This window comes from Nelumbo nucifera, chromosome 5 (assembly GCF_055504915.1).
Source record: "Nelumbo nucifera cultivar China Antique chromosome 5, China Antique-T2T, whole genome shotgun sequence".
In the NCBI taxonomy this organism is placed as follows: domain Eukaryota; kingdom Viridiplantae; phylum Streptophyta; class Magnoliopsida; order Proteales; family Nelumbonaceae; genus Nelumbo; species Nelumbo nucifera.
Genome location: NC_142653.1, coordinates 79,987,753 through 80,131,931, shown reverse-complemented (window position 1 = coordinate 80,131,931; position 144,179 = coordinate 79,987,753). Strand labels below are relative to the sequence as shown.

The following is a 144,179-nucleotide window of genomic DNA, read 5'->3' as shown; positions in this document are numbered from 1 at the left end:
TGTATTGGTGTTGAGCTGTCATGCTCCAATGGCCAGTGTACCCACATTCCTATCATTCCAATATTATGGCTTCAACCGAGGACCCTTTCTATGTTAATGCCTCCATTTCAGTGATATTCCTTGACCAACTATTGACATCAACCAATTTTGGATTGTCGTCCCCGCTTTAGTAGTGCCTTTGACAAGTTATGAAACAATGGCTCATCCTTCATGAAACCAAGATGTAGGCGCACCACCCACACTTCACAAAAATGAACAACGACTGATGTCTGTGAGGAAGCATGTCACTCCCCCACTCCAATCACCACAATATGCCTTCCATGGAATGGCCCATGCATCTGCCCCCGCATGAGCACTACTTCAGGGTCATTGGAATGAGAACATGATGAGTGGCCTCTTGCTAGGCCTGATGCTTGATGCTTGGTCAACCTTGTTGAGTAGGTGTGCTGAGGGACCATACCCCATGATGTGTTGCTGCTTATGGGATGACCACTTCAGTCTGTCTGGCTATGTACTCTGATACCAACTATCACAGGGGTATATATATAGTGGAAGAAACCCATACAGCGTCCGGGCCATAGGCAGCTAGGACAAGCCTGATGTGTGCTTTAAGGGCCATGTGTGGCTCTTACCAGTTCATGGGAGGTGTCGCTTATGTGCCAAAGGAGGAACACCATGATGTGAGGCGACTATGGCGTTGATGATGCAAGGCACATGTCATGCCGATGATGTGTAAGGCAACCATTGGGCCTGAGCACACCCATGCATTGTAGGCTATGAGATAGCTCAATTAAGTTAGGCATGAGGCTGGAAAGGTATAGGGACATGCTTGGGCCAAAGCCGCATGGAAAGCCTCCCCTTGATGTGTGTTGCGCAGTGCTGGTCCATGCACTGTCCCCATGAGGAACCCTGGTAGCTAGACCTGTTCATGGGCCGGGTAGCCCGACGGGCCGGCCCAGCCCCCGGACGGGCTTGAGCATGTATTTTAGCCTGCGGGCTTGACCTCGGGCCTAAAAGCCCGAGCCCGACTATTTTACGGGCCTGGCTCAGGATTTGTTAAAAAAGCCCGACCCGAGCCTGGCCCGGCCGGACTTTTGTATAAGTTAAACCCTAACCCTAAATATTAATCCCTCTCTTCTCAACCCCTCTCTTATCACTCATCTCTTTTTCTTGGCCGAACAAACTCCCCTCTCAGTTACAGTCTCACATAGCCAAACATTCTCAGGAAGACAAAACTGGTGCAACCAGTGAACTCCAGCGGTGACTGGTGAGTCCTCTCTCTCTCTCTCTCTCTCTCTCTCTCTCTCTCTCTCACTTCTCCTTCTCTCTTAGAATCGATCTCAACAGCTCATTTATCAGATGCGAGTAACGCAAACTCAGGCACCAGTTGTGAATTCTCTCTCTCTCTCTCTCTCTCATTTCATTGTTCGGTTGTTCCTCTTCTCATTTCTCCTTCTCACTCTCAAAATCTCAGCTTAGTTCATTTATTAGACGTGAACTCAAGCACCGACGAACACAGGCACCGGTAGCGAGTCCTTTCTCTTTGCCCTTTTTTTCTATTCCTCTCTTATTGTTTGGTCGGTGGCGAACACAAACACAAACACAGACACAAGCACCGATCTATCTTTTTGTTAGGTCAAGCTTTGGGCTCGGGCCCAGGCTTTGGGCTTTTTATTAGGGTCGGGCTCGGGCCCAAGTTGTAGGCCTGTTGGTCGGGGCGGGCTCGGGCTTGGGCCTAACAAAATCTTGTTTATGAAGAGTAAAAGCCCGGCCTGAGCCCAGCTCAGCTTGGCCAATGAATAGGTCTACTGATAGCCATGCTAGCCATTAACTAGGGCCGCCCCATAAGGGATGTAGGTCTAGGAGTGCCAAGGTTAGGCACCCAAGGAGGTCGGCTACCCCTCCTCAAAGAGTACGTTAATCTTTTTGTGGTCTACAAATAGGAAACATCATTCTTTTGAAAAATCGTACTAGCATATTTATAGTATTGCCATTCAACATAAGTCTGCGAAGTGTAGGCAAGGCTAAGCATGTGTCAGACCGTGACATTGGGGCTCAAAGAAAGGATGTGATGAATGGGCCAATGACAATCAGAGCATTTGATAAATCTATTTGATCAAATTTGGGAGATATTAATTTGGATGTTTGCTTAGGAAAAAACACTTATCATATCAACTTCCATGTAGTTGACATAAAGGTTTCCTTCACTTTGTTGCTAGGGTGACCATGGTTGCATATGGATGGGGCTGTCCCCTCATCTTTGCACCAAAAATTGAAACTTGTGTATGAAAGTGAGCTAATTACTATCTTAAGGGACAAAAAAATCTCACCAGCAAGGGGATCTTCATTGCAACATATGGAGGAAATTAGTGGGTATTACTCTTACCAATTTGAGGAGGTTAACTCAATTGAGAGGGTGAGAAAAGAACAAGAAGCAAGTAAGGAGTTGGTTCCACATCTGAAGATGATGGCAAAGATTAAGTTTAATCCAACTAAGAGTTCAGGAAAGAAGCAGTAGGGGCAAAGGAGCCCACTCAAAGCCAGGGAGTTGGTATGTAGGTTCGGCCTCGAGTACATGCCTAATGAACATGATTTGTTCGGTAAAAGAAAGAAGAAATCATCATTCTTAAGCACCCAATCCCCAAGTCCCTTTAACCTAGCATGATCCTATTGAAGTTCCATACCTCTCTACCTTGTTTATTGAAGAGGAGGCTAATAATTGTATGGGAAAGAGTCTGGCATCTACCTTAGTTGTTGAAGGCCACAATAGTAGCAATAGCATAAATCAAGGTGTGGTTTTCACGATTGATTGGTCTACTATCAAAATTCTAGAAGCTACCATTGTCAAAGAAGTAGAAGAATCGCACCCCCAACTCATCTATGAGTATTCAGATGGGGGATATTTGTGCAATTGATTGGGATAATCACGTCGACCCAGTATATCTTATCCATCCTTGCCTGGAAGAAGTTGCCAATTGGAGTGTCAATCTCATAGTATTGGGAATTAGCACTGAGTCTGAATCATTCCTTTAGATTTGAATGTTAAGCCGGACTGGGGAATCAATGCTCTCTATCCCACTTTCATACACATTGAGAGTTTTTGATGTCGATGTGAACAATTTAAAATTCGATGGCGTTTCGTGTCATTCAAAGACACTTATGGGACTACGTTGGGCCTGGTCCTTATAAAAAGGGTACACAGTGCAGCCCGTATCACAGGCCCGACCCCTATCAGAAATTAATTCCCCCCCCCCCCCCGCCGAGTACTTACTACTCTACCTATCTTGTTCCTAGGAATCCACTCTTGAGCCTTACGATTTTAGTGTTGAGTTAGATTTTTCTGTCTTGGGCATTTAACAAGAAGATTCTGATGAGGGAATTTCGAAAGAACTCCTTGATCAAGTTGAGAAACTCAAAGAGAATAAGCCAAAGGCCGAATCTAAGACAAAAAATTTGGGTAATGAGGAGGAATCAAAAGAATTATTGATTAGAGAAAATTTACCATATGAGTAGAAAATGAACTTGATAAGGCTATTGCATGAATACAATGACATTTTTTGCTTGGTCTTACAGAGTTATGCCTGGTTTAGATACTAACTTGGTGGTTCACAAGATTCCCACTTATCCCAATGTGAAGTAGGTTAAGCAGAAACTCCGCAAACATAACCCAGAATGATCACTTCAGATCCAAGAAGTAAAGAAGCAGTTTGAGGTTGGGTTCATAGAAGTAGTCACGTACTCGAAATGGCTAGCCAATGTCATTCCAGTACCAAAGAAGAATGGCAAAGTTTGGATGTGTGTTGACTTTTGAGACCTAAATTGAGTTGGTCCGAAGGATGATTTCCCTTTACCGAATATTGATATTCTTGTGGATGACACAACTGGTCATGAAATATTCTCTTTCATTGATGTATTTTTAGGATATAATTAGATAAAATGGATGAAATGGACAAGTAAAAGACTTCTTTCATTACACCTTGGAGAGTATTCTATTACAAGGTAATGCCTTTGGGGTTGAAAAATGTTGGAGTGACTTATTAACGGGCTATGGACACCCTCTTTCATGACATGATCCATAGAGAAATGGAGGTTTATGTGGATGATATGATAGCAAAGTCCAAAAGAGTAGAAGATCATCTACAAGATCTACGTAATTTGTTTGATAGATTCAAAGACTTCAAGCTCTAGCATAACCCTTAGAAGTGTACTTTTAGAACACAGTTAGGCAAGCTGCTCGGGTTTATAGTTAGTAGAAGGGGACTCAAAATAGACCCTACCAAGGTCATTTGCCCCCGCCCAGGACAGAGCGAGAAGTCCAGAGTTTCCTGGAACATTTGTAGTATCTCCATAAATTCATTGCACAATTGACTCCCATTTGCAAACCCATTTTTAATATACTAAAAAAGAACATTCCTGTGGTATGGAATGAAGAGTGTCAAGCTGCATTTGATATAATCAAGGAATATCTAGCTCATCGTCTTGTGTTGGTACCACCAACACTAAGTCGACCTTTCCTTATGTACCTTTCAATCCAAGAGAATTCAATAGGTTGTATATTGGGGTAGCATGATGAGACTGGAAAGAAAGAAAGGGCCATTTACTACTTGAGTCGGAAGTTTAATGGATATGAATATCGTTACATAATGGTAGAGAAGACTTCTCTCGCCCTTACCTGGGCCTATCAGAAGTTGCGACATTATCTATTGTCCTACCTTGTTCTTCTCATATCCTGAATGGACCCTTTGAATTATTTGTTTAAAAGGCTAGCAGTTACTAGTCGGATATCCAGATGGATCATGCTCACATCAGAATTTGACATCTTGTATGTTATCCGGAAAGCAATTAAAAGTCAGGCCATAGTAAATTATTTGGTAGGAAGCCCTTCCACTGATTATGATGCTTTAGTGATAGATTTTCCAAATGAACATATCTTAGAAATTTAGGGCCAAATTGGCGGAAGATGGACTACTTATTTTGATGGATCTTCTAATTTGAATGGTTGGGGTGCAGGTATCATTCTTGTACATCCTGATGGTTTACACTATCCCTTTGTTATTATTCTAGATTTTGCTAATACCAACAACACATGTGAGTAAGAAGCTTAATTGAGGGCCCTCTATATGGAAAAAGATTGGGGTGTTAAAGAGTTCGATGTTTTTAAAGATTCCTTCTTGGTCATCAGCCAAGCCTAAGGTGATTGGGAGGTTCAAGATGATCGATTGGCCCTTTATTATAATTACCTTTAGGAAGTTTTGAAGAGCTTTAGGAGTGTTAGTTTTAATTTTTTGCCTCATTAGGATAATCGTTTTATTGATGTATTAACAACTTTGAGGTCATCTACGAGATTTCTTGAGGAGGATGAGGTTGAACTTATCAAGTTGTATAAGGATGTTGAACCCACACATAGGCATGAAGTAAACACCTTTACAGTAGATGAAGAAGAATTTGATGGAAATCCATGGTTCTATGACATAAAGAACTTTATGGAACACGAAATTTTTCTGGATGGGGTAGGTATCAAGGATTGAAGGGCCCTAGCACGGTTAGCTAGTCAATTTATTTTGTCTCAGGGAATCTTGTAAAAGAAGTTCCCAGGATTACCTTGGTTGGGGTGTCTAGATGAAATGGAAGAACAAAAGAAACTAGAATAAGTGCATGATAGAATTTGTGGACCCCACATGAATGGGCATATGTTGTCTAAGAAACTTCTCTGAATGGGTTTCTTTTGGATGACAATGGATGAAGACTGCTGCAAACATGCTAGAAAGTGTCATGCATGTCAGGTGTTTAGTAACAAGATCAATGCATCATCGTTTGAATTGTATTTTTTTACATCTCCTTGGTATTTCTCTGTTTGGGGCATGGACATGTTAAGACCCCTTCAACCTGCTTCTAACAAGCATAACTTTGTTTTGGTGGCTATTGACTACTTTACAAAGTGGGTAGAAGCAATAACCATCACTTATCCCACGATGAAGAAAATAGTATAGTTCATTCGCAATCATATTATTGCCAAATATAGGGTTCAGCATGAGATAATTTCATATAATGGTAATAATTTTGTTGGCAAAGAAGTTAAGGAGTTATGTGACCAGTTCAGGATCTAGTAGCTTCATTCCTCCTCCTATCATCCTCAGGTCCATGGTGTGGTAGAAGCAATAAACAAGAATATAGAAAAGATTCTAAAAATGTCCCTTATAAGTCTTGGCAGGATATGCTTCCCTTTGCATTACTTGCATACAGAATTTCAATTTGTGCTTCAACTAGGGCGACCCCTTACTCACTAGTATATGGCATGAAAGCAGTGCTCCCTGTAGAAGTTGAGGCACCTTCTTTGAGAATCTTTCTAAAACTAAAATCCCCGAAGCCGAATGGGTAAAGGCATGATATGAGCAGTTAACACTTTTGGATGAAGTTCGATTGACAGCTTTGACACATGTACAAGCCTACTAGAGGCGAATGGCACACACTTTTAACAAAAAGGTTCATTCACATGACATCCAGCCTGGCAATTTGGTCCTTTGTAGAACAATTCCAAATCAATAGGATACTAGTAGCATGCTCGCCCCAACCTACGGATCCATACATTGTCAAAAGACGTTTGTCCGAAGGAGTTCTCATATTAAGCCAGATGGATGATGAAGATCTTTCTGAACTAGTTAACCTTGATCAAATAAGAAAATATTATGCTTGAACATGTGATTCTTATATATATATGCTATATGTTTGTCTTTGAAATGGAAGGATACCTCCTTTCGGCCATTTTCTTTATCCAAAATGAACTGAACACCCACGTTCATACTTTGATTCACTTGTTAGCCCCTTGAGCTTACTTATTAGCTTCCTCCCTTCTCATAAACCCATCTCGATAAGGATCGGCTCTTGCAAAACCCAATCAAAATGATGAAGTAGAGAATTGAGATATCTTCAAAATACCTTTTTCGGGGATTTGCACATAGAAAAATTATGATCAGTTGTCCAAAAAAAGGGAAATTTGGACAACTACAAGAGGTAAAAAAAGAAAGGGAAAAGGAGAGAGAGGTGAAGAGAAAAGAATGCAAATAAAGGAAAAGCAAAATGAAGGAGAGCATGAAAGAAGAAAGGCAAGAGGAAGAATTCAAGTGGGGTTAGGCCAATCAGCCATCCTATCCCTTTCCCTTCTTTCCACAAAGGAAGAATCCACTACCCACACCTTTTCCCAATGTCATCCTCCTTGATCAAAAGGGCATATGGTATATATCTCTAAAGAACGTTGAAAGCATCCCTTACCCTAGGTGATGACGGGATTAAAGAGAGTTAATTGAATTCACAAAATAAAGCATGGTTTGAAAGGGCGGGGTGAAAACCCAAAAGGGCGCCTCGAATAAGAGAATTAGGTCATGGCAAGATCTAATTTCACCAGCTCGGGTGACAACCAGAATTGGATTTGTGGCACAAAATTTAGGTGACACCTAGACCTGGTGAAAACCTCCATGTGAGGTGGCAGGGGCAAAAGAGGGTAAAAAAAGCCATGCATGAAATAGCACCAGGTATAGGCATTTTGAAGGTTAACATGATCAGTGGTTCTAAAGAGTCCTCCATGCTCAAGTTTTAGTCAATAGTGTAGGTTTAAAATGATTTGATTCGATTTGCCTAGCCTAAGGAGCTTACTTGCAGTGTTACCCATTACATTTAATTCATACATTTCTTTCTTTCTTGTTTATACAAACTCTCTCTATTTGTTCCCCCTCACTCTGGCATTACAGAAAAAGCCTACGGAAGAATTAGAATTCCTCCTAAACGCAAGGTTGTTTTTCAAGATGCATCATCTGGATCAATTGCACAAATATACTTTTTGGATTTCAAAAGGCTAGGAACGTCTGAGTGGTGTTCGATAGTTTTAACTAACGATTAAAAAAGGAGAAGAATATAGAACAAAAATGAAAATAATAAAAAATTGGGTAGAAGCCACAGCGATTCTAAACAATGAAAGAGTAAAGAAGGAAGATTTTGTTTTCAATCGGTAGAACAAAGGAAGTTGATGAAAAGGTGTTGAGTCTGATGTGCGTTATAGGATAACGATCTTTTTTTGACTTTGCACTATATTCTTGCATCACGGCTTAACATGCTAAAAATCTTGAATGTTACATAATTGTATATCATGAGTTTTTGTTAATTTCCCGGCTTACAATATCTTGAATATTGCATAGTTGCATATCTTGAGTTTTTGCTAATTTCTCAGATTACAATGGATTTTCTGATTTGCATCATGACTTAATGTGCTAAGAGTCTTGATTGTTGCATAATTGCATATCATAAGTTTTTGTTGATTTCCTAACTTATAGTGGATTTTCTGATTTGCATCACAACTTAACGTGCTAAGAATCTTGAATGTTGCATAATTGCATATCATAAGTTTTTGCTAATTTCTCGGCTTACAATGGATTTTTCGATTTCCATAACGACTTAACGTGCTAAGAATCTTGAATGTTGCATAATTGCATATCATAAGTTTTTGCTAATTTCTCGACTTACAATGGATTTTTCGATTTGCATTACGACTTAACGTGCTAAGAATCTTGAATGTTGTATAATTGCATATCATGAGTTTTTGTTGATTTTCCAGCTTACAATGGATTTTCCGATTTGCATCACGACTTAACGTGCTAAGAATCTTGAATGTTGCATAATTGCATATCATGAGTTTTTGCTGATTTCCCAATTTATAGTAGATTTTCCGATTTGCATCACGGTTAATGTACTAAGAATCTTGAGTGTTGCATAATTGCATATCATGAGTTTTCACTAATTTTCCAACTCACAGTGGATTTTCCGATTTGCATCATGACTTAACGTGCTCAATATCTTGAATGTCGATTTCCTGGCTTAAAGCGGTGTTTCCAGATTATAATGCAGCATATCGCACATATTATTAGTATAAGTACTTGAACTTTGCATTATGCTATAGAATTTTCTTGATTTGTTTTCTAGTAGAAAGTGTATTTCCTTATTGCACCGCGACTTATCGCGCTCTGATGTACTACTTTTTCTTTTGTGTTTGACATGCGCTATGCCCCTCCCCTAAGGATAAACCATCACCCAGTGATTAGGTAGATACCTAATAATAAAACTGGCCTGGTTATGATGAAACAATGCTGCACGGAGTCCTCGTTTCACCTTCACCTCTCTCTTCTTGCCCATCTTCCAAGCCTGCCCTTCGCAAAAATCTCTGTATGCTTCTTTTTGGCCTTTGTTGTTTCGTAGTTTCCTACTTCACTCGATTTTTGCTTGGTCCTCCGTCTAAACCCCTAACTCACCCTCGAACACTGATCAAACTATTATGACCTTGTCAAAACCCAAAGAATCCAAAGAACCCAAGTCTCAACCCCTCAAATCCTCAAAATCTGCTATTGATCTCACTTGATACCAAAATTACCAAAATGCCCCTTCCAAATTACCAAAATACCCTTCTTCCAAATTATTGAAACACTCTTGGACCAAATTTCCAAATACTTCTTTGACCAATTACCAAAATACCCTTTCTTCCAAATTCTTGAAATACCCCTTGACCATATTACCAAAATACCCTTCATTCTCTAAATTACCCAAATACCCTTTTAACCTTCCCATTCAAACCCTAGATTACCCCAATCACCTTTTGGTACCTAATTTACCAAATTGCCCTTTTAATCCCAACTTACCAAAATACCCTTGACCGAATTACCAAGACACTCTTTCCAATTTTCACAATTACCCTTCACACCCAAATTCCCAAAATACCCCATGACCGAATTACTAGAATACCCTCCAGATTGTCTTTTTCTCACAAATCAACAAAATACCCCTTACTTGAACTGATAAACGTCACCACAATACCCTTTTAATACAATTCCTAAAATACCATTCACTTAAATAGAAAAAATGATCCACATTGCCTGTGTCGTTAAAAGCCCGAACCCGAATTTCCCACAGTTCCCCCCTCCCCCCCCATCTTGTGTTACCAAAATTTCCCCTCACACTCTATGAATGCCTAAAAGGCCCCCTAGAAAATTTGATTCTTACAATTGGACCCCCTTCGTAAACCTCCTCAAAACTAATTCGATTTAGACCACTCTTCAACCTCGTCCTTAACCCCCACCCCTCGGATAGGCATCTTGGCAGGTTTTTATGCTCCTCCTCACCATTATAAAGAGAGGGAGCATTGATCCAAAAAAAGAGGAGAACAAGCTAAAAGGAGAGGGGAGATACCAAGAAGAGAAGAAATATATTTTTCAAGAGAGAAAAAATAGAGAGAGGGAGAAGCTCTTCTATGAGAAAAAAATAGAGAGAGGGAGATAGAGGCTTCTTCGAGGAGGAAAAGCGGAAGAAACGAACTGAGGCGGGTTAAAGGAAGAAGAAAACTCCGCTCGGTGCTATCGTTCTCCATTTCCTTGTCAAAAGGTTCCAGAGAAAGGTCCCATTCACTAAAAGGTTTGACAAGGAAAAGAATCCTTTACCTCTTCATTTCTATTCTAAGGTATATATCGCTATCGGGGGTTCTACCATCACTAGTCTCCTATTCGAAGCTAAGTTGAAACCCTCATGTGTCTGCCTGACAGAAAGCATCCAAGAAAATCTAACTCTCTAGTTGCCTTGCATCATTTCTAATCTATCCATTCAAAGGGCACAAGAGGTAAAATTGATTACCTCATATTCCTAAGCTTCTATTCAAACTTGAATCTATGTTTTGGTAGTTCTGGTTTTGTTTGTTCACTCATACGCTTATTTCATTACATTTTGTAGTCTTGTTGGTTTAATCTTGTTTTTCTATCTTGCTTTCAAATTCAAGCCTGTGAATTCTCTAGACTCCGAGAGGTTTGTGCTTCTTCTCTCTTCAGACCATTCAGTTGAGTCCGAAGGTGGGGGTTCTAATAGAAAAGTGGATTGGCCTGCAAGAGGTTTACTCTTTCACCCTTTTGCTCAAACCCCTACGTCCAAATGGGGATTGGTCTAGAAGAGCAGAAGCATAGCATCCTTTTGGGCTATTGGAGGACTTGGGTCTCAAATGTGAATTCAAATTAAAGAGGAAATTTTGGTATTTACACTGACCAGAGAAATGGGTGCCTAATCCCTTCTCTCTTTCTCTCTCAACTTATCTAGACCAGCCCTGTCCAAGGCCGAGGAGTGTGGAGTTACTAGCGATCCATTAATTTTGAAAAATGCAATCCCAAGAGGCCCATCACTCCCAGTTACCTATTCTGATGGGTGGTGACTCCATTTAATCGGCCATGAAGTGAACTGCCAGTAGTTTTTCTACGTTCACAACTGGCATCTCAATTCACCATTGGAATTAGGAGATCTAAAATTTTGATATTTGTTGTTGCCTTTGCCTCGACCCCCACTGCCTCTTCCTCGTCCTCTATAATTATTAGAATAATTAGAATTATTTTGATTCTTAAATTGGGAAAGGTTACCTTGCTGGCCGAAGTTGTTGTTATTGTTGTTGGAGGGACGAGACTGAGAGTTAGCATGATTAGCCGAGGGTTGAGACTAAGAAACAACTGGAAGATGTCTTTGTTGAAGCCAGACCTGATGGTTGGAGAGAAAGCCTTGCAGATGTCCACAGTGAGAGAACTGAAGTTGAGATGAGTTATAAGAGAGGTGATAAATGAATCAAAATCCGCACCTAGTCCACCCAGTATTAATTTATCGAACCTATTCCAAGTCGTCAATTCTGTGTTGATGATAGTCTTGGTTGCGTTGCTTGGATCAGGGATGAATTTTATTGGACAAGGTAGAGATCCCATGATGCCTTCAATTTCATTTAGATTGAATATGGGAAGAAATTTAGCCTTCCATGAGAGATAATTGTCGCTGCTGGTCAGCTTGATTGGAAGAAAGTGAGAGAAGTTCGGCATTGTAATTGAGTTGAGACTTGATGCAGAAGGTGAAGTAGAACCGAGAGAGGGAAGAGTTGAACCAGTGCTGGACGATGAAGCCATTGACTCTGATACCATGAAAGAACGACAATAGTAAAAGTGAAAAGCAAGAATAACAATGAAGAAATAATAGAGAGGAGAGAATAATGAGTTGAAAATTGTGCGATGTTGAGCTTCTCATTAGTGTATGTATTTATAGTACAAGTGTTAGAGTTCTAGTAGGAGAATTATTGCACATTCCTAATAATAAAACAATAATTTCAGATAATACAAATCCTAGAGCCTTCTCTAGATTAATCTCCTACTAGATTGAGTTTATCCTTATCTTTTGGAGTTGGATAAAGATCCAACTCCTTTTCCTTAACAGTGCAAAGCTTGCGTGGCTATCATTACCTTCGGAAAAGACCACGAAGAGGCACGGGCAGAGGAGAAGGGGAAGGCCGTTGTGGTGAAAACTAGGCCTCTATGGCTTAAGATAAAGCCCGAGAAGAGGCCTGTGGATCTGGTTGGGAAGGGGTCAAGAAAGAAGACTGCTAAGACTGCAGATGGTTCTTTGGTGGCGAGTATATTTCTATACTTGTTTTCTCTTATTTTTCTATACTCAAGTGTTTTTGCATTTATGTAACTTTTTTCATGTAGGCTAAGAATTTTAACTTGGAGGAGAGGTCAGTCCTTGAGGGACCATTGTGTTTGTTGACAATTTGTTTGATTTGTTTTCCAAGGTCATCTATAGTGAATGAGTAGTGAGGCCAAATGTTACTATAGAGACGGAAAGGGTCTTGACACCAGCAGTGTCCGTGGCTGGGACCATGGTTAATGTTCAGAATGTTGAAGAAACTGATACGGAGGACACTACTAATGTTGATGAAGACTGAAGAGGATTGGGTCTGCGACTCTGTGGCCGTAGAATAGAGAAAATACTGATGGGCTGGGGTAAAGGTACCCGTATTGTAGAGATGGTAAATATAGAACCTTCGACTGATGTACTGGTAGAGTCTATGGTGTTGTGCTAGTGATGGTGTCCCTGGTGAGGCAGATTATGGTGTTAACTTCAGATCTGAGGGCGATCTATAGGATTCTGGGACTTGTTGCCCATGAGGAGGGCCTTATTAGGCTCTAGATCTAGTGAAGAAGGGGTTAAGTTGAACCCCGTGTTAACTTGTAGCTATTATTGTTGTTAATGTTGCTAATGTTGGCACTGGTGATGTATGTTATTTTGAGAAGTGGCTCTATAGCCACTGAAATATATAGTTGGTTTGCTTCTACACAGCAAATCTAATATTCCTGTTTTGCTTCAACTCCAACTTGTCAAACTGGCCTAGTTATCATTAGGTTTGTCATCATATGTTGATGAGACTTCCATGCCTAGCGTTAGAGTTGGCTGAGTAGTATCCTTTGACATTAGGGTATTCTATGCTTCATCAAGCTTGTAAACCAGAGATTCTTGATGTAAGCCTATATCAAAAAAGGATGGATTGTATGTCTTGATGTTAGGAGATAAGGACGCCAAAGGGTAGAATAAGAGCTTAGGATTAGAAGCCTAGAAAAAGGGTAAGATACAAAGATAATTATGGTAGAAATTGATAAGGGAAAGGATCCGCTCTTTAGGGCCCTGGTTCCCCATTTATAGAATAGAGGAACCAGATTACGTGCATGAGATGTATGTTCCAAAATCTTCTACACTTTAATGAACACACAAGAGACATTTGCTTAAACATGCATGAGTCCCCTATGCACAAATTTGGTGAAATTTATTTGTTATCTTTTTTTTTTTGTGAGGTTTGCTAAAACATCACAAAAAAAGTCCTCTTTTGGTGACATTTACTTAAATGTCATGAATAGTGCAAAAAATTAAATTACATTTTTGTGACGTTTACTAATAAACGTCACCAAAAACCTCTGTAGCTGAAAACACCTCCACGTGTATATTTGTTATGGCCCAATATAGAGATTATATTAACATGTTTTCAAATCTATTATATATATTCATTTTCAACAAAAATCTTATATGCATTCATTAAATCACACGTAACCATTCAAAATAAAAGATAATATCATTAAAGCTAAAATTCAATACTAGATAAAAGGTAATATATATTTACAATTATTCACATTTTAGTTCAAATGAAATTAAAAGATTACAAAAAAAGGAAAATAAATACTCATCAAAAGAGTTCCTTTCCCATTCCCTTTCCCTTGCCCTTGTCCTTGCCCTTCCCTTTCTCCCCACCCCCCCTCTTGTAGGCACTTGAGATGACATTGTTCTAGGATCTTATATCTGTTACAAAACACAAAGAAATACAATATTATTTTCACACTAAAAGATGTGAGTAAATTAAAAATAAATCAAACTTGTGATAGGTTATCGGGTTTGGTGATGGTACTACTGGAGTGGGATGAGAATTATCTCCACTATGAATTGGAGGGGTTTCTGACTCACATCTATGCATATAAAAGACAAAATTATGAAAATGCATTATTATTTTAATGCTAAAAGTGTAAGTAAATGAAAAACAAAACCCAACTTGTAATAACTTACTGGGTTTGGTGGCATTACTTCAGGAATGGGATGGAAATTATTTCCACCCTGAACTGGAATATTTGCAAACCCATGTCTCTACACCTAGAAGCAGTAGAAAAATACGAGTGAAGTATTTTTCATAAACTAAATAAAGAATCTAGGAAACATTTAAATCTTGCATGAATCAGATGATGTTTTGTGGTTATTGGATTAAGATTAATTTTGTTTTTTTTTTGCCACATTGTTTCAAGTGTTGGTTTCTAATTGATATATACTCTAATTGTATTGAAGGGATTGTTTGTGGGTTTGCATTGCCAAGTAGATCCGGTTCTCTTCAACAAAGAAAAAAAGGTTTCAAACTTCCTGCCACTTGTGAGATGGAAGAAGGGATTGAATAGGTAAGGTGCTTGCAAACAGATTGAGGCAGGTTCTTGGCAGTATCATTTCTCCATCTCAAGGGGCATTTGTAGATGGCAAGCAAATATTGGATGGTTATTTGAAAGTGGATGAATGCATTGACTCAAGACTGAGGGCAGGGTAACAAGGTGTAATGATCATGTAGATATGGGGAAACTTTATGACCATGTCCAATGGGAATTTGTGGATTACATGCTTCATTAAATGGCATTTGGAATCAAGTGGAGGAGGTGGACTCAATCCTGTTTTCTCAACAGCTTTGTTTTCCATTATGGTGAATGGGGGTTCCCAAAGGCTACTTTGTAAGGAGGAAAGGGTATCCAGCAGAGAGATCCCTTATGGGGATGAAAATCAAAGCCGGTCCACAGGTGAGGTTCATGCTTCCTATGAGGTTAGCATTCGGAAGGCCATAACTAAACTCAACCAATCTCGGAGAAACATCTTGTTTAAGCTAAGAAATGGAGAGCAAACTAATTTATGGAAAATCCCATTTTCTGTGGACTCAACCCCTCAATGAACTCTTCCCTTCTCTATTCCTACTGGTTAGAACAAGGAAGTATCAATTAGAGGTTATGATTATTAGGAGATCTTGGGAAATCAGGTGTCATGGACCAATAGGTCAAAGGTGTATTCTAGAAGAAGAAGGAATCCATGTCAGCTCCCAAGGATAGCTAATCAAGAATCAATTAAATGTAACAAATCAAGTAGCCAAGTTGGTTGGTAAGTGGTTGGGAGCAAGTTGATGATCGTTTGGAATGGAATGGAGATACAGTTGCACGAGGTCACCAGAGACTTGCAAGAGATTAGGCATGTTGTAGCAGTCCCAAATTGACCCCTCCAAGGCAAGATAGCATGTGGTGGACCTTGGAGACTTGGAGCAGATTTTCAGTTCAATCATTTTTCAAATCTTCAGCTCTTAGCTCAATTATCCCTACCCTTTGGTCATGAATATGGAAAACTAAATGGACATTGAAGGTAGTATTTTTCCTGTGGTCTGAAATCCTTAGTAGAATCCCAACAACTGTTCATCTTATATAAAAGGGGTTGGCTTTTGATAATCAGTGTTCCTTATGCCAATCAGAAATTGATGTATTGTGTTGCCCAGTCTCTGACTGTATTTGGTGCCATTTCATACAACTTTTCAAGGTATCATGGTCATGCCAACTAGCCTGTCTTCTCTGATTACATCCCAAGCATCTAAGGTATTTAGTAGCAGGGAAGAAATTACGGTAGCTAATTCCTGGGGCCTTGTATCAGGCTATATGGCTAAGGTATAATAGCAAAGTATTTAATCAAATTGGGACAGATCCAAAGCGGTTGATTGGGAAGATTAAGAGGTGCTTGGTTGAATGGGAAAATGTTCAAAAGGAGTTCGATGGCATGAAAATAGTGCAGTTCTTGAAAGGTGTAAATAGTGAATAATACAATACACAATCTTTCAAAAACAAAAAATGCATAGAAGAATATATGGTGTCCTAGAAGGAATTCGAAGGGCTAATTAATGAGCTAAACATCACTAAGTTGGTTATAGAGGGGGATTCCAAATTGGTGGTGGGTTGGCCAAAAGATGAAAATGCTAGTTTTTGGACTTATCATATCATATACGTTTTTCTACTTGTAAGGTTCCAAAAGTAAGATTTTTATTTTGCACTAAAGAAAATTCAGATACAATGAGGAGAGTTTAATTAATATGTTCAATAAAACTCGACCCACAAACACATCAAGTTCATTATTAATTTGTTACTTGAACTGAATGTGAAGGGGGGGATCGAAATAGGGACTCCGAGAGCATTGTTGCAGTTAAGGCATGCATCTGTGACATCTTGGCATCCATGTTGGCCCGCATGACACTCACATCTGACTCGACTCTTAGATCGACTTGTTGTTTGGATGTAGTTGTGGAGGCAACGAACACATTGAACCCAAGGATTCCAAAAGCACGCTTAGGATTTACCCCGAATCAAAGCAACGAACTCGTGATGGATGCTTCCTTACCCAAGACCTCGCTTACTGCATAATGAGCACCTACTTTGTCACAAAGTTCTCCTTGCCTACAATAGTTTTAAAGAATATATTAAATGATCCAACATAAAACCACATTGAAATTATCAAATGAATAAACAAACTTCTAAAAAGTAATTACAGCTAATTCTTTGGCCCAAGGATGAAAAAACTGCCCTTGGGAATTTGAATGAGCCCTCTTAAAAAGTGCCTCTCGCCTTGAGGAGGAACTATAGTCTCGTCTTCCTTCTTCTGCCTACAAAAAAAAAAGAAAATTGACAAGAGTCAATATATATATATATATATATATATATTAATGAAGGAACAAAAAAAAACATGAAATGTGTTAGTAACCTCACCATTTGATGGAGGTGTGTTGCATTTGATTTCCGGCCCCAATCATGGACTTAGTCTGCAACAATAACGATATAGATTAGTTTAAAAATAAATTTATCTGAACCCTAAGTGCCTAAGATGAGTTTCCCATCAAATTTATCCCATCCTTGTCTTATAACAATTAAAACATTCCATGACGTTTCCTTGTTAGACTCAAACTCTAACAAGTTCATTAGGGACACACACACACACAATAATAGATCATCCCTCCTTCAAAATTATTTTCCATCATTCCATCTAGTAGCATCCACTAAACTGTAATCAACAATATTTATGAACTAATCTATGGTCCTTTCTTTTTGTTTGCGGATGTGTTTGTCTGGGGTAACCTTCAAAGCTTATGAAGATTTGATGTGGTTATGAAAGCAAGGTCTTAGTAAGTTTTGGTTGCAGAAATGGTAGGATGTGCTTAGAGTAAGTGCATATGCAATTGCCTGTATTAGAAGACAAAATGATAAAATCATGTTGAAAGCTCAACATTGCATGGACAAAATGATAAGAGTAAGTGCATATATATATATATATATATCAGCCAAAATAAACAATAATGAAATTCAAGACTTTTGCAATTCAACACAAAAGCTACAATACAATTTGGGACTTTTGCAGGCTACAAATATAGAACGCCCATTTGTCCAAACATTACGCAGATAGATGTAAAACAAAACAATAACAGACCAAAGATTACAACTGATGTTTATGGACAATTATTTTTCCATCTTGAAGTGATAAACTTTTTGAATGGTACCAGCTATCTGGGGTATTGGGAAGGTGCACTGGATAAGGACCTAACATTTGGCATGAGTGTTGGACTTTGCCATTTGCCCTCAAGAATCCATTTGAGTGTCCAACATGGACACACCATGCATTTAAAAGAGTCGGTGCAAAAGCGGTTCTCATGCATGTTAGGCTTAAGATTTTACTTTAATAACTACAGAAATAACCTAATCATGTGCTTGGTCATTTACTTGGGACTTTAGTCTTTGGTGCTAACATTGTTATAATTGTATGATTGCATGATCAGATCAAAAAGGCCAAACTCAAAATCAGAAAAATAAGTATGGATGTCTAGGGCAAGAAGTGTGAACTAGGATTCCATCCTGAACCTAGAAAAGTGAGCATTGGACAAAGCCCTCTGTAGTTGCCCATATAGTAAGACACAAGATTAACAAGTGCTTATGCATTGTAGGGTCAAATTTTGCTTCATGAAGAATCTGGCTAGACAAACATCTGCCCCCCCCCCCAACTAGATTGCTTTCCACTAGATTCTTGGATTGTTCAAGGAAGGTCAGTAAACAACCCTACTAGTAAACCTGAACCTAAAACATCTGAGTACATTTAGTTACTTTGATTTTATTTTATGAATTTTAGTTTGCACTACAGCCTTGAGATCATTCTCCCTTGGTTGCAAATGAGCCAAAAGTACAAATTTTGTGTAAGGCTAGAATGCATATCATAATCAGAAAACAGAACCAGGTCCAGAATTAATGTCTAGGTCAGATTTGCATTGCAGCCTTGAGATATTCCTCCCTTGGTTGTGGTGAAATTTTATTTGCACTAGTATATAACTACAAATGCATGGGAGTGCAAATGAAAAGAATGCAAATTCTGGTTTAATTATGGTTTACTTGTTACTTTATTCTGCTTTTGGTCTTATTTTACTTCATTTGTACTTCAATCAAACAAAATAAGGTAAAATTTGAATTAAAAAATAATTCAGAATTTGCACCCAAATCATTTGCACTACCATAGTTTTACAAAGCAATATATTTTGTAGTTGTTGTTGCAGATATCAAAGGAGAATCATATGTAGTAGGATATATCATATGTAAATACAACAAGGTTCAGGCCATGCTATTAAGCAAAATGCTAGATTTCAGGTTTGAAAAATTTTACTCATATTAACAAATTCATGGTGGGACCACATGAAAATTTTCAGATTTGAATGCTCAATTAAACCGTAGAATATATCATATGCAAAGAAGCAAGATTCAGGCCATTCTATAGAGATTTTTTTTTGATAGTCACCCTACAGAGCAAAATGGCAGATTTCAAGCTTGAAAATGTTAAATCGGTTGCAATGGAATCACATGAAAAATTTCAGATTTGAAAGGTAATGAACAGTAGTACTTTTTAAATGCAAACAAAGCAAGATTCATACCATACCACAGGGAAAAATGGGAGATTTCAGGTCTGAAAGTAACTCATAGTAGAAAATTCATGAGGAAATCACATGATAGTTTTTCAAAGCTTGATTGAACATAAAAATAAGGCTCTATAAAAGCAATGGAAGTGGGTTGAATAAACTTAGATGGGTATGAAGGAAAAGTCTAATGTGTACATCAAAAACAACCCTGAAGATTTGTACATTTAGGAGAGCCCATGTAACATTTCTCTCTTAGTGGTCTGAATAACCCAACCAATTAATGAAGATCCATTGGAGTAGATGAAAGCTACCAGAACTAATCGGATGCATCAACATGATTTTTCCCCCACTTTCAAAGAAATGAGACAAAATGGTTTCTCAAATTGTTTGAAGTGTAGTCCTATTATCTAACTACTCTTTAATCTAAATTATGAATGCAATAGTTAGCCTTTTCTTGCCAAGTGAAAAACAACCCAAAAATCTTCTATAAGCAGCAACATTTCTCCCTTAACCAAACGTCTTTCGAAAACCAATCCACATTGATATAAGATTTTCCACCCAAAGGAAGTACCATATAGTTCATAGGCCAGGAAAAACAAAAAATCCTAGATTACCAGCATATATCCCTACCACCCTATCTTCTAGAATCAAAGCTTTCAAACATCTTTTCTGAATATTGAATTTCAAGTTGGAAGTTCTTTCAAAGTAACATACAAGATTCAACAAATTGTAGATGAGAGATAGGTGCCCTCTAGGAGCCTACTCCAAAGCCCTTGACTAGATTTAGTAAAATTTATTCATGGCACATTCAACTAACTTTTAAGGTTATAAGGCAGTGTGCACTTACATTTCACAAGAAAAAATTAATACATAATATTTGTTAATACTTCATATCATCATCAGTTTCTGTCATTCTAAGATTGCAAAATTTGATAAACTTGAAGAAATTTTGACCAAAACCCTATTCTATATGGAAATTCCAATATTTTTTATAGATAAATATTTGTTCTATTGGGGAAATTACAATAATGTTCATGAAAAGGAGGCCATTTTGAATAACCAATTCAATGTTACCAGATTAGTAGATGATTTTCTTTTTTCTTTTTTAATAATATTCAGGAAACAAGGACTAAGAGATTAAACAACATGCTTCATTTAGTAAACAAAGTTTCTCATTCCTTCAAAACAAACACAAGAAAACAAAATTGGACTGATTTGGGTCCAATTCAGATTATTAGGGCCTGAATTCTTTCAATCTTCTTCCAGACTTAAAAGGGGAAGGCTCCCAAGGAGTGGTTATTAGAGGAGGACGGGGAGAGGGTGAAGGGGCCTAACACCAGTTCTCATCTTTTTAGTGCTGGATGATGCATGATAGAAAGAAACTAACTTTCAAAGTTGCAGGTGATTTATTTGAGCTTCAAGCAAAAACTAAATAGGAAAACAAAAAGGAAACTCAAATTCATCATTCTACCTATGATCTAAAACTGAAATATTAGAACTTGTCCATTCAGCTAGATTATAGAGCTATTAGAGAAAGCTTACTTAGTTCCCATTTGAAATGCCTAAGATGACATTCTTTATACAGGAACTGAATAAACGAAAACTAATTTAAACTGATGAATGTGTGATAGATCATAGAATTTCCCCTTTTAGAATTAAGCCCTGTGAAGTTATTGAAAAGGCAAAGTACCTAACAAGCTGATAACCAGTCAATCAGTGTTTTCATTCAAAATTCATATTAGTGATTTAAAAGGAACACCTAAGTGCATGCTTTGTGCGCCTTGCACTTCAGAGTTTAGCCCGGGCACATGCCTTTTAAAAATTTGTGCATTTTCCTTTTTTTTTTTTTTTTTTTTTTGTGCATAGCAGCTGGGTCATGGGCTCCACCTCCGGACCCCAACCAAGCACTCAAGGCAAGCCCATCCAAGTTTGGCTCAAGCTCATTTTAGCTAAATGAGCTGAAGTTTACTCTTGTGTTGGACTTATTTATAGTCCTATTAAAAACTATTAAAGAAGGGAAATCACTTCATGACCTATATTTTTTATATTTACCACTTCAAGAAATCATTTCACTAAATAATTTTCAAATTATACCTTACTTTCACGCTTCCCCCAATGGGCAAATAGGCGGAGGAGATCATCACGATCCACATTTTTCTCATGTTTCAGCACCTCCTCCAATGCCCACTCTTGGTTTGGCACATATTTGTCTTAACATTCCTTCTTGATATGGCTACGGAAGCAATGATGGAGCCTCCCAGCCTCATCAATTATACTTGTATCTGACCACTTGGCAATGAGTTTGAACTTTTCCTACAAGAAGATAGGACAAGAAAATGTTAGGAATGAGTATTTGACAAAAAAAAATTATGTTGCACTTACCCTCACGACATCATATAACCTATTTTTTATTTCAAGAGTAATGTTCTTCCAATTAGTAATGTAGATTGGGACCTTAGAACAGTCCCTTCTTCTTTGTTGTACATGTGGCAACACAGTACAGCCACGCTTCCTAGGCCCCTTCCGTTATCAAGAGGGTCTAGGGACTTCAGAGGATGAATCTCCAATATCATCCCCGGATGACTCATGGTTGAGTATATCATCTCTATGTACCTCTTTACTAGCCATCTGTAATCACAACAAAACAAAGATTAAATGTCATGTTGACTTGTAGTTTTATTAAAGGTGAATATTGATAAAGATCAAATGTCAAACCATTTGTTCTCAAGTTGCTCATAACTTCTCACAAGATATATTTATGGTAAATTTGCATGTTAGTGGGTTTCTAAGGGATACTTATTCATTAAATACTTTAACAGCTAGTTTTTTTTATTTGATTTCATGTATTTAGGCTCCAATTGAGAGTATATAGCATCATTACCATCATCAAAACCATTTTTTGGGTAGAAATCTCTCTCTCTCTCTCTCAGACTTGTTTCTTTGTTTTCTAGCTGTTAAAATAATTAAATAATAACGTTTTCAAAGGTATAGTAAAGTGAAAGTACCCGTTTCATCAGCCAGTAAGGAGCTCACAGCCTCCTTAAGATTTTCAGTTCAGCCTCTTCAGCTGTTATCAAAGGGCACCTTAGACAAAGTGACTTAAGAATCATGTTTTCATGTTCCTTTAAACCCATCTTAGGATTGTGGTGCCCTTTGAAAAGTGCATGAAAACTTAATCAGAACTTTCAAGTAGCAATCCCATGGCTGCTTGTCCATTTCTGCTTGGATAAATTATACAACAATAGTCTTTAAGGTAAAATCTATAATGGATGTTGTACCATAAAATAGAAAACAAAAACATGAACCAGTGATAAAATGATGTCATGGCCGATATCTTTAACATTGCTAGTCTTGATGGTAAATATATTTGTGAAACGTGAAAGTAAATTTTGATAAAACGTGAAGGAATGAAAAGTAAAAGATCATGTTATTTATCTATATTTATACTATCTATAAAAGTGTGAATAGGTGTCCCTAGCTTTTGGAATTTTTATTGGACAGCAAATGCCCCCTCTCTAAAGTTTGAATTGGAAAACAAGTAAAGGCAAAGTGATTATTTTACATCTTCATGTAGTGCTTATTTGATAAAAAGACACAAAAGTACTTCTGTTCAATAATTGGAAAATGAGCTATATATAACAAAAATGTTTTTTTTTTACATTTTCATTTAATGGTTATCTTATCTATACTATTAATAAAATTGTGAATAATGGTGTGGAACTTTTGTTATTTAACTAAATTACCTAAATTTTTGAATTTAGTCCTTGTCTAATTTTAAGGGAGAAAATGTAATTTGAATAACCCACTTTTCTCCCCATTCAATTTCCTCTCATTAAGTCCTATATTTCAAGTATAAACTCCATTAACATTCATTGAATCCTATTCTTGATTAGAATACTCCCTATTTTTGAATTTGGTCCCTCTCTAATTGTGAGGGAACAAAATATAATTTGAACTACTACATTTCTCCTCATTCAATTTCCTTTCATTAAGTCTTATCTTAGGGTGTTAACTTTCATTCTTTTATTGAATCCTAGATTTAAGATATTATTTTCACAAAATAAAAACAAATAAATTCTATCAATTGGATCTACATCCAATGCTTTTAACATATAAAATGCATATTTCTTTTTTTAAATTTACCTAAAAATGGAATTGTTTTTCAATCATGGTGATGATTAAGTAATTCAACCATCTAGGTCAAGTGGGATAGTCCATGATGTCATTATTAAATAAAAAATTAAAATATAAACAAATAAGAAATATAAAAAATTGGGTACATCTCTAATGTTTTTGTATTAATCATATTAAAAATTAAACACAATAAATAAGAATTGTTTTTAACTTTTTATTGATAATATAAATAAAAAATAAAATTAAAAGTTAATCCAAAAGTGAAATCTTTTTCCTATTTGGTGGTAGATCAATTCAACATTTCAGGTCAAATGTGTCAACTTGTGAAGTTATAATTAAATAATAAAATTTTAAATAAAATGTACAAAAAATATATAAATTATGTAGAAGACATTTGGACATATCTCTATGTTAATGAACCATAATAAGTGTGACAAATAAGAATAATTTTTATGGACGGAGAAATATAAAAAGAAATTGTAGAAAATTTTGAAAACATATTATATACTATCATCATCATCACAAAATTTACCATGTGCAAAACACATACACATATATTAGTATCTTTAATGTATAATATATATATAAAGCAAGGTGTTCCAAGTCAAAGGGCCTCTCCTTGCTCCAAACCCCCATATGCTCTCTCCTGGACTCTCTCTCCATTCCCCATCCCACCACTCTCATTATACCAAGTCAACAAGCTCTCTCTATTTATTCCAACCCAATTACCTAAGTATATGTTTGTCATCGATGTGTGGCTTGGAGCATCGTTTTCTCAGAAAACAGTGCCTTTTATTTTTGTTTGGAATTGTTGCTGCTAGGTAGGACATTTCCTAGAGCAACAACTTTTTCTGTTTGGTACCAATGCTCCGAGAGATGTTTTTTGCACTTCTACCCATTATCCATTGCCACATCACTATCCTGTTGGCAACAATGAGCTACAGCTTCAAGAAATGCCAAATTTGGCGTTGCTCCAAGCCATGCCTTCCTGATTTCCAAGGCGTGGCTTGGAGCACCGTTTTTTATGGAAAAACAGTTCCAAACAGATGGTTGTTTTCTGCAGCACCATTTTTTCCTACATGGCGCTGATGTGGCGTCGTCTTCTGGAGCAACAACAATGGTTCCAAACAGACGCTAAAAATACTCCTAGAATTCCTCTCCTAAAATATCTCCTCTTAAATCTCTGCCCCCAGTACGATCACCACCACGATTATAAGTAGGCCCACCATTGCCACTTCGGCCATACACCGGTACACTACTACCACCACGGCTAGGCTGAGCTCCCCGAGCTCCACCTCTAGCACCACGGCCTCTCGACACAACAAAGGTAGATCTATCTGAGATATTAGAGTTCTCAGTAGATCTGATAGAAGTCCTTCGGAGTCAAGCAAGTACCTCTTCTAAAGAGGGGAGAGCTGATCCTCCTAGTATCTGAGCCCATACTGGTTCATATTCAGATTTCAGTCCCACCAAAAATCTAGTCACATCAAGTTGTTCTCTTTGTTGTTGCTGAATCTTGACATTAGAAGTGAGAGGGTGATAGACATTCAACTCATTACGTATGTTTCTCATACTGGCATAGTACTCCTCAAGACTCAGATTGGCCTGTTGTAGATTAAAGTACTCCTGATACAGATGATATACTCTGGTTGTATTGTCCTAACCCGAATACAATTTCTTCGCATGGTCCCACACATCCTTGGCAGTGTCAAGAAACATGAAGTTTACATTAATCCTGGGTTCCATACTATTCCCTAACCATGTGATGATCTGAGCATCCTCTTGCTCCCAATCTTCATACTCGTGAGAGTTAGTGGAGGGTTTCTCCTCTCTTATATGTTTTACCTTCTTCTTTGCCTTCAGAAAGACTTCGACGGATTTATCCCAAGGCACATAATTCTCTCCATTTAGTTTAATGGAGGTCATTTGAACATTCAGGTAGTCTGTAGGCACCATCACATTAGGTTTACAATCACTGTTATCTCCCATTCTGTTATCACTGATTCTACACACTTGTTGAATTCTATTACCACTGAATTCTGCACACTACACACAATTAGATCACACTCATCACACTGATTTCAGCACTTGTTGTTGCTGAAAAGTGTACTCTTTACACCACAAACCCTACTCCTACAGCTACCTGAAATCTCGCCACTATATGATCACAACTCTTCCTTTGAAATACACAAACACACTACTGTCTGAAACCCCAGCATATGATCTGAAACATACTTCCTATTTGATCCACAACAAAAATCATGCACAGAAATCTCTTACCTTATCATTGAAGGAACAACCACACAAGTAGAAAATCAGTCCACACAAGACAACCACTACACCACACAGATCGGCCCTCTTCTCTTCATCGATTAGGGGAGGGCGATCTTAGAAACCACAGCAACCGACCACAAAAGACACGACTGGAGGCATAAAAACCTCCAAGGGGAGAGGGCGATCACTCCTTTTTAGCCCTTTCCCTTATCTCCAGTTGGATGCAGGAAAATCAAGAGAAACCCTAGATAGGGTGCGCAGAGAATAGAAATCTAGGCAGACAGAAATCTAGGCAGATTCGAGTGGCTCTAATACCATGTTATGATTCGACCTGCCTTGGAGTTCTATTTGTCTGATATCAGTCACGTAGAGAGAGGAAGAAAGGTGGAAGAAAGAGAGAGAGAGAAAAGAAGAAAATCTAGTTCGAACTGGAAGTCAAAGAACATAACTCCCATTCGGCCAGACATGTGATTTTATTATTAAAATTAATGGAAAAGACATATGTGCCCTTATTTAAGTAAGGAGCACTAGTTCTAACACAATATTACAGATCAACAACCTTAATCAAAGTATAAAGACAGAAATACCCCTATGCTAACAATTGTAAATAACTAATTTTTAAATACTTTAATTATCAAAAATTAATAATTGAATCATATTTTATATATTATTTCAAAAACAATAAATAGATTAAATAACGAAATCATGTTATAACTTTAAAAAATTATCAAAAACACAAAAATAATTATAATTGATTTAATAATATTTGATAATAAGAATATAAAATATAAATAATTTAAAAATAACTAAGTAATATTATAAATAACTAATTTTTAAATGTTTTAAATATTAAAATATTGAATACTAATCATATTTTAAAGGGTAAATTTCTCAAACTACCCTTATGGTTTAGGTAATTGACTAAGTGCACCCTTATTGTTTGAAAATTGACTAAGTGTACCCTTACTATTTCTGACAATTGACTAATTGTACCCTTAGCCGTTAAACATGGACGAAAAAGATCAAATACCCGTTTTACCCCTATGCGAAGTTACATTTTTGTCCCTAGTTTTAACTTAACTCAAAATATCTATCGCTCTCAGACACTCGCCCCGTCTGTCAAAAGAGAAGAGGGAGGAGCGCCATCCATCAAACGCCGCCATTGCCATCGACAGCAATCGTTGCAAATACCGAATGGTGGACGTCCGACGGAGGTCGGTGATCCCTATCCCTCTCAAACACTCGCTCCATTTGCCAAAAGAGAAGAGGGAGGAGCGCCATCCATCGACACTGCCATCACCACCAATGGCGGTCGCTGCAAATACCGAATAGCGGAGGTCCAATGGAGGTTGGTGAGTTTTTTTTTTATGTTTTCTTAACACCTTTTTTTGTTTATTTAGCGTTAATAAACCCTAAACAAAACTGTGAGGGTTTTATACTGAAGAACACAATGTGTTCTTTGTGTCGCTTTTGCAGTGAGTTCTAAGGAAACGTTGAGAGAGAAAGAAGTTGAAAAAAAAAATCAACAAACAGCTTCAAAAGCGTCTTCAAACAAAGCTCTAATGGTGGTGTTGTAGATATGGCAAAAGTTTCCCCGAGGAGAGGCTCGAATGCTCAAGAGTAGTTGATCCTTATTTTGTAGGTGGTCCTTTCGATTGAATTGAAGAAAAGAACCAGAAGAAGATGAAGTTGACGCAATTCCTCAAGCAACGGATTCGGTTAAAAGGAAAAACTTGAATAGGGGCCTCTCTCTCTATCAATGAATTTGGGGTAAATGAGAGTAAATCCTTGAACTGAATTATCAGAGGAGTTGTCTAGCACAGATCAAGCTTTTTTGGATTAGATTGCCTTCTCGCTCTGGCAGCGGCGATGACCCCTCTTCGAATGGTTAGACAACATATGGGTATTATTGGACAGTAATACCCTTAGTTCCAATCAGATTGATGTACCTTTTGACATTTATTGTAAATGAATAAAGTACATAATTGATTCATGTCATAGTGGTGTGTTTCTGTGTTTTTTACCCATAAACTGGACACTTATGAGACTCATGTTAGTTTAGAATCTTCACAGTCGTTGGATAGATTTGGGGAGGTCTATCCTGCCAAGGCTGACACTAATGTACCACCAAGTTGGTTGGGGTGGCTTGTCTCAGCTGTTAGAGTGAGACCTGAGGTACATGCAGTGTGGATTTTCTTAAACCCCTGGAGACAGATGGGCAAAACTAGAAAGTTACACCTAACCCCTAGACTCGATTATGGTACTGTACTAGGTATCGGATTGGGTTGTCTTTGATATGCCAATCAGTGAGATCCTAAGAGGGGGTCAAAACTTGGGTATGTTGGGGCAGTCTGAGAATTCACCTGAGTGGGTGATCATAGTGACAGAATCAGCCCCTTTGTCGGACAAAGTGAATGATTGGGTAATGCACTATCTTTGATGGAAACCTAAACTGTCGGCAGTTGATTTCAAATTTGTTAAAATTTGTTTTTGCAAAATATATTTATATAGAGATATACATACATAATATATATATATATATATATATATATATATATATATATATGGTTTCAAAATTTTTGCAAAAGGTTTTAATTCTCGAGATCCATGTGAGTGGAGAGTGCAACACTGCACCTTGTAGCCGAGGGAGAGGTCATCTCTTGTCGGGCAGTGTTTGATCATCATGGGCTGAGATGTTAATTGTAAGACCATTGAGGGTAATGCCTAATGGGCTAATCTTGCATCTATCCATAGTTCTTAGGTTTTCATAAGGTGGTTGGATCCAAGAACCATTTAGTGTAAATGTTGGGCTAATCTTGCATCTACCCACAGTTATTGGATTTTCATAAGGTGGTTGGATCCAAGAACCATTTAGTGTAAATGTTGAGCCCATTGAGAGCCCATGGTGATGGACTTAGGGGTTTACTGCGACATACAGTGAATTCGGCCAGGCCTTGTAACAAAGGCTGGGCCAAACCCATGTGGCTGATGTGTAGATCAATGTTAGGGTCCCACACCATACAAAGAGAGCCAATTCGGTATTAGATTAAAGAATAAGTGAGCACATAAGCTTAATGGACTTAAGGCCCAATTCGATCTGGGCTTAAGTTAGTTAAATTAAAAGGGGGCAAATTCATCTTTTAAGTTGATTAGGATTAGTTGAAGGATAAGAGAAGTCTTATCCTTTTAAGAGTCCAAATCCAAATATCAGATTTGGATTAGGAAACTCTCTCCTAATTAGATTAGGAGGCTGATCCAAAGAAGGCTATAAATAGGGGGCGAATTTCTCATATTTTCACAATAGCAAACTGCAGAATTCTTCCCCAGTTCTTGCCGCCCCTACCCTGTTCGATCTCCACTTGTGGATCTGATCAAGAAGAATTCTTGATATTGTTTCTTGGTAGAAGAAGCAATCTAAAGTCATGCTCACTAGCCCTTGCTCGATTCTTGCTGAAGAACCATCCTGCTGATCCTACTTCACTACACACTGTGTTATCTTCATTAGATGGGTTTTGGTCTTCTCTTTGAGCGTGAACACCTGCGTTGGGAGTTACTGCAACTTTTAAATCAAGTACATCCCTCTTCGTTTCATATCTGGTCCGGTTTTGGATTCAAGAACGAACCTTGAAAAAGCAGTTTTCTAAATTAGGGAATATGATTCCCGGATGGCAGAGAACGAAATTTTTAAAATTTCGCCCAACCTTCCTTCAGGGTTCAGCCATCCATATGATGGATCTCCCATCCCTTTAGGTATGGCATGCTATGGCACACCACTTGCTTTCCTTTAGCCATTTTCTTTATGCCTGATGAAGATCTAGAGATGGTGAAGTGCTTCTTGTGCCCATTCTCTCCATCTACTTCTATCCCCACTGCCGTGATGTTCTTCCCCAGCTTTGAAATGCTCCAATCTATCATTGACTCTAACGATGTTGCACAATGCATTGTTTCTTCATCATCATCTTCAGTCCTCTCGCAAGCCGTGATTGTCTCCTCCATGACCTATGCTTGTATTGATCCAAGCTCAACTGAGAACTGATCTAAGATGTCTGGTAGTTTGTTAGAGGAGAAAGGAATCGAAACAGCCACTTGGCGGGATAAGAGGGTGGCTCTAGTGTAGTCTCCTGATACTTCCAAAGTCATCTCTTTTCCTGGATACAAGCTTTCCTCCAAGAAGTAATGATCAACATCAGCAGTCAGTTGTTTGTGGTTGTGAAAACATATTTCTTGGAACTCCTTCAAAGAACCCCGTTTCATAAAATGCCACTATGCGTTGTCTGTAGGAGCTACAATCATCTTTCCAAGGTGATGTAGTTCAGAGTTTAAATAGATACCTGATTTGTGTATATTCTGATAATTCATTCAGATTTATTTGCAAATGTTGATAATAAACAACATTAAGAAGAAAATGTCCACTGTAGCAAATTAAACTAGGCAAATAGAGATATATAAGCTAATAGATTGCCTCCTGCCATTCTCTCCCATTTCTTTCTGTTCATTCCTCTTTTTACTGTTACAGTTCCATCGTCAACCTCTGCTCGAACCAGAAGATGTGACGACAATTTTCTCTTCTCTCACACTCTCTCTTCCTTTTTTTCTTCTCCTTCTCTCCTCCGCTTCCTCTTTCATCATCGCCGCCATCACGCTAGTAACGAAAGACTAACACTAATAGAGAAAAATGAGCATTCAAATGTTAAAATAAAACCGGAGGAAATGAAAACGAGGTATTTTGAATTAGTATGGTGTGGATCTGATGAACACCAAGCTAGTAACGAAAGTATAAAATAAGAGAGAGAGAAATAGAAGAAGAGAGAAGGGGGGAGAGAATAGAGGCGGAGGGGGAGACCTGAGAATGGAGAGAGAGACTGAAGAGAGATAAAGGCCGAGGGGGAGATCTTAGACTGGAGAGAGAGAGTGGGGCTATTGGGGTAATATTAGGTTTTATAAAAAATTTATAGGTCACGTGGAGTCACATGTGCATAGACCGTGACGGAGTCTTAATGGATACTAATGACAGGGTTAGAGTTAGTTAATTGTGAGAGTAGCGTAAATGAATTTTCAAACAGTAAAAGTGCACTTAGTCAATTAATTAAGCCATAAGGGTAGTTTAAAAAGTTTACCCTATTTTAAACATTATTTAAAATACAAAAAAAAAATAGTAAAACATGCTACTTTTTGTTGATTTAGCGTACAACAAATATTAGTTGAACTCTTAAATTTAACATCACGCAACATCACATGTAAGATCAGCTGAGGTGGGTGTGGGATGACAATAATAGAATGGTACTGAGGCAACCGTATAAAGTTGGTAATTTGATCTTCTTTCTTTTCGAGGTGGGCCCACGACATTCATACAATATATCAGATACAATGTGATGAACAACCTCTCACTTGTTTTTTTTTCACATATCTTCGTGTGGGTCCCACCTAGGCCATCATCAACCTGTTAGTGTTAAATAAGGGATATCCTATTCCAGTGATATATCCTATTCATCTAATTAATGGAGTTTCCATCCCTTTCAACAGTCATCCCTATTGTCTCTAAGAGAATGATCATGATCCTGTGCAGACAACCTATATTGAATAGTGGGCCCCGACCATTTGATGGGATCACATAGCCTCTTGTTAGGTTTATATTATTTTTAGAGGATACCGGCACGCCTATCTCATTCATTCTTTCTTGTCCAATAATCCATAAACAGACAAAGCTAATTGTCTGGTAGATGTGTACTAAAAACAAACAAAAAGTAAATTTTAAGTCATCTCATTCTCATCTGTCATTTGCAAACAAACACTACTTAAATGCCCTCTACAGACAGGCGGCTACACCAACTTAGCAATTAAAATATATGCAGCCTGATTATTACATCTATCTATAAATCAGTCCGGATGAGTCGGAGACAAATTCATACACACCCGGCTGAATTACCTCTATAAATTTTTGTCTCTAGCTAATCCGCTCCCTTTATAAATTTAAGGGAGAATGACGGTTCAGCCCAGTGTCAAAATTTTTAGGCCTAAAGTACAGTTAGAGTGGTATCGGTTCGGAACTGATGCCAATTTATGAGCAGACATTGGTGTATAGAGTGGGATTGTTGATATTTTGAATATTTATAGTTTTGTAACAAAAATCAGAAATCTGCATTGGGCCTGTCCGTACTCGATGAAAATTTTAAACTTAGGCTGTATTTGATTGCAATGCAAGTACATTTGCACTGATGCAAAACCATGACAGTACTAATGACTTGAGTGTAAATTTTGACTCATTTCTATTTTAAATTTTAGCTTATTCTGTTTGATTGCAGTACAAATAAAATAAATTAAGACATGAAGTAGAATAAAGTAAAACCCATAACAAAATTAAACAAGAATTTGTAATTTTTTTCATTTGCATTCTAATGCATTTGTACTAATGCAAATTAAATTGCACTGCAAACAAACGCAGCCTTAGGGCTCAGTTTGGAAAGAGTGCAATATAAATATGTACAGTCAAATACATACAAAATAATACAAAATGCAAGGTTTTGCATGTACACATTTGTATTTGTACTCCTTCGAAATTGAGCCTATAAGGCTGTGTTTGGTTGCATTGCAAATAAATTTGTACTGATGCAAAACCATGGCCATGCAAATGATTTGAGTGTAAATTCCAACCTATTTTTGTTTCAAATTTTATCTTATTTTGTTTGATTGCAGTACAAATGAAATAAATTAAGATATGAAGCATAATAAATTAAAATCCAAAACAAAATTAAAGAAGAATTCGCATTTTTTACATTTACACTCTCTTGCATTTTTTACTAGCATATATAAAATTGCATTGCAACCAAATACAGCTTAAAGCTCAGTTTGAAAGGAGTACAAGTACAAATATGTACAGTACAAATGCACACAAAATAATTCAAAATACAAGGTTTTACACCGTACATATTTGTATTTGTCTTTATACTCCTTCCAAACTGAACCTAATATATATCAAAAAGAAAAACGGAAAGTAAAGAGAGAATTTTGTCCACCCAAATATAAAGAAGCAGTGTTTGAATTTAAAGAGTCAATAACAGCTTTTGCATCAGACACAATATAAGAACTGAATTCCAATGATGATCTTCAGCACAAAGAAGATCACAACAGTTTTACTTAATTGTCATCATTAATTTTCGCTTGATGTGATTTCTACTAGATTTAGGCCCTTTGATAGAGAAATGTCATCCGGCACGTCATTGCACTTTAGGCTCAGTTTGTAAGGAGTGCAAAACCTTGTATTTTATATAATTTTGTATGTATTTACACAGTATATATATATATATATATATAATTGTATTTGTACTCTTTCTAAACTGAGTCTTAGGGGGCGATGGCGTTTGAAATACGGTTGCTCATGCCCCCAAAGAGGGATCCCAGAGTCTCCCATTCCATTCAATGTTGCACGTTACGGTGATATTGTTGTACTGACGGGTTTGGGGCAAGGTAGGCTATGTCCTTTCATTCTTGGGCTAATGGTTCGTTGACCAAATCAATGATTTTTTATCAAAAGCAATTTTAGGGTAAAATAGAATCGATAAGGTGATTGGTTCTCAATTTTTCCAGTCCAACCATCCGGTCCCATCCAGTTTTGAAAACATCATCGAAAAGAATGAGGGAGCATAATGTTGATGATGGTAATTTATACGTACCTGATGTCAACATGCATTTGGTCCCTTGAAGGATTTCGGACCTACAAAATCAAACTCGTTTAGTGAATAGGAGATATTTTATCCATTTGAGAAGTTGGATTGAATGAATACATTATCATTGTTACAGTCCGAATTTGAACAATATAAGCCGAAGAAGTTGGTCAAACCGAGTTACTACAAAGGTACCTACAAGAGATAGAGAGAGCCCTGAGGTGTGTCCCTTAGGCTCTGTTTGGAAAGAGCACAAATACAAATTTGTAGAATGTAAAACCTTACATTTTGTATTATTTTATATGTATTTGTACTGTATAAATCTGTATTTGTACTCTCTCTAAACTGAGCCTTATGCTCAGTTTGGAAGGAGTACAAACGTAAATATGTACAGTGCAAATACATATAAAATAATACAAAATACAAGGTTTTGAACTCTACATATTTGTATTTGTACTCATTCCAGATTAAGCCTTAGGCTCAGTTTGTAAAGTATACAAATGCAAATATGTTTGGTGCAAATGCATACAAAATAATACAAAATATAAGGTTTTGCATTTTACGTATTTGCAGTACAAATTTATTCACACTAGTACAAATGCATGGGAGTGCAAATGCAAAAAATGTAAATTCTTGTTTAATTTTGTTTTAGATTTTACTTTATTCTGCTTCATGCCTTAATTTACTTCATTTGTATTGCAATCAAACAAAATAAGCTAAAGTTTGAAACAAAAATAGGTCAGAATTTACACTCAAATCATTTGCACTGCCATGATTTTGCATAAGTGCAAATTTATTTGCATTGCAACCAAACACAGCCTTATAGTTTTATTCATCTAAGCAGGACAGAAATCGGCCTAATTAGATACAAATTTGGAAACCTTCTTTTCTTGGAAAGACAAACAACCTTTTAGTGAAGCTAATAATTTGAGTAGCTTCTCTAAAGCCTGATTGAAACTCTCCCAAATGGGGTCCTAATTCTGATTTCAGCTTCTGTGTTTGGTGAGGTTGCATTAATATACATTTATCACCATCACTCCAGTAAATTCAAAGCTTTATTTCTAATTACTCTTGCTCTGGTTCATCATTTTTAGCGTTCTGCTTGCTTCCCAGAAGAACGGATTGGTCACTTGGTCAGCCATGGCCTTTGAGGCTTGTTTGATTAATTTTCTGATTCTATGGTCGTAGCATCATTGTCTTAAGCTAATTTATTAAACTCTTAGGGGGCCTTCTCTTTTTGGATTTTTAGAGGAGGGAAAATTGGTAAATGGGATTTTAGTTCTCATTGACCAAGAATCTCATGTTCATTTTTTAGATTAATGTAGAGATCAGGGAAAATTATTTTCCTGTACCCATCTCTAAGTGGATAAATAACTTTCCCAAGTAAAAAGAAAGTTGCTAACACTTGAATGAGACAAAAATGTTCATTTAATAATGGATTTTTATGACTAAAATGGTTATTACCTTATTTATCTAAGAAATAAAAGAACACGGCCGGATAAGTGTTTCTCAGAAAAAACTTACCCAGCTAATTGCATTTACCAGGGTAAATAACTTAACGAAAACGAATGGGCCTTATTATATTATATAATCTCCACACATTTGAGCTCTTGATTATCATCTCACCAAATCTCACTATACCCAGGCTTCAGGAAAATGAGGCCATGGTCATATATATGCATAAGTAGGTCATTTGATTTCATATCTAAATGCATTAAATTATCCCACACCCAATTTGGTTTCTTTTTTTCTTTTTTTTTTTTTTCTGAGTAAAACCAAAGAGCACTACAACAAACGGGGGTAGTGCAACCCCAGAAGTCAGCAAGAGAAATAAAAGGAAGAGAATGGGGGAGGGGAGAAAAGCTAAAAGATAATGAATCCAAAGTAGCAATTAATCCGAGCTTCAGCAAGAGTAAGAAATTAATGTATTAATGTATGACCAATAATCAATTGGAGGGTTCGACGTCTATGATGCCGGAAAGGCATGATACTGGAAAAACTTTTCGGCGTCGATCATAGATTTTCCCTGCTATGAAAATATGAATGACATTCCAGCTGCATTCATCACTTGAAGAATTACATTCTAATGGAAATAATCACTCTTTTAGAAGAAGATATTTTATTCATTCACGATTCAACCTTAATACACACTTACTTGCGCTAAGTAATTCAATCAAATTAAGATTCTTTTTTAGTAGTGCACTTCCACTTTTAAGCAAATATGTCACAAGAACACATGATCACAAAGCATGAGACTATATATATATATATATATATATATATGCACAGTTGAGTACTGTTTTGATCTCTGATCTGATGATGATGATGATGAACTTATTAGGGTTTATGTGGTTGGAGGCGAACTGGGAGTCCCTTGGCTGGCTGTGGCATTGGATCAACGATTATCTTCTCATCAGGAAGAGCATTCTCCCATTTGAACCTTCTCACCAAATGGTAAATAAACACTAGTATTTCTAGTCGTGCGTATTCTTTTCCTGGGCACATTCGAGGTCCCCCTCCAAAAGGAACAAATGTGTAAGGAGCTGGTCCGTTCCCTTCGAACCTTGAAGGATCAAACTTGAGCGGTTCAGGGAAGTACTTTGGATTCCTGTGCGTCGAATTTGATGTCCAATACAACTGCAAAGAGTAAAACCACACAACAAGGTTTAAATATTTAATATTTCTCTGTAAGTAATCAACACTTAGCTAAGCTTTAATTAGTCTTTAAAAGATTGATTCTTTGATCATGAATTTCAGTGACAAATAACCATATATAAGAACTTATAATATATGGATGTGATAGCAGAGATATATAGATCATCACCTTCCACCCTTTTGGAATGGAGAAACCTGCGAACGTGAAGTCAGTCAAGGCCTCCCTGAAAGTTCCTTGCAGGGGTGGGGCCAGTCGCATCACTTCGCATGCTACGTTCCATGAATATTTCATCTTCTGTATGTCCTCCCAGGTTAGCAACTCACCAGAGGCTTTTGACTTGGCGATCTCAGTTTGCTCTGTTCATTCTCCAACCAGAAAATAATATCTTTCAATCAATATTAATCCAATGGGTTATTTTACTTCATGGGTCGATGCAATTTGATTGGAAAAAACAATTAAGTGGGTTTTTGTTTGTTTTTACCCTTGAGGACTTCATTATAGATTTCTGGAAGCTCTGCGAGATATTTCATGATGAAAGTAATGGCAGCACTTGCAGTGTCATGGCCACCGATTAGCAAACCAAGTATTTTATCAGCTATGTCCAGTTCGTTCATGAACTTCCCACTCTCGTCGGTGGTTGTGAGCATGTGGGACAAGATGTCTTGCGTGGAGGACACTGTTTTCTCTGCTAAATCCGTTTTCCTCTTCCTGATTATTGCGAGTAGTTCCTTGCGAATCAGTTGGGCTGCTTTGATCGCCCGGTTAAAAGGTGTTCCGGGCAGATTAATCGGTAAAGACATGACTCCCGCGGCCAAGACGTGAAAGGGGTCGGCGAACTTGGCAACATGGTCGGGATCTTCGATGCTCATGAACAGTCGGCATGCCAACGAGAAGGTGTACCTCTTAACCAGAGGGAACACGGTCACCTGTTCTTTCCCATCCCAACTTGCATCCAAATGCCGCCTGGCGACTATATCCATTATTCCTACGTACTTCTGCAGAGCCTCGGGCTTGAGGAAGGAAGGAAGCAACTTACGCATCTTCACCGCTTCCTCTTTGGTGGAGGTCTGGAGAGAGGTAGGGAAGATCTTCTCGACTGAGCGAGGCCACCAGGAGGTGACAAGTTTGTTCTCGTTAGAGAAGAGAAACTTGTTGCCGCCGGCACCGCAGAAGACTGCGGCCGGTTCTCCCAGCAGCGAAGTCTTGAACACTTCTGGGGAGTACTTCTTCATCCTATCCTCGAAGAATTTCTCAGGCGTCCCATTTCGGCCTGTCGAGAGGAACTCGAGACTTTCGCCAACGACGGGCCAACCTAGACTCCCCGGCGGGAGGTATGCTCCGCCGGTGCGCTTGTATTTACAAACGAAGTAACGAAGGGAGAAGCGAAGGGAAAGAGAAAGGAAGAGAGCTAACAGGAGAAGAAGTGACAAGAAAAACAGTTCCATATCGTTGTCGCTCATGTGGTGTGGTATCTCTCTCCTACAGAAGTAGTGAAGTTTGATGAAAAGTAACGAGCCGGGTGTGAGGTTAATCAAATATATGGGAAGGAGCTGTTACGGTGCATACAGAAATTTATTCTATTTAATCGCTGGTGGGGTTGGCACGGCTTTCTTTCTTTATCGCAGAGTTGGTGAAGACTGAAATAATCCATTAATTGGATCTCATTCGAAGTGATAAAAGAAAGAAATCAGACTATTTGTTGGCTTGCTGGGGCTTTTGCGTGCATGAATGTATATATGTTACATGTCTCATATACCCCACCCATGTCGTGTGCCAGTTGTTTGATTTTTTATCTCAAAGAACTTGCCAAATATTTGCACTATAATGCTTGAAATGCAAGTATACAAACATTTTGTAGTGAGCTTCTTAGCTGAACGCTTTAGAATGTCCTTCTCACAAAGCGCTCTTTATACTGATCTCATAGCATATACAGTTATACATTCGGAACATCTTTCTTTCGTATTTATATGTTATTATTCATAGAAGATATTCTCAGTACATGGGTGAGATATGACTGAGGTCGGTGTGAGGAGCAAATCCCAATAATTCATGAAACTAGTGATTGCATTTGGCGTCAGTGATAAAATACATAGAACCCACAATTTGGGATACATTCTTTACAGAGGACTCCTTACACTGGTTTCACAGCCACATCCCATTGTATGTTGGGAATATTTCTAATGAATAATAATATACAAAAGAAACGTTCCTAACGGACAACTGCTACATGCTGTGAGATTGATGTGAGGAGCATTGTATGATATGCTTATCCGGGCTCGAGGCCCATATTGAGAGATTGAATGATTGATGATCAGATTGGCTGCCCACAGAGAACAAACACCCCACAGCTCATCTCCTCCATGCATGGGGAGCATCTTCCATCCTTATCATAGGGGGGATGCACTCCGTGAGCAACTGATCCCGTCTAGAATAATTGTGAGATCATATTTTTTGTGATCGATGAAAAATATTATCATTAGGCTCAATTTAAAAAGACTATAAATCCAAATATATATAATGCAAAAAAATATAAAATAAAAAATTTTACACTTTACATATTTACATTTGTACTCCTTCCAAACGGAGCTTTAATTTCACAGCCTATAAACAGTTAGAGCGTTCGGCTAATACTTTCTCCTGTTATGTCGGCCATATTTGTCCAGATTAGCTACACAGTCAGAGCGTTCGGCTAATACTTTCTCCTGTTATGTCGGCCATATTTGTCCAAATTAGCTACACTTTGACCATGTGTTTGTGAGGAAAAATATCTGTAACCTTGGTTGCATGCGACCCCAATGAAATGCTAAACACACCAAATATATATATATATATATATTTCAAATTAGGAATATATTAAATTATATACTCATGTGAAAAGGTTGCCACGTATGATTAGATTGTATGTTCTCAAAATATTCACCCGATTTTTGATCCCATCTCATTTCATTCGAGGTCACATACAACCATGATCCATTATATTTTTCAGTTCAGATCTGCACCCTACAAAAGGGCGCCCCACAAATTCTTACAATACATCTCGTTGTGTATTAGAAACATCTTCCGATAATGATATCATCAATTCTGATAAATGGCTGTTTAAAAAATATCATATTCTCATGTTCGAGATTTGGCCAACTCAAAACCAGTCACATTGGTGGATTTCAATTGCATATATATATATATATATATATATATATATATATATATATATATATATATTTTCGGGAAAAGGTCTTCTATGTGAGTTGTCGGTGAATGTACAATTTTTTTTTTGGATTAATAAGCAATGTGTTCAATGTCGCCTCCAATGCATGATTTTTAAAAACGAACCGATAACCAAACCGGTCAGGGGTCCGTTACCGGTTTGAACGGTCCGACCGTTTAACTTGAACCATCGACCCATTCTGACAAAAAATTAAAAAATTTAAAAAATTAGAAAACAGTCAAAACCGTTTGAACGATTAACTAACCGATTTAGCAGTTTGCTGATCAAAATCAACGATTTTAAAGAAAAACGGTTCCCGGTTTTTCTGGCCGGACCGTCCGATCCGGTCCAGTTTTGAAAACCATACTCCAATGAATATTCAATTTCCATTCTATATATACAACACATTATTGTAACTCTAAATGCCCAAGTTGCAAAAATTTAGTCGTAGAATAAATAAATATAAATCATGGTTCAATGTATTCATATTCTTTACAGGAAAAATTAATGTATCAAGAGTTGAAATCAATAGATACCCTTTGTTTAAGGGCTTCCTTCATTTGCTGATATTTAATGGGGCAAATTGGTCAATCGTACCGGTTGATACTTTGAATCTTGGATAAATCATTTATCCATCTGTTAAATCACATTCTCTTTTTATCCGAGTAATGATTAGCATACAAGAACCCTGGAAGTATGCTTATTCGGACAAGGTTTACACACTTACCCATGTAAATAAAAATGAATTAGGCTTTATTAATTTGGTCCAATAATTTAAGATGGATTACATGCATGTCATATCACTAACATACAAAGTCAATATAATGAAACTTGATACAATATACTCTGATACGTATCGATATTTGAATCTTTGAACCTCAATTAATTAACAAACTAAATACAAAGAAGGAAACAGAGGTTAAGGGCTGGCTAAGAACATTTTCTTGGAATCATTTTAACCAAATTTGGCTTGCAACCATAACTCTAGTTGACGTGTACTTCAGAGTAGGTTTTGTATAGCCATGCATGCAACAGCTCTGCCAACCCTAACCCTAGATTGTATTTCAAATTCTTCTGACTTAGTGGAATGCCTAGCATGTTTTATGTCAATGTCGTAAGTGTTTTTTGCCACCATCATCATCATTGTCATAACTTACATGTTTACTAAGTTGTTAAATAGATTGCAAATCAAGTAGTGAGTCCTCGTAACAACTGAACCAGTTGGATCTTTATAATATACATAGTTACATGTTTAGGTAAAGACCTAGAGAAGCTAGGTAGTCAAACCTTATACATTAAATAGCAAGATTGGTTGGGTCTATATGACCCATAATATAATCATAGTGTAGGAATACAGAGACAATTGCTTTCTAAATTGGCCCTTAAAAGTTTCTCAAATGACAGTCCATGGGGCCTAGATTTTCATGGATGTTCAACTTGGTCTAATCGGCAAAAGTCGGTGCACCGAAAAGATATGAGAAACCCATTTTTAGCTGATTTTAAGAAACTCCGAATGAAGCTTTTTTGCATCTTTCTCACTTTATTCTTACACAGAAAGACACGAAAAGATGCAAGATAGTCAAACTAGCTTCGGGCTGTTTAGATCTTCATGCAAAAGCTCAATGCGCCTTTTGACTGTTAGAACTACTAGAATATCTTCCCAAAAAGACTTGCCCAACGGCCCCCTAAAGACAAAGTAACAAGCTTTTCGGTTCAACATCTTCACCACTTTTATCAAATGACCTATTAATTTGTTTATTTATTTATTTTGTGAAAGAGGCAACTTGAGGAGGAAAAAGAAGTGTTGTTTGTTTTCTTTTATAGATTAACATAATGCAATTGCAAGTTGATGGAAAAGAAATTATCTTTCTATACTACTATAAAGCATATACTTGCCTTGATTTTAGTACAAAAGATAAAAGTTGAATTTGATTATTTAATGTCCACTTATATCTATACCCTTTACTTGCACACATGCACTACTCTAGTACTATATAATAGATATATACTTGCCATAATTTCAGTGCAATTTATAAAATTTAATTTCTTTCAAGGACTAAAACAATTAAATCTAAATAACATATATTGTATATGTTTAATACTTGCACATGTGCATAATACTTGCTCTTACACTAGTATATGATTATATGAACTTGAAATAAAAAAAGCATATGAAAAACTATTTAATTAATAAACAATGTTTTATATGAATAAAACAAAAAGTCCAAACTAAGGAAACTAATGCTAATTATAGGAATATGAAATTATCTACTTTGAGGTAAGATATGTCAAATTCGATTGTCATATTTGGGGATTCTAATATTAAAGTCATTATGGGCGCAAGTTGGTCGATCAATAGATTGATCATTATAATCATATCTGTTTTCCGCTAATTGGGTCCCAAAGTAGATGAGGATACCCAACTGATACTTCCCTGATTTGGGTAAATCATTTATCCATTTCACCTCTCACCTCTCTCCTTACCCGAGTAATGGTTAGCATACAAGAACCCTAGAAGCAAGTTTTACACACTTACCCATGTAAGCAAAAATGAATCAGGCTTTATCAATGTATGTGATACAATTTTCTATGATACGTACCGATGCTTTGTTTGAACCTTTAAGCCTTGATTAATTAACAAATTAACCCTAAATTTTTTTAGAATCGTTTTAATCAAATTTGACTTGCAACCATAACTCTAGTTGACGTTTACTTCAGAGTAGGTTTTGTATGGCCATGCATGGAACAGCTCTGCCAACCCTAACCCTAGATTGTATTTCAAATTCTTCTCCAATTAAATATGATTTAGTGGAATGCCTAGCATGTTTTATGTCAATGTCGTCAGTGTTTTTTGCCTTCACCATCATCATCATTGTCATAACCTAACCCTAATTTTAGACTCTTCATCAGGTCTATTAAGTTGTTAGATAGACTGCAAATCAAGTAGTGAGTCCTCGTAACAACTAAACCAGTTGGATCTTTATAATATACATACTTACATGTTTAGGTAAAGACCTAGAGAAGGTAGGTAGTCAAACCATATACACTAAATAGCAAAATTGGTTGGGTCTATAAGACACGTAATCTATTCATAGTGTAGGAATACAAAGACACATTGCTTTCTAAATTGGCCAAGTTACAGCCCATTAAACAAATGGGCTTAAAGTTTCTCAAATGAGAGCCCATGGGCCTAGATTTTGATGAATGTTCAATTTGGTCAGACATGAAAAGTCCATTTTGGGTTGATTTCGGGAAGTTCTAAATGAAAATTTTCGCGTCTATTTCACTTTATTCTTGCATGAAAATATACGAAAAGATGCATGGAAAGATGTACAGTAGCTAAACTAGCTTTGAGTTGTTTGGATCTTCATGCAAAAGCTCAATGCGTTTTTTGACTGTCAGAACTACCATAAGATCATCTCAAAAAGATTTGCCAAACAGCCCCTAAAGACAAAACAATAAGTTTTTCAATTCAACATCTTCACCATTTTTATCAAACGACCCTATTAATTTGTTTATTTATTTATTTTATAAAAGAGGCAACTTGAGGAGGAAAAAGAAGTGTTGTAGGCTTTCTTTATTTTAGTAAAGAAAGTTTAATTTGATTATTTAATCTATATTATTGTAAAGCATATTGCCTTTATTTTAGTAAAGAGATAAAAGTTTAATTTGATTATTTAATGTCCACTTATATCTATGTCTTTTACTTGCACGCATGCACTTTCCACTACACTAATTAATAAACAACGTTTTATATGAATAAAACAAAAGGTCCAAACTAAGGAAACTAATGTTAATTTTAGGAATATGAAATTATCTCAAAGAATGTCTAATATTAAAGTAATTCTCAAAAATTTTCTAACTTCTTCTGGAGGATATAAAAAGAATGTCTAAGAAGGTATCAATAATTTAGGTGAATATTTTATGTTTTCACAATAGAATATCACGATAGAGAAGTGCACCGGTGTAGTTCTTGACTTGCATTGATTTTTAAAAGAAAAAAACAAGACTTATTTATTCAATATTAAAGGGCATATAATATTGCACACATGCTATGAATGTAGGTAGCAAATATGGGCTCTCTACAACTTATAAATAAATCCAATTTGCAGTTTTAATAACACTTGCTAATTATCAAATTAAATTATTGAATCCTAAATTAGAACATTGTATTTGGCTTCTTCAATAGTCATGTGGAAATCATTTTTTTTAATCATGTGGAAATCTTTAAGAGCTTGTTTGTATTTTAGTATTTTGTTCTTAGTTCTTTTTTTAGGGAAAATTCTTTATCAGTACTCTGTACTTTGGCTCGAGTGATAATTCGGTCCCCAAACTTTAAAATATAACAATCCAATACCCGAAGTTTCAAAATGTGACAATCCAATACCTGTTGTTAACTAATCTGTTAATCATCCGTTAAATAACATTTGAAAAGTCAAAAATTCCCTAAGAATACATCTAACTCTCTTTATCAACCATCCAAACATTGACAATAAAATGAACAGTCCCAAATTCTAGATTCTTATAAACAGTCATCAACTTTTTTTAATAGAAGAGGCTTGGATTTGGGACTGCTCAGTTTTTTGTCAGCGTTTGGATGGTTGATAAAGACAATTAGATGGCATTCGAAGGGCACTTTTGACTTTTCAAATATCACTTAGCGGCTGATTAACAGACTACTTAAACATGAAGTATTGGATTGTCACATTTTGAAAGCTCAAATACTGAATTGTCACATTTTAAAAGGCCTGATACTGAATCATCGCATTTTAAAGTTCAAGAAGCAAATTATCACTCAAGCCAAAATACAAGATAGTAATCAGAAATTTTCCCTTTTTTTTCACTGAACATATTTATATTTGCACTTTCTCCAAACAGAGCCTACTTTATTTCCTCACTCCATGTATTTAAGCTCTGATTGATGGATATACTTGTCATAACCACCACCACCACCACATCACGATGTAAACCTTGTCGCAACCATATAGGGTCGGCTGTATGAAATGATAAGGATCTAGAAGAGCTACCTATAGACCAAAAAGTACATACGTCAGTGTAATAAGCAGTGATTTAAATATTAATAATTTAATAATAGATATAACAATAAGCAGAATGAAACGACGAAACAGAATTCATGACTTCATGTAACGAACCCATATATTAAAAAAATTATTAATACACTTACGGCGACAGCTACTCAAAATTGAAAGAAAAGATGGTTTCTATTTTTCTATTGTATATAAAATGAAAGGAAAGATGTTTATATACATTTTTCTCCTATTTTTTGGTATCTAATATTGGTTAACTAGAAGCCTAGATAGAACTGTTGAGTAGTAGTACTTTAACTAGATAGGTAGGTAGCTTAAGAATGCTTCTTTCATTTCAACTTATACTTATGTTAGGATTGTGGGGCCCTTGAAAATTCTATGATCTTCTCAGAACCTCCAAGCAGCAATCCATTGACTTGTCCTTTTCTGCTAACCTGATAGAATAAACTATGCCACACCAGATCCTTACATTTAACATCAATTAGCTGGGGTGTAGGACCACACCCCACAATCATAGAACGTACTGATACCACCATATGATATAAAGTTGGTAACGTTGATCTGCTTTTGGAGGTGGGCCCATCTAAGCTATGAGCCTACTTTTTTCTGTTGTTAATTTGTTACATGCTAGAAAATGAGCTAACCTAATCCAGTAATCCTGTTCATCCAATTACAGGAGGTTTTAATCTCTTTCCATAGCCATCCCTATTTGTTTGTTTGTGAATTGTCCTAAGAGAATGGCCATGATCCCGTGTAGACGACCTAGAGTGAATGGTGGGCCTCATCCTTTTGATGGGATGACAAAAAGCCCATGGACTTGATGTCTCCTTTCATGTCCAATACCACTTGGTTTCGTAAAGTTATAGGAGACTGGCCCACCGCCCACCTACCCCATTCTTTCTTCTAACACAAATCCATAAAGAGACAACGTAAATGTGTTGTTATTAATAAAACACATCATCTGTCATTTGTTTTGCTTCTGTCTGTGATCTAAGCCACTCTATCTTATACGGAAACTTGTATTACAAAACTGACCAGGAATTAGGCAATTGGGCACGCCATCCAGATCGATGGTCAACAATCGTACAATCAGCTTAGCATTACAGATCAGAATGGCATTATTTTTTCTCTATCCGTCCAAAAGGAATAATGAGACATCTAAGAACATAGGCCAAGAGTAGCTCCTATAGAACGTGGCACAATCCCAGTGGATCGTAAATCAATCGCTTTCCATCGGTAAATTTCTCGTCGTCTCTTTACACCTAACCCTTACGATAGCTGACCCGAAAGCTAGTAGTGTTGAACATCTTATCTGATTTCTGATAGATTATAAACCCAAATGTGGGCCCTTTGATGGAGAGATGTGAACCGAACGAACAGCCGTTTGCAGAAAAGTGTACAGTGTGATTGGGGACACGGTAGCACAGGGACACTAGCATAGATCAGTCATCAGTGTTGTTTGTTTGGACAATTTGATACTTTTTTCATTGATTAATTCTTTAATAGTACTACAAGTTAATGTATTGTTTTTTATTAAACGAGACGTGTGATGTTTTATGCTGGGTAGAAATCCTTGGCCGTCACCATCCAGGAGAATGGGAGATGTGTCGATAATAGAACTACAAGTTAATTTAGACGCGCGTGATGTTAGCATTTGTTTAGTTTGGTCCCGCAGAATCACACACTTGTTTGTAGACTACTTGAGTCAATAAATGCCACATGGCCTACTTGTGGATGTGGGGGTTGACGGGTTGATCGCGCAGCGTGTTTAGAATTTAGACAGATAAAAGTTTGGCTGTATCCGAGAAAATCAGCCTGACGCTGTTTTGACTTTTATAGATTCTTACACGTGATACATTACCTACTTGGAGTGTGTTTGGTTTGAAGGAAAAAGAAAGAAAAGATAAGAAAATCTTTACAAACTTTATTTAAGGTTTTTGATATCTTTCTCTTGTTTTCCCTACATTTTTTTTTAAACAAAATACGTTGAACACAATATATTGCTGGTCAGTGGTCACGTCATTTAACATACTTGGGCAATGTCTCTCATATCTTATAGTGGCAGCAATATGGCCAGCAATGTATTGTGATTACTAGATTCGGATTTAACTTTTGAGAGGGTTGAGCTGATAAAGGGCTATTTGGCAAATCTTTTTTAGAAGATTTTTTGGTAGATTTGATTGTCAAACGATAATGTGAGTTTTTGTATTAAGATCCTAGCAGCATAAAGACTTTTTGGTTAAGGCGAGTTTTTTTAAACAAAGATGAATTGAGAGAAAATGAAAAAAGACCATTTTGAGTTTTTCAAAAATAACTTAAAACAGGTTTTTCGTGTCTTTTCCGGGCTAAGGCTTTTGACTGCTAGATATTTTTCCAACTAAAAGGGAAAAGATAAAAACGTTGGCTGTCGGGCATCTAAAAAATCAACAACCTATACAAAAAGATACACCAAACGGGATCTAAACTGAATTGATTGTACAGACTTTGAGTTTGAGGTACTCCTAATAAGCTATCCAAAGAAGATGAAGTGGACAGCCCAAAAAAATTGTAAAGCTGACCTTATAAAGCTAGAAGCTTGCTGTGCTTTAAACCCTTTCAAACACGAATTTAGTTTTTTGGCGGACTGTTTTTTCTTTTTTCCCAAACAATCAAATAAAATTCGCATGAATTGACCATTGGAGAGAGATATGAATATCTATATCTATAATAAGTAAAGCCGGTACTTGATTTGTTTCTGTACATGCCATAAAAATTAAATAAAAAAACCAGTACATCATATATTCTTAGTATTAATGTGCATATTTATCATGGTTTTTAAAACCGAACGGTCCAATCGTTCGGCCCATTCTGACAAAAAATAAAAAATAATTCAAAATAATAAAAAAGGGTCAAAACCATTCGAATGGTTAACTGCCCGATTCAGTGGTTCGCTGACCAAAATCAACGATTTTGAGGAGAAATCCGGTTTTTGGGAAAAATGGAACCGGCCACCTGACCATTTCCCGGTTTTTCCGGTCCAACCGTCCAATCCAATTCAGTTTTAAAAACAGTGATACTTACATAATAAGTGCTTTTACACCAGTCAATTAAAAAGAAATTGACTCTCTAGTATGTGTTTGGTGGTAAGAATAGATCAAAGCTTCAAATATGATCCCAAGTCATGATACTTATTAGGATTACTAGATTCCTCGAGGAAGCTATGTTACCAAATTTGTATTTTCCATATGATTTAGAGAATCATTGGAGTCATTAAATCAATTATATTCGTTGAACCAACTTCTAATTCAGCCCCATTTATCCAAATTTAATCTGTTTGTATTAAGAATTGGAATCGGAATTAACTGGAATGGATTCACATTGGAAGGAGGAGTGAATGACCATTCCCTCAAATTTTGCATGAACCAAACGGGCCCTTAACTTTTACATTGTATCCATTTGTAAAATTGGTTCGAATGTTGTTGTACCTTACTAAATTGTCATAGGTTCAAGTTTCGATATCTAAGTATTTCTAGTTCATTTTCATAAGAATATATAATATTTTTATATACCTACGTTTCAAATTATTTGCCCCGTCAAAGTTTTGCATCAGTACAAATTTATTTACATTGAAACCAAACACAATCTCAAGGACAAACCCCCCCTCTTCTGTACGTTTGGAGGGACGAATTAATTATTTAATTAGTGATTTGTCTGCTTTTCAGGAGGGACGAATTGTTCAATGTATCACCACAATCCCTGTTTTGTCTTAAAGCTAATTTATTAATCTCTTTATATATTATCTTGATCATCTCACCAAATCTTACTAGATCCAAGTTTGAAGAAATTAAATGAGGCCATAGTCATATATTAGTGATATTAAAATTTCATTAATGCTTTAAATTCTCCCACCCAATTTTGTTTCTATTCGTTAAAGTCAATCTCCCAATTAATCAAGCTTCAGGCAGCTGTAATGGGATGTATGACTAGTTGGAAATATACTGATCCCATCTCTAATTAAGAACATGATTAATACTTTAATTTCCAATTAATGTCCTAATCCAGTACTGACCACAAGACAAAGTTTTGGGAAAGAAGCAATTAGGTGTTTGGAGTATTTACTTAAAAAACTTCTTCTGTCCGGAGCTTGTTCTAGAATGAAAAGAGAACTCCTGAATAAAATATGGACCAAGTAGGGTACTTTTAATAACAATTAAAGCAATTATGGGTTGTTGGCCATGAGAGGACAAAGTTTCGTCCGTTAATAATGCGGTTTACCTTTTTGAGGGTGAACATGGAACACAGACGGGTGTAGCCCTCCCCCATATAGCATTCATACAAATATATAATTAAAATCCCACCCTAAATTATCGCCAGAGCAAATTGAGATGGAAGAAAAAAAAAAGTTGCAAATTGAGAAACACTCTTCAATAATCATCTTCACGCTCCAATATTGATACTCTTCTTCTTGTATAGGCTGTCAAATTTAGTCTAATCCGATCCAGTCCATTATAAATGGATCAGGTTCAATCCAATCCAATCCAATGAATGTTTTAGATCGATTGAGTTCAATATCTAGACTGTCCAATCTGTTCAAATTCATTTTGATTTAGATTGGTTTCAATTCAAACTTGATTTATTGACATATATTCTTATCTTATATCAATGGACCAGATATCGACTTAATAAATATTTTGGACCGGAATGATCCAATCCAATATGTCTTGTTGGTCTGTCCAAATTCATTTTAGACTGGATGGGGTCCAATCCAAAACCCGTCCATTGACACCCTTACCAATAGTACAGGAACCCTGATGAGACTAGTTGATTTCGTCTCCTCTTGTCTTCTCCACCTAACCCACAACGTTGCTTTGAAAATTTTATTTGTCTTGAAATTCAATCCAAATTCATAGAGTCTTGACAATCAAGATCATAATCCTTCCCCTCAAATTCAATATGAGCTTTATATTATCAAATAACAAGTAGTAGAAGGTCAAAGGCTCAGTGAGTAAGGTTCAATAGTTAATCAAGGTAAATCACTTGGAATAAATATATTGTTGAAGTAAAGAACCTAACACTCTAAAATAAATAAACAATATAGTAGTACGTAGTCGTTGCAAGGATTAGCATTCAACAATTAAGCACAATATTATTGATAAGGACTGATGTAACGGTTTCTGGTCACGTATCATTTTTTTTTGGCTAAATACCTCGTCACCTCATTTGCTCCCAAGTGGCCCATGACTCAGAGGCTGAAGTGGAGCTCCCTAGCGTAGCACAACCCAGCTGCTCCCTACAGGAGGTGATCCGGCTATCAACAACAACGGGAGCTGAACCGGCTATTTCCTGTTAGAGATGATCTGCTCATCTTTGTAGACGGCGTGAACTGAGGGATCTGCATGAATTGAATCAGAGAACCTGGGGGTGTTTACTCGGCAAGGTCACTCCGATGGCTAAGTCAGCACTTAGTCATGAGCTGAGAATGATATTAGAGAATGAGAGAGCTAGAGAGCAGGGGTTACGCATCTCCTCCTCGCCCCTAGGGGATGAAGCCTTTATATACTGGAGTCCTCATGGGTTTGGTGGAGCAGTTCCTTGATTCCCATTGTGATGGGACCTGCTTTCGTGTTAGGTGGGCATAAGGACACCAACCGGTAAAGTTGCCCATTTCTGCCTAAATCGGAGAGTGGGTGAGCTAATATAACCGTTACAAGTCACAATCCCATGAAATGCGGGGTACGATGGTGAGCTCCTCGGGGTTGTCATGCGGTGGTCGGTCCGACTAGGAGGCGAGCTACCCGTAAGTGGCGAGCTACCTGTGGCGAGCTGCTTGGTGGCAAGTTGCCTGTGCAGTGCCGAGTTGTCTAAGTTGTCAGGCTACATGATGGTGAGCTGCCTGTAAGGTTCTAGGCTACATGATGGTGAGTTGCCTGTGGCGATCTGCCTGTAAGTGGCGAGCTGCCTGTGGAGAGCTACCTAATTGTCACAAGGTGCCAGGTGTCATAATGTCAATGGAGGGCCAAATCTGCCCTCATCATTTGCCCTCACTCTTGAGCTGAAAGTAACTTGGCGAAGGGAGTAGATTTCTCCTTTTGGCTCGTAATTTGGTGAGCTCATAAGAGCTGATTCAGCTACTTAGGCTCTAGGAGCTGCTTGGAAGCGAGTTGCCCGTAAGGTGCCGAGGTCTCTGCTAGTTCGGTACTGTAGCCCTTAGGCTCTGGGGGCAACTTATAGTCCACCTTTGTTGATTTTGTCCATGCCGAAGAGGCGATTGTGTCTTAAGTGTCCATACCAAGGAGGCAACTAGGACTAGCTCTCCCATGCCGAAAAGGTGACTAGGTCTTAATTGCCCATGCTAAGGAGGTGACTAGGACTTGCTCGCCCATGCCAAAGAGGCGACTGGGTCATAAGTGTCCATTCCAAGGAGGCGATTAGGACTTGCTTGCCCATGCCGAAGAGGCAACTGGGTCTTAAGTGCCCATGCCAAGGAGGCGACTGGGACTTGCTTGCCCATGCCGAAGAGGCGATTGGATCTTAAGTGCCCATGCCAAGGAGGCGACTGGGACTAGCTCACCCATGCCGAAGAGGTGATTGGATCTTAAGTTATGAGGAAGTCTTTTATCAGTTCGTCAGTTCGCGCTTGGGCCAGGCCGTTAGGTTGGCGCCCATGCCAGGTCGCTCCAGGTCAGCGCATGTGCCAGGCTGCCAGGCCTTCAGGCCATCGGGTGGGCACCTTAGAGCTATGGTTGCGCTGCATCCGCCTCGTAATGTGAGAGATTCAGTTTCTAAAAAGTGAGGGCTTAGCTTTCTGGGAGAAGAGGACTTAGCTTTTTGTAGGATGATAACTTAGCTTTTTGTAGCGTTTTCCACAGACGGTGCCAATTGATCGAACGGTTTCTCGTCACGTATCATTTTTTTTGGCTAAGTACCTTATCACCTCGTCTGCTCCTAAGTGGCCGATGACTCAGAGGCTGAAGTGGAGCTCCCTAGCGTAGCGCAACCCAGTTGCTCCCTGCAAGAGGTGATCCGACTACCAGCAACAACGAGAACTGAACCGGCTACTTCCTGCTAGAGATGATCTGCTCATCTTTGTAGATGGTGGGAACTAAGACCTGCATGAACTGAATCAGAGAACCCGAGGGCGTTTACCCAACGAGGTCACTCCGATGGCTAAGTCAGCACTTACCCAACGAGGTCACTCCGATGGCTAAGTCATCTCCTCCTCGCACCTGGGGGGTGAGGCCTTTATATACTGAAGTCCCCGTGGGTTTGGTGGAGCAGCTCCTAGATTCTCACTGTGATGGGACCTGCTTTCATGTTAGGTGGGCATAAAGCCACCAACCGGTAAGGTTGCCCATTTCCACCTAAATCGGGGAGTGGGTGAGCTAATATAGCCATTACAAGTCGCAATCCCATGAAATGCGGGGTACGGTGGTGAGCTCCTCGTGGTTGTCATGAGGTGGTCGGTCTGACTATGAGGCAAGCTGCCCGTAAGTGGTGAGCTGCCTGTGCAGTGCCGAGTTGTCTAAGTTGCCAGGCTACATGATGGTGAGCTGCCTGTAAGTGGCGAGCTGCCTATGTAGTGCCGAGTTGTTTAAGTTGCCAGGCTACATGACGGTGAGCTTCCTGTGGCGAACTGCCTGTAAGGTGCCAGGTTACATGATGGTGAGCTGCTTGAGGCGATTTGCCTGTAAGTGGCGAGCTGCCTATAAGCGGCGAGCTACCTATTTGTCACGAGGTGCCCGGTGTCATAATGTCAATGGAGGGCGAAATCTGCCCTCATCAAGGACTGCTAACGAGATGATAACAACTTGCTATCAAATTAGTGGTTCTACAACTTACTATCAAGTTAGTTGTTCTATAGTTAATAAAAGGATAAGAAAAATAAATTTCAATTACTGGTGTGTGCCTTAGCAGCTAGAGAGAGAGAACTATCCACTAACAAGTAGCAGAGAAATATGAACTAATTATCAAAATAAATAGAACTAACTATAAAGTGTAAATGCTATTAAAATGTAAATAAATAATAAATGTAAACAACAATAACAATAGTCAATATTAATTTTCATCGCTTGGTGGTCATTCGGTCATACCTTCCAACACTGCCACCAAACACTGAATGTAGCTTTGAATTTTTTCAAACCGTGAGCTACCTCAGAGCGTGTTCAGAGGTAGCAAACGAAATATTTTTTTCTATATTGTCCCTTTAAAAAAATCAAAATTGCCTTTGTGTTGTTTATACCAAACCTTAAAACCCATTTTGTCTTTCTACCATTGTTCTTCTACTATCGAATGCAAAAGGCTAAAGGTGTAAATCAAGTCATGCCAGGTCAACACATGACTTTGTGAGCCACTCATTCTTTAGTGGGCCATTCTAGCACGACCCAATTTTTCATGTCATGGGCCATTCTAGCATGACCCAATTTCTCATGTCATGGGCCATTCTAGCATGACCCAATTTCTCATGTCATGCCATGCCAGCATGGACCTGAAAATCCAAGCCCGATACGACTCGATTTATAGCTTTACAATCGACGAACTTCATCAAAGTCAAGCTTGAAAAAAAGTAGAGGTGGGTTATCACTATTATTTTGTAAATCTCTTATATTTTTTACTTTTTTATTATGTTTATATTTATTTTTATTGTCTTACATTTTTTATAGTTTTTAATATTTACAAATCTATTTCGTATATTTTATTTTCATTTTATATTATTCCTAATAATATTATATGAATTCTATATATTTTTATTTTTTTATTACCAATATTATTGTCGTTTTTACATTTTTATTAAAGTTATATTAATTTTCACTAATTTACCATTTTCTTGCATTTTTATTTTATATGGTTTTTACTACTTATTATTTTTTTGATAATTTTTACTATTATATTAATAATTTTTACTATATTATCTTTTTGTACATTGTTTGATTATTTATCAATCTCTTTTAAATAATTCTTACTATTTTTATATTATATGTTTTTTATAATTAAATAATTTATATTATATATGTAGTTTTTATTACCATTATTGTTTTATTTTTCTACATTTGGTTATACTTATAATAATTTTTACTATTTTGTCATTTCTTATATTATTTTTTATTTTTATTGATATTATTTATTGATTTTTATCATTTTTAATATTTTGTATTATTTTTGTAATATTATTATAATATCCTAATTCTTTTCATTTACTTTTATTTAAATAATGACTTTAAGGGGTAAATTTGTAAAATGTAAATTTCTTAGACGTCACAACATTCAATTTACTAAACAACCCTACTATATTCAGATGTTTGTAAAAGTAGAAAAGAAAATTTTCCTCTAAATCCTTTTAGAGCTTTTTTGGAGGTTTTATGCTTTTGACTTCAGACTTCAGATTTACCAAACACCACCTTAGTAATGTTAGTGCAGTTAGTAGGGTTAGTAAAGTTAAAGCTCAAATTGCAATAGTTGTTCTTGTATCTTGTGGATTAAGAAACAAATCTACAAGATTTCAATGTTTCAGGTATTGTGGTACAGAGAAAGTTAGCACAAATAAAAATGAACTCCAAACTTGAGAACAAAAGAAACAAAACACAAGAGGCACACAAAAATTTCTATAAAAGTTTGTCCAACCCTACCTATGTTCTCCACCTCAGACCACCACTGAGGATATTCCACTAATCAATTAGACTTCTCGTGTGTCAACACCTAATTTTTGCTAGATCCCTTTTACCTTCTTTTAAGACACCAAAGTTTGAAAATATAACCAAATTAACCTGAGACTTATTAAAACCCAAAACCTCATCTAGTGTTTTAAACATCCATCTAAACTACACAAATAAACTTAAAATTAATAAGAACATTGAGATCAACATTTAAGCTTTAGTACCCCTATCAGACATAATTCCTAAAAGTAGGAAACTATAACTTAGTTAATGTTGAATCTCATGACTAAACTCCAAAGATCCATTGTTTATCACATCAACTTTCTCCCTATCAGTCCCGATCTATGCAATGTTCAAACATTGACTCCACAAAATCAAATTTGGCACATCCATTGCCTCAAGGATACTAAGATATAATTAATCCCCCCCCCCCAATTTTCACATCGAATCTATAACGATCAACCATAAAAATGGCAAGACTCTATTTTAACGGCCTTGGATGAATAAAACTAGACAACTAAGCTCAATAAATTCTTTCTTAGATTTGAACCTTCCACTCGATTCCTCATTTTAATCTATTTCCACATGCCAAATTTCAACTTAAAATCCCCTTATTTAATCGTCCAATCAACAAATGTTCCAATTTGATGTTTATGATTAAGTTACACAAGAAATCATAAACCCAAGAAACCAAACCCCTCTCACCAACCCTAGAATCCTCAAAATAACTCACCCATCCAATGTCAATCTTAAGTTCCTTCATTACCTTGTAAAACAATCAAGGTTCTATTTCAAGTCTTCTAACTAGTTGATAAGCCATAAGTTAAAACCTTAATCTAAACCAAATCTTTTAACCCACACCTTTGATCAAAGATTTGTCTCATTCATCAAATTTACAACATTTAGAGAATGCTTATCTATCAAATTTCATCCCAAGATTCCCTCATTTAACATACCCTCAAGCCAAGATTCTATTTTAACAAATCGCATTGATTAGATCTTATTATCCATAGATCTTCATCATTCAAACCTCATTCGACCAATTAGACCTCACCTCCATATCTAAAGACCCAAAAAACCCCAGTACATTGAGTTTCATAACCTAATTCTTTTATTTGACCACTAAACAAACAATATTCCATTTTAAGCCTTTTCATTAGTTGATGGTCCATAAGCTAAAACTTTAATCTAAATCAAAATTTTCAATCCAAACCTATGACCAACAATCTATCTCATATACCATGTTCAAGACACTCAAAAATACCTATCCACCAAATTTTATCCCAAGGTCCCCTCATTTGAGCCACTATCAAGCTAAGATTTCGTTTCAACAAATATTATTAATAAGAGCTTATTAGCCATAAATCTCCATCATCCAACACACTATCAATCACTTTACAAAGTCCACCTAGGCGCTCAACCACGCTAAGGAAGTTTCTTTTTACAAAGTCCCCATGGACATTAATCCATGCTGAGAAAGTTTTATTCAACACAAATAGTTTTTTAGAACGCATATTTCATTAAGCAAATTATGATCATTTTACAAAGACCCCCTGAGCACTCAGTCACACAGAGAAGTTTCATTATCGATCATTTTGCCAAATCCCCTAGGCACTCAGCCACACTGAGAAAGTTTCACTTTACAAAGTCCCCTTAGGCACTTAGCCACATCGAGAAAGTTTCATTTTACAAAGTCCCCTAGGCACTTAGCTACACTAAAAGTTTTATTCAGTACGTATAGATAGTTTTTTACCACGGATAATTTTATTCAATGCAGATTTAATCCAACATATTGTTGATCATTTTACAAACTTCCCTTGGCACTCAACTTTGCTGAGAAAGTTTCTTTTTACAAAGTCTTCATGGAAACTCACCAAGCTGAGAAAGTTTTACTTAGCAAAGATATGTTTTTTTCTACCATAGATAGTTTTGTTCAACACAGATAATTTTTACCATAAATAGTTTTGTTCAGCATAGATTTAGTTTAGCATATTATCAATCATTTTACAAAGTCCCCTTAGGCACTCAACTACACTAAGAAAGCTTTTTTCAAAACAAATAGTTTTATTCAACATATAATCGATCACTTTACAAAGTCCCTTTAGGCACACAACCACATTGAGAAACTTTCTTTTTACAAAATCCATATGGGTATTCAGCCTTGCTAAGAAAGTTTTTTTATTCAACATAGATAATTTTATTTTGTACATTTTTATTCAACACATTATCAATCATTTTACAAAGTTCCCCAGGACACTCAACCATGTTAAGAAAGTTTTATTCAACATAGTACCGATCATTTTACAAAGTCCCCCTGGGCACTTAGCCATGTTAAGAAAGTTTTATGCAATACAGATAGTTTTTTCAACATAAATAGTTTTGTTCAACACAAATAAATCTCCATCACAACACTTCTCCTAATATCTCCAAACCATGCCATCACCTTTCTAAACCTCCTGATCATTCTCCCATCAAATTTCAGACCTAAAATCCTCATTTTCTCCATTCTACAGAAAAGATCACGATTTAATCACTTTCATCACCCGCTAATCCCAAAGTCATAGATCACAATCAAGACACCTCCCCCAAGATATGAAACCTTGCAATCACCTTTGTAGAGCTTCCGATCAACCTCTCATCAAATTTTAGACCCAAAATCTCCATCTTACCATACGATTAGAAAAGATTCCAATTTAACCACTCTCATTACCCACTACTCTAAAAATCATAAATCTCTATTAAGTCACTTCCTCCAAGACCTTCAAACCATGACATCACCTTTTTAAACCTCACAATTGGTGATCCACCAAATGTTAGGCACAAAATCCCCATTTATCTCATCTTATAAAAAGATTCCAAATCATGCATTCTCATTGGCTACAACTTCCTAATTCAAGATCTCCACCATGGTACACCTCCTAATACCCTCAAACCTTACCATTACCTTCCCAAAACCTCTCAATCGACCTCCCGTCAAATATTAAAAAATATCTATTTTACCCCTTATATTAAAAATTCTAAGTCAAGCACGCTCATTAGTTATTGCTTTCTAAAATCAAGATCTTCATAACAATACATCTCTCAAGACTCCAAAGCCCTACAAAAACCTTCCTAAAACTTCTGATCGACCATCCACAAAATTTTAGACTAAAAAATACATATTTTACTCATTTTATAAAAAGATTCCAAATCAAACCCTCTTATTGGCCGTAATTATACAAATTCAAGATCTGCATCGCGATACACCTCCTAAGACATTCAAACTCTACACATGCCTTCCTAAACTTCTAATCAATCACCTATCAAATTTTAGACCAAAAAATACCCGTTTCATCTCTCATACACAAATATTCTAAATCGACTATTCTCATTGGTCGTCACTCTCATAATTCAAAATCTTCATTGCGACACACCAACTAGGACATCCAAACCATAAAATCACCTTCCTAAAACACCTAATCGACCACCTATCAAATTTGAGCCCTTAAAATACCCATTTTACCCTTTATATAAAGAGATTCCAAATTGAACTCTTTTATTGACCATAATTATCCAAATTGAAGATCTATATCATAGCACACCCCCAAGATCCCAAGGCCCTAAACATCTCGATTGGTCCAAATTATCCAAATTGAAGATCACCTTTCTAAACATCTCGATTGATCATCTACCAATGTTTAGACTCAAAATACTGATTTTACCATTTCACCAAAAAAGATTCCAACCTGTCTTTCTTAATGGTGAATTGGGAAAAGTTATTTAGATGAACGTAACCTGTCTTTCTTAATGGTGACTCAAAATACTCGTGTTGGTAGCTCACTTTAACTATGATTTATTTTAGATGAACGTAAAAATTGTCTTTTTTAATGGTGACTTGGGAGAAGTTATTTACATGTAACAACTTGAAGGTTTTATCATAAAAGAAGAAGAATAAAAAGGTGCAGATTAACAAAAAAAGGCCTATTTAAGGACTTAAACAAGCTTTATAGTAGTGGCACATTAAATTCCATATTATTGTCATGGGATTCAGATTAAAAAAAAAACATCTCTAATAATTGCATTTATGTGAAAGTTAGTAAAAACAAGGTCATGTTTTTGATACTATATGTTGATAATATTCTCTTAGTAAGAAATGATCAGGCAATGTTGTAAAAAAACAAGCAATTTCTATCAAGTTGGTTTGATATGAAAGATCTTGGCAATGCATCTTATGTTGTGGGAATTGAAATATATAAGAACAAGAAATTGAGACTTCTAGGGCTTTCATAGGAGGCATACATAAAAATGGTGAAGAAATTTGACATAGACTCATGCTCTCTTGAGGAGTCTCCAATTGTTAAAGACACTTTGAGTCTTAATCAATATGCTAAAAATGATCTAGAATAGGAAATAATGAAGAAAATTCCTTATGTGTTTGTAATTGGGAGTCTGATGTATGCCATGATATGTGCATGATAGACATGACTTTTGTAGTGGAAAGTTTAGGGAGACATCAAAGCAATCCAAGATGGGCACATTGGAAAATGGCTAATGCTGCATTTGGCATTCCTTATTTTAAGGACTTATCTCCTTTTTTTCCATTAAAATGCCCCTATGAACACTGGATTTTTAACTACAAAAAGGAGACAAGCCCTTAAAATAAGGAATACCAAATGCTACCTAAGAAGGTAATGGGATACCTTAAGTAAATTAAGCATTATACACTTGTATATAGCCAAGTGAGAAGGAAAAGAAGAAAACACCTTGCCTACAAATGTTCTTGAATCATGAAAATGGTAAGGAAAAGAAGAAAACAGGTTATGGGATAAGACCAAACAGCTTGATTGTGAGTTTTCGTGTTAAAATGGAAAGGAAAAACCAAAAAATTGAAGTAGTATGCATACTTACCAGCGATGACCAAATGATGGGGAATTGTAGCGGTGGGGGGGCTTGGTGGTGAAGAAGAAAACAGGTTTATGAAGGAATTGCACTAAATGAATCAGTGCACGAGAAGCACCATAACATTCCTCTATATTACACATTAGCAAACGCATGGGATAGACATCGGATCCACGTCATCGAGCTGTTGGCAACGGTGGCCCGATTCATGAAATGTCAAAATTGATGTTTCCTATATCGAGTGAATTTCAATTTACGAGATGACTCCATTTTTTACCATATTTTAATTATAAACTCTTGAACCAAAAATTCATTTTACACAAAAAAAAATGGCCACATTGAGCCGGCTCCAATGTGGCACTGTTTTTTTGAAAAATGGCTTCGAAACCAAAGTTTGAGCAATTGTCATCAACTACACAAGAAATACATAAGGGGTTTTCATTGGGTTCAGAATATACCTTTCCAACATCATAGTTTACCCTAGAAGAATGTGAATTTCCTTTTGGGTTCCTCAAAATAATAATAATAATAATAATAATAATAATTAATAACTTACCCTTCAAAATTTCAATCGACAAAAATAGTGGATGAAATGGGGCTAATAGCAAGATTGACTTTATTTGGAGAGAATATTTAGAGACAAAGATCTAGACAACTCTGGTTGAACTTGGCAAATAAAAATACAAATTATTTCCATAAAAGTACAATGTGTCGGTAGAGGAGAAATGAAACTCAAGACATTAAAGACTATCAAGGATTTTGGGTGTCAGAACATAAAGACATCGTAGGAATCTTTATTACATATTTTTCGAACCTCTTTACCCATCAAACTTCTGCTCATTTGACCTTTATTAACAATATTTTTACCCCTATCATCATAGAGGAAGACAATAGGATGTTGACTGTCATTCCTTATGAGGAAGAAACCAAATCAGCTTTATTTAGTATAGGCAATCTCAAATCACCAAGATCAAATGGTATGCCTCCTCTAGTTTTTAAAGAATACTGGGATCTGATGGGTACTACAATCATAGATTTTGCCAAGGAATTTTTCCAAAATAAGAAGCTGTTGAAACGTCTCAATCATACTTTTATCTATCATATTGCTAAAAAAGAAAATTATTCTAAAGTTCAGGATTATCGTCCAATCAGTCTTTGTAAATGTATTGTATAAAATTATTTCAAAGATTATAGCTAATAGATTTTGTACTGTTCTAGATAAATGCATTTCCCCTAATCAATCAGCTTTTATTCCAGGACGACAAATGGTAGATAATACCATTATTGCCCATGAAATGTTTCATTATCTAAAATATTATAAAAGAGGTAAAGGCTATGTGACTATTAAATTGAACATGGCAAAATCCTACGATCGACTGGAGTGATCTTTTCTCCTTGAAGTTTTAAAAGCTCTAGGGTTTGCCCAGGATTTCTGTCAAATCATTCTAGAATGCATTTCTTCTGTATCCTATTATATTTTCATTAATGGTACTATAGAGGGTAAACTTCACCCACTAGAGGCCTTAGACAAGGGACCCTTTATCCCCTTATCTTTTTATTTTGGCCATGGAATGCTTGACACGAACGATTACTAGAGCTAAAAATGACAACCAACTCTAGGGTTTACAAATAGCTTCTAGAGCCCCTATTATTTCTCATTTACTCTTTGCGGATGATATTCTATTATTTTTAAGGAGCCACCAAGATGAACTGGACAACCTTAAAATCATTCTTCATCACTTTCAAAATGTTTCAGGGCAACTAATTAATTTGGAGAAATCAAGCATTTATTTTAGTAAAAATACCCATCCTAGACATCAAAGAATGATAGGGAGACAACTTCAAATGAAAACCCTCCCTGGAAATTCTAGATTTTTAGGTCTCCCTTTGAATTGGGGAGGAAATAAACATTCACAGCTTTCCCTCATTTTGGATACTCTCAAGAACAAACTTAATAATTGGAAAGCTTCTGCTATCAGTCAAGTAGGTAAAAGGATTCTCATTCAATTTGTTCTTCAATCTTTTCCCACTCATACCATGTTGTAGCCCAATTGCCCCAAATCAAATAATAATCCTCATCCATATCACTGGTGTTCTTAGAATAAACTATCTCTTCCTAAATCTTCTTAAGAAACTTGCATGGAGATATCTTAATGAACAACATAAATGGTGGGCCCAATTATAGAAATCTAAATACCTCACAAATAATGTAATTTTCCCTTACTCCATTCCCCGGTCAAGTTCTTTTTTTTTGGAAATCTACTACGCCAAAAGTTCAAAATCTTCTTCAGGAGGTTGGTTTTTTAGTCTTGGATTCTTCTATTGATAAAATTATCCAATTTCCTTGGATTCAAAATGATGATAAGTTTCAAATGCTTAACCGTCCCATTCCTGCTCATTTGCTAAATCTCACCTTAACAAATCTCATCAGTAATGGTCTTTGGAATATACCTGTAATCCACACTTTTTTTTATAGCATCCAAACGTCTTAGATCCTTAAAACTCTTATCCTCTCATCAAATACTTCAGTCTCTTGGATCTGGACCAAACACTCCTCAGGAAAGTTTATATCTTCAGTTGCTTACAAAGATTTACTTCAAAACTACACTCCACAATTATCTGATCAGCTTAAATTTTGTATTAAATGGATCTAGAGCCTTCCTTGTCCTCCCCATTATCAACTTTTTTTTCTGGCGTATTATTCATGGTTATATCCGAGTGAAGGAGAAAATTCTCTTTAGAAGCCAAGACCAAAGTTGTGTATTTTGTCAAAATCATCCAGAATATTTGAATCATTTGTTTCTTGAACGTTCCTTTAGAAAATCCATTTTATTTGCATCTCCCTAGAATATAAACTTAAATAGCATAGCTCATTCTACATGAATTAATTGTATTGTTGAACTTGATCATAAGATTTCAGATAGATCTATGTTTAGGAAAATTCTTATCTGGTATGTCATTGCTTTATACTACATTTGGTTTACGCGCAATGAAAAATTTTTTAAGGATCAACTATTTCCAATGTTTTGATCAAACGAAAAATTAATACTATCTTTAACGGTATCTTGAATTCTCAAACTAATCCAAATCCAACTCAAGAATTACCTCCACAACTCTGCTTACATATAAAATTATCTACTGACTACCTCATATTCATTGATGTAGGGAAAACCAATCATACTTTGTTTACTTATGGTGTTATCACACTAAATACCCAGTTGGAATGTCTTCAAGTTACAGGAGGTAGAAAGCGTTTTAATATCAGTGGAGGAAGCTGAGCTTTTTGCTATATTTCAAGGAATTTCTCATGCACGCCAATTGGAGAAGTCCAATATTTTGATAAGATCAGATTCTCGATCAGTTGTTCATGCACTCCAAAATAGAACTTCTTTACACTTGTCGACCTTGGGACTTTTAACGACAACAAAATATCTTTTTTCTTCTTTTCATTCTATTTAGTTTTAGCTATTAATAGGAGGTATAATCTTAGTTTCCTCCCTCTATATCCTCAATGCAAAACTTAGTATTTTGCTCCTTTTGTTAATACAATGCTTTTATCTTTCAAAAAAAAATCAATATAATACATTGGATATGGGGCGTATTGTATCAGTATCGAATTAGGGCGATACAGGATACATTATGAATTGAAGTGTATCCTATAAATCATGCCGATACGAGTGCATATTGGTCGATAAGCACCAATACCGACTGATACGCAACGTCTTCGATTAAAAAAATACAAACACTACTAATAATGTGATTTGAACCCAGAAAACCCTGCGTGTGGCATCGAAAGCCTTAAACTCTCCACCAAACCACTTGGCCATGCCATACATTGTGATATTTAACAAAATAACACAATTTTTATTAATGCCTATCCAAATAAATAATCAATATTTGAGTTTAACAACCCTAATTACAAATTAAAATAAATAATATTTAAAATTAGTATTTTATAAATAAATGGAATAAACAATCTGTCAATTCTATATTTACATCAAAAGGAGTACCAAAAAATATATTTACATCAAAAGATGAATCTAATCTCAAGAAATTTATACAAATAAAATATTAATAGTAGAATAATTTACCTTACTAATTAAAATTTATAAACTTTCACATGTAATATATCTTAAAAATTTTATATATTTTTATAATTATTAATTAATATTTTAATTTACATTAAATGACAACATATTTATTATTTACAAAAAAATAAAAATCTGTTTGCAAAATATTCAAGAATATAATATTAAATTGAATTTATCAAATCCACTAACTTACATTTATATAAAAATTTGATTTTTAATTTCAAAAAACAATTATACAAATAAAAATTTTAATAGTTAAATAATTATTTTAATAATTAAAAATTATGAATTTGCATATGATATATATCTTTAAAATTTTAACCAATTTTATATATTTTAAGTTAAAATTATATATTTTTATAAATTATTAAATGACAATTAAATTTATATTTTAGAATTTAATATTTGGTTAACTTTTTATGTTAATGTTAAAATGTAAAAATAATAAAATAGAAAATAATTGATATAATAATTAGGATAAATATAATAAGTCCATCTTGGACTCTTAATTAATGCATTGTATGATATTTGTGCATTCTGCTATTAATTATAATATATTTTTATATACATCATTAAATATATTTCTTATAGATTTATACATTATTTATAGCTGTTTGACCTTACATTTAGTGTTATTAATATATTTATGAAATTTGCATGTGTTTCCTTAGTGTATCTGTATCCATATCCGTATCCAAGTCGTTTGATACGATATTCGATTCCGATACTTTAATCCTTGGGTGAAATAATTGAAAGTTTATATGATTTTAGAAAGATGAGAGAATGTTTTAAGTGGTGCTTGGAAAGTTTTTCCATGTGGTGTTCGAGGTTTTAGTAAGCTTGGAAGACCGAAAATCAATGTTTTCAAAACCAGATTAGACCAGACATTCAGATTGAAAAAATCGGGAATCTGTCACCTGATCGGTTCCATTTAACACCAAAACCACTTTTTTGGCAAAAAAAAAGTAACTGTTGATTTGGTCAGCGAATTGCTGACTTGGGCAGTCGAACCATCGAACTGTTCGACCCGGTAATGGTTTTTGGCCGTTTGTTGTGTTTTTAATTTTTTTCAATTTTTTTGTTTGAACAGGTCATCCATTCAGACTGGACGGTCAGACTGTTCGACCCACGAACTGGAACCAAAAATGGTTCCCTGTCCAGCTTGGTTTTAAAAACCTTGTCAAAAATCGATCTTTTTCCATTTCTAACTAAAAACGCTGGTAAGTACCAAAAGACCCATGTATGGAAACACCCAAAAGGACTAAAAATTCCAAAATTCAGAAAGCATCAAATGAAGTCTTCTGATCTTTCCATGTCATAAATAGCCTTTAAACATGTTCTTAAAGGCCCGATAGATCGAGCCACTTGCCAAAGAGTCTTTCCATCTGGGCTGTTGGAAGATCTTTCTAAAAATTAAATTTACAATTTACTGGAAGGAGACCCATGCAATGCATGGGCTGGTGTTAGAAAAAGATGCCCATGTTCTTTCGTTCAGTGTCTTAACTGAATTGGTTATGAATGAGCTTAAATAACCGCACCCCTATATTTAATTATCTACATTTAACCATTCAAAAAGACAAAATTTTTATGAGTCTGACATAAATAACTGCGATTTAAAATAAACTAGAAGAGATGCCCATGTCATGCAAGCTGGTGTTATAAAAATGCCCACGTTACGTTTTGATTGGGGTGAACTTAAATAGTTTCATATTTAATTTTTTATTTTTAAAAATTGAAAAAAAAAATCATAAAATTCTAAAATGATTGAAGTATAATATAAAAAATTAATTAATGTGATGTGAACAACTGCATTTTAGAATATAATATAGATATAAAGATATAAAAAAGCCTCAAGGGAGATTTAAGTACTATTTTGAATTCTTCACATGTTATACAAAAATAATGTTTTTTTCCAATCATACCTTCTCCATTTGATCGATTGTCCAAATAAATTAAAATTTAAAATAAATCCTTGGCGGAGAAGCAATGTCACATGTCACGCGGTTAATTTTTTTTTCTGTTTTCATATAATGTTTCTTTATTTTCTTGTTTAGTACTTTGACCATTACTCTACATTTATATAAGTTTTATAATTGAATGAAATATGATATTTTGCCTCCAAAAAATGCTAAAATTTGTCTACACTTGTGGGTCAAAATATGGATCATTAATTGACCTGGATCAACTTAAGAATCTCATACGATGGGTTACTCCCGTTGTGTAAACCTTACTGAGTATGAGCATTTGGATCAAGGTTCTAAATATTGATATATCCAATACACCGGTAGGGGTGTATTGGTACTTTTTTTTTAACTTTTTTCAAATCCGGTTTAAGGTTCCTCCACCGCCTGAACCAGTCAAAACCCCAATACATCCTCTATAGGAGCATATCGGGATACTCCTGATACAAACTGATACGTGTCGATTTTGTGAACCTTAATTTAGATATTCTCAATAATTACCTGTTTGGGAGAGCGGAAGAGCAGTTAATGGTGAAAAATCAGGAGACCTCAAGCTGTCAACCAGTCATTTAAAGGGATTCTGCTCCAGCCTCTTTGAATAGTTATCAGCAATCCTTTAATTTAAAGCTGATTAAGCGCCTGTTTTGGAGGGATGAAATATAGTGGCCTCATGCTTTGTGTGTTTGATACACAGAAGTTAATGCATTCACCTAGCCCAGCCTAGCCGACGCAAACCTGATGGTCCAACACCCAACCAACAATATAACAATATCTCACAACGCATATCTCATGGCAGGTCTCACTTTTATGATTGTCAGGTCCCATTTTTATGATGGGCCCCAATTTTATAATAAGATGTGCAATGTCAGATCAATTCGGTGGGTGTTGAAACTTGTTTTGTTGGCCGGTGATCCCAATTCCTCTGGTTCTATCTATTTCAACAACATCTCAACTTTGTATTAATTTCGTATATGTAATCCAACCCTGCGACCAATTTTCTGTGGGTGAATGTCATTTTAAAGAAACATAAGTATTTTTAGCTATAGTACTTCTTTTATATTTATCAATTAGGGTAAATTGTTGAAATTGCTTAAAGTTGTTGAAACCTCCTCTAAAGTTTTAGAATGGCAATTATCGTTGCAAGTAGACTCCTTTCATTAGGTTGTCATTTTAAGGGCTCACAAAATTTGCTGATATTGGCCCTGTTTGACATGTATTTTCGCACGGTCTTTTAGCAGTTTACAAGCCGGGTAGACCGCACCGTGGTCTTTTTCCATTTGGTCCGTAACAAACCTATTCGCCAAAAGTCGATGCACCGAAAAGATGTGAGAAGCCCATTTTGGGCTGATTTCAAGAAGTTCCAAATAGAGACAGGAAGACACAGAAAGACGCATGAAAAGACTCACAGTAGCCAAACTAGCTTTGTGCTGCTCAAATCTTCATGCAAAAGCTCAATGCGTCTTTTGACTATACCAGAAGATCTTCCCAAAAAGATTTGCCAAACGGCCCTGTTATTAATTATATGTTTCAAAATGACAAAATTACTCTTAAAATTACATTTTTTGTGTTTCATTAGGAGACCCTAAAACATTGCATTTCTTCTGCTTTGGGAAGTTAGTAATTGTAAACTAACTATTTTCTTTTTTTTGTGTTTCATTCATTTCATTTATAAATCAACGTTCATGTTATTGGGGTAGCATACAAATTCAAGTTACACGACAAATATGAAAATGCCATCACCCAAGGGTTTTAAAAGAGATTGCAAGGGTTTGGGACTTCATTGCTATGAAAGGCAAGTTTAAAAAATAAATCAATTTTAGAAAAGATATGAGAAGGGTTCAGGGTAGCCATTGATATGAAGGGCAATTTAGAAAACAAACATTTTGGTAAAAAGTAACTGCATGGATATTTTGAACATTCTTGTGTCTCTGTTTGAAGATTCTAACAGAAGGGGTTTACTTGCAAGTGTTTCAAAATGTTCAGGGAATGTGGTTGCAATTCCGAAACTTCAGGGGAGGTATCACCAATGTCCTTTGTTTTGGTGGTATACATTTATATAAGTATTAATAAACATAAAATTATGGGTAAATTTCTGAAACCTCCCCTGAAGTTTATGATCATTGCTGAAACATCCCCTATAGTTTGATAATTACAATTACCTCCCTGAACTTTCTGTCACAATTACAAATAGACTCCCTTTGTTGGAATCCTCTAACAAGAGGCACAAAAATGTCCAAATACGCTAGTTTCTGCAAAAAAAAAAAAATACAAATTTTATAAACAAAAAAAATAAAGAATTTAAAGTTCCAGCTTTGCCTTTGAGCACTTGATATCGAGGACAAATTTGAAAAACAAATCAAATTCAGAAAAGAGATTGGAAGGGCTTGTGCTAGCGATCATATGAAAAAAAAAAATCGTTAATAAACATTTTGGTCAAAAGCAACTGCATGGGTATTTTGAACATTTTATATCTCTTTTTAGAGGATTCTAACAAAAGGGATCTAATTGCAACTATGTCAAAAAGCTCAGGGGAGGTGATTACAATTATCAAACTTCAGGGAAAATTTCAGTAACAACTAAAAACTCCAGGGAGGCTTAAGCAATTTATCCTAAAATTATTTTCAGTACTCCATGCATGCTTTAGGTGGTTTCTGAGATAATTTTTCTGCTATGTCGTTTCCCTGGTTTTCCAATTGCAAGTTTTTCAACTTAGACATCAAATCCAGCCAAAGAAGATGAAGAAGAATCCATTTTAAAATTTTAAGTATTCAACATTAAGAGCAAATAAAAACAAAAGAAAAAGGAGAGCGATTCATCACTTTTCAAAACAACTACTGTGTCAAAATATCTTCTTAAATCTCAGCCAATACCTTGTCGGTGAAGGTGTGCTCAGCTAACAAGTCAAATATGGATGATCAAGTTTCCCTGACCCTTGGGGTGTTCAAATCCTTTCAACACCAACCACACACAAATCTGACTAAGCTCCTTGTTCTTCACTCCATCTCACTTGCCTCTAATGTGCCCAGCTTTGTGGGGTTAATCCAGGTCTGGTTGTGACAAAACCCACCTAACATCAGCATGAAAACATGTTATTAAACTTTGTTTCTGTTCTGAAATTGCTCATTTTCGTTTCAGAAAAAAGAAAAATTATGCTTATGATACGATCATTTTGATGGTTTCATTAACCAATACAAACTTATTTGTGGTGATATTGTATGATTTATTAAAGATATAACAAATCACCAAATAAGAATATTGTTTTTCAAAGCTTAAATCCAAGAAAACTTTTTTTGATTTCAGTTTTCGAAACAAAAGACACATGCAAACAAGAACATGTTTTTCTATTCTGGTTTTAAGAATCAATTTATTTACAAAACAGATGGTTTTAATAATTTGGGGGTCTAATTAATATAGTTTGAAAGTTCAATGAAAAGAGAAATCCTCAGCCACTCAATAGTCGATACAAAGGAGTTTAGATCATAATTCCACGGCCCAAATCTCAACTGTTCTGGCCAGTGGCCACTGGTTTCTCAGTCCATGTTTGACTTTTTGATTTGAACAGATGACCCATTCCAAAATAAATAAATAAATATATATACATAAATAATTAAGGGGTCATTTGATAAGTCTTTTTGGGAAGATTTTCTAGTAGATTTAACTGTTAAAGGATACATTGAACTTTTGCATTAAGATCTGAGCAGTCTGAAGCCTGTTTGGTTAAGGTGTGTCTTTCTGCATGAAGACGAATAGAGAAAAAATGCAAAAACTCCATTTGGAGTTTCCCGAAAATCGCCCGTTTTGGGCTTCTCGCATATTTTCTGTGTATCAACTTTGGCAGTTAAATTTACTGCAAACCAAGCAGAAAAAGATTGAATCGCGGTCTGCCGGGCTTGTAAATAGCCAATAGACCGCACAAAAAGACAAGCCAAATGAAGCCTAAAATTAAAAAAAAAAAACAATTAAAATCGTTGAACAGGTAGAGCATGCTAACGATTCAACCGCCTAGATCAACGAATCACTGACCAAATCAACGTTTTGGGCCAAAGACAAGGTTAAGGGTGAAATAGAACCAATTAGCTGAACGGTTTCCGGGCTGAACTGTCTGACAATCCGGATCAACGGCCGGTATAAAGGCAAGAGCTGTATGTTGATGTTTCATATGATAATTATCCGATGGATTGGACTTTTGACCTGGAATGAATACTTAGAATTTTTCTTGACATCTGTCACTTAAAATAACCCAAGCCAATCCTTGAAAAAAAAATTAATAAATACCCGCATTTAACAGTTGTGAAAATTTGTATCATATGTTAATTTAACATGGTCCCGTACGCTGCACCATTGACCTTCACCCTTTAAGTCATTAATCAGCATCAATGAGAGATGACCCATAACAAAAACCATCCATCAAAGAGTTGGTGTGCCTACTTGTACTTATAAGAGTTGGTGCCTTTAGTAATTAATTTCTCTACTATTTTTTGATATTTAATACAATACATTAATAACTCGAAACCACCTCTACATTCTTACTGTGGTATCGTAATCTAACCAATAATGTAAACTTACAAGCTACAAACATGCAATCCGTCAAATGAGTTCAAATCAACCACTGTGTATGATAATATCAGAAATGAACTGATGTCATCAGGGGTTGATTTGATCTCAAAACTAGATTGCCCCCACATTCAACGAGTTGGAATTCGAATTGAATTACAATTAATAATTACATTTGTATAGTAAATTCAATTATTTCATCAACCAGATAACCACTGACCCAAGAGTCTCGAACTCCTCCACAGCATCAGCCGGCCGGTGGAAGCTCAAACCTGAACCTAAGCTGTCGTCTTCTCCTCTCTTTTCTATTTAAGTGGGACGAGACCAGAAACAGCATGCACTGAACTATTAATTTGCACTCTCCCCTCCTCCCCTCCGAGTGTTCAATTCTAGCTTTGGTTTATTCCTCTTTCTTCTTCTTTCTTCTTCATATTATAAGCTCGATTTCATATAACGAGGCGTTTATCCAGGTGACTCACAAATTCCTGTGATAAGATAAGCTTCAGTGATGCTTCTACTCGATCCTTAACTCCACCCATCAATTCTTCTTTTCCTCCCCATTCATTGTTCAATAGAAATATTGATTCCTTGACAAAAACACAGACGGTCACCCAACTGACAAAACCGGCCAATCAACCCAGTATTATTCTTGATCGTTAAATTTATAGTCTGGTTGGGTTGTCTGTTTTAATTCCAAGCGCAGAACTGTTAGCTAGTAGACTAGAAGAAACTAACACCTGGCAACTTGCTTAATTTGTAGGAACTGCCGGAGCTATCGAGCGATTGATTGGTGCAGAGAATGTGGAAGCTTAAGATCGCTGAAGGTGGTCCATGGCTCAAGACCGTGAATAATCACGTCGGTAGACAGCACTGGGAATTCGACCCAGAAGCTGGAACGCCAGAAGAGCGAGCTGAAGTGGAAAGGGTCCGAGAAGAATTCAGAAAGAACAGGTTTCGACAGAAACAGAACTCCGATCTTCTAATGCGGATGCAGGTAAGAACACTAATCATTCAAGCCTGATGAACTCTCTTCAATCTCACTCTCCACTCTTCACCTTCTCAACATTGAAGAAAATTTCCCTAACAATTAACTAAAATTTGCAGCGAGAATTATGAAATTAGAAATTAAAAAGACGAAACAAATTTTAATCAATTACGTTTTTTTCTTTTTTTTTATTACTTCAAATCTTTTTTCTAATAATCATATTAACGGTATTTAATTAAAAATTTCCTTTTTTCAAAGGTTTTTTTTCTGGCTTCCCTGCTTTTATGTAGGGCTGTAGTGTCTTGCGGGTTTCTACAGGTAACCGGGTAGCAGATCGGCAATCACATAGGACCCGGTTCATTCAAAATTTAATAAATTGCCAATCCAATTTGACTCCAGTTGGGTCAGTAACAAAATTGTTCATGGCCAGACCTTAGCTCAAGGATCCGTGGATAATCAGTAGAGCCTGATTATGCGGCTGCAGTATCTTGTGGGTAAGTGTGGGTAATGGTAGATCCGAACCCATTTGTCATCCCTTTCAATCCCTTGTCCTTGTTACTCTGGTGGCAACTGGATTTGATCCCAACTCTCTATTCCAACAAAGGGATTTTATCAATTGAGCCACAATCAGTTAGTAAAGAACTAGTTTATTTATAAAGCATTTATTAGATCCCTTAAGACATCCCAAACCCCTGCCTCCATGTAATATTTGAATCCAAACGTTTAGCCTCTAAGCCAATATGTGCTAATTAATTTGTTTTCAGGCCGCCTGATATGGAGAAAATTAACAACTACGGCTTCATTTGGAAGGAGTACAAATACAAATATATAGTATAAAGCCTTATATTTTATATTATTTTATACATAATAGATTTGTATTTAGACTGTTCGGCCTGAGAACCACCTAAGCACCAGTTCCATTTTACCCCAAACCCGGTCCTTATTCAAAAATTGTTGAATTGGTCAATGGCCCATTGACTCAGGCAGTCGAACCATCGACTCGTTGATCCGTTCAACTTTTTTTGGTTATTTTTTATTTTTAATTATTTTTTTAATTTTTGTTGTTAGAACAAGCCGTTCGTTCAAATTGGATAGTCGAACCATGGACCCTGAAATTGGTTGCCAGAATAGTTTCATTTCTGGGTCATTTTTTAAAACCATGATTTGTACTGTACATATTTGTATTTATACTCTTCCAAAACTGAGTTTAAGAATCAGTTTGTAAAGAATATAAATATAAATATATACAGTGCAAATACGTACAAAATAATACAGAGTAGAAGGTTTTGCACTCTACATATTTTGTGTCTGTACTCCTAAACTGAACTTGGGAAGAAATCGAACCCAACAAATTGTTGCACGTACATTTTGAAGGCCTCCAAGAAATGGCAAACATCCAAACCAATTAAGAATGTACTGGTGATTTGGATGGAGGAAATAAAAGATAAGCCCACCCCATCAATTTTAGTACAATTTACACAATTAGAACAATGACAGGTGGGAGAATAAATCAAAATTCAAGGGGGTAATGAATTATAGGTGGAGGTGTTGGTAAATAAAACTCAAAAAAAAAAAAAAAAAACTAATAAAAGTTCATGAGATGAATTGAACTATAAATTTCTCTATAAAACCTAGATCACCATCCTATACAAATATGGCACGTTGGTATTAATGATTCTAGTATCCAATTAGTTATCATAACTATCGACTATTGAGATGGTAGGTTCATCATCTCTATGGGTGAAATGAATTCAAAACATCATGTGAAACACCTTTTTTATTTGGGTAAATTACAAAAACCCCCTTGCACTAAGGGTTGGTGACAAATACATCCTTGGCTTTTAAGTCAAACATGGAATACATAAATTATCAAAATACCCACCCAAAATTTCCTCATTTTCCTTTCCTTTCCCTTTTCTCTTAAACCCTAATTGACCTCAAAATACCTCCATTTTCACTAGAGAAAATCGGCTAAAATAACAACAAACATTTTATTGATATAGAAAAACAAGTTTCTTTAAATTTTTGTTTCGTTTCACTGACATAAATGTCTCTTTTAATCTTAAAGTATAAAATTTATCCATTCCTTTCTCCAATAAATCAAGAAAAACCAAATGAAACTTCATATTTATATCTAAGAACGAAACCATTACCATATTCATCTGAATATTGAGTCAAGGTAGAAATCTGCAAAGATCTATTAGAGCAATCAAGAGGACTTCAATATTATATTTAGAAAATTAATAGAACCATAAATCTGCAAGGATCTATCTTAAGGCTGCATTTGGCATTTTTCTATTTTAAGGATTTATTTTCTTTTTGCAGTTAAAATACCTTTTGTGAGAACTGAGTTTTTAAGAATAAAAGAAGATAAAAAGAAATGCCAAATGCAACCTTAATATGTGGAGATTGGGCTATATAATCAGAGTTTGGATCACCTACCCACGCCTACCCACAATATACTACCCCCCATGAATTGGGAACATCTCCCCCTGCATAATACTATGCAGATGATGAAATGTTCTCCATGTATGGCTCCGATAAACCTGAACAGAATTTTCATGGACAGGAGATCCGGACTATCAATTACGAATCTATCAGAAGGTGTGGGTAGTAGATGCAATCTCAACTTTGATTTTGCAAAATTAACGATTAATTATCTAAGCCGCCCCTTTACTTTTCTAACTCTCTTATATTTTCTTTGGCCTTCGATACCTCTAGAGATACTTTTGTCAAACATTCATTTGTCATATTAGAAAATAAATAACTTTTGTAATATTACCATAATGCCCCTCTATTAAACTTTATCCCCTCAAACCAAATTTCAGAAATCACTCAAATTGAAATCACTCAAATTGAACTCCAATCTCTAAAAGGCTAAAAGTTCTAATAATTACTCTCAACTATGGATTGTTCAAACAAATTTTGATTTTTGATCTTTCATCCCCACCCTTTACCCGTAGAAAAATTAAGCCTAGCTAAAACACTTTTGCCATGTGTGCATAATAAATCCAATTTATATATATATATATATATATATATATATATATATATATATATATATATACAACTTTTGAATAGTTAATGTTAGTTAGGAAAACCAAACCCCATATGGCTGATATGGTTTATGAAATTGAACGTCACTCTAGTCATGTAGCTACATTAGGTAGATGTTAGTTACTGGATCCTCACTTAAAATCTTAGCTTTATCAGATCTGAGCTAAGGTTGCTCAATTTGGGACCTGTTTGGCACATTTTTCTGGTGGTCTTTTGGCTGTTTATAAGTTGGGTAAATCGATTTTTGGTATGTTTCTGTTTGATTCGTGGAAGATCTAATTGTCGAAAGCTAGAGTGCTGAAAAGATGTGAAAAGCCTATTTTGGGCTGATTCCGGAAAGTTCTAAATGAAGCTTTTCGTGTCTTTTCGCATTTTATTCTCGCACGAAAAGACACAGAAAGATGCACGGAAAATCATGTATCTACCAAACATGCTTTCGGCTAGTTAGATCTCCATGCAAAAGTTCAATGCGTCTTTTGACTATCAAATCTATCAGATCTTCCCGAAAAGATACACCAAACAGGCCCTTGGTATGGGCATTTATGTCTTTTGGTTAATTTTTAATGGGCTGATCTTTTTATTTTTTGGTAGAGCATATTCACTAAGCAAACTAACAAGAACAACCAACAATATTCCAAAAGGACAACAAAGAAAGGAAAGAAAGCAAAGAAAGAAAACCACCCCTAAACAAGACATTAACTACTACGAAATCGGATTAAGTCTTTATAGAACCATTCTCATACCGTATTTACAGCCGTGTATTGAGAATATCTTCTTATGAATAAAAACATAGCCTGTGAGGATGGTATAAAAACAGTTTTGTGAGGACTGAATCCGGTATCAACTACTACCAAAGACTCTAAAATCGTCAACTAAAAGGGACTTAGGACCACAAACCAGTCAACAACTTCACCATCACAACCGCGGGTAGCAACCAAGCTAAGAATATCGCCTCTCTTAATGGTCTGATCTGAGTCTGGCGTTCCACACTTGTATGCAACCGTGGTTAGAATATCACGTCTTTCTTCATTCGTTCTTAAATTTCCATTGCATATCCATCAACCAGAGTACATAAACAGCATTGATGTCAATTTTGTACATATATCAGGCACTTTAACTACTATTCAGTTCTACTTGCACCAGATTTAGCCCAAAAAGAATAAAAAGAAAAGAAAAGAAAGAACATTAGCATAGATCTCTTACAAATACCTACCAAATGCTGACTCATCAGGGCACGGATGAGTCACATCAGCGCCCCACAGTACATTTCAACATGTATTAGGGACATTTCTCGTACTTATCATTGAGAGATGTTTTCAATACACGGTTGAGATGTATTGTGGGGCGCTTGTGGGGCATGTTCTATGGGGTGCCAATGTGATCTCGGCCTAGATCTGTTGAAAGCAAAAAGCATCCAAATGCATTAATCCAGTCGCACATAGGGGTATCAACGGTATTTGAAAATCCAATTTTGAATTCCAAATTTGACATAATCGAATCAAATTCGGATATGACCTGATTCGATTCAATAAATATCCAAATTCAACTGATTATTTAATTCTTATATATAATACATAAAATTTTTAAATGTTTTATATAATTTATATAGTTATAATAATTAAATTATATAAATAATTTATATATTTATATACTTTATATAAATAAAATATTTATTTTATATATTTATTAATTACCAAAAATAATTAATTAGTCGAATTCAAATCGAGCCGAATATTTGAATATTTAATCAGATTTGAATTCAAATATTAATTTTCAATATCCGTCAAATCAAATTCAGATATCGAATTTTTAAATCGGATTCGAATTCAGATATTACCCGATCCAATTCGAATTTGATCCATTTACACCAGAAGCCGTACTCTCAGGGATTTTTGCTTTCAGTAGATCCCATCTCACTTCACAGCCGTCAATGGTATCTTACTGATCTATCTGATATTCCAAATTGCAGCTTACGAAAGAGAATCCAAATAAACTGAACCTACCCCCAGTTAAAGTGAAAGACAATGAGGAAATAACGGAGGAGGCTGTCACAACCACATTAAGGAGGGCTATTAGCTTCTATTCCAGCATTCAGGCGCATGATGGGCACTGGCCAGGAGAAATTGCAGGACCCATCTTTTTCCTTCCTCCCTTGGTGAGTATATTAATCAATAAGTGAAATCTTTTGATTCTCACATTTTTCAGCATATCAACATAGTTTGTTTATGATAATATAGAATTATTGGCAGAACATTTTATCTACTTAGACATTCGGACTTGGGCCGAGCTAGCAATTCACATGGAAGTAGATGAATCAACGGGTTTGGGTGGCTCCAGAAGACAACAGGCTGGTATCAGGCTTGTCCAACCCTAAAACCCAAGGTCCATCCTGGACTTTGCTTGGTCTATGAGAGTCTAGTCTCAGCTGGACTAGAGCTTAGCTCAAGTACTGAAATGGGCATACTTTAGCCAGGTTTATGTTCATGGTCTAGTAACAATTTTTTTCTTTTCGTTTTTTTCAAATCCCCAAATTTTACTCCAAGTGGAAGGGTTCTTATCTTAAACTTTTATTAACCAGTATCAAAGGAAAAAAAAAAAAAAAAAGATTACAGGGATAGACGTAGCCCACGTCGCCCTAAGCCCAAGATACAAATGGATCTCCCTTACAAAATCAACCCTAACCCTTACAATGAAAAGCCAAAAGCAAAAACTACAAGTAAATATTAAGTCACTAAACATTCTTCAAAAGAAACAATATTAACCAATTTGGAGACAGGGAATACACATATATGGTCTAGTATCGATTGTCGGATAAAAAATGCCTATTTGGGAGGGCTTTCCAAGGTAGGCCCTATACGGTATACAGACAGCCTTTAAGCTATGTTTGTTAAAAAAATCTTGACAGCCCAAATTGGCTGTTAATCAGTCTATTTTTTTTTTGTTTTTTATTTGGTTATCTACTTCCTTCTTTAGATTGCTTATCCCAGAGTGCCTCAAAGCAGCAGAACTTAGGGGTGAGCAAAAAAAAACTGAAAAATCGAATCGACTGAAATCGAACTAAAAAATCGGTTAACCAAATTGGTTGGTTCGGTTTCAGTTCGGTGTGTTTGGAAAACTGAAGGTATCAGTTCAGTTTCAGTTAACCAATATAGAAAACCGTCGGTTAACCAAACAGACCGGTATACATATATTTCTATGTATTTTATATATACTTTTATAATATACTATAAAAATTAAAAAACCGAAAAATTAATGGTTAACCGAATTTATCAATCAGTTAACCGATTGGTTTTGGTTTGGTTTTGGTTACCGGTTTTCCAAAAACCGGTACTACCAATTCGATTACAAAAAATGCCCCATGATTCGGTTAATCGAACTGTGATCAGTCCTAGTTGAACCAACTTAGCTCAATGTTCAGCTCAGCTTTGCCAAACAGGCACAAACTTTGTAGAAAGTAGAAGCCAATTATTTGAATCAGAAATTTGTTTCCAATAACCTTTTGTGACATGGGTTAATCAATGGTTCTCAATGTTTCAACGTGCAGGTCATCGCTTTATATATTACAGGGGCTCTTAACACTGTTTTATCACCAGAACATCAGAAAGAGATTCGTCGATATTTATACAATACTCAGGTAAGGCAGGTTCTTCCAATATACTGAGTTGTCTACATTGTGTTTTTATATATAGGAAGAAACGAAATTCAACAATGAAGTGTTCAATTGTTGTGCTAACCATGAATAATATACATTGCAGAACAAAGATGGTGGTTGGGGACTACATGTAGAGGGTCATAGCACCATGTTTAGCTCAGTAGTCAGCTACATTGCCTTGAGGTTACTTGGAGAAGGGCCAGATGATGGTGAAGACATGGGAATGGCCAGAGTCCGAAAATGGATACTTGATCATGGCGGAGCAGTAGGAATACCATCTTGGGGAAAGTTCTGGGTCACGGTATCACCACTGACAATGCATTTTAATCTGGAGTTTAAATCAGCCTCCCACAATGTCCTACAGTACATCCCTGCCGGAATCATCTCCCAATGATGACATCATTATTTTTTATATTATCATTGGGAGATGTTCTCAATACACTGCAGGGATGTTCTGTGGGACGTTGTGGGGGTTGATTGATCTCCTTTATCTGTTATATCGAAATAAACACACCCATTGAATTATTATTATTATTATTATTATTATTATTATTATTATTATTATTATTATTATTATTATGTAACAGATTTGGGATATATCGATTTTGGTAATTTGAGTTACTAACAATATGGAATATAACTAGTACATCCCTTGAATTGCTTCTCCCTTGATCTTCAGTTCTACATAATTCAGGAATCTCTGTAGATTCAAATCAGGAGATGAATGGTGGCTAATTATATAAACAATAAAACATACTTAATTAGTGTAACTCAGTGTTGTAGAACGGTCCGACATTGGGAACCAGTAGCCAAAACAGTTTTGAAGGAGTTCAGTCTGCTCCTCACAGAGAGGGCCTGACCTCACAGCACGTTTAAATTGGGCATCTGGAACATCTCACTATGAATAAAAATTTACAATTATGGAGATGTTCCGAACTCGTTTTTAAGCTGCTTCAATTGTTAAAATTGTTGACTTGGTCAATATGATTTAATACTTGTTTAAATTAAACTTATAATATTCATTGTTTTAAGCCTATTTTGATATATACTATGAAAGATGATCCGGAAGTATTTGTTAGTCCATATTCAATATGATATCTTTATTTATTTATTTTTTATCCCTTTTTTTGCATTTTTTTTAGTCAATTAGTCCAACCGTATGGTTGAACCATTTGACTCATTACCCAGTGACAAAAACAGTTGTCTGGTTCCAAGTCTGAAAACATTTTGTAACCATACAAGTCCTATTAGGACTAACCAATATTAACAATCCAGTGAACTCAATTTTGGTGTAGGTACTCGGAGTGTACGAGTGGGCAGGTTTCAACCCAACGCCCCCAGAATTTTGGCTTCTCCCTAAATGCTTTCCCATTCATCCAGGTTTCAACCCATGCATCCTGTAGTTCTGATTCCATTTCACAATCATACAATCAAAATGTTGAAAGACTCGGAATTGCAGTCGTTAAAAACACTGTGGAGGTTACACACACACACCCTCTAAAAATTCATGGTTACAGAGAGACCAGAAATGGAACCATTAGACAAACATATGGTTGAATTCATTACTTGGACCTTTATGTGTAATGCAGGCAAAATGTTGTGCTACTGCCGTTTGGTTTACATGCCCATGTCATACTTGTATGGCAAGAAGTTCGTTGGTCCAATAACAAGTTTGGTACTGTCGCTGAGACAAGAGCTCTACACCAAACCTTATCACGAGATTGACTGGAATAAAGCTCGTAATACAGTCGCAAAGGTTGGTTACATCAATCCGGATCTCCTACCCATAAGAACTCTACCCACACTTACCCACAAGACACTGCAGCTGTACATTGAGAATATCTCACCATGAATGATTTAACATTGTAAATACAGGATTTGTGGTTAGGGTTCTTGTGGGTAGGAGATCCAGAGTTGTGGTTAAATCCATTTAATTAATATGCCTTCCTTCTGCAAGCTGCTTATCAATGCCTACATCAAATCTTATTTTCGTTTTATTCATTTTATGATGGATGTTTCCAATTGATTGTCATTCAGGAGGATCTCTACTACCCACATCCCCTAGTGCAGGATATGTTGTGGGCATTCCTTTACAAAGTTGGCGAGCCTATTCTGACACGTTGGCCCTTTTCCATGCTAAGAGAGAAGGCTCTAAAAGTAGCAATGGAGCATGTCCACTATGAAGACAAAAACAGCAGATACTATACCATTGGATGTGTAGAAAAGGTAAATTCTGTGGTAACTAATTTGAGTAATAGTTCCAAATTGGTTAAAAACTGGCCATTACCCTACCCAATATTGGTCCTGACTGCCTTTACTGGTGGAGCAGCCTTTACTGCCTTGCATTGAGAATATCTCAATACTTATGTGCTTTATTTTATGGAGTGATATTCCTAATGCAAGGTTGCAAAAGGCTGTTTGAACGGTGTGGGTGCAGGTTTGCCCTAACACGATTCATTGCTGGATCAAAGTAGTAAGTACATTCAAGATCTTCTAAATTACCTATGATCTTGATCCATTAATGCACCTTCAAGCATGTAAATATGGTAGTCATTACTGGCACACTCAATGGCGTGCTCCTAGAGATCCAGTAATGGAACCTGCTAATAGGTAAACAGCAGATCAAACTGATCCAATCTTGGGAGGGATGGACTGGACACAGTCCTAACCTCAAGCATTTTCTTTTATGAAGTGACCAATCTTTGACTTTTTTTATTTTTTTGAGTAAATAGGCCACTCTTAGACTTGATACTCCCTTCTCACACTTGCTAGGCCAGCTCTTCAAAGTTGGTGGAACACTCAAGCTCAGTTTGGAAAGAGTACAAATACAAATATGTACAGTGCATAAACATGTATTTTGTATTTCTAAACCTTGTTTTGCACCATACATATTTGATTATTTGTATTTGTACAATTGGAAGGATTACAAATCCAAATATGTATAATACAAATACATACAAAATAACACAAAATGTAAAGTCTTGCACTCCACGTATTTGTATTTGTACCCCTTCCCATGAATCTAGACTTCTCTTTGACAAACAAAATGAACATCAAACACCAAGTTGCACCATTCATTTTTTGTAAAACTTCATCCTCATGATTGGTTGCATTACAGGTTATATGTTTACTTGCCTGCTGGGTGGAGGATCCAAATTCAGAGGCATACAAGCTCCATCTCGCTAGAATCCCAGATTACCTATGGGTTGCTGAAGATGGCATCAAAATGCAGGTTAATAAGATCATGTGACGCTTCTATTACTTCTAAGGGTCTTTTATTTGTGTTGTATTTATTTCATAGTCGAATTGGATATTGAAATAAAATAGTGGAGGGTTTACAAGTAAAATACATTAATCCATTCCAAACCCCAAAAGTAATCTAACCTAAATCCATGTACATTGCATTCAACTCCCGTGACTCAACAAATTAAAGAGGAATCTGCAACCTTCAAAAACACAGAGATCTACAATCTGTATAAAGCTTCTCTACCCAGTTTCCAGCAATTACTCAAAAGCATTCACTTCCCAATGGTGAAGCTTTAGACCAATCTTCTAAAAGAAAAACTTAATTTAAACAATTGGAAAATAACTTGTGATAATTTGATCAATACAAACAAGTAGGCACAAATATCATATTTTAGTTCAACAAACATTTCTTAGAAAGTATTCCTGATTAATGTCAACCATAATTTCATTCAGAGTTTTGGATGTCAAATGTGGGATGCTGGTTTTGCTATTCAAGCAATTTTGTCAAGTAACCTTATTGAAGAATTCAGCCCTACCCTGCGAAAGGCACATGACTTCGTAAAAAGTTCACAGGTGCCATACTTTATATCATAACTTCTAGTTACAATTACCTGTAAGTTCATCTACTAACTTTCCTATATACAATTTTCTGAAGGTCAAAGAAAACCCTTCTGGTGATTTCAGTAAAATGTACCGTCATATTTCTAAGGGTGGATGGACATTCTCAACTGCAGATCATGGATGGCAGGTATCAGATTGTACATCAGAAGGACTGAAGGTAATGCCCAAAGTTGTACTTTAAAATGGTTATGAAGTATCTAGTAGACAATGCCACTCCTTGAACGAGGGGTCAAAGAGTCCATACATGTGAAAGGAAATTTCAACAATGTGTAGTTGCACTAAATATTTTAACTACATTTTCATAATTTAATACATATTTTTCCTTTTGTAGGTTTGTCTTTTGTTCTCTCAAATTTCATCAGAAATTGTTGGGGAGCAACTGGAAATAGAACGAATGTATGATGCTGTAGACGTAATTCTTTCTCTACAAGTAAGTACTAAAACAATATATTCCTACAACCACATGGATGTAGATTTATTTGTTACCAGACAATCAATTATGATAATAAATACTGAATTATATTCATAAAGCATGAAATATAAACTCATGTTGTTACTTTTTTCAAGATGTTACAAGAAATAATTTGTGCTTCTCAAAATTCTTTCTCTTCATTTGCAAAGTTCCAAGGATAATAAGATTTACTTGTCAGATATGAAGGCTGCCTTGGTAAGAAGGGCTAAGTGTTGTCATACACCCCAAGTACAGGGTGGCTGCCTGCAGTTTACTCTAAACTGGAACAAAACATCATTAGACTAACAAGGAATCAATCACCCTGTAGAGGTGTTTTAGAAATAATTCACTCTCTCATGTGTAGGAGACTTTCTTTAATCCTGTCATCACTTGTTGTATCTTCACTAGGACCATAACCAGAACCAACAGTACTTTCACTGCCATTTTACAATTTTTCTAATAATTGATATAATTGTATCTCTAGACTCTAGCTTTGCATTTTCCTGAAATCAATTTTCAACATGATGTAAGGTTGAAATCCAGAAGACCTCCATTTGTTAAACCTATCAATTTACTTGTTGAGGATCAATTAAACAAATCAAAAACCCAGTTCTCTCTCCTAAAAGCTTATAATGACCTAGCAATGAGACACAGTGACCATTCCAAAGTTTCAGAAAACTGATTCCTCGTTAACTCATAAACTATGACACAAAACTGCAACATAAATTTGAATTACTCTAATAAAAATCTATATAACCAAAAGAAACAAATCAATGAAATTAAATACAACCCAAATATCATTCCTTACTTTGACATTTTATTCTTCTAGTTATTTAAAATACTATTCTACCACTGATAAGTTCCTTTTATGTATGTATGCAGAGTAGTAATGGAGGTTTCCCAGCATGGGAGCCACAACGGGCATTTCGATGGTTAGAGGTAACTTCTTTGTCAGTGTCACTAGTGAACACAATTTGCAAACATTTATCATATAAACTATCGTATCCAAAGGTTCTAAAAGACTGATATTTATAAGATAGTGAATCAAAATGGGTTTTCAAAGCCATCCTTTTTTTGTAGACAACAAAGGTTTCATTAATGGTATGGCTATACCGCTATAAACCCGAGTCCATATCTCCTGCACTTCCATTCAATCTGTGAATTGTGCCCCATTACATGTATACTCGTGCATATGGATATTTACTCGAGTCAAGATCTGTACTTTTTTTTTTGCTATGCTTATTGAACACTTCCATTCAATCTATAAAAGGTGTTCAATTACAAGTGTGCAAAATAACCAAACATATGAGAAAACATATGTAATGGGACACCAATAACAGACTGAATGGTAGTGCATGACAAGTGCAGCATATCAAGACTAACATGTAATGGGACACCTGTCACACATCGACTTGAAGTGCAGGAGATCCAAACTCTGCAAACCCTAGCTAGATGATTCTGTCAATTGATAACCCGACCAATCAACAAATTAGAATTGCATCCTTGCTAATATGCCTTTTTTATGGGCCAAAACTGTTTGCCAAAGTTGTCAAAATAAATCCTTTTTTATGGGCAACTTTTAGATCAAAAAAAAAATTAAAATTTTGGGCTACATTAATTCCTCCATGTGGCAGAAATAGGTAGGGTTGTTTAGGGAATTCTCCTACTTGACCCGATTAGGAACCAAGCAGCATCTATATGGATCAAGTTGTCTATGATTAAGAACTAACTGGGACTGTATTGCCAAAACCCTTTCTTGCATTTCTTTGAGTTTATTCTTTTCTTCTTCAACAAAACAATGGCTAAGAAAAAAGTAGCAAAAGAATCAATTAAAGTATAGAGCAGATCAAAACAGTCCCCAGCATTTAAGTGGCATGGACCATTCTACAGCATGAATCCAACAGACAGGTATCTGCTAACAGATTATTAATGCATTAAGTACAATGACCAATAAGTAGACATAACTTCAAAATATATGCATACATATTAGTATTTCATATTGTGTAACATATACAAAAGTACAGATGTAAGTCAAAACATCATTATCAGCTACAATATACAAAAGTAGATGATCAATTTGTTTACTCATTTATTTATGGAATTTCGATCTCTTCCTTCCAGTTGTTCAATCCTACAGAATTTTTTGAAGATACTCTTATTGAGACAGAGTAAGATTTCCGAATCATATCTAGTTTCCGCCACAAGCCTTGTCTATATTATATGCTCCCTGAGACCATATAATACACTGAATACTCTCCCTAAAACCAACAACTTTTCTATACCAGGTATGTGGAATGCACTTCATCAGTGATTCAGGCTTTGGCACTATTTAAAAAATTACATCCTGAATATCGGAAGAAAGAAATAGAGCATTGCATCTCAAGAGCAATAGATTACATTGAGAAGACACAGAAGTCCGATGGTTCATGGTATATTTCACTTATTAGATATGCTAGAACTAAGAATTTAAGTTAGCTGATAAAAAAAAAAGAAGTTAAATTTTTCTCTTTTAATTTGCCATTTTCTAATGTGGTTGTATTCTACAGAAATTAAAACATAGTGGTAGAAATCTACAACAATCAATTTGGTTCCACTTTTTGCTTACTCCCACCAATTGCTATTACTAGGTTTTATAAAACCACCATATAGTAAAACAAATTTTATTTGGTTCTAAATTCAGTTCCAATGTGCATTTTCTATAACTTGTTTCTTCCTTATCTCCCATCAGTTACTGCTGACCTCATATAATGTTATCACTGAAATGATATTCGTTAGTTTCTTGTCAATTTTTGAACATCCAAAAGCTGTACAAAGTGAAAAGACATGAGAAGGATTTGAGCTTCAACATAATGCTTCATCATTTATACAAATTGACCCCAACAAATTAGGAGTTTAGGACCTTATCAGTTCAGGTCTTCTCATCAAAACATGCATGCTTTCATTTACCTTTTCTAAAATCAAACAAACACACATAAAGCCAAAACACATTTTCAAATGATGGGGCCATATCTCCTGAACAATACATGCTTTAAGCTATACCTATACCTGCATCACTATGAATGGCTGACAATCATATATCCCTCCCTTTCTCATGAGGATGAAACCTATCAAGTAATCGACAGCATACTTTTCCCTAATTTATATAATCTTAAAAGTGGGCATCAGGGAGTCTTTGAGGTGGAGTTGCGAGGAGATGTTCCGGTTGCTATTTTGTTTGCTAGAAGTCAGAACTTTACCAGTATTACTATTCAGTCAGACTCCTTACAAGTCATAAATGCTCTTATTAATCCTAATTCTTCTATGAGTTGGTCATGTCTTTAGTTCAGAGATGTTATTTCATCCGTCTATAAAAGTATGAACCAAGTTGATTTTTCCTTTCTAAATAGGGATCTTAATAGGGCCGCTCATGTTTTGGCCCATAAAGCAAAATCTTTTGATTCAGAGGTTGTGCAGATAGATAATCCTCTGGATTTTTGGTGAACTATGTTGTAATTGACTCTTTTAGTCAACATTATGTTTTATTTATCTATCAAAAAAATAAGACATCAAGATTTACATGGAAGTACTATATTTATAGGTATGGATGTTGGGGAATCTGCTTCACCTATGGCACATGGTTTGCAGTAGAGGCCTTGGTGGCTTGTGGTAAGAACTACTACAATAGCCCTCATATTCAGAAAGCCTGTGCATTTTTGCTATCCAAACAATTGCCCTCTGGTGGTTGGGGAGAAAGTTATCTTTCAGCCACGAACAAGGTAACTTTTAATACTAGCTCAGATATTCTGGTTAGGTCTCATAACCTAAAAACCAGTCACCCATCTGATTTTTGCTTTATAGCCACTGGTAAAGCAAAGACAGAACTGCTGGAGAGAAAATAACTACCAAAATAAACTTTTCTGTAGCTCCTATGCAAACATATTATCTTCACAAAAAGGAGAGTATTCTGCAATCAAATGTTCAAGTAAACAACCTTAGCTTTTGATTTCTTTTCCTATTTATTTCTTATGGAATATATCAATGTTTCTTGAAACAGGTATATACAAATATAGAGGGCAATCGTTCTAATCTGGTACAAACTGCATGGGCCATGTTATCACTTATTGATGCTGGGCAGGTCCGTTAGTCTGTCTTATTTAGTTTCCAACATATAATTACTCATAAACATTCTATATCTTCTAGCATCAAATATTTTATTACTGTTACTTCATTACTCCCATTCTATGTTACCGTAATACCTGTATATGTCCAAACCCAATACATATGGTAAAAATGACACACTAACTAGGTGCCTCTTTGAATACCTAATTCAACTGGGTCCCTAGAAGTGCGAACATGCTGGCTGACTCATTGGCAAGAAATGGAGTAAGGAGAGATGATTTTGAATTGTAAGAGCTTCTCTTTACCTCTTCTTCCTTGGCTTCTGTGGAAGAAGCTGTTGTAATTTCAGGCCTGCTGCTCTAAAAAATACTTACAAAAGCAAGACATAAACATATTAAATGGGATAACTCCACCTATATTGGCAAGTTAAATTGAATTAGCAAGATATATAAGTATTGAGAATGACTTTAGTCTCAACAGCTAGATACAAAAAGACAGACAAAAAACTTATTAAATAGAACAGCTATACTCGTATAGTCGTATCTGTGTCCCTGATCATTGAAAATGGAAAATTGAATCCCCATTTTGCATATTAAATGTCCTTGTAAATATCTTCATCCAGGCATCATAGATCTCATTGCTATGACAATTATTGTCATCATCATCATGTCTTGCATTTATTTAGTATTGATTGCCCGAAATTAATCTCTTGTCTGTGTGTGTGTTGTGTTGTCCTCATGACCGTCTTTGGATGTCAAGACAAGTTCCAAACTAATAATACCATGATTCCTGATTGTTTCTCTGGGTCCAGGCTGAGATTGACCCAACACCTTTACATCGTGGAATGAGAGTTTTGATTAATACACAAATGGAAAATGGTGATTTCCCCCAACAGGTATGTTTGACATGTAACCTATCTTATCATGTTTAATGACTCCCATGAAGGTTTCTACAAATAACCACACAATAACAAAGATTCATAAAAAGGTTAGAAGGGGATTAGTAAAGCTAAGTAATCCCAATGTTTCTTGTTGCTCCTTCTCAAATTTGGCTCTCAATATTTCATCTACAAAAACAAAAACAAAAAAAAAATCCAAAAGGAATTCAAGTAAAAAAGCACCACTTGGAGCATTATTTATTTATTCTATTCCTTCTCTCTATCTAAAAGAATAAAAAGAAAGAGGACAAGCAAAACAAACAAAACTATGATTCTTCAAATATCCTTAAAAATCATTAATCTCTACCAACTTATTAATGATTGTGCTAAATGAATTTTATATATCTTCATTTCCACCAATTTTTTTATCTTTGACAGTATTTGGCATTTGATTATCTACACAGGAAATTACAGGAGTCTTCATGAGGAATTGTACATTACAATATGCACAGTACAGAAATATCTTTCCCATATGGGCTATTGCGCAATATCGTAGGAAGGTCCTTTTTTATTAAAATCTAAATGCCTTGCCAAAATGGTGATTGGCAGAAAAGTCCAATTATTTGAATAAGCATGGTGAAAGAAGTAATGAGTTATGCAAATATGTGTAATGTATTCTATGAAAATGTATAGCAATCTCATCTATAAGTTGTAACATATGTCAATAAGTCATTCCAATATAACAAATAATCACTCTAGTGTTCTAAAGAATTTCTCCATATACCAAAGGTGTTAACACAAGTCACTAGGCAGCCAAGCATGCGATCCTATCACAAGAATCATGCTAACATGTTCCTAAACTAAATGGAAGGCATTGCCAATGAAAATACCTGGCTACAAAAAGTTGTTTCACGTTTTCCTCTACACTGGGTTATTGTAACTTGTAAGAATTAGCTACGCTTAACTCGACCATCTACAGTGACATTTATTTAGCAAAATAAGCTAATATATCATTCAGACATCTGTACATGCAATTGAGAGATCATAACTAACCCACCATCCTAATTAGCCCATGCTTTCTTTTATAAATGTCCTCGACTCTTCCCTGTCAAATACCCAGAAAATGACATTTAGCATACCAACAATGAAACCAATAAGGGGGAATTTCAGCAATATGGGTCCTTGCATTTTCTTTATTTTTGTTCACACCACATCAGTAAAAATAGTTGTGATGTTACAGTATTAATAAGATAGTGATCAAACAGAATGAAGAATAATGAAGAAGAGAATAATAGAGAAAATTTAGAAAAAAGGGGAGAGAATCTAACTTGGATCTAACACCCCAATAATTAGTATTTATATTAGAGATTTAAAACTAATTACAATGACTGAAATACCCCCCATTAGCCACCCATCAATATCTCAACATTCCCCCTCGAACTGAGCATAGATGTCTATCATGCCCAATTTCGCCAATTATCTTCTAAATTTGGTCGAGGTGCACCTTTGGTGAGGCAATCAGCTAATTGTTCTTCAAACTTCACAAAGGACAAACAAATCTCTCCAATAGTGACTCATTCTCTATAAGTGTCTATTCACTTCTATATGCTTAGTAAGATCATGTTGAACCGAATTGTTAGCTATAATTATAGCAGACCGATTTTCAAAATATAACTTCAAGAGTGTATCAAGCTTTACTCCAAGCTCAATCAACAAGTCTTCCAACAACAACAACTCAAATACATAATGTGCCATTGCTTGATATTCAGTCTTTACACTGGATCAACCGACAACCTATTATTTCTTACTTTTCCATGACACTGAAGTACCTCCAACAAAGGCCCAATAAGCTGAAGTAGATCTTCTATCATCAATGGAACCAACCTATTCAGCATCTCTATATGCCTCATTAAGACGCTGATGGTTAGAGAAGGTTCAATGTATTGATACAATATGCCACATTGTGTGTATCTTATCATTCCAACAGATCACCAATAAGCCCTTTTAATGCTTTTCCAAAAACTTGTATCTTTAAATGTCAAATAACATTATTACCATCCCATTGTGAAAATATGAAAGTAAAAGTAAAATAAAATAAACAGTTTTTTTGTTCAAGTAGATCTTCTATGTTCTATCATCAATGGAACCAACACATTCAGCATCTCTATATCACACCACATTAAGATGTCCATGGTTAGAGAAAGGTTCAAAGTATCAATACAATATTTTTAATGCTTTTCCAAAAACTCATATTTTTGAATGTTAAATAACATTATTACTGTCCCCTTCTGAAAATATGAAAGTAAAAACTAAGGTTCAAAGTATCGATACAATATGCCCCACTCAAAATACCCGATATGCATGTTCATGCATATCGATTCTATCAATACTTTGAAAATTGGGTTAGAGTATAATACCCCCTTTCCAAAGCATCCCTTTAAGGAGCATAGAATTCTGTCCACAACTTGCATATAAGGAGTTTTGGCTTATGCATAAACTGGATAACCACACTAACAGCAAATGAAATGTCAACCCTTGTTAAACAATAATAAAGGATGACCTACCAACAGAGAGGGGTGAGCTTTTCTCTCTCAGCTTCCGTTACTAACTTGACTGTTCTTTCCGCAAACTGATCCTCAAACAAAATCTCGGTTCCCAAGCAATCTTCATCAAAGAAATTGCAAGCATTTAGGGAGTCTATGCTTTCAACACTTGAAGGTTGGTTTAACTCTGCAACTTCTTCATTTTCTTCATTTTCAAAGCCTTGTGCGTCCTCCCAGTCGCTGTCCTCATCCAAATCTTATCTAGGTTCCCTGAAGTACCTCAGATTTGGTTTATTAGGTGTAGTAGAGTTTTCTGACTGCACCGGTATCCGCATGAAATAAGAAGCTCCAAGATTGAGCTTTTTTTTCCTACCATCATCTGAGGGGGGTTCCTTCAGTCCTTGTTGCTTCGAAGAAGACGTTATAGGGGATGAAGATTGTTGCTACCTGGAATGGGTCAAGGGCAACAATGTAAATATACTTCCGAGATGAGGGCTGGCTGATGAGTCTGAGGGCTGATAGAGATGAGGGCCTGTAAGTCCGACCTGTAGAGGAAGTAGCACGTCAGAGGCCCCGGGTGTTATCCCAAGGGCAGAGACTCTGACGGTCAAGTTAGCAAGGGCGTAACAAAGAGGGTAGGACGAGGCCTGAGTAGGATAGCTCAGACAAGGTCACCAGGAAGCTAAAGAGCTGAGAGCAATAAATGCCAAGATGTCTTACCTCATTGTGATGCCACATATTTATACTTGAACCTGCCTGGAGTTAGTAATGAGCGCCTACATCAAAGATATACCCCTGTTATAGAAATAAGAGGGATCACATGATCACTTAAGTGATCACCTGCTTTGGCCGACCCCAGTTCGACAGTATTCAGTATTTTTACCCAAACTACAGCCTTATTTTTGTCTTCTCCCGGTTCAATCAAAGGATCTTCAGGTTCAACCAACCCTTTTCCTTTTCCCGCTTCAAGAATTTCCTTTCTGTGGATGTCAAATTGGTCTGACACTATCTCTGCATACGATTTAAACCTGACCCTACGATCAAACTTGATGGTCCAGCTTGCATAGAGAAATTAGTAATCCACAGCCCTCCTTTTCCTAATTCAGACCCAGACGGTTGAGCTTCCTGTATTCGACTGCTCACTTGCCTCAGCCAACCAGGGTCTTCCACACAATCCACCCAATGCCACCTTATCATCTTCTTCCTTTACTTCCTTCCAAAGCTTGGACTCCAGGTCTGTAAGGATCCAAGTTTCATAAACTGTTCCATCCACCATAAATTCAACCATTCAATGGACGTTTTTTGGCTTAACCTCCACCAGCTTGAACGAAGTTGCTCGAAGGTTTGAGCAGTTAAGTTCTCTGAGCACACCACCGCACAGCTAAGCAATCTTCTTGAAGTTTGAAACAAACCAGAGGTGGAATGCAGCCCCGACAATTTTCACCCTAGGATTTTCTGCCAGTACAACTGAGTTGGTGGCAGGGCTCCATCTTTGAACACACAGATAACCTTGTTCAATTTGAATCTGAGTCACATAAAAAACTCTCAGAGGGTTCAGGGTATCGAAGATGGCCTTTTGGTCACAGAATGGAAAGATCGTGAGACTACCCTCGATATTCAACTTCCTTTTAATGGCTTCAGCAACCTTCTTCCAATCACCTATTGGTTTATTAACTTCCACAATAAATATTTTGCTCCAGAGGCCAGAGGCCTCTCGAGGCAGTCGTTCTGTCCTTGGGAGATTTGATACAGTAGGATAGTTGAATTTTTTGTTCCTTCTCTTCCACCAAGAGTGAAGTTTTAACCACAACCAGAGGTTGTTTCATATGCTTCATTTGTTTCTCTTGAACTGAAACCTGTTTCGTCTGTTGGCATTTTGAACCATCCTCCTTCTTTCCCCTTATCTGGAAGCCCTGTAGATTGTCCAAAATTATATTCCACCCTCTTCTCTATTTTCCCATTGGAAGACATATCAACTGCTTCCTGTCTTTCCCAAACCATTCTGCCAACGCAATAAACCAACCCTTCCTATTGTTTATTGTTTCCACTATGTATGTTTTCCCAGAACTTCACAAGATCTTCCATTCATGCACTTTGAAAGAATTGCAGGCCCCTACCAGAAAGCACTTGAACCAAAGCAAGACCTCTTCCACTAGAAAAACTATAGCCATCTTTCCTTCTCACACCATTACTTGATAAAGAGGTGATTGATAAAGACCTGACTGCAAATAGGGGCAATAGTCAAGACTCTGGGTTGTTTGCTAGAGAGAAGTCTAAGGATAAGGGCTCAAATAGTAAATCGAAATCTATATCAAAATCTAGACATAAGAGCTTGACCTGCAACTATTGTCAAAAGAAAGGGCACATTAAGGCAGAATGCTATAAGTTGAAAAACAGAAAGTAGAATGAAGAAAAGAATAGAAATGATTTCTTTCTAAATAGATAATGGTCGGTCAATTAACAAAAAATCTAGTAAACACTTAGATAAACATAAATACTTCTTACTAAATGAATAATAGTACAACTTCCTCTTCTAATTATTTTTCTTTTCACATCCCATACAAGCAAAGTGGTCCTCGCCTATCATATAGAACAAGCTTTTGGAGTTATTAGTTATTTTTATAACTTGTGATGCCACAAAGTCCATTTGAGCAGTAAAGTAACAAGGTTCATTTTATTCTGAAATCATACATTCTTGATTCTTGTAGGTTTTATTAGGAATGGTATGCAAGAATATACAGCTGCACCTACCAGAATCTCAAAGGCCAATATCAAACTACAACAGAAAAGAAGGCTCCTAGTGTTAAGGTAGCCTCCATATTGGATTGATCTCTCTTTAGCCACAGCAAGATATACAAGACTTAAATGTGTATTCCGTAATGATTATAGTCAGCACTCAGTTAGATCTGTAAATAAAGTCTAAATTCAGCATCAAATTAAAGAATTTTCAGGCTAAAACTTGTGATTTTAAAAAACCATAGACTTTATCATTCCCATTACCAAAAGACCATAAGACATAAGAGAATAAAACTGTAAATGTCAAAATCTCATACCAAGCCAAGCATCAGATGAACTCAAATTCTGAGCGAGATCGGTTCAACTTGAGATATTCAGTTGTAGAATGGAAGAGATGTTGAGCACTGGGGAAATTGTATGTGCATAGAAAAAAATTGAAATCAAGAAGAAAACATGAGGGAGAGGAATAGATTTTGAACCTGTTAAAGGGAAAGTGTTGCAGAGCAAATGATTCTCTTGCTGGATTCTTCGTGCTCCAATTTCAATTACAGCAAGCCTTGGAAATGCCTGAGCTTCGCGCTTATTTGGGGATAAAGTTTTGCATGCTTACGCTTGCAAATGAGAGAAGCGTGGGAAGTGTGAGAACAAGATGGATCGTGTCAATTCCCAAAGAGAGCGTCTGTTCCACCGAAAATCGAGGAAACGATGGGCGCTAGTGCCGTTACACGAGTCCGGAAAGTAGGGGTGCTCACCGTGGGCGTAGTACCGGTTTTCCAAAAACCTGTTAATCGTAACCGATCGTCAGTTTGGGTTGTCGGTTTTTTCGGTTTTTTTTACTTTATAAAATATATTATAAATTAGAAATACATATAAAAATATTATATTATAAATAATATATTATATATTATAAATAATAATATATATGTATAATATGGGTTAGACTATGATATGAAAAAGATATGAGATCTGAAAAACTTCAGTCAATTGGAATTATAAACATTGTAGCCAATCAGATGTTATTTATCAAAATTCACGGGTGGATTTTGATTGGTCAAAACTCTTCTCATACCATATCTTTTCCACATCATAGATTTTCCCGTATAATATATATAAATAATATATAATAGTCTACTCGGTTAACTGCTGGTTTTTTATATTGGTTAACCAAAACCAAACCAATAACTTTGACTAACTTTATCCTTATTGTTTAACTATTATCTTAAAATACCCCTAAATTTTTTACAATTGTCTAAAACCTCTTCTCTCATTAACTTTCCATTGCACTCCGTTACATGTGACTAATATATTTTCTAAAAATTTCTAAAATACCCTTTCTGACAAATTGTCCAAGTCCAATCCATCTCCATCTCTGTCTCTTTCTCCGACATCATTCTGGTCACACCCACACATTGTCCTGCTCTGGCAGCTCCTCCTTTCCTTCAAGTCTAGGGGCTTCTTATTCAGTAGAGAAAATAGAGGAGAGTGCCTTCTAGTGGATATACAAGGCTTTGTCCCACTTCAAGTCCAAGGGCTTCACTATGGTGCTTGAAGAGGATGAATCCGTAACCCTTGGATACGTTCTCATACCTGCAAGGTTCTATCAGTTCCTACATTGGCCTCTAACAAAAGATGAGCCACTAGTGAAACTTGACACACTCCATTACCTCTTCTCGTAGCCCATGAAAGACAACGATCATTTAAGCTACAATGTGCCTTTCCTGAACAGTGTAAAGGTGATTTGGGTTTGTTGGATTCCTTTTTAAAGGGGCATTCTTGCTTTACTAGGTCTTCATCACTATTAGATAGTTGGAAAAGATTGGTGTTGTGTCTCTGCTTTATTAGCTCTCAAAATCTGAAACTATGTGCGAAAAGATTGGTGTTGTTAATGTTGAGATTCTTATAATAATTGGGAAAGGTAAAAAAAAAAAAAAAAAACAATGGACAACCTGGGGAAGTGTGAGAACAATGTGCGATAGATGGCTCTCTCTCTCTCTCTCTCTCTCAACAATTGCTTCTCTATTGAAAATGGGAAAAATGACTTGTTTTTAACAGGATGTGCATTTTTTCTCTAATTGAAAAAGATATATAACCAATGTTAGATTAAGATGCTGTGCTCAGACCTTCCTTACCTATTAGCAATGTCATTCTCTATGACTAAATCGTATATTCTCTTAGAATGCTGATAAAGAAATTCATCTTGTTTCCTAAGAGCTGTCCAAGTTGAATGGTGTGCATAGACCAAATTTTCAATGGTTGGAAACTGGTTACAAAGAACCTTCAAACTAACCAATTCAATTATTATCATGTGTTAATGGTGTGGATATTTTCCCTTGCTCTTTATTACTTTTCCTTGTAACCTTGCCACAAAGAGAATTAATGCAGGTTCCCCTAAAACTAAATTAGCTATGGCTGCACACCTTAGTGAGCTGGTTTTGAACAATGATGAGAAAGTTTTAGCAAAGGTCAATGCTGAAGGAATATGTGAGATTGTGAATGCAATTTCAAGTATAGCAATGCATACATCAAGAAGGTTTGAGTTGAGTGTTTCTGAAAGTAGATTAAAAAAAATAGTAAAATATTATTGCATGGGTGTTTCTATTTTCATGGAAATAGAAATTTCTAAGCATCAATCAAATGGAAGCTTCTACTGCCAATTAAAGAAAAACACACCTATGGCAACTGGTAACAGAGATGAAGAATAATAGAGAGCAGGAAAACAAGCATGAAAACTTGAGAGAAAGATTTCTTTCTTTCTTGTTCATTCCATCTTAGATATACAACCATATATATAGAGAGAAGTTAGTTATTGTAACCAACTCTCCAGCTCAGCAGATGTAACTAATTTTTTAATTACAATTTGTATTACCCCCCCCCCCCCTCAAGATGAATATGGATATTGAGCATGTTCATCTTGCCTATTAAGCGCTGAAAATGTGAAGGTTGCAAGGCCTTGGTGAACGCATCTGCCACCTGATCAGAAGAAGGCAAATACAGTAAATGTAGAAAACCACTTTGAACTTGATCTCGGACAAAATGACAATCCACCTCAATGTGTTTACTCCGCTCGTGAAACACATGATTATGAGAAAGATAAATCACAGAATGATTATCACAGTGTAACGAGATAGGTAATGAAACTGTAATGCGAAAATCAATGAGCAAAGAAGAAAGCCACATCAATTCACAAGTATTGGGCGTAATAGCGCGATACTCTGCCTCAGTTGAACTTCATGCCACCAAATTCTACTTCTTAGACTTTCATGTGATCAAAGAATCACCCAAGAAAATACAGAAGCCAGAAATGGATCTCCTTGTATCTGGGCAACCAACCCAGTCACTGTCAGAGAAAGCCCTCAACTGTGTAGAAGAACCTACAAAAAAGAAAAGGCCAACTCCAGGGGAAGATTTCAAGTATCTCAACACACGATGTGCAGTTTGTAAGTGAAGATTAGTAGGTTTATCCATGTATTGAGATAAAATCTGCACAACATAAGAGATGTCGGGACGAGTGAAATTGACATAAATCAACTTCCCAACCAATTGTCTGTAATATGAAGCATCAGTAAGAAGAGTACCATTATCCTTGGCCAACTTATGATTATGATCAATGGGAGTAGAGACAGGTTTGCAGCCTAATTTCCCATGGTCATTCAGCAGGTCCAACACATATTTTCTTTGGTAGACTACAATTCCCTTGTCAGATCTTGCAATTTCAAGACCTAAGAAGTACTTCAATGAACCCAGATCCTTAAGTTTAAACTTGGAGCTAAGGAACATTTTGATATCAGCAATGAGTGTAGTGGAGTTACTAGCTATAGCAATGTCATCAACATAAACTAATAATGCAATAAATCCTTCAGTAGTAGACCTCGTAAACAGAGAGTAATCAACCTTTGATTGAACAAAACCATACTCAAACAATACTGCAGAAAATTTAGTGTTCCATTGTCTTGATGCTTGTTTAAGACCATACAATGATTTATTTAGTTTGCACACTAGTCTGGATCCTACTGGACAATGAGGAGGTTTATCAACAGCATAGCCCAAAGGAAGATCCATATAAACATCTTCCTCCAAATCACCATATACGAAAGCGTTGTTAATATCAAGTTGAGTTAGATACCAACCAAAATGAGCTGCCAAAACAAGAAACACCCTCACAGTAGTTTGTTTTGCAACAGGGCTAAAAGTCTCTTGATAATCAAATCCTTCTTGTTGGCTATACCCTTTAGCCACCAATCTAGCTTAACGTCTCTCTATGCTTCTATCAGATTCTAACTTCACCTTGTATACCCATTTGCAACCCACTGCATGCTGATCTAAAGGTAAGGGAACAATTGACCAAGTGTTGTTCTCTTCCAAGGCAAGCAATTCAGCTCGCATGGCTTCTTGCCAATGGCTGTGATCCTTAGCTTGAGAATAGGATTTTGGTTCATCAAGAAGAGATAAAGCAGTAGTAAAAGCAGAATGTGAATTAAAAAGTTGGGATGTTGAGAGGAAATTCTGAATTGGATGTGTTGTAAACAGATGGGATGATTTAGCAGGTAAGTCATGATGATATGCAGCTAGATACTGTGGTGGTTGTCACTCTTGTACTCCTTTTTAGAGGCACAGAATCAGAACAAACCTCTAGCTATAGATGAGAAGCAGCAGGGGGATGTGCATCAACAGGAGAAGTAGGAAAATTATCAGACACAGGAGTGGATGAGTTAGGATTGGAAGGAACAGAAGCTAATGGGGAAGAAACATTGTCGGCAGGAATTTGAGGTTGTGGTAAAGGATGAATGGCAGAGAAGTCAAATAAGGAGGATTGTGCATCATGAGTATGCATAGAGGATGTAGCAGAGGATGAAGAAAAGGGAAAATCCGATTCAAAAAATACTACATCTCTAGAGATGAAAATAGAATGATCATCAAGATTATAGAGTTTCTATCCCTTCATCCCATTGGGATATCCTACAAAAACACATTTTATGGCTCTTGGATGGAATTTCTTTCTATTATGTTGTAAAGTGCTGGCAAAACATAATGAGCCATAAACTCTGAAATGGCCACACTAGGGAGCTTTATGAAACAAACACTCAAATGGTGTAAGATTATTCAGAACAACAGTTGGAAGTCTGTTAATGATATATGCAGCAGTTAGAACTGTTGTTCCCCAGAATTTCATTGGCATGGAAGCTTGAAACATTAAGGACTTGGCAACAACCAATAAATGTTGATGTTTACGTTCAACAATGGCATTTTGTTGTGGGGTACCAACATAGGATAATTGATGCACAATACCCTTAGAGGAATAGAATTCATAGAGATTAAACTCGGGTCCATTATCTGTACGAATCTGTTTGATAGAGTAATTAAACAGAGTACTAACCATATTGTAGAATACTGGAATAATGGAAATAACATCAGACTTTGCTCTCGTTAAGAATATCCAAGTAAATCTAGTGAAATCATCAACAATAGTAAGGAAATAGTGATAACCACCAATAGCTGCAGTAGAATATGGTCCCCATATATCCATATGAATGAGTTCAAAAGGAGATACAGTGTTCTTGACATGAAGGGGAAAGGGAAGCCTCCTTTACTTAGCAAGAAGACAAATATGGCAGTTTGTAAAGTCAGCAGGGCAAACATCATTATTACATTGATGTATCTTATTTATTACATCTTTAGAACTATGCCCTAGCCTAAAATGACACAGATGAAAAGGAGTAGTAGACTATGTAGTAGCAGAAGTGTTGAAGCAGGAGAAAAATTGACATCTAGACTTGAATGATGGTTGAAGAAGATAGAGGCCAGATTTTGCTTTAGCTAGATCAATCATTATCCTTGAAGATTGATCATCTAAAACACAGCAGTGAAGATAACAGAAGAATTAGAATCCTTGGCAAGTTTTTGGACCGAAATAAGATTGAATGAAAAGGAAGGGACAAAAAGCACATCATTCAGAATAATAGCAAAAGTCGGTGGAATTGTTCCAATATGTGCGGCTTGAACCTTAGTTCCATTTGGCAGAGTGACAAACAAACCATGAATAGTGGTGTAAGAATCAAAGTATTTGAGAGAATTAGCAATATGGTCAGTGGCTCCTGTGTCTACAATCCATATATCAGTGGGAGACAAATGAGATGAAGAGCAATGAGAGTTAATAGAATGTGTATGATCTAATATAACTACAAAGGCAGTATTGCTTGGAGGTTCTGGTTGAGAAATAGGGCTGCTATGAGTGTCACAACCATTGAGAAGAGTCAGCAACCTTCTTGTCTGTTCAGTAGTGAGTGACAATGCTGGTGATGTCTCAAAAACATTTGACAGAATGCCAGTGCCTTGAGTCACACTATTAACAGAAGGTGTACCACCAGTTGCAAATTTTCCTTTAGTAAATTTGAAATTGGGAGGAAAACCTATTATCCTATAGCATTTATCCTTTGAGTGACCATTTTTACCGCAATGACTGCAGGTAACACTTGACTTCTTCTTCTGATTTCCAGAATTGATTGTCATCGTACTGATTTCAGGTAAGGGAGAAACATTCATCCTTTTGTTTTTAATCCATTAATGAATTTGAACACATACTCCTTTTGTTGCGCTTCAGAAAAAATCTTGAAACAGTCCTTGTTACATCTTCCACACTGGCAATGAGGCAGAGGTCGATAGCTCCTTAATTCTTCCCATATTCCCGTCAATTCAGTGAAATAGGCATCAACAATTCTTGTTCCTTGAGTAATTGTACTGAGTGACAACTGCAAATTACAAATTTTTGAATCATCTGGTTGTGAAAATCTCTTCTTCAAGGTCTCCCATATCTGTGATGCCGAACTGATATAGAACACAGTGGATGCTATTGGAGGAGAAATTGAACGAAGAAGCCATGCAACAATTAAGTTGTTGCATCTCATCCAAGCATTGTGAAGAGCATCATCCAGAGCAAGTTCTTTAATGGTTCCATCCACAAAACCGGTTTTGTTTCTGATTGACAAGGCTAGAAGGAAAGATTTGCTCCATGAAGCGTAATTAGAGCTTGTAAGTTCTGGCGAGACAGTGACCGATCCATGATGATCCGAATGATGAAGGTAATATGATGAAGCAAGATCCAACAAAGGTGAGAGTTCCACTATTGACGACAAACTTGACATGATCAACAGAAAACTTGAATCAAGCGAAGCCAGGCTCTGAATTCTTACCAAAGAAAAAATGAAGACAGCTCAAGAAAGGATGACGGGTAACAATGATTTTAAGGAAATAGAAATCAATAGTGAATTTACGGAATATGTCGAGATTGAGACCCTCTGAATCAAACGTAACCGCAAAAATAGAGCAAGAAAGATCGGCGGTCGGCGGATCTTGGACCTGATCTTGATGCGGTGGATGAACGGAGAGAAAGAAAAGATCTCTGTTTTAGTGTGAATGGATGACCTCTGCAACTCGTCTGATCTGAGTTCACAGAACAAAAAAGATTCCGATCTGTTACCGGATGCCGAAAACAGAATGAAACCACCGAGAAACGACGGAAAACCAAAACATGATGCCAAAATGGTGGAGGCTTCAACGAATCTAGTAGAACATGAGGATTCCGCCGACAGCTAAGTATCCCAATTTCGTGAATCTGTTACTCTCCCTATCTTATAGTGGTTGCATAGAATAAGATTACCAGCGTAGTCTCTTAGATTCATCACACAAGAAATATGGATAACAATCAGCAATCTTTCTTGCAATTTAGCGATCAACTTCGGCTACAGTCATCAAACTTGGCTAATCTCTTGCTTAATGATTCGATTTGGGGGAATTCCTTCACTGCCAAGAGGCCCGAGGAGAGGCGGAATTTCGATATCAGGGTCGGCGGTGACAGGTCTTCCTCTTCTTACTTGAAGCAGAAGGGCTCCAATTTTAATGTGTTTAACGATGGTTGGAAGATCGGGACTAGTATTGGAGTTGGAGCAGCAGCAACCTGATGAGACTAAAAAGTACCCTATTTTTATCCCCTAATATTTACTATTTTACATTTATTTAGCACTTAAATGGACTCATTACTCTTGTATTTCGATTCAGGGCAAGAAAGAAGGCAATTGGAAAAAAACAGGGCAATTCGGATGATTTTGCACAGTTTCGGCAATAGTCAGTAATCTGGGCATAACTCTCAATTATGGACTCTGAATTGGACAATCAAAGAGGCATCAGAAAGATGAAAGAAAGGCCCACAACTTTTATGTTTTAGGTTTTTACAGGATCGGTCCGCATCGAATACGAAACTGGGCCCGAACTCGGAGCAAGTTCGCAGCCATGCCCATTTCACAGCTGAAGCCCAACTCGCAGAAGAGCCTTGTAGCAACCCAAGTTTTAAAGCAGCCCAACTCGAATTCAAGAGCCTAAAGTCCCAATTTCGAATGTAGTCTCCAGAAAGAGAGTCTTATTAGATTTAAATTCTTGAATGTAATCCTATAAAGATAAGAAGATTGGATTAGATCACTAGATAAGAGATAAGATAGGATTAAGTTTAGGGGGGGCGGACCAACTCTAGCATCACTCAATCCAAGGATCCAAGAGATCATCAAGCAACTCAAGCTACCAAGAGAGTAATTCGGCCACTAAGAAGCATAGCATGGAGAGTTTGAAGATCATGAACAACTAAGCTTTCTCTTTCTGGTTCAAGGGGGGAGGTTCGATTGTGCCATTTTGAGGTTCTGTATTTAATTTAAGATCTTGCTTTTTAATTCAAGTATTCATTGGTTCTTGAATTGTGCATATTTTCATTGGATGTTAATGTTAATTAGTCTAACAAATTAATTAATGTTGATTTTCCTACTGCTATCTATGGTTCGGTGATCCGTAATTGTCACGAATAGTGGTACAAGTAGCAATTAGGTTAATATCTTTCTGGGTCAATTGTTCGTGACAGCCTTTGACCAATGTATTGACATGTTTTAACCTAAAGGGAATCGATGGAATAAGATTTGATAATTGCAGCTATCTCAATTGTTGTTATCTTGGTTTAACTGTTTTCACAAAGCTTAATGCTATCACTGGTTAATATGGAACGCTACCGTATCTAGTTAAGTAGTGATAAGTGTTGATCGAATGCTGGGTTTGGTCAGCTGAATTAGGAAAACACAAGGTTTATTATGGCTATCCTAATAAATCTAAGGTTAAATGCTTGAATTGCAAGACTACCAGAGTCTACCTATGATCGATGGCCAATTGACTAACCCAAACCCTTGAACCAGAAGTCGGTAGAACTGATTTCTCTTGTTTGTTTAGTTTGCTATTACTCTCTTTTAATTTCAGTTATTTAATTTTCCCACTCAGTGATAATATTCATTTGGCTGAGAGATTACTATTAGCTCCCTGTAGGATTCAACTTAGTACCATTTTTACTACAAATATTTTATTGTGGGACTAGTACTAATTTTGAGGGCTTCGACAACCCGTCACAACCCAAAAGAACGTTGCCGTTAATGGGGTCTTCAACAAAGGAGTTTATTCCAAGAAACCCGTAAACAACATCAAAATCAGTCACAACAACGGAAACAACAAGAGCAAGAAAAGATCTCCGTTTTTTGTTCCAATGAAGCCAGGGACGATCACCGACAAGATTGCAGATTGATCGAAGAAATAGCGATCTTGGACCTAATATGCGATGGATCTTGGACCTGACCGAAGAAGATTGCTCAGAGATAACCGCTTTGTACATGGGGCTTTGAAATGGAAAGCGTAATTGGACGGAAAGATTTGCTCCACGAACAGAGATCAAGAAAGATCGAAGAAGATTGCAGATTGAGAAGGTTGCGAAGGTTGAAGGTCTCTAAGCTCTGATACCATAATAGAGATGAAGAATAATAGAGAGTAGGAAAACAAGTGTGAAAACTTGAGAGAAATATTTCTTTCTTTCTTGTTCATTCCATCTTAGATATACAACCATATATAGAGAGAGAAGTTAGTTATTATAACCAACTCTCCAACTCAGTAGATGTAACTAATTTTTCAATTACAATTTGTATTAACTGGCAACAACATTCATCAAAAAATAAGAAGCCAAAATCTTAAACAAATCTTCTCAAGCTTAGTTACTCTTAGCCATAAACCTCCCTGAAACCTACTCTATTGTTTTCTTAACCTGTATTTTAAGTTATTGCAGAGTAGTCAACTTTGAGCCCGAAGATTATTGTTGCCAAGTTCCAAGCTTACTGACCGCTCATTATATGCCTTAGCACATGGATCAAGTTGCATCAATAACAATAACTATGGGAGCAATGGAAGCAGCACCAGATCATTTGTTGAGGTTATGGATATGGAGACAAGCAGCAATCTACCTCCTCATCTTCTTGAAAATTTTCATCTGTTAGGTTTTATTTTGAAAATTTGAGGAATACTGAAGGGCAAATTTGATATTTCATTTTTTTCTATTAATACTTAACGGTAATGTCAATTGTTAGAAAACTTAGGGGGTACTTTAAGAGAATAGTTAAACAGTAATGGTATAGTTAGTCAATTAGCTCAATAGTAGGGATAGTTTAAGAAATTTGCCCTTTTCAAAAATACCGAACCGACCGGTTTGGTTATTGAAAATTTTGATTCAATCTTATCGGTTTGATTCGGTTTTTCTCGGTTTCTCTTGCTCACTCCTACTAGAAAGTGGTAAACCTTATGCCATAAATAGAGAGTAAGACATGCCAATGGGTCAGGTAAAATGCTAAACCCGCATTGATCCAATACTTTCAAGCCGAAGTAGAGTCAGTCTATATTGAAATACTTGTATTTGTAGTTTGATTGAATATTGGAGCATTAAAATATTTATTTTTGTAGGTTTGGTTGAGTGTAGATATATTAGATATGTGATAGGCAAGTCAGTTATATTGGTGTCGAGTTCACTCACATAAGTATAAGTAGATTAAAATTGAATGTCAATTTCTACCCTACCTAGTGGATATTCATTTGGATTGCCCCTATCCACACACCAATGGGATGGGCTATTCTTTGCTCCAAAATGGATTTGGGGTGGGGATGGACTTTGGGGTTTTATAACCCATATGGATATGAGTAGGGTATATGGTATTAGGTTAAACCCAACCCTTGCCAACCTGCATGTTGGTGGAAAGGCATGCAAATTTATGTATGAGGTGTTGAACTTTGGGTAAAATATTTATACTATCCCTTTAGTTTTACATAATGGACTAAAACTTACCTATTATTTGAAAAAATTTCTTAGGTCCAATTTGGGAGGAGTACAAATACAAATATGTAAAGTGTAAAACCTTGTATTTTATATGTATTTGTAATGTACATATTTGTATTTGTATTCTTTCCAAACTGAGCCTTAAAGTATCCTTAAGTTTTCTGGCAATTACCAAATTCTTCCCATGTCGTTAGCATGCTATTATAATCTACACTCAATATCAAATTTTCCATTCATTTTCTTTAAATTTTTAAAATAAAACTCAACATATCTAAAATTTCAACAAAACCTTTACTTATACATCGAGTGTCTCCAACAAGGATGTCCAACCTCCTTTCACCACCACTAATAAAGAGATTTTAGAGGAGCCCCCAATAGTATTTGGTTGAATAAGTTTCTGCATTAGATTTCAGATAAAAATGAAATCAAATACTTTCTATGACCCATTTTCAGCCCATTTGATTCCACCTATGTTCGGTTCAGTTTGTCTCCCTAAGCCTGTGTTTTCGAATGAGCTTTACTTGGGCCTACTAGGAAAGAGGAAACACACCCTGATTCTAGCAAGATTGGTTGTGAGGATGCCCTTTTACATGTAACATGCCAGATGCAATGGTCTGATCCACTTTTTGTGGACCTCGAATTTGGTCAACTACACAACCTGTGATGGATCCTTTGGAGGTGCCATTCATATCCCCAATTTTGGGTAGTGAAGACGTCCAACCCCAACAAGTCCCCTCTTCCCAAACTAGCAATTTGGAGCAACACATGGATCGTTTGTTAGCTTTTAAGAGTTTTCTTGGTGTGTCTTTTTGCCAAATGTCAAGACTATCAAGCTCGTGAGTGGTTGAGTTATAAGGGAGAGCTCAACATTTAAGGCTAGACTTCTTCTTTAGGCCTCAACACAAGGAGTGAGTTGGATACTCCATCGACAATTTGGGTTGCCTTACTAGTAGTAGAAGGTTTAAGACCTTGCAGATCTTTATGGTAATGTAGTGGTCAAACCCTTTGTTAGGGGGTCCCATAGAACACATGGAAGGGGCAGGAGAGGAAGGGGAGCAAGAGATTAAGCACTTCTTGTAGTTTTCCTTAGTTTTGGCCCTTTTGTCTTAACTTGGGTGGGATTGTTTATTGTTTTGTAGTGCTTTGCTTTGAGGTTATAGTCCCTAGGGCTGTTTATAAGGAGAATCAAACTGACCAAATTGGGTCGATCCAACTTGATTTGGTTGTTTTTCAAAGGTATTGGTTGGTTTCGATTCTCAAATTTGAACAAACCGAGAGTTTGGTTCTAGATCGGTTTTCACATTTGAAGACTAGAACTAACCTGACCTGACAGAGAGTTCTTTACTTTGGTGAACGTGTTTTACCCTTTGGTCATTCTAATTTCTAAATCTATACTTATTAGTCAACTTAAACGAGGTTTCAAATTTCAACACTGATACGCCCGATATGGGGCGTATCGTATCATATCTTTAAAAAACCGATATGAGATACAATGTAAAATTGACGGTATCGTCTTTTTTCCACCATACCAAGAAAAAGATTCAGCCAAAAACTGAAAAAAAAAATAAAGGGGGAAACAAAGCTTCTTTCCCCTAAAATAAGCTTTCTTTCCCTAAATGAATCTAAAACTCCAAACTTCATTCCTATAGTGATAGATATGCAAAAGAAGGTTTGCAAGAAATAAGCGTGAATCGTTATTTTTTTTTAAGATTTCTCAAGTTTTGAAAAAATATGTTAGTTTTTTCAAATTTTTATAATATCTTGTGATTTATTTTTTTTCTTGAATGTTTAAATCTATGTTGATCTACATTTCTTACATTCAAAATCACATTTTTTTTTGTGTTATGAGTAGACCTATGGAAATTTCATGAAGACATTTGGAGAAAACATAAATTAACAAAAAAATTTGAAAATGTATTTTTTTCTCAACCTATAAAGACTTAATATGTTTTAGATCATGGATTTATCTATCATATCCATAGAGCAATTAAAATTTCTTCTTTAATATATTTTTTATATTTATATTTTTAGAATTAAAAAATAAATAATATTAATTATATTTTATCATTTGAGCACAACGATTGAATATATTATAATTCTATGGATGAACTATCATATCCACAAAGCAATTGAAAATTTCTTTAATAATTGTTTTATTTTTACATTTTTAGAATTAAAATAAATAAAAATTAATTATATTTTATCATTTGATCACAATGATTGAATATATTATAATTCTATGGATGATCTATCATGTCAACAAAGCAATTGAAATTTCTTCTTTAGTAACTATTTTTTTTGAATATATTGTATAATGTTTATTTATTTTTTATTTTTTATAATTTTTGCAAATAAAAAATTATTAATTATATTTTCACTTAGATGTTGTGCCAATGCATGTTTTATGGTTGGATAGCGGAGTTGGGTTTTTCCCATCCCATAAAACTTAAGAATTTTAGTTTATAAATTATAATTAAGCATAGGTTTTTTAATGAACCGACCCAACCGATGAACAACCCTATTGGTCCCCTTGGTTTGGTTTTGGTCGTTTTTAGGCTTGGGCGTTTTGCTGGTTTTTCTATCTTCTTTGCAAGGCTGGTCTCAACTTGAGCCTCTTTCTTTTGTATACTTTTTGTATGCTCTGCTTTTCTTTTAAATTTTAATAAGTTATATGTTACCTATTTCAAAAAAAAAAAAAAAAGTTAAGGAGCATTCATGTCTTTCATTTGAGCATTTGTCTATAGACTATGCTATGCGAAAAGCATCCTCTCAAATGAGGTGGCAAATATATGCACGGTCTCTTTGGATGCTATTTGGAATTTTGCTTCAATGAAAATTCAAATAAAGAAATCTGAAAACCCAATACTATGCATGGTTTATGCTTCTTGATTTTATTCAATTTGAATGAAAAAAAACCAATTAGAATACTTGCTTCGACCGCTCATTTGAAGCAAATTAGAGAAAAACTATTTGAATTCCAAATGTTGGTACTTTATCTTGATTCAAATTAATGCCTTTTGCTGTTGCTTTTTGACTTTTTATCTTTTCTACTTTGTGTGTTAGTGGAGTAGCTTGAGTCCCAAATGGACTAGTCCATTTGCACACAAAATGGAGTAGCTTGCGTCTCACACGCACGCACCAGGGTGGACTGAGTAAGGTTGGGCTAACACGTGCCCGCTTGCCTGCCTATTGCGTCCTGCCATTTATGCCGTGTTGCATGCATAAGTCCAATATTTGTTTGTATTTATATAGAATTGAACTTTGGTCTTTCACAGCATGTTATTGCTCTTTTATTTTATATTTGGTTTCTGGTTTGATATCTGTTACACCATATTACTACACCTATTTTCTAACACCAAACATAAAAAATGAAAGAAAGAACTGAAAAATACCCTCTACCTATCGTTGTTTAAAGTTGTCATGGATTCTAAGATTGTTGTTTAGGAGAATACAACAAAAGCAAAGGTCGGTCCGCTCTACCCTCCTGCCAGGAGTACTCAATAGTGATGGGTGCAAGTAAAACCCCTTCCATGGCTTTTTCCTCCTCGGACACCGAGAGACCATGGAGACTTGCTTATAAAACCTAAGTGGCTAGAGAAAAGTGGATTGGGCCCACCCCTGATTTACTATTTGTTGCCAGGCTGAACCAAATGTTGCGCTCCCAACATGGTAGGTTTACCTATTGAAAATTTTAATTTATATGGTTTTATTTTGAAATTTTGAAGAAAAGTAAAAGACAAAATTGTTATTTCAGCTAAGATTAAAAGGGTATTTTCTGACTACAAAAGGATAGTTTTGATATTAAAAATCATTATATTACATGCAAGTCAATTGCAATGGTGTGTGCTAATGGCAGGGAAAGAATTTGTCAATTGTTTAGCAAACTTAGGAGTACTTTAAAGGGATTATGGTAACTTTTAATGCATTTCATAAAACTTAGGGGTAGTTTAATTATTTTATCCTTGAACTAATAACGCTTTGAATTTTATGTGAAGGGAGATCGATGTTTTTGGAATCTTTCCATGTCTATATAAGAGCCCAGATTTACTACGGATTTTTCCTATCCATTTTCTGCCCGCCGTGAATTGGAGTCACACATCTCTTAATTCAAGAAGGGGAGATTGATGCATGCATTGTTTCTTCTACATTGTTGAATTTGGCCTAGCCTTGTGAGAGATTTATCCTAGGGTTTTAGAACCCCAGACCACCTTTGAGCATCCAATACACCTTTGTTCTAGAAACATTTTGAGTGAAAAAGATCACCAAGTTCGTGATAATGACATCACCTTTGTTGTTGAAAATTTGGGAGATCAATTGAAGCTTCAAACCCAAAGTTGTGTCATTTGCAATTTGTTGCAAACTTTCTTGGGAGATTACAATTTGGGTATGAATTAATACTTCGATTTCTACCCATGTGGACATCAAATATCAGATACTACACTCATCCCTCATCCAAATATTTGATCTTGCATGGCCCAGTAGACTTAAACAATTCAAGAGTGAGATCGATTTTCTCGTATTATGCAATTTTAACACAAGAGTTTGTGAAATTTTTGCATATAATGATCCTTTTTCATGAATTGCTATAACCCTTCCTATGTCGTTAATGGGAGTGTGGTGAGGATTGAATGCCATGGAGTTAAAAGTCGGTTCATGCATATGCAATGGACGTACTATGTGATATTTTGTTAAGAGGCTTAAAACAATAATATGATTCCCATTGCATCTTGTTCTATGAGTTTGAAATTGATTGCACTAGTGTTGCTGTGCCATTGTCTTATCACACTGCTAGTGGAAGGAAGGCAATGACTAATCGCATGGTCTTATAAGGAGCCTTATGGATTTTTTTACTAATTTCACATTAATTGTACACCTGCCTTAATTGTAAAACCAAACTTAAAACATCTAATCCTACAAATATCCTCCTCATAATGTTATAATTACAAAATTACCTTTTAATTATTTGCATTCAAAAGTAAGAATGGCAATTTTCCCAATAAAATCACAGCCCTGCCTCGCCCCAAATGGGGTGGGTTTTCCCTAACATTAAACCAGGGACAGGACACGAATGGGGTTTGGATATAATTCCTTGAGCCCACTCGGAACCTAATGGTAAATTATTAAAATTTTTTCAAGTTTAATATTAATTTCTAAAATATCTATGAATTTTTCCCAGATTCTTAAAATCTCTAAAATCCCATAATCCTATTTTTAAAATACCCCAAATTCTCAAAATTCTATTTCTAAAATATCCTCAAATTTAATGTAATTTTAGATGATTGCCTGGCGGATGAGAAAGATTCTCGTCCATGATGGGAGGGGTGCTTGCCCTAAACCCGCCCCACCATAAGGGAACAGAGTGGGAGAAGATAAGGGATTTTGGATATGGGGCAGAGATGGCTAGGGGGTGCCCCGCCCCATTGCCTTTCCTATTCAGAAGTGATTGTCTAGTTTTGCTGTGTTCTACATGAGTGCCTCTTACTAGGGGTGTTCACGGGTTTAGGTGCATTGATTTGAGTCATTTTGTTCAACCAACTTGACCTAGTTGGTTTACTTATTAACTAAATTGAAACCAATCGACCTTAAAGCAAAACCGACCCAAACATGAAAGGTTGGTTTATTATTTTAGTCGCTTTATATATATATTTTTAGGGAAAATTCCTGATTAGTACCCTACACTTTGGCTTGAGTGACCATTTGGTCCCCAAACTTTAAAATGTGACAATTCAATACCCGAACTTTCAAAATGTGACAATCTAGTACCTACTGTTAACCAGTCCGACATTTGAAAAGTCAAAAATGCCATCTAATTCTCTTTATCAACCATCTAAACATTGGCAATAAAATGAATAGTCCCAAATTCTAGATTCTTCTAAACAATCACCAATTTTTTTAAATAAAAGAAGCTAGGGTTTGGGACTGTTTAGTTTTTTGTCAACTTTTAGATGGTTAATAAAGAGAATTAAATGGCATTTAAAGGATATTTTTGACTTTTCAAATGTCACTTAATGACTGATTAATGGATTGGTTAACGATAAGTATTGAATTGTCATATTTTGAAAGTTCAGATACTATATTGTTACATTTTGAAAGTACAGGTATTGGATTGTTGCATTTTAAAATTCATGGACCAAATTATCATTTGAACCAAAGTATAGGATACTCATTAGCAATTTTCTCTATTTTTTAAACTGAAATATCTATTAATATATATATATGGAATGGTGGTTTCTCCTTACGGGAAACGGAATCTACTCGTGCAAATAGATTTCGCGTCTCACGTGCAAATATTTCATGCGTGTATCAATTGCAAATATTTCATCCGAACTATGAAATCTAGAATTTGGGAGTAGATCAAGAGTCCCACGTGAGATCAAGGTCATTTTTAAATCACAATCTCTCTCTCCCTCCTCTGGCCGAGAGCTAAGGGAAATCTTGCGTTTTCCCCTCCAGCGCTGCCATTTTACCTTGTCGTTTTTTCCTCCAGTGAGGGAGAACGAAGGAGACCCTGTCATTTTTCCCTCAACTCTATCTCTCCATCTACTCACTCTGACCAAGAATGAGAGCTAACGAAACCCTACTGTTTTGCCCTCAACTCTGTATCTCCTTCTACTCTAACCGAGAACAAGAGGTAAGGAAACCCTATTGTTTTTCCCTCCGGCGAAGAAAAGCGAAGGAGACCCTGTTGTTTTCCCCTCGGAGAGTATGGATTTCTGCTCCTATAGTGCTCTTTTACCTTCCTTCTTCTACAAGATGGATTTGTGTACTTTCAGTGCTCAACCGTGTTACCCCGAAACTTTACCACACTACCCCCTTCTCTCTTCTTCTCCTACACTTCTTGTAGTTCATACCAGCTGAGTTGATAGTGTTGTCTGCTTCGTCAGATTACCGGCGACCGTTTAGGAGATTACATCGGTAAGTAATCAATCTCCTTTTTTCCCTCAACTCTGTATCTCCTTCTACTCTTAACTGAGAATGAAGGTAAGGAACCCCTATTATTTTTCCCTCCGGTGAAGGAGAGCGAAAGAGACCCTGCTGTTTTCCCCTCGGACAGTATGGATTTTTGCTCCTAAAGTGATCTTTTCTCTTGTTCGATCTTTGCAACCCTCTTTTGCCCCCTCCCTCTTCTTCTCGGTCCCAAAGTCCCAAACCCTACCTTCTTCTACAAAATGGATTTGTCTTCGTTCGATGCTCAACCGTGTTACCCCGAAATTCTATCACCCTACCCCCTTCTCTCTTCTTCTCCTACACTTCTTGTAATTCATACCAGCTGAGCTGATAGTGTTGTCTGCTTCATCGAATTACCGGCGACTGTTTAGAAGATTACATCAATAAGTAATCAATCTGGCATTCGTTCAAGAAATTAAGTGGGTAAGTAATCAATCCCTTAATCTTTTAGTTGTAATTAATTACAACATAATGAATTTTAATTAATCATACCTATTAATTATATTTTGCAAGGTGGACACGTGTATTGCTGGTCGTCGCTTCATACGAAACCTACCGTCAGTTGTTCAGTTTGATATTTATTTATTTGCACTTTTTTGAATGTCGAAAATAATTATATTTTTTAGCTATCGATTTGGTTTACCGAGCACATCAAGTGTGTAATAAGTGTCATTCTCACTCTTCCTAACCTCTTCATATTTCTTAAAATTTTTTATTTTTATATTCTCTTCCCCAAATCACTTTCTATATATTCATTACATCCTGCACATAGACTTCCTGGTTCGCCCTTCTAGCATAACCATCTCTTTGCTACTGTCTTGCCTCCTCATTCCCTTCTTCTTTGAGTTTTGTTTTGATTTTGCTTTTTCTTAATCAGTTTGTTCCTAATGTTTCTGTTTTCCTTTATCGAAACCTTTAGTCATGCAATTTTCCTTATAACTCTAAACATACCGAATTCCTTGTGTTTTTTAAATATTGCTGTTCATTTATGAATGTTACCCATTTGGAGCGCAGAGTGGTTATGGTCCAACTGATTATTCAGCTTTATCAACAAGACCAAATACAAATTTCCTTACTGATGCCTGGTGGGACAACCCCCAGCCAAGAACCACAACACCAGGTGGGTCCTCAGGAAGACTTTTATTGACCACTCTTTAGGAGAATCATAGCTATTTATGAATGTTAATTTTGTTTTTCTTTTTGTTGAAATTGGTTGGTTTATCCATTAGATCTAACTAATGATTTGATTTAATTTTCAATTTTGCAGATGCACAAAGTTGAACATGGACTACATCATGTATTACTTAAATTTAGTCATTAGTCCTCTATGTATTTGTGAACAAGCAACATTTTTAGCCTTCTTTTTTGTTTATTTAAAATCTTTTTTCTTACTATTTTCTCAGTCTTTTTTTTTTATTTTTTATTTTAAGTAGTTAGGTTTTATTTTCTAATTCACCATTTTTCCATTTCTTGAACTCAATGTATAGAGAATTTGCTTGGAGGAAGCAAGTAAAACTCAAAGTATTGACAAATTTATGCTACATCACTTCTGAAGATTGTATTGGTACAAATTTTATTTCCTACCTTCCAGTTTATTCAATAAAAGTCAGGAGTTGCATCTATGTTTCATGGGATATTTCTTGCCCAGTTGATGCTCATTCTAACACCCATTTGATGTTTTGTCCTCATACTTTGAATATGTGCGATAGGCCTCCTTTATATGACACATTTATATTATTCAAATCGGATTATTTTATAATATATTAATTTAATGTATAAATTTATATATGATAATTTCAATTTTTATGTTTATATTAATGAATGATAAATAAGTTAAAAGGTAATTATTTTTTTTTTATTTTAAAAAGTATGAAGTAGAATCTGATTAAATCCAATCCAATATAATCCAAGATCTTTACAATCTGTTGTCATAAGCCCCTACCTACGAAGCAGCCCCCGCTAGTGCAAAATTGAAATTTTTTTGTTAAAATACAAAATTAAATTAAATATTGTATCATTGATTATATTTGTATTGGTTTTTTGTTTTTAGTTTTTAACATAAATAACCACTTTTTTTTTTTAAAGTTCAAACAAAATACAAATAAAATATATCAATATTTAATATATAGGATAGGGATTAATTAGTAATTACTTAAATACACAGGATTGGTTCAATTCGGTTTTGGTTTTTATATACCAAAACTGAACCCAGGTATGGGGTGTTTTTTTTTCTTTCACACAAATCGAAACTTACCAACTCGGGTTGGATCGGGCCAGTTTGGTTAATTTGACATTTAAGCTACATTTGAATCGGGCCAGTTCTAGTTCAGTTTTACGTGCATTTAGATGGAGTGTAGTTATACGTCAATAATATATATAAAACCGCATCACCTTATATATACGGTTCAGTGTAGCTCTTCCAAACGCAGCCTTAATGTGAACACAACTAAGTCCAAGTGTTATTTTCTTAATTAAAATGAATCTCTCAGCTTTGTTCTCGTACAAATCGGCCATGTAGAACATCTTTCATGGGTTTGGCCTTTGGCGTTTTCGACGGTTGCTGTCCCCTTCCTAAAAAAGGGCTAATAAAAGCTTGAATTGACAGAACTCCGCAAATCCAAATGCCATCGTCTTCCTCTTTTCCCCCTTTGCGCGACAAATTTTTGGTCGTCGAAACCTGCATTGTCCGGCGGCCAGATCGGCTTTCAACCCACACTGAGAAATCTGCCGTTGACGCCACCCATCAAGGATTTTAACGTGCCCAGTTCGAGTCACATTCACATTGTTAAAAGGATCTCCCACGAGAAGCTGAAATTTCAATTCCGATTGGTGGATGTTGTCACCAACCCACAAGCGCATGGTGGAAGTTGAGGCAGACATTCACTGTGGAGGAGACACAGGGACCAGACTACATTGTTATCTGAGGAGAATCAACCCAGGTGAAGAGATATTGGGCTTGAATAGGAATGTCCGAAGCCAATTTTGGTTAAGGTGGTGATCACGGCAAGATTGCCTGTTGGATCAGCAATGGAACGATGACATTGAGGTCTCCTCGTCTCCTTTCGATAGTTAATCGATGGGGAACTGTTTAACCTCCGAAGGGAAACGACCTAGGAAGAAGCCAGGTATCAGATTTATAGAAATTGCTTTCCAATTTTTTATTGTTCTTTCATGATTATGTGATGAGTGTGTATGGTATTACTTTAATAATCCTGGGAAAAAGATGGACAGCTTATCGCTAACATGCGCACCTGGGATATAGGAATTTAACTTTCACCCGCGTTAATGTTGGGTCAGCATGTCCAAACCCTCAGTTAAAGCTTTCCTTGCGTTGTGTTTGGATAAGCCTCGGGATTTGTGCAGCAAGAGTCCAAAACCACGAAGCCCCAGTTTTAGAGCCGTTTGGGAGGGTTTATGCGTATTAAACTGGGTTGACCGAGCCAGTGAGCCGCTTCTTATAAGTCAGGGAAAGTCGTTTTTTGGACTCATGCAAACCTACTTTCGACTCTCTTGATTTTTAACAGACGAGGCTTCATGGCTCATGCAATCCCAAACGGGCAAAAGTGTTTTGGTATCATATTATAATGTTGCCAGCAATTCTTACCAAACATTCAAAATACTTTTTGGCTCAATTTGTTTTTTTGAAGCTCAAAAAGAAAGGGTTATCCAAATAGAGCCTTAGTTTCAAAAATCAGCTTTTCTGTTAGAAGTCAAAATTAACTGGCCCAAGGCCAAGATGTTAGAAATTGACCACGTTGATGAATTAAGCCCGAAATCTGCATCACATGGTGTTGAAGTTATACTGTAATGTGGGGAAATTTGTAAAATAAATTCCACTGTTAGAGGATGTTTCTGTTTTAGTAAGAGTTCCAACTTCCAAGTTTCAACAACCTAGGGCAAGCATAGGATTAACTAGTTTTGCCAATGCTGTCACTGAGTAATGTAAATGCAATGCTCTTACTGTTAGAAGTTTTAATCATCCATGGCCAAGGAAAAACTGACATCAAACCTGCAACATTTCTTTCATGTATAAAATTTCAGTTGAGATACCCCAGCCCACAGCTATATCTTCAGTCAAACCGAACAAACCAGTAGCTTTTACAATCCAAAATCTCCGCCAGACCCCTGGATGTCGTAATGTTTACATCTTTACATATGATGAGATGAGAATGGCTACCAAGAACTTCAGGTCAGATCAGATTCTTGGTCAGGGCGGATTTGGGATGGTGTACAACGGAGTTTTAGATGAGAATGTCAGACCAGGTTACCAGACCACACAAGTTGCAATTAAGAAGCTTAATCCAGAAGGATTCCAAGGCGACAGAGAATGGCTGGTATTTGTTCTTCTCCATCTTTACTTTCATATCTTATATTTAATTCTCCTTTAGTGTATGAATCAACTTTATGGTGATAAATAATGATGAGATACCTATAGAATAAGATTGGGGGTCTTTGTGTATAAGTTTGTAAGATTTATTGGAACAGAAAATATGGTGAAACATGTTTTAATGAATCTCCTTACTGATGTCATTGCAAGTGTATTTGGGCTGGGGGGATAATATAAGATTACTGATGTCTAGGTGACAATGCACTATGCAACTGCAACATATATGTGTGTAGATGTGTCCCCCTCCCTCCACCCCGTCATGTAAAATTAATGAACCATATCACTAGTATTAGTATGCAACATGTAAATATTGTTTAACGCCATACCATGAAACTTTGTATTTTTTTTTTCTTCATTAAGATTGCTTTTTGATATTTCTTAAAGAAAAGGAGTTAATTTGTCTCATTTGTTTTTTCTTTTTTCTCTAAAAAGATGGGTGTTTCTCTATATTGATAAAAAATGGGGTTTTCTTTCTTTTTCAACATAAAACGAATTTTCTTTCTCTATAATAAAAGGATTCTTTTGTGTTCAAAGAGGGGAAGATCTCATATAGGATTTTCTTTTAGTTTTGTCAAATGACCTTGTTAAATTGTACATGAGAAGACTTACAGTAAATGGAGTGGATGTGTTGCATCATATCAAGAAACAGAACACCATGAGGCCGAAGAAAAGTTTACTCATAGGAGCGAGTAAAGACACATTGTGAATTGAGTCCCGTGAAACAGAGCTGATTTTGCCTTGTGAGGCCATACTAATTCGACTTTGTCAGTCATCTTGCGAGGGTAAAATTATTCTTACCACGCAAGACTATATTAACTTCGCCTCATGGGACCACACCAATTCGGCCTCGCAAGGCACTCAGAATTAAGATAGATTTTCCTTGTGAGGTAGATTAATCTCTGATCGATCAAACACTGCAAGGCTAGAACAAGTAGTGTGGTAGGAGTCATGTTGAGAGTGTCAGGCACGTGACTATTGCCCCAGGGAAACCACAACCAGCTGTACTTGAGTGTTGTACTGACACGCGTTGCTCTCTGAGAAGGCTCAAGATCATGCTCTAACAACCTTGTGGTCCTAAAGGACACATGTTCTAAGGGGAGAAATAGACAAGATTTGTTCCTAGATACCACATGAGCTGGTGAATTTCTAAGCTCTTGCTTCATGCAATGTAACCTATCTCCTTATTTCTATAAATAGGGAGACCATCCTCTTTGAGGGGGATCCAATCTCATTCTATTTACCAGCTAAGTCTTGTTCCATCCCCCTTGGTGACATCTTCCTTTCTGCTTTCAAGACTCTAAGTCATCGTTATACCTATTGGCTTACATCAAGAAGATATTATTAGGGGGTGGAGAGTAGGGAGGAACTGGATCCTAGTCACCCGTCTTCAGTTTGCAGATGACCTCATGATCTTTTGTGAAGGGGGTATTAGCGAGAAGGTAGCAAACCTCAAGGAGATAATCAAAGGATTCAAAAGAATCTCCAATCTAAAAATAAATTTGGAAAAGAGTTGCATAGTGGGTATCAACTTGGAGCATGGGGAGTTTGAGGCTATTGCAGAGTGTCTTGAGTGTTCCATCTCTTCTTGGCCTATGTCCTACTTAAGGCTTCCATTAGGGGCAAAAATCCTAGGGAGAGAAAATTCTAGAATCCAATGCTAGAAAAGTTTGAGAAGAGTATATCTTTAGGATACCACATAGGGAAGCTAGGAAGTTAGAGAAGTTAATGAGAGGTTTCCTGTGGGAACCAGGACAAGGAAAAAGGGTCATTTAATTAAGTGGGAAACTGTGTGTAGAGGTAAAGAAGAGGGGGACATGGGAATAGGGAGGGTGGTTGAAAAACATCAAGCTTTGGTAGGAAAGTGGCTATAGCAATGTTCATTAGAAAGCGAGAGGTTTTGGCATGAAGTGGTCATAAGCATTCATAGGAGTTTGACAAGTGGGTGGGGTGTTGGTGTTTCAAGGCAAGCTAACTTGGCAGCACCTTGGAAGGCCATTCACAACACTCTTCCTCATTTTCTTAGGTGTGACAGGTATGAAGTTTGCTTTGGTGATGCTGTCCGGTTTTGGGAAGATATTTGGATTGGAAACACCCCTCGAAAGGACCTTTTCCCTTCGTTATTTTCTGATTCATTGTATAAAAAAGAGGTGGTCTCAAAATTTGTCTCATCCTCGGGAACACCTATGGCTCCTACTTGGGATTTTGATTTTCATAGGGGATTAAGGGATGAGGAAATTGACTCCCTATTTGACTTGCGTTGTCTTCTTAATCAAGTTTATTTAGATCCTTCAAAGCTAGATAAAAGGGTGTGGGCTCCTAGACCCAAAGGGACTTTTACTTGTGCCTCTTACTTCAAATCCATTTCTCATTCCTCTGTCTAACAACCTTTTCCCTCAAAGGAAATTTGGTGCAGGCCAGTTCCCCCTAAGGTCATGGCTTTTTGTTGGGAAGTGTATTATGGGAAAGTAAACACTCTAGATAACCAACAAAAGTGGAGACCCTTCCTTTGTATTCCTTTGTTATCATCTACTAATATCTTGTCCATTCTCTGTAGATTTATGGGCTTGGCTACTCTCGTTGTTTGGGGGTAATTGGAGATTGCCAGTAGAACTCCACATGATCTTTAAACGGTCTACTTTATAGGAAGAAAGGAATTTGGAGATGTGCTCGAGCTGCATTGATTCGGACCTTATAGGAAGAAAGGAATTGTAGAATATTTCAAGAGAAGGAAAGGAGCAAGCAAGAACTGAAGGATTGTCTGTTGAATAGGGCAATACTGTAGCTGAAAACTTTGGAAAATTTCCATCAATTCTCAGATAATGACCTTTGGAGAAACTGGGCAGCAGTAGAGAGGTGTTCCTCCATTAAAAATAAGACAATTACAAGATGGTTTCCTCCGTCTGAAGGCTCATTAAAGCTAAACTTTGATGGAAGTAGCTTGGGAAATCTAGGGTTATTTGGAATGGGGGTGTTCTAAGGAATGAGTTTGGAGAGGTGGTATTGCTCTACTTGGGTCCTTTAGGAGTCAGAGATTCTGTTAGAGTAGAGCTATTAGCTTCTGTACAAGGGGTACAATTTGCAAACCAATTAGGGTAGGGCAGTTAACCATTGAAGGGGACTCCAAGGTGGTGGTGGGCTGGCTGAAAAACCCCGAGGATACTATATGGTGTTCCAAGAATGAAATTAAGAAATTTAATTGGCTGATAAGGAATATGCTAGTTTCTATACAATGGATGGGGAGATCAGAAAATGCTATAGCTGATGCGTTAGCCAAACAAGGGGCAAATAGGGAAGATTTGTTTTGGTTCAACTGTGATTTATGTAATTTATTACTAGATTACTTGCGAGCTATTGGGAGAGGCTGCAGGTCGTGCCTCTCCATGGGATGTTGTATGAATTTACAATTCTAGAGCAGTTTCTGAATTAATAAAAATTCTATTATTTATCAAAAAAAAAAACTAAACTCAATACAAAACTGACCCTTAAACTAATCCTTTAATAAACTAAAATATTGTAGATACACAAGCAGACACTCCGGAATACGTAGACGAGGTCCACCTCACACCAAAACAATTGTAGGAGGATAATGGGGCAATGGAAGAGAAATTAGAGGAAATCTATGTTTCAGATAATCCAAAAGAGAAAAAGCCTCTATTCATTTCGGCGAACCTAAAACTAGAAGAGCATGAAAGGCTAATAAATTTACTCAAATGTACTCAACTACTTCACTTATAACCTTGCAAATTAACAAATTTTAGATCTTGTATTAACAGAACCTCAAACTTTGCCCTAATAGAATTCAAAGATGTCTTTGCTTGGTCCTACAATGAGATGCCTGAACTTGACCTCGCCCTAGTCATCCATGCCTTACACAATACACATAGATCTTATAGCAAAGCCGGTTAAGCAACCACCAGGAGTGTTCAAGCCTGAAATAGAAATTGAAATCAAGGAAGAAATAGAGAAACTCCTAAGAGTAGGATTCATAAAGCTGCCCACCCACAATGGCTTGCAAACATGGTTCCAGTAAAGAAGAAGAATCAAGAATGGACAACTCAGGTTAGTATTGAAATAATTCCTGAAATAGCATGAAGCAAATAACAACAAACTCCTTAAATAACAAATTCCTTGCCCTATATAGGTGTTGTGTAGATTACAGAGATCTCAACAAATCCTTCCCCAAGGATGAATTCCCAATGTCCAACATGGAAACCTTGATAGACTCCACAGCAAGACACCAACTCTTCTTTTTTCTGGACGCTTATAGTGGATACAATCAAATTCAATTCAGATGCACCCAGTTGATGCATCACATACAACCTTCAAAACACTATTAGACAACTTTTACTAGAGTAATCCCATTTGGTCTAAAGAATGCAGGAGCCAAGTATCAAAGAGCAATGATTTGCATTTTCCACGATATTATACATAAAAAGATAGAATGTTATGCAGATGATGTTGTGGTAAAAGTAGTGAAACGTGAAGATCATGTAGAAGTATTGAGAAGGGTATTCACAAGAAGCAAAGAGTATAATCTATAGATGAACCCAACAAAATGTGCTTCAGTGTCAAATTAGGAAAATTCCTAGGGTACAGGGTAGATGCTAATGGAATCCATCCAGATGAAACCAAAGTTATGGCGGTCTTAGAGATTCCCAGCCTAAAGAATGAGAAGCAATTAAAGACATTTATAAGAAAAGTCTCTCGCCTAAGAAGATTCATCCCAAGCCTTGTTGCAGCTATAATCCCCTTATTGAAACTGACAAAGAAAAATAACTCCTTCAGGTGGGAAATTGAGCAAGAAGACGCCTTTTACAAAATTAGGAAAGCCTTAGGTAATGCCCTAATTTTGAGGATGACACTAGTATGAACGGTTCTACTAATGAGTTGCTTGCCACAGGAGTTGGTAAGTGTAATGAGCTGATTTCCATCACTCATGAGAAATATGAGAGACTTTGTCAGACCTCTTCTTTGCCCTCCAAATCCACTGCTACACTTGCTAAGCCAGGTATAACTTATTGAGTTTCCAATTCTAACCATTCACCATGGGTAATTGATTCTGAAGCTTTAGGTCATATGATTAGATCTTCAGATCCTTTTGAGTCCTTGTCTCCACCCTCCACTGCACAGACTATTACCGTAGCTGATGACACTTATTCTTCCATTAATGGTATTGATAATGTTTCCCTTCATTCTGATATTAGTCTTAACTATGTTTTTACATCTCTAAGTTTCCCTTTTGTCTTTTATCTGTAAGTAAACTTACTGAGTCATTAGACTAAACCTTCTTTCCATCCTATTGTGTTTTTTAGGATCTTATAGCGGGGAAGGATGATCGGTGGAGGTCGTGAAGTTGGAAGACTATACTGCCTAGATTTTGATGGTCCACTGAGAGCTCTTCACTCATCTCTTACTCCTCTAAGTGGCATTGCTGCTTGGGTCATCCTTCACTTTGAATTTTGAAGAAATTAGTCCCTAATTTGGTGTTAGTGTCTTAGTTGGATCGTGAATCATGCAAACTTAGCAAGCATCATAGAATCACTTTTAATAGAGTCCAAAGTCCTTTTGATCTAGTCCACTAAGATGTTTAGGGTCCCAGTTGTATGCCATCTTACAATGGATTTTGATATTTTGTAACCTTTATTGATGATCATTCAAGAATGACATGGATATATTTAATGAAAGAACGTTCAGAATTATTCTCTATTTTTCTTTCCTTCCATGCTGAAATTCGAAATCAACTTGGTGTTTGTATTAAATTCTTTTGTTCTCATAATGCAAAGGAGTACTTTCACAAATCCTTTCAAGCCTATTTTAATACTCACAGTGTCATACATTAGTCTTCTTGTTCCCACACTCAACAAAATGGTGTGGAAAAACGGAAGAATCAACACATTATTGACACAACTCATGCCTTATTACTCCAAATGTCTATTCTTAAAAGCTTTTAGAGTGACTTTGTTCTCACTTTATGCTTCTTGATTAATCATATGTCTACATTTGTCCTTGTTGGGGACTTTCCATTCTCTATCTTGTTTCCTTCAAAGTCTCCTTTCTCTCTTCCTTCGCATGTTTTGGTTGTCTGTTTTGTCCATCACTTGGCCCTAGACATGATAAACTTGAGTCCTAAGCAATCCAATGTATCTTTTTGGGCTACTTTCGCACACAAAATGGGTACAAATGTTATGATCCTATCTTCCATAAATCGTTTGTTGTTTCTAATGTCACCTTCTTTGAGAGTCTTCCTTATTTCTCTAGATGGGAACCCTCTCCCTCTGTTCCTCACCCATTTGCTTCAAGTGATGTGTTTATTCCTCCTCTCACTATTGAGGAGCCCATTCGACCATCAATTCACAGAGTGTACATCGGGCGTGCTCAAGACTCTATCTTCTACCCCTCCACTAGCATCAAAGCCATCAACAGATCCTCCACTGTTAGATCTTGATCTTCCCATTGTTGTATGTAAGGGAAAACATACTTGTATTGACCATCCCATCTCTTGTTATTGTTCTCTTGTTCATTTATCTATTGCCCCTCAGAAATTTGTGTCTCTTTTGTCTTTTGTATATGTCCCTAGGTTTGTTTAGGAAGTTCTTGCATCACCTGATTGGAGGAAAGCAATGGATAATGAATTTCAAGCTCTCCAATCTAACCACACATGGGACCTTACCTTCTTACCCCTTAGGAAATAGACATTTGGATGTAGGTGGATGTATACGATCAAACACAGACAAGATTGTAGTATTGAGAGGCTCAAAGCCTAACTAGTGGCGGTGGCGAAAGGCTATACATAGACCTACGGTGTTGACAACTCTGAGACCTTCTCCCCAATGGCTAAGTTGTCATCTGTATGGGTTATTATTTCTCTTGTTACCCACTTTGGTTGGCCCTTGTACCAGCTTGATATGAAGAATGCTTTCCCTGATGATCCTCAAGAAGAAGTGTACATGGAGCAACCTCCTTGGTATGTTGCTCAAGGGGAGGCTGGTTTGGTATGTCAGTTGTGCAAGGCAATCTATGGACTCAAGCAATCACCATGGGTTTGGTATGGTAGGTTTACCAGTGTTGTATGGGAGTTTGGCCTCAAGCAATGTGGAGTTGATCATTCAGTCTTCAACAAGGATACCACATCTGGGAAGATCATTTTGGCAACGTATGTTGATGACATAGTCATTACTAGTAGTGATGCTAGTGGGATTATGATTTTGTTGAGTGGCCCGGTTTTATTTTAATTTGTTTTTATTTAGTTAGGAAGTTGTTGGGCCTAGGCCCATTAGTTTATATTTTTTAAAGTTGTGACTGTTCAGTTTTAGTAGCCGCCCTACTAAGGGCATCCTTGTAATATCTCATCTTTAAATTAATTATAAATATAATGAGAGGTAGGCGGCTAGGGTTAACTTTCTTACAATCCTATTTGACCTCCTACTCTTTTCTTCTTCTCCTTCCTTGGTCCTCACCGCTCGAAGCTTGATTCCAAGACAAAGAAGTGTGTCTTCCTTGGATATGTAGAGAATCAGAAAGGGTACTGCTGCTATGATCCAGTCTCTGGGAGCCGATATGTTACCATGGATGTCACCTTTTTTGAATCCACGTACTTCTTCTCAAAGAATCCTTCCCAGGAGGTCACCCATCCTTTTTAGGGGGAGTGTTTTGGGGAAGTAAGTCAGCAATCTATTCCTCTCCCAGTTCCAGTCCCTGTGTCTACTCCTGTGCTTGACCACCACCCTATGGCACCTACCTTGCCACCTCCTTTGCATTATGTTTCTCAGCATTACTCACAATAGAGACTTCACAAGGCGGTTGATTCCACTACAACAGAACTCACACCACTTCCTGTCGATCCCTTGGAGACTCCAGATTCGGCTGACATGGATTCAGGTATTCCTCTTGGTCCCGCTACTATTTCAGTTCCCATTGGATCCTACTAACTCTGTTACAGATAACCTTGATTTTCCTATTGCTCTCAGAAAAGGGAAGAGAAAGTGTACTGCTCATTGTATTTCACAATATTTATCCTACAGTGGACTTTCTCCTTCCTACTGTGCTTTTCTCTCCTCTCTTGATTCAGTGTCTATACCCAAGGGTGTTAGTGAGGCTCTCTCCAAACCTGAGTGGAAGACAACTATGCAAGAAGAGATGAAAGCTTTGATTAAGAATCAGACATGGGACATTGTGGGCCTACCAGAAGGCAAGGAGACAGTTGGATGCAGATGGGTTTACATAGTAAAATATAAGGCAGATGGAAGTATAGAAAGGTACAAGGCAAGACTTGTTGCAAAAGGGTACGCACAGACCTATGGCATTGATTACTTAGAGACCTTTGCGCTAGTTGCAAAGATGACCTCCATTCGGATACTTCTTTCTCTTTCTTCCTCATACTCTTGGCCCTTGTTTCAACTGGATGTGAAGAATGCTTTCCTAAATGGGGACCTGCAAGAAGAAGTGTATATGGATCTTCTTGCTGGTTTTTACAATGATACTGAAAAGGGAAAGGTGTGCAAGCTTAAGAAGTCACTCTATGGCTTGAAACAATCTCCCAGAGCATGGTTTGACAGATTTAGAAAGGCCCTGATTGCTTTTGGATACACTCTGACTCAATCCGATCACACTTTGTTTGTGAAGCGCAGGGGATCTTTGGTGTCAGTCCTAATTGTTTATGTGGATGATATTGTTGTCACTGGGAATGATATGAGTGAGATTGATAGTCTGAAAAGGGACCTACATAAGGAATTTGAAATTAAGGATCTTGGAGAACTGAGGTACTTCTTAGGCATTGAAGTTGCAAGATCGAAACATGGAATTTTTATCTCTCAAAGGAAGTATGTCTTAGACCTCCTTCAAGAGACAGGGAAGCTTGGAACAAAGGCAATCAACACCCCTATTGATTAGAACCATAAAATCAATGCATCAGAAGGTGAACCAATAAAGGACATTGGGAGATATTAGAGATTTGTGGGTCGGCTGCTATATTTGTGTATGACCAGACCAAACATCTCCTATGCAGTGAGTGTAGTAAGTAAATACATGCATGCTCCACGAGTCCAGCATTGGGAGGCAGTTGACAGGATTCTTGCTTATCTGAAGGGACACCCGGGCAGAGGCATATTGTTCACTAATCATGGACAGTTGAAACTAGAGGCTTATACAGATGCAGATTGGGCAGGATGCCTTGATGACAAGAGATCAAATTCAGAAGTGTGCACCCTAGTTGGGGGTAACCTAGTCTCATGGAAGAGTAAGAAACAAATAATGGTGGCAAGATCAAGTGCTGAAGCCGAATACAGGGCCATGGCACATGGAGTTTCAGAACTTCTCTAGATCCATTCTCTGTTAGAAGAAATTGGTGTATAGGTAGAAGAACCCATGATGTTATACTGTGATAACCAGGCAGCAATTAATATTGCCCATAACCCAGTCCAGCATGACCGAACTAAGCACATTGAAGTGGATAGACATTTTATCAGAGAAAGGGTAACTTTTGGAGAAGTTTGTCTTCCATACATTGCTTTTGATCTGCAGCTCGCCGATGTTCTCACAAATGGTGTTGCAAAGAACAAGTTGGAGCATGATCTACGCAAGTTGGGAATGTGTGACATATACTCCCAACTTGAGGGGGAGTGTTGAGTGGCCCGGTTTTATTTTAGTTTGTTTTTATTTAGTTAGGAAGTTGTTGGGCCTAGGCCCATTAGTTTATATTTTTTAAAGTTGTGACTGTTCAGTTTTAGTAGCCACCCTACTAAGGGCATCCTTGTAATGTCTCATCTTTAAGTTAATTATAAATATAATGAGAGGTAGGCAGTTAGGGTTAACTTTCACACAATCCTAGTTGACCTCCTACTCTTTTCTTCTTCTCCTTCCTTCTCTACTGCTGAAATCTTCACCTTCCCCCTCTTTCTCTCACAAGAAGCTTGATTGAATCAGCAAATAGTGATTTCTACTGATCCAAAATAGTTTTTGCGACAACACTGTTAAAACCAAGGATTTAGGATCCTTGAAGTATTTCTTGGGTATTGAAGTAGCCTGCTTGAAGTGGGGAATCTCCTTGTCACAACACAAGTATGTCTTGGATTTGTTGGACGATACCAGTCTACTTGGGGCTAAACTAGTTGAAACCCCTAATCCTAATGTGAAAATGATTGATAGTCATGGGGAGCCATTCAATGATCTTGGGAAGGTATAGGAGATTAGTTGGCAAATTGATTTATCTCACCATCATTTGTCCTGATATCTCCTTTAATGTAGGGGTTTTGGAATCAGTTCATGCAGAATCCCACAATCATTCACTATGAAGGTGTTGTAAGAGTATTGAGATACCTGAAAGGTGTTCTAGGCCGGGGATTACTATAAGAGTATTGGGCAGGTTCCTCAATGGACAGAAGGTCTACTACTAGGTTCTGTACCCTTTTGTGTGGCAATCACATTACTTGGAAAAATAAGAAGCAAATAGTAGTTGCTAGAAGTAGTGCTAAATCTGAGTATAGAGCAATGGTGCACGCCACCTGTGAGTTGATATGGCTAAAATATCTTCTTCAAGAGATACGTATTTTTATAGGGAAGCCTGTCAAGTTATTTTGTGATAATCAAGTTGTTACACATATTGCTTTAAACCCAGTTTTCCATGAGATGACCAAATATATAGAAGTTGATTGTCATTTTGTAAGAGAAAAGGTAGCAAATGATGATATTGTGACTCCTTATGTCAAGTCAAAAGAACAACTGGTAGACTTGTTTGCAAAGAGCTTGTGCTATACCAGGATGGATTATATTTGTAACAACCTGAAGCTCTATGATATATATGCTCCAGATTGAGGGGGAGTGTTGAAATGTTTGCCCACAGGGGTATTTTAATCTTTTGCTATAATACGGTATTTCTCTTATTAAGAATCACTTAACAGGGGCATTTTTGTAATTCTGTATATTCTAATGAATAGAACAATAGTGCAGGTCAATAGGTTGAAGAATACTTTCCGTATCTTCTTCCTTGAAACCTCTTCTCTTTCTCCCTTTACTTTTTTCTTATTTTGCACTGTGTAAGACAGTTCTTCCAACCTTTTCCTTCCTTTTTTCTCTTATTTTTCTCTTTTTATTCTCAAGTTATAATATACTTCTACCTCCTATATCTCTAGCATAAGTAACCAAGCCACTACTTTCCATGTCTCTATTCATCTCAATCCCTAGGACCATTGATTTTGGGGATTCTAACCATATGACTAGTAAGCTGTTGACTTTGATAGTATAAGTCATAAGCTTTGACTTGATCAAAAGAGATTATCCTACATGTTTTGATTTCAGCATTATCTCTGTTGATTTGCATTCAAGCCAGAAAGCAACCTACCAAGACTTTTCTTTACATTATGTCTTTTTCTTTGAAGGATCTCATCTTTGATTACTTGATACTTCACTTAGAGAAGATATGATTTGGGAATTACATGTAGGGGGTACATCTAGTCATTTTGGAAGGGACAAAACTATTTCCATAATTGAAGGTCATTTCTATTGGTCAAGATTCAAGAAGGATGTTGCTAAGATTATCCAGCAGCTTCATATATGTTAGCTAGAAAAGAGGAGGAAACAAAATTTTGGTTTGTACAATCCACTCCCTATTCCCCATTCTCCTTGGCAAGAGTTGAACACAGACTCTGTGATAGGTTTTCCTAAAACTCTATGGGAGCATGATTCCATATATTTTGTGGTTGATTGCTTCTCTAAACTTGCTCACTTCATTCCTTACAACAAAACGTCTTATATTGTGCACATTGCACAACTATTCTTTAGTGTGCTTGCATGGTCTACCCAACAGTATTGTTTCTGATAGAGATGCCAAATATATGAATTATTTCTGGAGGACTCCTTGGTGTATGCTGAATACTAAGTTATAAGTTGAAGTTCACAGCTTTTCATCCTCAAGTTGATGCGTAGATGAAAAGTTGTTAGTAGAAGTTTGTTAGATATACTACGTGTTTGGTGATTGATCATGTTACACAATGGGATTTGGTGTTGTCTACAACTGAAATTGCCTATAATAGCTCTATGAATAGGAATATAGGTTGTAGCCCCTTCAAGATAATGATGGAAATTCGGCCCAAGAAGCCTATAGACCTAATTTATTTGCCATTAAAGGCAAGATTAAGTGCAACTACAGAATATTTTTCTAGTCTACAAATCTCGTGCTGATCTACAATGCAGATATGCTGATTTTAATGGAGACATTTTAGAGGGCGGGCCTTGGTACAATGGTTCAGTTTCTCCATTGCGACTTGGGTGATTAGGGTTCAAATCTTGGAAACAACCTCTTTGTATGTGCAGGGGTAAGGCTGCATGCATCTGTCCCTCCCTAGACCCTGCACTGGTGGGAGCCTCATGCACTGGGCTGTCCTTTTTAATGAAGGAGACATTATAATGGTTCAAATCAGGCCTAAATGTTTCTCAAAGGGTGCTTACAAGAAATTACAATCAAGAAACTCGGGTCCTTTTAAAACCAAGTTCAGTTTTAATGCCTATGTACTTGATTGCTATATGATTTGGGTATTAGTAATATGTTCAGTGTGGAGGATTTGATGTTGTACCATGGTGATGCCACCAATGTAGACCAGCCTGTTGCCCACTTACTACTAGCCCTCATTTCCATGGAAGAGATTGAAGATGTTATTGATAGTCAAATTGTTTCAACAAAAAATAGGGGATACCACAAGTTCCTCGTCAAGTGCAAAGGTTGTCCCCAATTTGATTGAATTTGGAACATTGTCAATGAGTTCTAATGCCTAAACCATGACTTGTATAGGTGGTACCTTTCCTTTTGCTCAATGTAGCTGAGATTTTCCAAGCCAAGGAGAGATGATGAGAATCACCTTAAAGTATATCAAAGGGGAACCAAAGCTGCTCCTATGACATGGGGCCCACATGGGAGTTGTATTAGTTGTGGGATCAACTTGGGAAGATCCTAGATTCTTCAATCCCACCTTAAGATGTTCTTGTGGTAAAGATTATTGCTGGACAGGGCTCATTTGGCTTTCTTGCATTTTTAGACAGCTGGGATATTTTTGTAATTTTTCATGCTTGAGAGTTTTGTTTAGGAACAAGTCTCACTCTATTTTCCTCTGTTTGGTTTTCTTTTTTTTTTTTCTTGTTTGGAGCATGTTTTGTCTAAGTTTGCTTATCTTGTAAATTTAGCTTGTGGGGCAAGTTTCTTCTTTGGGTAACCTCTTATTATTAAGCTTGCAAGGATCCTCTGGAGATTTTTTTTTTTTTTTGGATGATGAACAAAGAAACTTTTTTCTGCAAAATTTGGTATGATTGCCAATTTTAGGATGTGATTACGTAGGATCATCTTTCTTTTGCCCCTCTCTTCTTTCTTCCTTGTAATATCTGTTTCTCATCTACACAACTACAACCTGAATTTACTTGCAAGAGAAGTGCCGAATCATGAAAATCCTGCATCAAAACTAGTGGATAACACTTAGCTAAAGCTAAAATAGGAGAGAAATAGGTTTTGGTCATAAATAGGAGTATGAGATCTCCAAGTTACGCTTTCTTTAAATTTACTACTTTGTAAAATGAAATTACTATTTATAATAATTACTTGTCAATGGCAATATCTTACAATTTCTTTTTAAAAAAATACTATTTGTATTTATTGATTCCCACAATTACTATTTATAGAAAATTGTGTCTTACAATTTTAGTAACTATTATTTATAATAAAATCAGATCTAATAACAAAGAACACAAGAGGACAAATTGGGATTAGGAGCAAAGAAATAGGATTAATAGGACTGTTCTAACACAAACCACTGGTTAACCATGGGTAGAAACACAAAATGCCAAAGTAGACTATTTTAATGAAATAATTGATAATGTCAATAAACAAGATTTGCAGCAAAAGAAAGAATAAATGTTCAAGACAGAAAAGCAATGTAACTAACAAATCTTGAAACACCCTCATCAACATTTTCATCATTGTTGAAGTTTTCTTTCTTCCTCTACTAAAAGGGCAGCCCAGTGCGCAAGGCTTCCACCAATGCGTGGTCTAGGGAGGAATAGATGTATGCAGCCCTACCCCTGCACCTACAGAGAGGCTGTTTCCAAGATTTGAACCGTCACCCAGGTCACAATGGAGCAACTCAACCATTGCACCAAGGCCCACCCTCTCTTATTGCTCTACTATCTTATCATAAATAAGGTAAGAGAGAAGAGAGAACAAGGAGATAAAAATTGATAAAAAAAAAACAAGGAGATAAAAGTTAAGAGAAAATGTTGAGGCTACAATATCATATATATAATTATCTCTTCTCTCTCTATATATAATGAGAACCTATTATATTAATATGAAAACTTTTCAAAAGTAAAAAAGAAAAAAGTGATGGGCCTAGTTTTATGTATGTCCCTGAATATAAATTTTCTTCCTAAATTACCTCTACTCCTTGTACATATTAAAATCTGAATAGCTCGACAGTGATATTTTGCATTTTTTACAGTTATAAAGTATATCTAATCTGTTCCTTTGGCAGGCAGAGATCAACTATCTTGGGCAGCTCAATCACCCTAATCTCGTGAAACTCATTGGTTACTGCTGTGAGGATGAACACAGGTTATTGGTCTATGAATACATGGCCTGTGGGAGCCTGGAAAAACATCTTTTTTGCCGTAAGTATGTCAAACTAAAGAGTATTGGACTTTAACAATGACAATCTTTTGACAATTGACAGATATCTTACATACATGGTACACACTATATTTACTCCAGTTATGCTATGATCAGTGTTCTTAGATCATGAATATTGAATAACCTTGCCCTCTGATCCACACTCTTTACATCACCCAGTTACTGAAATGCCAACATAGAATTTTGGCACACCGCCCCTCCCTCCCCCAAAAGCTTTGGTGTGGTTTCTGGGAGAGAGATGTTTGAGCTGAACTGGCTAGGCATTGGCACAACCTGACCACTCTGATTCTAGATATCATAAAATGATGACAACATTTTAGAATTTACAAACAGAAAATGTAGAAAAGTTAAGTGGATTCATTTAGCGTCTGTTTGGAACCATTGCTGTTTCTCCAGAAAACGGTGCCACATCAGTGCCATGTAGGAAAAAACGGTGCTCCAGGAAACAACCTTCTGTTTGGAACCGATTTTTCATAGAAAATGGTGCTCCAAGCCATGCCTGAAAATCGGGAAGGCATGGCTTGGAGCAACGTCAAATTTGGCGTTTCCTGGAGCTGCAGCTCGTTGCTGCCAACAGGGCAGTGATGTGGCAGTGGATAATGGGTAGAAGTGCAGAAAATGTTTCCTGGAACATTGCTTCCAAACAGAAAAAGTTGCTGTTGCTCCAGGAAACGTCCTACCTGACAGCAACGATTCCAAATAAAAAAAAAGGCATCGTGTGCTCCAAGCCACACATCAGCAGCACCGATTTCTGCTGCAACTGTAGCATTGATGCCAAACATATACTTGAGCATAAATTTATATACTTTCAGAAGCATGCGCACATAAAAATTACCACTGACCTTTTCTTTTCAAACATGTCTTGTACAAATACCACCAGTTTTAAAAGATTATGTCTACAAAACTTAATGGTAGCTTTTACTTGCTAATCTTTGGTAACAATGAGAAAAAATATTGAATATACTGGTGAGAAAAATTACTGAATATTTTACCTGTCCAAGTAAAAGAAACTCATGGCCTATTTTTCAGAATGGGGTATAGGAAATTATGAGTTTTTGTCAGAAAAGAAACTTAATCTGATTGTGAAGAAACCTAAAAAGGTGAAATGCATTTCTTCCGGTCTTCCCCATTTATCCCATTCCTTTTTTCGTTGGTAGGGGCATCGGTAACATTGCCTTGGTCCACCAGAATGAAGATCGCTCTTGGCGCAGCGAAAGGACTTGCTTTTCTTCATGGAGCAGAAAAATCTATAATATATCGTGACTTGAAGAGTGCAAACATTCTTTTGGATGAAGTTAGTAAACTGACCGCCTTTGGTTTTAAATTTATATCTATAACTAAAAATTAAAAAAAAAACGTTCCCAATGTAGAACTGGATTCCCATGCTTTTACAGTATATGCAGAGTTTTTCCTTGCAGGGAATCCCATCGCTCTGCTGGGACCTTATTATTTTTTTATTATTAAATCAACCCTTTTGTCCTGGCAACTAATGTTGGTCATAAACTACAGGAGTACAATCCAAAGCTTTCAGATTTCGGTCTTGCAAAGGATGGGCCTACGGGAGACCAGACCCATGTGTCTACACGAATAATAGGCACATATGGATATGCAGCTCCAGAGTACATAATGACTGGTGAGTCTACTGACACGCTACTAGGTAGTGTGCTATACGCTGTAGTAGTTTTCAACTAAGGCTTATAATTGCCCCGTCAGGTCATCTAACAGCTCGAAGTGATATTTATACTTTTGGGGTCGTGCTCCTTGAGTTACTTGTTGGAAGGAGAGCAATGGACAAGACTAGGCCAAGCGAAGAGCGAAACCTGGTTGAGTGGGCACGCCCATTCTTGAATGATCATAAGTTGGAGATCTTAGACCCAAGAATGGAGGGTCAGTACCCAGTTAGTGCTGCCCAGAAGGTCGCCAATTTGGCATGTCAATGCCTTAGTCAAGATCCCACAGGGAGGCCTTCCATGAGTCAAGTAGTTGAGATACTGGAAACTATTCAAATGCAAGCTGAGAACCATGAAGACACATTGGTGCAGAGCGGAGGCACTGGTAAGCTTAATGAATTTCCAAAGAGAGCTTGATAATTCTTCCAAGGTGAAGAAAGACACAACCAATAGTGAAGCTAGAAAAGAACCCAACTTGAATCACAGACGAAGAATAGCAGCTAATGGCAGGAGCAAGAGTGAACCTCCCATCGAGTATATCTAAATGGCCTTTCGGCCCTTTCTCCAAAATTTCAGCCCAGGGACAAGAAATTGCCTTCTACAGACAGAAGTGAGACCATGAATGGAATTGATCTGTATTAGCTCTGAATGGGAATCAATGAATTAGTTTACTTAATATTTTTATAGGAATATATCATGCACATACTCCAATGATCCAATCTTACCCATCTTGAAAATATATTCAACCTTTGATTTTTCATTCTGAAAAATCACAATTCTCTTAAAATTTCCCCATGAGAATTTGCTACTAAATATGACATAATGCATGCTGGATTTTAATCTCATTAGAGACTAAATCCAATGGGGTTAGATTGATCAATTACATGAAAAATGCATCTGCACACGTCTTGAAAAATAGCTTTTACTCTTTTTTTTTTCGCTTCATGGGGTTACACAACAGGGGGTAGCCCACCCCCTTTCCCTTAACCCCCCCCATGAGAATTTGCTACTAAATATGACATAATGCATGTTGGATTTTAATCTCATTAGAGACTAAATCCAATGGGGTTAGATTGATCAATTACATGAAAAATGCATCTGCACACGTCTTGAAAAATAGCTTTTACTCTTTTTTTTTTCGCTTCATGGGGTTACACAACAGGGGGTAGCCCACCCCCTTTCCCTTAACCCCCCCCCCCCTCCCCCAATAGCTTTGATCCCAGGTCTCTGTACTCCGATGAGTCAGAGAATCTACAGCCACCATCACTTGGCAAAATAACATTTTCTTTTACTAAAATCAATTTTTAACTTTTCCCATATTGGAAAATTACAAGACTTGTTTTGGGTTTTTAAATAGGAGTTCATTTACATTCCTTAGATATAAAGAGGAGAATATGGAGGCTTGCTATTGTATAACATGCACGTATGCATGTGTGGCGCAATGAGGCACTTTAGAGGTGCACTTTGTTCACACTTTTGGTGTAAGGCTGACAATTGATGTTTTCAACAGCCACGATTCGATCAGGTGTGATCAAGAGCACTATTCAAAGTTAACAGTCATTAACTTTTAGTTACCTTTTAATATTCACAATTTTTGAAATTGTGACTGTTCAATGAGCCTTTTCTGAACTAGAACTTCTATTTGCTCGATGACTCTTCGAAAATTATTTAAGGAACGTGAATCAACCAATTGCACATGCAAGTTTCGAAAATCACTTTTATCTCTCTCAGTCCGATCTACTACTATCTCATAGAAGGTTTCTTCGAAGACTCCTCAACTTTACTAATTGCAAATTCTTGCTCAATGCTCTGTTGTATCATAGGAACGGATTTGCCTATAACCCAATAGCAAACCCAATGGAACTGAGTGGGGGCAAATAATGTTCTAAAGACAATGTCTTCAAATGTGCCTCAAAGCTTCTCCTCTAAAGTTTCAATGACCCAATTCCCAACAATGCACCAAACCAAATGATATTTTCTTTTACTATGCTAGAGTAGGCTAAATAAAATGGTTCTTATGTTTTAGAATACCATTTTTTTCACTGTTTTTTTTTTTCTTTTCTTTGGCCCATGGGGTCAAGGGTGGGGGAGGAATCTAGTAGTTGATCCATGCGATGCATTGCCCTGATTAAAAATGTATTTTTTAAGAAAATAATGAATTAATAGTGATTCACTAAAGGTTTTGTATATTTCTAGTTCTTTACATATGAAATAGTAGAAAAAATAATTTTCTTTTCTTTTAGTTATTGAGAATCTTATTCCTTTTTATATACTTTTTATGTAGCTTATATATTTAAAATCAACCCGGACAACGAATTGGTCAAGGGTATAGTTCTTGGGTCAAACGGATGGCCCGTTCTGACAAAAAATTAAAAAAAAAAATCGGCCAAACTGTTGAACAGTTCAAACAGTTTGAACGGTCTGACCGCCCAAATCAGTGGTTTGCTGATCAAATCAATGATTTTAGGGAAAATAACGATTCTGATGTAAAATGGAACTAAGCTGATAGATTCTCAAGCTACATTTTTTTTTTACACTCAAGGGCATTTTGCAAAAAACAATAGAAAATATGGCATGGAAAGTTGGAAAACCATATTATTTTCTACCTTGTTGTGGGATCTGTCCATAAAATGCGGCAATGAGCTTTTAAAAATATGTAACATCAAGGCTCAGTTTGGAAAAAATACAAATACAAATATGTACAGTGCAAATACATACAAAATATAAGTTTTTGCACTTACAAATTTGTTTTTATACTCTTTCCATACTGAGCCCAAATTACAAATTCTCACCTTCTACTTTGGAGGTAGTGATGCTTAGCTCTCCTTTATCCTTTATTTTGGACAAAAGCCCACTTTGAATCTCTATCTATTAACTTTTAAAAAGATTCTCCATGTGAATGTCATGTCTATGTTACATTTCTAAAGGGTTTTGCTCGGGCCGTTTGGCTCATATCTCCTGTGGCTTTTCGATCTGACCAGATCCAATGTGACACTATTTTCTCATCGGTTAAGTCCTGGTTCTCATGAAATTTCTTCTACAATAGACTTGCCACAATTTGCTGCCCTAAGCACTAATCCTGACCAGCACTCGGTTGTGCTGAGGAGTCATTCCTCCAGGAGCTCTTCATTGATTTATTGAAAATGTTTATTTCATGGAAATTATTTTTTTGATATAATTATTTTTGTTATTTAATTTTTGGAAATTATTTTACATGATTTAATTGATAAATTTATTTTTTATTACTAAAATAATAATATTTATTATAATTCTTGAGAAGCATTAATATTTAATCATTATTGAAAATGCTTAATACATGGTAATTAATTTTTCTACTGGTAATTTATTACTGTTATTGAAAATAATATTTATATTATTATTAATAAGTTTTAAGTATTGAAAATGTTTATTTCATGGAAATTATTTTTGAATATTAATATGACAATATTTATTATTATTCATCATAAGTTTTAAAATTTAATAATTATTGAATATTATTAAATATGATAATATTTAATTTGCACAGGTTGGGCGGGCTTAGAATGGGTCAAGTCAATACCTGAGGCCTCAACCTATGGAGGTGTAAACCGAGCCTATGTCACAGATCGATCCTTGGGTTGGGGCAGACCATGAGAGACATTTTTTGAAAATCATAAATTTTGGTTTATATGAAATTTGACGTATACAACTGTTTATATATGGAATAATAACATTGAAAATAAAAATTTATATATTAATATATTATATATTATTGTATAATTGTTATATATAATATATACAGAACATATATGGGTCATGTCGGACCATGTTATGCTAGGCCATAGGCCCATGACTGCATGTGCCGTACTTTTGTCCTGTTGTGCTAGCCTGTGGGCCTGAAAACCCAAGCCTAGCATGGTTCATACCTCCGTGCTGTGCCCGACACGGCTCACGTGCTATAGTGGCGGGCTGTGACAAGTATGAATTTATAGCTCCATCAACCTACGCCCAATTCGAATTTAGGTTATGCTTGAATTTTTTGTTCCAATCCTAACTTGAAGTTTGAAAAACTCAAGCCCAACCTATACAAAAGCTTTGATTGAGCAAGGTTGGGTTGGGCTTAGATCAAACTTGCACCCCCAACTCCTTTTTCTTCATATTCCTTTTAACAAAGCACATGCATCACACAAATCCTTACTAGTCTATATATATACTAAAGTAGAAACATGTCATGTCATGGCTTGAGCTTTCTCCTTACCCCAACCGAGAACTCTCAGCCCCTCTTCATTTTAGCCTTACTTGCTCCCTTATGAAGCCACCTCATCAATCTCTTCTCCATGTCTCATTTTCACATCTCAACATGCATGACCCATCACTCTTTTCTCTATGTTTATCCCTTTGGATATCCCTTCCTAAAACTATTCTTAAAATTTCTCTCTACCAAAATCTAATCTAATCTAGACGAGTGGCACCACTCTCCCCCACTTTCTCCTAAATTATCTATAATTCCTATTTATCCTATCCCCCACTTTTCATTTATATCTGTCAAAAGAAAGTTTGAATTAAAAAATTTCATAATTATTTTAATAGTATAATGAAATTATGTAACAACTTTAAAATTCATAACGAAATTATGTAACAACAATAATTTCATGAAGTATTCAATTTAAATATTATTCAAATAATAAAAATTTAAAATTTTTAATAACTAAATATTATAAATAACAAAATATTAAAAATAGATAAATAATATATAACAAAGTATTTAATATTATGTAATAACTTTAAAATATATAAAATTTAAATATTGAAAATTTTTAAATATTATATATTTTATTTAATAATTAAATGACTAAATATTTTCAACAACAAAATATTTAACATAATTAAATTTTAAATAGTTAAAATAACGAAATTATGTAATAAACTTAAAAATTTTATTAAAAGTATAAAATTGTTATAATAGATTTCATAATATTTGAATTAATAATAATTTTATATTTTACAAAATTAATAACAAAATTATGTAATAATAGCATAACTTATGATTTTATGGATTATGAAATTCAATAAATAAGTAATATCGGAATAACTATATATTGATGTTATTCAAATAGTTAAATAATATTGTAAATAACTAATTTTAAATGTTTTAAATATTAAAAAATTAATAACTAAATAAAATTTTAAATACTATTTAAAAACAAATAAAATATATTAAACAAAGAAATTATGTAATAACCTTAAATATTTTATCAGAAACACAAAAATAATTATAATAGATTTAATAATATTTGATAATAAAAATATAAAATATAAATAATTTAAAATTTAATGAAAAATAGATTAAATAAGTTAGAGGTATTGAAGCTTTCAAATAAAAAATACGTAATAACTTTCAAAAACGTTTTTAATAGATATTAAAAATATAATAATAATTGCAATTATTAATGTACAAATAATAAAAGCATTATTTCACTTATATCAATTAATAATTCTATAAAACAACTTTTATAAAATTGATATTTATTAATAATAATTTTAAAATCTTATTCTATATTTGTTATTTATTAGTAATAATTTATTTTTGTGATAAATATATTTTAATTAGTTATGTATAAATCTATTTTTGTTTTGTTATTTAATAGAAAATTTTCAATATTTATTGGAGATTAGTATATTATTATTTATTAGAGATTAAACTATTAGTTTAACTAAAATTAGGAGTGTTAATTGGTTGGTTCAATTCAGTTGTAGGTTGTTTGGCCAACCAAATTGACTTGGCCAGGTTGGGGAGTTGGTCACCTGAAACCAACCAACCATTAGTGAAAACCAACCAACTTGGGTTATATTTGTTTGGGTCAATATTCGGTTTGGTTGGTTGGCTCAAAAGATTTAAACTTAAAGAATTAAATTTAAAAATTACAGTGGTATTATTAAAAATTTTAAATTTACAATATAAAATATTTTAGACTAAGGAATATGAGAATTTTTCCACTTTTTCATATTGAAAATTATATATATATGGTTGGTTCGGTTTGGTTTTTGTTGATTTAAAAACAACTAAACCGAAATTAACTCGACCTGGTTAGGTTGAGAAATTGCTGAACCAAAGCCCATCAGAAATACTAGAAAACCGACCAACTTGAGTCAAGTTGGGTCGTGTTGGTCAGTTTCACCAATCTAATGACCAACCTAACTGAAATTAATTATTGTAATTTTGTATTGTAAAAATTTATTAAAAGTAGTAAATAAAATATAACTGATTATTAATTATTTAAAAGCTTAAAATATAAAACAATTGTCTACTCTTATGTGCTTTTATTGTTTAGCTTTTGCTTAACAAAGTCCATGCATTGCACGGGTCCCTACTAGGTGCAACTTGATTGGGTTGGGTCGGGTTGAAGGTCAATCTAATCCTAAGTCTCAAATCTCAAGCTCAAGTTTGGTCCAATTCAAGGTTAAGTCGGAATTTACCAACCTAGGCCCAACTCAACCTTAACTAAGCATCTCAGGCTTAGGGATGGCAATTTCTACCATACCCGATGGGTATCCACCCCTACCCACCTCGATGGGGCAGGTTTTTTTTTATTTTTTGAAGGATGGGTTTTGGTGAAAGTTGGGAAATGTACGATATTAGGCTAAACCCAACCCCTTCAACTTGCATATTGTTGGAAAGTATATAAACTTTATGTAATAGGTGTTGAATTTATTAAAATTTTGGATTGAATGTAAAGGATAATTGATAATTTATGTGTTCTTTTACATCTTAATCAAATAATTTGGAAATTTTGTTGTTTATTTATGTTATTTTACTTATTTATTGCATTTAGATAACAAGAAATAATAGGAAATTAGGTGTAGGTTTTAAACCCAACCCACCCCTACCCTTGAATACGATGAAGGTTTTGCAATTTCATGTGCAGAGAGGGTTTGGATTCTCAAAATCCAACCCGCTAAGTGGGTAGAGTCTAAAATTTATGAAACCCTCCCTGAACCCATTTTGTTACCATCCCTACTCGGGCTAGGCTTGGGCATATTGAGCTTTGTAGCTCAATTTCTAGATATATATATATATATATCAGCAAACTTAAATTGCATCGAATCAATACCTGAGGCCTCAATGTAAGTCCAATCTGAATTTAGTTTATACCCAAGTTTTTTTGCTCAAACCTATCTTAAAGTTCAAAAACTCAAATCCAACCTGTGCAAAAGTTTTGATTGAATCAGGTTGGCTTGAATTGGATACACCCAACCTGCACCCTTGGCTTTATTGTTTGAAATGATTTTAACGAAGCCTATGCATCGCACGAGTCCCTCTAGCTTAAAATAAAGAACAACACAAATAACGAATAAGGCTCGATTTGGAAGGAGTACAAATACAAATATGTAGAGTGCAAATACATACAATATAATACAAAATACAAGGTTTTGCACTCTACATATTTATAACTGAGATTGAATTCTTATAAAATCTGGTCATAAGTAAAACAACCAGATTACATTGGGGTTTCGGTTTTGGGTAAGGGCAAAATTGGATTCTTATAAAATTTTACCAACAAATGGATCATAACAGATTATTAACATACGGGTGGGGGTTTGTATTTATGAGAAATGTGAAGGGAGGTTTAAGTAGGGTTGTTCACGGGTCGGGTTGGGTCGGTTTATTGGCATTTTTTCAACCAACCCGACCTGGTTGGTTTACCTAGAAATGAAATCGAAATCGACCCAATACTAAGTAAAACCGACCTGGTCGGTTTGAGTTGGTTTGGGTCGGTTTTGTGAATGATTCTCCCAGTGTGAACGGTAAAGATTCAAGTCTAAGAAGCGAAGGCTGGAAGCCTGGAAATTAAAAATGATTTGATGGATTAAAGATGAAATTTTATATATAATATGTATATTTCTGAAATAAAGCTAAAATAAATATATATATATATATATTAAAACTGAAATATATCAGATATATATAATATATCTAAGTCGGTTCAGTTTCAATTTTCACACACGAAAACCAAAATCAAACCGAACCATCGGCTTATGTTTTTCTGTAACCCAAAACCGACCGGTGCTGAAGAAAAACTGACCAACTCGGGTTGGATCGGATCGGGTTGGTCGATTTGGTCGGCTTGGGTCTTGTTATGAACAACCCTAGGTTTAAGTGTTTAACCCCTTTTCTTCTACGGGGTTTTTACCCTTCCGTCCACCCCTAAGTGGAGCTACCAGTAGATTAGGGGTGGACTGAATCCTACCCGTGGATTCATGCCAAAATCACATACAAGATGTCGTTTATGGGGAGGCCATCCCGTGGATTGATGCCAACTTCACGCAAGTTTAGAGGGGAGGCTATACTAGACTAGGAGGGGGCTGCAAAATTAATTTGGGGATTGCAGTCCAAAAATCCCTTCTTATTCCTGGTGACAGAATAGAACCCTATTTTTATCTCTCTTCTTCGCGCCTTTGAAAGTTGAAACAGAACTTCAAAGGTCTACGCAATGGAAGCCACAGCGACAACGATGGGCGTATGTTATGGACACACCGCCCAGCAGCGCACTGCAGCGCAGTCATAGGCGGCAGCACGCACAGCAGCGTGCACCACCACGCATAGCAGCCACACAGCAGCACGCACCGCCGGCAGCGTGTAGCACGCACCGCGCGGCAGCAGCACGCACCGCACGGTAGCAGCACTCACCGCATGGCAGCAGCGTGCACCACATGGCAGCAACACTGTGAGACGCACGCAGCGCCCGACAGCAGCAGTAGGGGGGGCCACACGACAGCTCATCAGGGGCCCACTTACCTTGCCACTCTATCCAACTCGCCGCCAGCTGTATTATCCCTCATCCCTTATCCTTATCTTATCTTGTCTTCTTAGTAAGAGTTCGGTTTGCCACTAGAAGTAGGAATTGTGTTACCATTAGAAGTAGGTAATTTATTTAGAAGTAGGAGTTTGAGTTTGAGTTGGATTACCCTAGCCTAGTCAAATCCAACAAGGAACCCCCCCTTTGTAATCTCCTATTTAAGGAGCCATGAGTGGAAATAAAGGCATTCAGTTTTCCAGTCAAGAAAAGAGTGAGGAGAGTTCGGGTGGTCTCTTGGACAAATCACCCATTCGGAGAGTTCGGGTGGTCTCTTGGACAAATTACCAATTCGGTTTTTCCACAATAGGTTATGCACACAAGGGAAGGCACAAGGGAAAGCAGGGCTTTCTCCCCGTGGACCGACCCGTGACGAGATCCTACGCGCGGGCCCATAACATTCTGGTATTAGAGCCTACCGTCATGGGGGAACAGGAGCCGCTGTCTTCCAGGGTCCACGAACTGGAACATAGGCTAGTAGAAACCAGCATGGAGGTTCGTGAAGTCAAGGAAGATGTTCGGGAGCTGCGATGCCTGCTGGAAGCATTCATCTCCAACAAAGAAAGGAGTTCTGAGGGAGTCGCCAACACAAACAGTCGTCGTCCAGACTGGGTAGAGGCATCCAATGAATAGCAGATCGCTGCTCCGACAGCCGCAGTTATTCCCAAGTATAGCCGTTTGGAGTTTCCCTCATTCAGCGGCAGCGGCGACCCACTAGGATGGCTGTACCGTTGCGAGCAATTCTTCCGTAATCAGCGCACGGAGGAGAAGGATAAGGTCAGCCTGGCCGCGTTCCATCTGATAGACGAAGCACAGCTCTGGTTCTACCGAGTGGAACGGGAGGAACCAGGACTTAGTTGGGATCAGTTCAAGTCATATTGTCTCCTCAGGTTCGGACCACCGTTGACAAGCAACCCGCTGGGTGAGTTAGTCAACCTCAAGCAAACTGGAACCGTGGCAGAATACCAACGCCAGTTCCAAACCCTTCTCGCCAGAGCAACCTCGGTTCACACAGATCAGCAAGTCGACATGTTCACCGCGGGGCTAGCAGAACCCCTAAGGGTGGACGTGGAGATGCAACACCCTCCCAACCTGGTCATAGCCATGAACCTAGCACGCGCCTTCGAACGCAAACTACAGCTCAGCCACGGGACTGTCAGTATGGGGCGGCCTCCATCAGCATGGGCATCCCCGGAACCAGTCGGAGTGGCTCAATACTCAGCAGCCAGCCAAGAACAGAAGCCACAGACAAGCACCAATCCCAGATCGGCATCCAGTGCAGGGAGTAGCACCGTTACACCCCCCATTAAGCACTTGTCTAGGGCTGAGATGGCAAACGCAGGGCGAGGGAGTAGTGTTTTAATTGAGATGAACTCTACTCAGCAGGGCACAAGTGCAAGAGACTTTTCTGCCTCCTAGTGAAACAAGAGGAAGATGATGATGAACCCCCTCCATGGGAACCCGATCCAGGAGGGAAAAGCCATTCCACCTATCCAGGATTCCTTTGGGTGTTTTCGACACCCAATTCGAGCTTGAGGACAAACTCGTAGTCCAAGAGCGGTGTGATGTTATGGACACACCGCCCGGCAGCGCACTGCGGTGCAGTCATAGGCGGCAGCACGCACAGCAGCGCGCACGGCAGCACGCACAGCAGAGCGCACGGCAGCACGCACAGCAGAGCGCACAGCAGCACGCACAGTAGCGCGCATGGCAGCACGCACAGCAAAGCGCACGGCAGCACGCACCGCGCGGCAGCAGCACTAGGCAACAGCACGCACCGCACGGCAGCAGCACTAGGCAGCAACACGCACCACACAGCAGTAGCACTGTGAGACGTGCGCACCGCCCGGCAGCAGCAGTAGGGGGGGCCCACACGATAGCTCATCAAGGGCCCACTTACCTTGCCACTCTAGCCAACTCGCCGCCAGTTGTATTATCCCTCATCCCTTATCCTTATCTTATCTTATCTTCTTAGTAAGAGTTCGGTTTGCCACTAGAAGTAGGAGTTGTGTTACCATTAGAAGGTAATTTATTTAGAAGTAGGAGTTTGAGTTTGAGTTGGATTACCCTAGCCTAGCCGAATCCAACAAGGAACCCCCCTTTGTAATCTCTTATTTAAGGAGCCATCAGTGTAAATAAAGGCATTCAGTTTTCTAGTCAAGAAAAGAGTGAGAAGAGTTCGGGTGGTCTCTTGGACAAATCACCCATTCGGCTTTTCCACAATAGGTTCTGCATGCAAGGGAAGGCGCAAGAAAAAGATCCTACGCACGGGCCCATAACAGCGTACACTTGTTCATGGCATGGAGGAATTCTTCGATCCTGCTTTACACACCATTGTTCATTGTTTCCACCCAATGATGTTGGAGTATTGAACGACCATGACAAATCCTATGCCAAAAATTTCAGTGCAGTGTTTGATCTTTCCCTGAGCTAAAAATCATTCCAAGGCTGGTGATGCCTTTTTGTGCTATCAGCTGATTTACTCCATGTTTTGTTCATTTGTTGACTTCTTCTGTGTCTCTGTTAGTCTAGACACACGGAAATCGTAAGTGGATACTTTCCTATTCAACCCTTTTGTGTTGTGTACGCTCCAAGTTCTGTTGGAATCCTTTTTACTTTGATTTTCTCCTAGTGGCTTTGTAGCCGATATCCCAATTCAAATTCAAATAGGGGACTATTACAGCTGGATTGGCGGTTATTTGTTCATTCTCTGTTGTTTTCCGTTTTCTTCTTTCTCAGAAATTTCCCATATATCATAATGAAGAACAGTAAGAACAGATGGGTTTGATGCAGGTGAGAGTTGAGATTACAGATCCAAGGGCTAGTATTCTGCTTATTTCCTAATTCCTTTCTTCCTATTATTTTGTACAGAGCAAAATCTGACGTTCTTAGCCCGTTACCCAAGAACTACTTCTAACAGACTGACTATTTTAACTTCACCTCTCCAAAGGAACAAACGGAAAAAATCCATCGAAAGGAAAAGTGCAGAGAGAAGCTGAGAAAAGGTAGAGCTGTCTATGGACCCGACTTACGGAACTCATGTAAAGCTCCTGGCCTTCGACTTCCTTTCTCTCACCCAGAAATCTTCTTCAGACCCCATTTGTTTCTATCGAAAGGGTAGACCAGTCTCGAGAGCCGAAACAGTGGGCGTGGTAGTAAGCCGAGAGCGTAAGGGAGACAAGTTCCTCAAATTCTTGGTCGACGATGGCACCGGTTGCATTCCTTGCATCCTCTGGCTCAACCATCTCAACTCGCCTTACTTCTCCAGGTGCAACCCTTCAGATGTTCGACTTATGGCCGATATGGCTGCCGGTTTTGCTGAGGAGATCAAATTGGGTGCTTTGGCTAGAGTTCGAGGCCGGATCACTTCTTACAGAGGTGCATTGCAGATCACGGTCTCAGATGTTTTCGTGGAGAGAGATCCCAATGCTCAAATATCGTATTGGTTGGATAGTATTAGGTTGGCTGTGAATTGTTACAATGTTCTCCCTTCGCCAAATTTTCTCAAGCACCATCACCAACAAAACCATAAGCGCTAGTGGAGACAACAACAATCAGAGGTATCTCTTCTGTATGTTATCTTTGTCTCTTCCTTTTCTTTTCTCTTTTCAACTCTCGGCTTTAAGGAATTTGCTCAGGTTAATTTCCACGTAGAATTTTGTCTCAGGGAAAGACGTTCAATGGCGGATTCAAAAGGGATTTATTGTTTAATAGGAACATCAAATTAGAGGCATTGTCATATGGCTTTCAGATGGGATTATTTCTGTCCGATTCTTGCTTGCATATGAGAGCATAACTTGAGCATTTAAATGGAGGAGAATATAGAAATAAGCTTGTGTCAGGATTCAGGAGTCATGAGATGAACTCAATTCCATCTTTTAAAAGTCAGGAAATGGCCCGGTTTTAGATGATTACATGTTACCAAAAAACAAAAAATAAAATAAAATAAGATGATCCTAATTGTTTTAGATTCTTTCTAGGAAGCATGTATGATTCTATCATGCAGAATGAGGGAAGACTACTTCTATTTAATCAGAAAAGCATCTATATGATGAAGTGAACTACCATTGTTTTGGTTGATTGTAAAGAGAAATAATCCACCCCCTTTTTATTATATTCATTTTTGCACATCTACATATCAGTCCCTTTATTTAGTTTCCACTTGATCACGAACTATGAGTTCCCTACAATCATTTTGTGCACATTCAACTCCTTTCCTCGGATTACCCTTCCATAATTTCCATTACTCTAGGCTTCAAAGAATCACCACTACCAGGACCTAAAAATAATTCTGCTAGGTACCCTATCTTATTTCTATAAACTCCTCCGTACACATAGAGGGCATGAGTTCCTTCCGTTATAGTTGCCATTATACGTCAACCTTCAACACAGAAATGTCGAACTTTAATTGATAATTTTGAAAGAAGAGTCAAGAGGTGATTCATTCTCTTCCCTTTACAATCTCGATTGTTTTCTCAATTGATCGAGAATGGATATTTAATACATTTGTCACCAAAATCAATTCTTAACCATCTATCAAAGATATTCAAGTCAGATGAGTATTGCGCTTATCATTAAGGACCGAGGCACTCAACGAATGATTGCACAATTCTCAAAGTCAACATCCAAGCCCTCGTCGACACCAGACAATATCCTTCAAAGCATCACTAAAATATGTAATTAAATTTATAACATTTTCAATAACTATGATCAATCTGATTTCTCACGAAGGGTACGTAAGTAGTCTGGGCAATGGCATTTGGGTGTGAA

General features: G+C 36.6%; 3 protein-coding genes, 2 long non-coding RNA genes and 2 pseudogenes across 9 annotated transcripts; 4 read left to right on the top strand and 3 right to left on the bottom strand.

The window, feature by feature from the left end:
• Positions 1 to 10,125: 10,125 nt before the first annotated feature.
• On the top strand, positions 10,126 to 15,999 carry LOC104593851 (uncharacterized). The gene is made up of 2 exons (XR_734638.3): positions 10,126 to 10,651; positions 14,710 to 15,999. It is a non-coding gene; the product is annotated as an uncharacterized LOC104593851 (long non-coding RNA).
• Positions 16,000 to 29,500: 13,501 nt separating this feature from the next.
• Positions 29,501 to 30,424, bottom strand: LOC148791926 (BURP domain protein RD22-like; annotated as a pseudogene).
• Positions 30,425 to 35,549: 5,125 nt separating this feature from the next.
• LOC104593852 (beta-amyrin 28-monooxygenase-like) lies at positions 35,550 to 38,034 on the bottom strand. Its single transcript, XM_010253883.3, has 3 exons — positions 36,585 to 38,034; positions 36,272 to 36,459; positions 35,550 to 36,084 (listed from the first exon to the last, which is right to left on the bottom strand). The coding sequence occupies exons 1-3, from the start codon at positions 37,561 to 37,563 to the stop codon at positions 35,785 to 35,787; spliced, it is 1,467 nt and encodes a 488-aa protein (XP_010252185.1). The 5' UTR covers positions 37,564 to 38,034; the 3' UTR covers positions 35,550 to 35,784.
• Positions 38,035 to 69,680: 31,646 nt separating this feature from the next.
• On the top strand, positions 69,681 to 87,224 carry LOC104593853 (lupeol synthase-like). 2 transcript variants are annotated; one of them, XM_010253884.3, is made up of 19 exons: positions 69,681 to 70,109; positions 70,230 to 70,463; positions 75,481 to 75,666; positions 77,056 to 77,145; positions 77,267 to 77,464; positions 78,459 to 78,543; positions 78,753 to 78,919; positions 79,201 to 79,389; positions 80,282 to 80,395; positions 80,863 to 80,982; positions 81,065 to 81,187; positions 81,362 to 81,460; positions 82,364 to 82,420; positions 83,603 to 83,649; positions 83,767 to 83,910; positions 85,059 to 85,236; positions 85,515 to 85,595; positions 86,391 to 86,474; positions 86,921 to 87,224. In XM_010253884.3, the coding sequence occupies exons 2-19, from the start codon at positions 70,269 to 70,271 to the stop codon at positions 87,029 to 87,031; spliced, it is 2,268 nt and encodes a 755-aa protein (XP_010252186.1). In that variant the 5' UTR covers positions 69,681 to 70,109; positions 70,230 to 70,268; the 3' UTR covers positions 87,032 to 87,224. The 2 variants fall into 2 exon arrangements, with proteins under 2 accessions (XP_010252186.1, XP_010252187.1); XM_010253885.3 differs by having other exon boundaries at positions 69,709 to 69,939.
• On the bottom strand, positions 81,444 to 92,514 carry LOC104593855 (uncharacterized). The gene is made up of 3 exons (XR_734639.2): positions 92,215 to 92,514; positions 87,347 to 91,221; positions 81,444 to 81,984 (listed from the first exon to the last, which is right to left on the bottom strand). It is a non-coding gene; the product is annotated as an uncharacterized LOC104593855 (long non-coding RNA).
• A 16,756-nt stretch (positions 92,515 to 109,270) lies between these two features.
• Positions 109,271 to 131,345, top strand: LOC104593857 (putative serine/threonine-protein kinase PBL17; annotated as a pseudogene). Its single transcript, XR_016076541.1, has 9 exons — positions 109,271 to 110,279; positions 110,871 to 110,976; positions 111,124 to 111,420; positions 112,462 to 112,981; positions 113,898 to 114,190; positions 128,751 to 128,886; positions 130,063 to 130,199; positions 130,415 to 130,538; positions 130,619 to 131,345. The product of XR_016076541.1 is annotated as a putative serine/threonine-protein kinase PBL17 (transcript).
• Positions 131,346 to 141,583: 10,238 nt separating this feature from the next.
• STN1 (Nucleic acid-binding, OB-fold-like protein) lies at positions 141,584 to 143,543 on the top strand. Of its 3 annotated transcripts, none has more exons than XM_088888460.1 (3): positions 141,584 to 142,202; positions 142,281 to 142,969; positions 143,077 to 143,543. In XM_088888460.1, exon 2 carries the CDS (start codon positions 142,427 to 142,429, stop codon positions 142,946 to 142,948), a length of 522 nt encoding a protein of 173 aa, XP_088744586.1. In that variant the 5' UTR covers positions 141,584 to 142,202; positions 142,281 to 142,426; the 3' UTR covers positions 142,949 to 142,969; positions 143,077 to 143,543. The 3 variants fall into 3 exon arrangements, with proteins under 3 accessions (XP_088744586.1, XP_088744585.1, XP_010252194.1); XM_088888459.1 differs by having other exon boundaries at positions 141,585 to 142,202; positions 143,064 to 143,543; XM_010253892.3 differs by having other exon boundaries at positions 141,585 to 142,202; positions 142,360 to 143,543.
• The last annotated feature ends 636 nt before the right edge of the window (positions 143,544 to 144,179 follow it).

What these genes read in the sequence shown, in the direction of transcription:
- LOC104593852 (XM_010253883.3), bottom strand. Translation starts at nt 37,563, where the DNA reads ATGAGCGACAACGATATGGAACTGTTTTTCTTGTCACTTCTTCTCCTG. An exon ending in CTATAATGAAGTCCTCAAGG is followed by an intron (nt 36,460 to 36,584) that starts GTAAAAACAAAC and finishes GAGAATGAACAG; the next exon opens with AGCAAACTGAGATCGCCAAG. An exon ending in CCATTCCAAAAGGGTGGAAG is followed by an intron (nt 36,085 to 36,271) that starts GTGATGATCTAT and finishes TACTCTTTGCAG; the next exon opens with TTGTATTGGACATCAAATTC.
- LOC104593853 (XM_010253884.3), top strand. Translation starts at nt 70,269, where the DNA reads ATGTGGAAGCTTAAGATCGCTGAAGGTGGTCCATGGCTCAAGACCGTG. An exon ending in AAGATGGCATCAAAATGCAG is followed by an intron (nt 80,396 to 80,862) that starts GTTAATAAGATC and finishes AATTTCATTCAG; the next exon opens with AGTTTTGGATGTCAAATGTG. An exon ending in ATCTTTCAGCCACGAACAAG is followed by an intron (nt 85,237 to 85,514) that starts GTAACTTTTAAT and finishes TTCTTGAAACAG; the next exon opens with GTATATACAAATATAGAGGG.
- STN1 (XM_088888460.1), top strand. Translation starts at nt 142,427, where the DNA reads ATGGACCCGACTTACGGAACTCATGTAAAGCTCCTGGCCTTCGACTTC.